This window comes from Leptosomus discolor, chromosome 6 (assembly GCF_034619465.1).
Source record: "Leptosomus discolor isolate bLepDis1 chromosome 6, bLepDis1.hap2, whole genome shotgun sequence".
Lineage (NCBI taxonomy): Eukaryota > Metazoa > Chordata > Aves > Leptosomiformes > Leptosomidae > Leptosomus > Leptosomus discolor.
The window spans coordinates 52501339-52620230 of record NC_141396.1 but is presented as its reverse complement, the minus strand read 5'-3'; the positions used below and the strand labels follow the sequence as shown (position 1 = coordinate 52620230).

The 118892-nt window shown below is 38.9% G+C and overlaps 2 protein-coding genes across 7 annotated transcripts; one reads left to right on the top strand and one right to left on the bottom strand.

The window, feature by feature from the left end:
• Nucleotides 1-14777: 14777 nt before the first annotated feature.
• CREM (cAMP responsive element modulator) lies at nt 14778-50640 on the bottom strand. 5 transcript variants are annotated; one of them, XM_086467114.1, is made up of 8 exons: nt 45694-45734; nt 44927-45050; nt 37093-37239; nt 33052-33143; nt 32766-32908; nt 26261-26449; nt 17620-17776; nt 14778-15906 (listed from the first exon to the last, which is right to left on the bottom strand). In XM_086467114.1, exons 1-8 carry the CDS (start codon nt 45732-45734, stop codon nt 15762-15764), a joined length of 1038 nt encoding a protein of 345 aa, XP_086323240.1. In that variant the 3' UTR covers nt 14778-15761. The 5 variants fall into 5 exon arrangements, with proteins under 5 accessions (XP_086323240.1, XP_086323242.1, XP_086323243.1 ...); XM_086467116.1 differs by lacking the exons at nt 37093-37239; nt 45694-45734 and adding an exon at nt 50570-50640; XM_086467117.1 differs by lacking the exons at nt 26261-26449; nt 37093-37239; nt 45694-45734 and adding an exon at nt 50570-50640.
• Nucleotides 50641-65475: 14835 nt separating this feature from the next.
• CUL2 (cullin 2) lies at nt 65476-118655 on the top strand. 2 transcript variants are annotated; one of them, XM_086467436.1, is made up of 22 exons: nt 65476-65510; nt 69532-69670; nt 75819-75921; nt 77779-77873; nt 84416-84521; nt 89139-89221; nt 91990-92076; nt 95471-95567; nt 95656-95766; nt 97029-97191; nt 98334-98458; nt 100068-100175; nt 102477-102536; nt 102919-103047; nt 103153-103239; nt 103745-103897; nt 104285-104362; nt 107977-108043; nt 109235-109437; nt 111922-112023; nt 112749-112865; nt 118250-118655. In XM_086467436.1, the coding sequence occupies exons 2-22, from the start codon at nt 69552-69554 to the stop codon at nt 118379-118381; spliced, it is 2325 nt and encodes a 774-aa protein (XP_086323562.1). In that variant the 5' UTR covers nt 65476-65510; nt 69532-69551; the 3' UTR covers nt 118382-118655. The 2 variants fall into 2 exon arrangements, with proteins under 2 accessions (XP_086323562.1, XP_086323563.1); XM_086467437.1 differs by lacking the exons at nt 111922-112023; nt 112749-112865; nt 118250-118655 and adding an exon at nt 109876-110143.
• Nucleotides 118656-118892: the final 237 nt, after the last annotated feature.

The following is a 118892-nucleotide window of genomic DNA, read 5'->3' as shown; positions in this document are numbered from 1 at the left end:
ACCCCTTTGGCCAGATGGGATCAGCTGTCCCGGCCGTGTCCCCTCCCAACTCCTTGTGCCCCCCAGCCCACTCACTGGCGGGGCGGTGTGAGAAGCAGAGGCAGCCTTGGCTCTGGGTGAGCACTGCTCAGCCGTAACGAACACATCCCTGTGTTATCAACACTGTTTTCAGCACACGAATCCAAACCAGAGCCCCACACAAGCCAATATGAAAAAAAATAATTCTATCCCATCAAATATCAGCACAAAGTCAAAGGAAACAAGATTGAATCACTCTCCTACAAAATAAAAATGCATTTTCTAGAAATAAGGGACACAATGCAAGCCCTCCAAGCTAACCTGACTGTAGAACAAGGGGATTGAAACACTTGGCCTGAATAGACACAAAACCCAGCTCTCTAATAAGGCCTGAGACAGAGAATTGTTGCACAACTTGGATTAGCATTTTTCACGATATCCGTATGTAAGATGTGGGACTAACAGTAGAACACTGTTTTCAGCTCATGCTTCTGCACATAAAGCTGTGCTGTCTTCATAGCCACCAAACTCAGCAGAACTCCAATGTGATTTACAGAATTTTCTTTGCAAGGCTATTGTCCCCAGGCATTGTACACGAAGCTTAGGCAACAAACTAAGGTATCAGGATTTCACTACTGGTGTACCATTTAGAGCTTGTTCGTGGATATAGTAAGAATAGGAAATAAGTTACAGGTTCATAGATTTGAGATTCTGAAATCACAGAAGTAAAGATCACAATGAGAGATGCATATATGCCATTAACTGAGCATCATGAAATACACACATTTACACTAAGCTTTCGCTTCAGTTCCCAGCATTTAAGGGATGTAGCCCAGAGCAGCACACACAAGATATTCTGTTCTGCTGTCTCTTATTCTGAAATGCATCTTAATTGGACAGCCCTATTCTTTCATCCTACCTCCACGGGGAACACAGGGATTGTCATGCCAGAGCAGGCACTGTAACCACCCACCTTCACTACCTGCATTACGGACATCCTGGATGCAAGTTAAATGGCATTCATGGTATCAAGCTGGTTTCCAATGAAAGGGTACCCTGTTCACCTCATTTTATACTTTCCAGAGTTCATGTTTATGAAAAGCCATAAACTAGATGGCATCTTCATCACACCCACTGGTCACTTCAGGTCAAAAGAAGCCAATGGAAGATACCACAGGGAAGTTTAATATTGTTATAGTCATTCTCGGGTTTCATACTCCTGGGCTGTCAAGTCAGAAGCCTTCACTGGCATTGTATGTTTGGTTCGGGGCTTCTTGGTTGTTTTTTGTTTGTTGTGACCCTTTTTTTTTTTTTTTTTAAGAGATGAAACATTATTCCATCACAAACCAAGTATTTTTAGCTAGCCATAGCAGGAGGCAGCTGCCTTTGTCACTAACCAATTTCCTTTATATAATAAAGGGAAAAACACTGCTGAAGAAAGTATTGAGGTGCTGATGGGTTGCCAGTAGAGACTAACTCCATGTCTGTGGGATTTCTGAGGGAGGAGTGTACGCACTGTCCTAGGTTACAGTGTAAAATGTGCCAAAAGAAAAAAAAAAGTATTCTATTACCATCTTCAGGAGCTGGTGAGACCAGGTGGGGCGGTGCTCCCTGCCTGCCCCCTCTGGACTATCTCCTGTTAACGGGCACAACAATGCCTTATCGCCTGACCCATCGATAACTCCCTCCTGGACTATCTCCTGTTAAGGGCCCATCAAGGAACTGCCTCACGACTCCCCATCCCATTGTGAGATGCTCCGCCCGGGGGGAAGGAGCCAAGCAGTCCATGCCAAATAAAAACTGAGATCTCCAACACCCTAGCAGCCTTCTGCCACTGGATTCCCGGAGGAGGTTTTCCCCCCACTGGAGTTCCAGAGGACAAGAGCTACCTGCCTACCACTGGACCTTCGGAGGAAGACCAGACCCTTTTACAAGATCGCTGCTTCAACAGAACTACACCCATCGCTTCAGGAGGACTGCAGCCAGCATCTTATCGGACTGCTACTGCCACCCTAACAGGGTGTCAGGTTGTATTCCTGACTCTGTCAGTGTAAACCAGTGGGTTGGTTTTTTTTCCCTGCCTTGTGTTTTATATATATATATATTAGTAAAGAACTGTTATTCCTATTCCCCATATCTTTGCCTGAAGGCCCGTTAATTTCAAAATTATAATAATTTGGAGGGAAGGGGGTTGCATTTTCCATTTCAAGGGAGGCTCCTGCCTTCCTCCGCAGACACCTGTCTTTCAAACCAAGACAGTACCCATCTCTCTTTGGCAGCTAAGGAGCTTGGTTCTGTAACTCTTTATACCACTGTTACTTCCCCCATTGATCTTACTGAGTATCCTAGAGTCCTATAGTTACTGCACATACATGTTTGAATCCTATTGTGTACATAATTTAACTGCATGGATCAAAGTAACACCCATTTTTGGGAAAATTTCCATAACAGTCTTATTTCAACAAGCTGATCTGTATTTCTGTATCCATATGTATTAGGCAGCACCAATTAAAAGACTTTGCTATCTTACCTACTACTGCAAATCAATTTAATTCCACTCTGCCAGATTGCGTAAGTAAACAGAATGGTGAGGTGCAGAGGATAACGCACAGGAACCACAAGAGTGTAAGACAACCACTGGATTCCAGATGGGATTGAACGGGTCATAGGAATACAGAACTGTAGAAGCAAGATTCGTAACTCAACTCTGTAAGTCAAGACTTTTTTGTGAGATACTGATAAGACTGAAAGCAGACGCTTAAGTACGGGATAACAAATAGGTTTCTGTGTGCACAGAGAAGTAATCACACCTGTCCTAAAGCTGCCAGCATCAGTGGCAAGTAGTACTGCAAATGAAGACAAAAATAACTTCAAATATTTTCAGAGCCACACTGATTATTAATTTATATTGTTATCTCCGTAACATAGCTTTTGAAGTCGACATCTGAAATCCAGAGTAACTATCTAGGTTAGACCAGAGATGTGGGTTGGGGAACTTACTGCAATGTACAATGTGTACATTGTACACGGTGCAATTTTAAACCTTCCTCCCTAACAAGAGCAGAAAAAATAATCTTGTGAAGAGTTGCGGGTTTTCATTGTGAAACTGTTTCACAGGTAACAGTGAATTCTCATTTACATATCATTGCTGACATTATTGACAAAAATCCCACACATTTTAACAAAATAGCTTGACAGCGCTTCGGAATCTTCTCCCAGGACTGTGTATTTTCAATTCCAAACGAACATTTGACTCATTCCCAAGAGTCACAGAGTCACACGTTAGTTTAAGCCCTGTTTGTATTCTTATGCAATTGTTCAGCCCTGTAAATATCTACAAAATATTTCCAGAATAACATTCAAAAGGTTAAGAACTACTCAGAAATAAGGTTTTACTAAACCATAGGTTATGCTAAGTAAGGTAAAAACATGCTAGACAATAAGGAAAAGTAAAGAAAAGAGAAATAAAATAATCGTTATCTAGTATTTAATGGTCACGGATATCTTTAGAATTTAGACTTATGAAAGTATTTATATCCACATTCACCAAGGTAGAAAAATTAATGGGGCCATGACGAGCTGCTTGACTAAACATACTGCGACGAGGTCAGATCTAAAGAAAGCTTTTGCTGTCTAAGATGGGACATGGATGAGCTTGGATATCTCAGTTCTTAAGAGCTCCTGACATGACCACAGTTTTGCTCCCGTTAACAGCTATGATTTTTTCAGTCCTCGTAGGGCCGCTTACACTCAGACTCCAGGGTGCAGGCCTGATACCATTAGGGGTTTCAATTAGCTTCAAACTTGTGAAACCTACCTCATGCTCTCAGATCGAACTTGACATGTGAAGCCAACAAAGCTGTTGCTACCCTTTAAAATGACACAATCCATGCCGGGGACGTTTATGGAGCATCTTCTGCGACACAGAATAGGGATCACTCTCCCAGATGCGTGGGACATGCATTCAGTTCCTCCTCTGCCCACAAACACTCAACCCTACCTCTCCTGGGAAGAGTCTTTAACCACCACACTATTTGAGGTCTGCTGTCTGTTGTTCACTGTTGTTCTGACAATACAGTCTCCACTTCCTTACTGTAGCTGTTCCTCTCAGAATTTTTTTTCAAGATAAAAGCTGATCTGTCTTCAGAAAGGTCAGGAATTTAAAAGTATGTTCAGTGGAAGGAAAGGGACTTCATCAAGGGCAAATAATTCCATCGTCAGGGAGTTATGGACTGCACTGTGGAAATGCTGCCTGCTATGCCACTGAAATATAGAATTAGACGACAGAAGAACAGCTAGATTTTGGATTACCATTGTTAGACAAGACAAATGTTACTTCAAGCGATTAACAAACTTGTCCAGGAGTCTGGAGAAAGAAGTCTTGGACTCTCCATGTCTGCTCCTATAAACACTTCTGAATTTTAATGTAAGTAGTCATGTCTGGCGTAGAGAGCTTGTGCACATTGAGAGAGAGATCCCGTTGCCGTACTCAGGACCAGATATCTGGAGTTTAGCCGTACAACTACTTACTGTATGATGGAATGTCTGGCCCTTAAGGTAATGCTATTTCCCACAGTAGCTTCACAAATGCCATCGTAGTTCTCTCGGTTACCATCCATGTGGGATGTTCTGTCAGGTTTCTCCCCCTCTAGAGCCTCTGCAGTGACGAGGCACAAGTAAATCTGCAGTTCAAGCTCCAGATGTGAAGCACTCTGGTCTTCAGGCAGTTATGCTTCTCTCATCATTGGACATACTCAGCTTCATGAGCGCTGAAGGAGAGCCAGGCGTAGCACTCCAGACTCATTGCGTGCCACTCCTGCTGAATACTTGGCTAAGACAGTAGGCACTACTATTTTTTCCATCCCATTTGTTCCAGTAAATACCTTGATTTTGCCTGAGATGCCCATGGGGTTTGGGGTTTTGGGTTTTTTTGTTGCTGTTGGGGAGGGGCTGGTTGGTGGTTTTGGGGTTGGGGGGGGTTGCTTAGATAAGTAGCTTAAAAAAAAAAAAACAAACCACTTCAGTATAGCGTCTGTCTGTTCAGGTGGAAAAGCTGCTGCCAGGTCAGCTGGGCTTTCTGCAAACAAAACCTGCTGATTTGGGCTATCACATACCGACTATCACCTGGTCACCTATCAACGGCATTCCCTGTATTTTTGAATGCCTTTTATCTTGCATTACATTGCTAAAGATTCAAAGCAGATGAATTCATCAGGTATATAATCTTTAATCACATTTAAAATGTATTTAGTCATTGTGCTTATGAAGAGATTTTATTCGATAGGTTTATTTCCTTATGGAGTATGTATTTTAAAAGCAAGATGCTGATTTTACACCACTTCTCCATATCACTGCAAAGTTAATGTTTTATTTTAGTAGGTTTATTTTTATATCAGCAATTCCATTAAGCGTGTTTCACTTTACTGGGCGTCTGTCCAAGATCCCAGATAACTAATCTCTAAAAAGTGACCTACATACTTAACCATTGTGCCCATTCAGAAGGGACACTAATTGACTCATATTTTGTTTTATCTATACACAATTTCTTTTGTGCAATTACATTAATCCTTATACATTAGTCAATTTTTTCTGTATATGGTGTTTTTTCCAAGAGTGATTCAAAAAGATAAAATTGCCCCATATGCTAACCAAAAGTTAAGTTTATGTTGACACCATTCATCATGTTTTCCTCTGTCCTAACTATAGTCTTTATGCATAATAAACCCATGTAAGCACTAGGTTTATTTTCTTAGAATTTCAGCAGAGGTAGGCATTGGAATCAGGTTGGGCTTTTTTACATAAACTGCTGTAAACTGATTCTTTCAGACTCTTTAGACTGGCCATAGAGCTGGTATTTTGTATTTTCAAAACCTTTGCAGGGGGCAGAGGAGTGGGTGAGGAAATGCTTTGGCCAGATGTAAAGTGTGTTATGAAACATTAAAGCACAGCTTTAGTAATTTTATTATGGGGGTGCCCTTCTTGCTGGGAGAAGCTTTTCCTACCTTCAAATTTGAGCATATGTCTTTATTTCATCTTAGTACACTTGAAAAAAGCTCTTCGATATCTCTGTGGCCATTCCCTTCGCGTGAGGTGTGCATGACGAGGAGTAACAAGTTCCATTGCCAAAGGTGGAAGCTGACAGCCTTTCTACAGAAAAGTTCAAACTGAAGGTGTTACCTAGAGGCAGCTAGGTCAAACTCTGCTACAAGAGCCACCACTCCGAGAGAAGACTTTGAAAGGCAAACAAAGAGTTGACAGAAAGTGATACTTGCAGAAATCAGAATAACTTGTTCAAGTTCCCTTACATCTGGGTTTGGGCAAATGTGCAGTAGAGCGCAGAGATTCTGTGGTCAGGCACTCGTTAGGGAGGCCTGGTACGAGTGTGCTGCTCGGAGCTGGCTCTGACCTCAGGCAGCCCCTGCTGCAGCACGTATTTGCCCAACTTGTTTCTCCTCTCCCCTCACAGGTTTTCGAGTCAGACAGCAAGACCTCTGCTGTTAGTGAAAGTAAAGAGCTCAGCTGTGTAACGTGGGAAGATCCATTTCTGATCCCAAGGCACTAACGGCAGATGCCGGAGACCAAGCAGAAGACTCCCGCGCTCCCAGGGCTGAAGCACTGGCCGAAGAAACGTAGTGATGATCTCTTCCGTTCTAGATCTGGAGATCTGGGCGCGCTGGGAGCAGATGGGCTTTGGCTGTGAAACCAACGGATCTGCCCAAACAGCAAGAGCTAATGGTAATCGTTGTTTGAGCAGAACGTGTCTAACCTCAGGAACGCTCCAGGCTGGGGAAGAGATACCCAACAGATCTAGCGCTGGCCTGAGCAGCTGTGTCGCACACAGCTGGGACAGCAAGTCGACTTCACAAGCTTCGCAGTCGCACACCAGTGACAGCGAGTACCGACCCTCTGCAGAACGTCTCAGTTGCAACACAAACTTTAAGAACAGCTTTAACTGTGACCAAGTTAACATCATATTTATAATTGGAAATTGTGTGGTATTAGTAATGGATTTAACTGTTAAGTAAATTATATAAATATTTAAATGAATACCTTAATAACCATTCTGAAACCATGTCTCTTCTCATTTTTCATAGAACAGGCCCATTAACTTACCTTATGGAAATTCATTGATTGTTCTAGATCTTGAGAGCACATCTCATGTATTTGGCTAACTCTTTTGAATGAGGAAAAAAAGAATAATTCTGTTTAGGTGCTCAGTTCAGGCTTCACAGTAGCTACGGAGAAAGAATCCTGTATAGCCTATGCATACAGACAGCCACCTGCAGACAGGACTGTGGGATGGAATCCTCTGTATTCATGGTTGTAATGCAGAAGTGAGCAACTTCTAAGAAAAGCAAAATCTATCCAGCCTGAAGAATGGATTTTCTTCCCCACTGTGCCTTTAGCTTTTCCTGTTTTCTGTATTCCCCCTTTTTATCCCTGTCCCCCTTCCTATTTCCATACGTCTGGATTAAAATTGCATTATTGCCTTTTCCTTTCACACCATTATGTTTCAAAAGATACCCAAGTGTTTTATTGTATTTCATTTTTGTGACCTAGAACCAGTAGTTACTGTGCTTCAATATCAGTATTTGTAATTTCATTTTTCAAATATTTAGATTAAAATTATGTTATTATTAGAATTTATATAAATCAAGATTAAATCACTCTCATTTTGTCTTTCATTAAATGGAAATTACTCTAAATTGAACATATTTCAATATGTTTTTTTTCCTTTTAGAAGATTATCAAATTATAAACCACTTCTTACTAACTACATTTTAACACAGGAACAGTAGGAAGAATGAACTTGTGCTCTCAATAGCCACAGAACACCCCACCTCCCATCTCCTCCCCACCCCGGACACCTCCGCAATATCGTTTGGCTGCTTGATCAGTTTGGACATAACGTGTAGACATTTACACTCCACAAGGTGTCACTCTAAAACAGCAGGAAAAAAATCATGTCTTTTTGTTTCTACCGCAACCCAAAAGGCCAGAAATGACTAACTCGCATTTCAAATTTAACCAAGTGACCTACCAGACTCTCTACTCAAAGCTACTGCAATGCAACAGGAAAGGCAGTGGGTATTTCTTCTTGTAAATGGCATATTTGAAAACCAGATTATTTTTAACTTACTGGCCTAGCTCATGTGTGCAAAACTGTCAGTAACTTTAAATCTGGGACAGCATCCAGCAAGTATTTTGTCAGGGCACATTCCACCACCCTTTACTCAACTCCTGTTGGCTTAGTGAAGAGTCAGAGAACAACTTCAAATCCAACAGCTTAGGTCTGCAAGGTATTTAAGCTTTTTAATAAAATACACTTTGACTCTAAACACATTGTCCTGTTAAATAAATACGGTGTATTCCATAGAAATCTGAACATCCCTCCCAAAATACAAATAGTCATCAGCAATAAAACTAATGAAACCTCATTTTCTATGGTTCACCTGCAATCAAGTGAATTAATTCTCTGGAATCTGACAGGAGAGAATTCCAAGGAAATTTCTTACATCTAACAAAGCTTACATTGCAGCTTTTCCTTTACTAAGTCCATGCCTTCTTTGGTAACCACCTATTTTCATGAACTTTTGAGAGATCTTTGACACATCTATCAACTTTAATTGAAATTGGCCACCAGGTTCAAAAGAAATCAGACATAGACATGAGCACCTAACTCTCACTTCACAGGAAAGGAGATTAATATTTCAAGAAAATTAAAATCATCTATGAGAAAGGACATGGAATGTATGGACAGATCTGTTAGCATGAGGGAAACAGCTATAGCTGACAATTTACAAGGTACAACAACAGAAACTGGAAGCAATTTTGAAATGTTAATGCTTTTCATCCTGTGCTCGATACAGCAGAGCTCTGATCCCTGCACAGACCAACAAGATTTTTACACAAAAAATACAGAAGAAAAAAAAAAAAAAGTCCAACATGCAAATTGACAATACCTGCCTGCTTGTGTTACTCTGTACAAAGCAACACTTCAAACACTTCGTTCACTCTATCCTGATTTTTTTTCCTGTTTCTCTCTGGCCGTATTTCATTCTGGCCCATTTCTAGCAGACACGCTTCAGAAAAGCCTATTAGGTCAGGCCTTAAATGGGAGAAACAGAAGATCTCATCAGATTTTGGTTGCCCACCACTTGTGCCAAGAAGGCTGCAGCTCCAGGCCCACATCTGGATCTTTTAAGTAACTGACAGCTTCACTGGTAAAGAGGCAGGTGTATGAGGATTTCAGCATTTTCTTGTTTGTATGGCAGCTGACAAAGCTCTGAAAACTTTTAGTTCATCCAACCAGGACCTCTGAGATTCTAGTTCTTTGAAACAGATTTGATCAAGCAAAACACCTCAGTATGCATTAAACTTAAAAACATGTTTGCAGTTCTCTCACTTCTGTAAGAACTCATGAAAGCTAGAAGTGTGATACATACCTTGCTGAAATGTAAAAACAAACAAACAAACAAATCTTTAAGAGAACTGCATTAGAAGAAGCAGACCCTATAGTCCGGACTCATCTTGTTAAACAGCTCTACTGCAGCTTTTAGCTGGTTGTGAGTACAGCCGCATTTGGGAAAGAAAAATAATAATGAAAATGAGACCATTAAAAGCCTCATTCAAGGCCATTTGTAAATTATATTTTTGAAACCACAAAACAATGACTTGGCAAGGTAACCAGATTTCTGAATTGTGACATTTTTATAGTTATAATTCCATTCACAAGATGCATTAATCACACCCAATTCCACTGATACGGCTGCTAAAGGAGAGGAAAAACCTCAGCAGTTACCGTAACAAAGACACTTCCTTCACTGCTTTTTCCATTCAAGTCATACATAATACAATGAAGCTGTTTTTTTTTCCTCAGTCTACACACAGCATTCAACTCACATTACCCTCCTTCTCTTTGAGCCTAACAAGCAAGTTGCAAGAAGGAAGCTCCATCTCAGAAGCACGAAAAACCAGAAACCTGAGAAAATTGTCTAGGAAAGATTCATTAGAGACAGAAGAATAAACTGCTACAATGCTACCTGCTAAACAATGCTACCTGCCATTGCCAATCTGCACGAGATGCTATCAAATTGCCCTGGAAAATGACTCATTTTCTTCAGTTTTTAAGTTAAGCAAATACCAGAACTAACAACACTTTTGCTGGAATGATGAAGGAATTGTTATCCCTCATCCAGAAAGGCATCATAGTGCCATTAAAAAAAAAAAAAAAAATCCCCAACCAAATTAAACCTCCTCCCCCTATTTTATACAGCAATGCTGACAACCAAAATGCAGCTGCTTCTATCAGCTGCTTAACAGCTCCGCATTCAATACATTCTTATCAGGTACACACCCACATACAAACACCAAGTGGATAAAACTGAAAACCTGTGGGCAAAAGGAGTCAGTCCAAACCAGAAGCTGAGCAGACCCCTTTGTTTTCTTCCAAGTGATACTTCATTCAGAAAAAGACCACACTGGATTTAGCTATTACGCTGATGTCTGCAGGATAACAGTACAGACCAGCAATGATGTTTGCTAAGAACGGAAGGAAAACCCTGGAGAACCAGGTGGGAGACAACAAAGCTTGTGCTCCTTCGGACTGTATCAGTGCAGGCAGGAAAAATCTACCACTATTCTTGCAAACACGAAAATCCGTGGGAACTAACAATCCAAAAAAAAAAAAAAAAAAACCCAAAGAAACCAAACCCACACAATATACTTATTTTAATCCCTTTTTTTCCCAGGTCACAACAGCTGAGGCTGTTTTAGACAGTCAAGAGACAGCTCTGCCTGCATAGCCTAGATCTCCCCACTCCACTTCGATGGGGAAGAAAACGGCTATGACTCAAAGCTGTACCTCAAGAGGAAGCTGACTATCGCATTCCTTATCACCCACAACTCCAGGAGGTTGAAGACATTTTTCAAGAGACCATTTCCCCTGAACTATATGAAATTCTATTTGAAAAAAAAAAATAATCCATGCAGCCTTGTGTACACCTTCATGTAAAGTAATGGCAGATCCTCTAGCTGTCTCAAAGAAATTTGCAAACTGTTGTGTGGTTTCAGCAAGAGAGGAGAGTTTCTTACCACAGGGAGATGGTTCTCTTACAGAAAGAAAACCACAATTATTTCAGCCTTTTTTTCTAGTAATGAAAAAACAAAACTCCTGCCTGCGATAAATCGAAGCTTGGGCAGTGCTCAAACTCTCCTGTAATAAACAAACTCAGATTCACTTGATGTTCCTGTACCAAGAATAATACCGTGTTCAAAAGGCCTTTCTCCTGTGCCACACCGAGCACTCTGCTTCAACAAATCTGAACTGGAATCAGAGTCCTGTGGAAATTACACTGGCATCCAAAGCTCAGAGGTTTGTTTTTATTAGAGAAGAAGGTGCTTCCCAGCCTTGTCAAATGAGACAGTGACATGTCCATTGAGTAAGGTAATGAAGACTGAACACCTCTTCAGTAGCTATTTGTACATTCTTAGCAACCTCTTCTTCCAAGAGCAGAAACAGCCTCAAATTGTGCGAAAAGACACTAATACCAACAATCTCCCCTCCCCCGAAGGTGTTTTTTGATCTTGTGGTCAAGAAGTTCTTTGGAAAGAGTGCTGACCCCAAAGCCCTGTTCAACCGAGAACTGAAGCAGTAAAAGCAGGAGAGAGGGCAAGTCCTGGTACTCACATGAGCTGCAACAGCCACTAACACTGCACTTCCTTAGGTATGGGATCGACAGCCACGTCACAGACCTTTCCCAAAGATCAGTTTGCATGCTTGCACTGGACAATTTTAGATGATGATGCTTTTAGGAAAAGGGGTGGATCTATCATTTACACAAAGAATGAGACGTGAAGAAACTCAAAGGGGCAGCTTTTCCAGCCAGTGTCACTGAAGGAAATACTTTGAGCTCAGGGTCTGAGCCACTGGGTAACTCTCTGCAAACAGACTGTTTGGCCTCTGGATAAACCAAAAGTGGTCACAAAGTGAAGAGCAGACAAACGCAGGAAGTAGTTTCCTCTCTCCCATCAATATGTATCCTCAGAAAAAATACCGGTAACTGATTTTGATAAAACCCCTACGATTTACCCTAAGGCATCAATGCAATCATTATAAACTGACCTGTTCTTGGCCTGGTATCCAGAATGTGCGTGCCATTACAGAAGCGTAGGCAGTTTCACCCAGCAGAGCTCCTAAAATGTGTTTGTGTTGCCTCCCAAGAACTTTGGCAGTTATGAATTCAGACCCCAATCAAATTTCAGTTCTATTCCATGAAGAGTAAGAAGTAACGATGAGTAGTTCCAGCCATTTTCATTTTTTCTGCCCTTGGAGAGGAGCACTAGCAAGCACAGGACTTTTACATGCACAAATGCAAGCCTGAAGGACAGCAAGTTGAAAGAAAAAATATCTTCTAATTCATAGCACATGTGCATCTACTCTGGATTCCAGGGCTGACATACATTCAGAAACACAACACTGTCATAGAATAAAATGAGTCCCACACCTGATCTAAAACTTGACAAGGCTAAATAGGCTTACGGTCTAAACTGATTTGTATACCCTAGCATATATCCTATCTATCTCTTTAATCCTCTGATGCACCGCTTGAACAAAGTCCCAGACTCCAGCAGTCCCACCTCATTTGTTTTGGTACCCATGTCACAGAAGTATTTTGGTATTATTTCCCTGACGAACCCCAGTGGTATACTGACTTTTCCTTCAAATCTTCATTTAATCTCAGAGAATTCTCTCACAAAGTTTTCAATGTGCATCTCAAACCAATTCAGAATTGGATTTAGTGTTTTAGGTAGTAATTTTTGCAGCAGTCATTTGACAACAGATTCTTGGTATTTATGCAGACCTGCTTTTGTTCATTTTCAAATAAGTTATTTCCTTCACCACAAGAAGCATCTTGGTTCTAATTTACTGACTGGACATCTTAAATGCTCTTATTCACCAACAAACTCACCCATTCTCACTTTAAAACACAGAAATGTGCATTGCTAATTCTGTCAAAATCAATGCAATACCAAACCGGATTACTGAGAATGAAAGAATACATCATAAACTTTTCTTTTTTCCTAGTCTCACTCGAAACAAGCCAGGTTTTGCGCAGCTGACTTTTCTGAAGCAGGATACTTTTCCCTGGTGCAGGTAAACAGATGAAATGGCTTTTTCCAGAACAATCAAACACATGCCAAGAGCATTTGGGTTTAGCTCCCATTATTAACAAAGCACATACACCCCCACCCCAGTAATTATTTAAATAAAAAATAAACATAAATCAAATGTTTTTAAAGTATTAGGAAAGAAATGACTGTGAACTACATAGATGTGGAACAGACAAGGATTCCTCCTATCATCAATCTTCTAACTACAGTTAGTACCAGATACTACCGGGAAGATAAAGGTAAGAGAAGGTTTTACTGGAGAGACACCCACTATGCGCCCAAGTTTCTTTCCACTTAAGTTTCCAAATCCCTTGAGAGTCTGGAGCAACACCTACCTGTAACAGAAAACAGATTCTAGCCACAGAGCCACAACAAACAATTTGCTGGACGCTTCTCTTGCAGTCTAGAGGCTGCAACACAGACCTGCAAACGGTACTCATCCTGTCCAGCTCTAGCAGAACCTTTGACTTCTGCTGACTTGAGCACTTAAGATGTATTTTTGCAGTGAAACAGATATTTCAAAGTTTATTTTACTTTTGTTCCAGACCTGCAGCAGAGCCTGGGGGCCCAAAAGGCAGCCCGTTTCCTTTTTAAATCAACTGATGCAGCTGCGGGAAGTGAGAGATAATACCTCTTCTTACAAATGGTCTCACTTAGGTACCCAGCAGGATTTTCAAAAGGTTTGACAAAGTTACCCTGTATATTTCAAGTAATTTGGGAAAGCTAAAAGAAAACCAGATTTAAACAAACAAACAAACGACAAAAACCCAACCAAAAAACCCAAAACACAAACCACCCCCACCCCAACTGTGTCACAGCAAAGACTGGGTTAAATGTGAGCTCAGTTTCCATTAGTGAAGAAGTCTCAGTGATTTTAGTAACGGCATGGTTCCATCCCTCCCTCGCTCCACACACAGTAAAGCCAATGAAGTAGGAACTAAGCCTGGCTTCCTACCACATCAGTAAGGCAATGGTGCTGCTAGTTCCAGCAAAGTACTCTGCTCCTAGACTGTACTGGCCAGCACACAATTAGATCATTTCTGAATTAAAGAAATACCCAGAAGCAATTTTGCATAAGCACTATTTTCTTTCAAAGCACAAGGGAAAGTTGGCATGTACTGCGTTTAGCAGAACTGTAATCTGGTTTAAGCATGGGTTTATTTAAAAAATCTCCAGCTCTCACCTGTAGGTTATTCCAGAGCCTGTGAATCAGCAGACAGTTACTGTTTATTGGAAAGCTTCCTTAAGTACTTAGTACTTTGCAGAGAGCACAAAAAGAACTCCACCATCAGTCTTTGCTAGAGTCACCTGTCTACAACTGTCCGGAATTGCGAACATGAAGTGTTCAGGACGCAAAATTAAATTTTGATAGATAGACCTCTAATAAATCAAGTATTCTGCAGACTACAGAAAATTTAAGTAAATGGCAGCCATATAACAGACAGCTTCCTTCAGGTATTTACAACATACTTAGCATCATGTCATGAATTTAGGTATGCTTTTTTCCTTTGTCCTCGTCCAGACACTCATAGCTTTGAAGCATCTCGAATAACCAGGTGCTTAAAAGAAATCAGACACTACACAGGTTAAACAACGTGGTTCTATTAAAAACTATCTTTAACCATGGCATTCAGTGAGCAATACAATACTTTCTTCCACAAAGCAACTAATACAAAAATATGCAATAAAATCATCTGTAGACTAGTATGCCAGTACATACATGTAATCATAACATTCTTTTATAAACTCTTTCCTGAGATACCTTGGGTTGTTTGATTTTCTTGTATTACTGGATGTATTATCTTTATGATTCATCTAAAACAACTGTAAAATAAAATATTTGGTATGTGCAGGACACTCAGTAACACATAAAAAGTAGTATGTAAATATATGGCAAAGAAACAGCTCTTAGGAATTACGCGCGTTTTTACTTTGTTACATTTTTTAAATGTTTGGCTCCTTGGGAGATGGAAAGGAGGAGCATGAAAAACCTGAAATTAGAGCTATGAATTGACAAAAAAGCAGGAAAGCAATTCAGGAATGTTAGGAGTTGGAATATAATATAAATGACAAAAAGACAAATGACAAAAAAGAGAAACCAATAACTCTTGTTGGCTATGTACTGCCTTATAAAGCAACTGGACATATTTTAGTCAGTTCACAGTATAATAAATATTTTTACTAATCTGTTTTGGAAGAGTAAATGGCTTTTAGGATTTCAAGCTCATCTCCAAGTTGCTTGTTCTGAGCTTCTAGTACTGCAAGATGAGTCTCCAGACATTTTATGTATTCTTTCTTCCGACATCGACATTGTTTAGCAGCTTCCCTGCAAAAAGCTGAAGTAAAAAGTGCAAACAAAAAAGCCATTTGCATGCCATTAGAAAGCTCAGCAGAGTATGGAGACTATGACAGAATTCCAGATTTTGGAATATTTCCCAAATCAGTTCCAAAACTGGGGTCCACAAGGGCCTCAAGTGTCTCTTTCTCAAGTTCATACGGCAATCTGCAGAATTGCTTCCTCTCATGCGTTGATTAAAGTTCATAATAAACGAGGTCCAAACGAAAGGCAGTTATTCTGCCTTGTGACAGTAAAGATCTTTGAGGGCCTTGAGTTCCTCAATCAGAGTCTTGTTTTGGTTTTCAAGCACAGCCACACGATTTTCAAGACATTTGACATATTCTTTCTTCTTTCTGCGACATTCTCTGGCAGCTTCCCTGGAACCAATACAAGGCAAATGACTACAGGAACAGCCACAATATGGCAAAGACTGGATAAATGAAATTACCTGCAAACCCTATGGTTCCACAATAACAACAACCACCACCACCAACTGTTGGATTGCACAAACACAGCAGCAGGTAACAGCCATAAGCAATAACGTGGTTAAAATACAATTCAAAACAACTAGAACTTGAAATAAACTCAGTATCAACAAATACAAAGATGGAATTGATACACAGAGGAACTAAGAAAAACTGCGAGTAAATGATAACGTTTTGACTTGAATTGTACTAAACATTAAGACTGAAAGCAGCATTTCTTCTTCCAGTTACATTCCATTTTGTGTGTTTATCAGGAATATTACCTTCTGCAATCAAAATCTTAAGACCAAACCCAAAGAATTACTTTCAGAAAATAAAAGCGTAACACTACTCTCTTCAGATGAGAAGCCAGATGCCAAGCTTACAACCTGCTGTAATTTTTTTACCTTAATGGAACAATCTACAGCAAAATTTAAGTCAAAACAAACACTATTTATCAGCATTTTAGAACTGTCCACCTGGGCACATTTGCACTACGTGCATCTGGGGTTTTTTGATTGCTGGCAAATGGCAGTCTGGAGTCATTCCCATAGCTCTGCTCAGAACTCTGTTATATTGAAGATGTTATACTGGGTAGTATTTTCAGAAGCTTGTGACTGAACAAGCATTCAATTCCAGAACAAATTGTAGAAGTACTGGGAGTCCACTCCTTTAACATCTTGGAACATGAGAAACTGTCCAACTGTGAGAGTGTAACTTTCCAGCGAGTCATATGAGAGATAGCATAGACGCTAGTTTTAAAACTGAAGAGAGGAAAAACAAAAAGAGGCACAATGATGCAGCAATCCTTGTGAGTAATTTAAAATAAAGGACAGGCATGAGAGCAAAGCAATACCAGTAATTCAATCGTAAGGCAAGGGGCAATTCAATGTATTAAGAGATCTGCATAGCAGACGATTTGTTCCATTAATCTAACTGCCATTAATAGCGGTGGCTACGCATTAAAAAAAAAAAAAAAAAAAAAGAGTCCCCTAAGAACAGCAAGAAAAATGCACAGAGAAAGACTGGCATTTACAGTGTACAGCCCAGTCCATGCCAACTAATTAAAAAATATACAGCCAACTCCCACAATACGCCTCACAAAATGACAGGGGCATTGCACAGTAACTTATCCCAGTAGCCAAGTATTTAGGAAAGTCTATAATTATGATTCCATCCTAGAGTAAGTCCTCTTCACAGCATCATTAAAGGACAACTGCTAATGAGATCCTCAGATATCTTCCTAACCAATTCTTTGCTGGGGTGTTTTAAAATGAACAAACCTATACTGGTCATTTTACTGTCAGGGGGGTGGCAGATGGAATTCAAACATAAGTATACCTCCAGGTCATCACAAAAATTATCAGAAAGGGACAACACTAATACTGATTTCTGAATTACCATAACATTTTAGATCTAAAAATCCATGGTGATAAGGTCAACTCTAACTTTCCAGAGTTAACACCCAATACTCAATGCTATAAGGACGTGGGATGACTGACAAAGAATTTCTTGCCTTCCCTTCATCAATCACACGCAGTGCTCACGACCTTAAGAAGAAAACTTCATCAGAATGTGTTGGGGGTTCTTTTGCAACACTGACTATCAATTGCTACATAGTCTTACCTATTTTTCATAAGTCTCAGCTCCCTCTTGCGTGTTGCCTCTTCTGCCAGTTGCTGAGGGCTATGCAATGTCCCTGGTGAGGCTGCCATTACCACTCCCTGAGGTAAGGTAGCAGCAGGAGTTCGAATCTGGTAAGCTGGTATGTCTCCAGTGGCAGCTGTATAAAAGAATTGTATTTTAAACTTTATGGCAAAAAAGAACTATGCAAAGCCTCTCTGGAAATAACAGGTTTCTGTTGATGAGTTATCCAGGATCTCTGCTACATAAAGTATTTCACAGGCCTGTAATGTCATAGCTACATCAGTTATCTTACCAGTGTTTATTTCCACACTGTAAAATAAGTTATCTAAATTGCTCTAGCATGTGGCCCCACCAGCGAGCCAGACTGAAGCCTGTGAAAGCTTCCACGTGGCTCTTCTCAGACAACATGGGGAAAGCTGTTCGAGAAACACTGTCAGAGCATCCACACTTATTTCCTGTTTGCACAACCCCACAAAAAGACGGTCCTGCTATTGCAGCCACTGAGGTTTATATGCTACCCCATCCTCTGACAGAGGCTTCAGGAGTCAACTTTCTCCTCCTTCCCTGTCACAGCAGCAGTACCAGCCTTACTGCCTCTCCTCCCTTTGCAGCAGCAGTGTGGCAACCCTTGGAAAACCTGTGAGAGCTGCTGTTGTCAAAATGAAAAGACAAGTGCTCATGGTGAAGGGGAGTTTGTTCCTTGAGGAAAAGGACCGTACATGGGATGCTGCAGCGTTAGCGGGCAGAGGAGCTAGTCACAGTTGCACAGGAAGGGGTGTAGCTACACGGTAAATCAGAGTGCAGAAGTTCAGATTCAGCTCCTGAGCTGACCAGTTTTGAGCTCTCCCCAGGCTAAATGCAGATCTGAAATCTGACATGTTATTTGGAACCAATACCTTTCTGACAGTCTTATTTCTGTATTTATGAGGTAGTTTGTTCCTACATGATGTACTCCAACTTTAAAACACTGTGAAAGTTGTAAGTACTTGTGTCTTGCCTGGCATTAGGAAAAAAAAAAAAATCAAAGTATCCTTCTTCAAATCATAAGCAAGTATTTACTACACCTTTTCATAAATATTTTATATTACCACAGAACAAAACTTCAAATTTTGTCATTAAAGCAACTGAATCTAAAAGATGAAATTCCAGGGGCTGTTATATTTAATTTATACTTTAATGCTTTAAAACAATATTCAATTAATGGAAAAACTTAACTTGTGCCATGGTTTAAACCCAGGCAGCAAGTAAGTCCCACACAGCCACTCGCTCACTCCCTCACTGGTGGGATGGGGGAGAGAATTGGAAGGGTAAAAGTAAGAAAACTCATGGGTTGAGATGAGAACAGTATAATAATTGAAATAAAATAAAAATTATAATATTAATAAATTGTAATGAAAAGGAAAATAACAAAAAGAGAAAGAAATAAAACCCAAGAAAAACAAGTGATGCAAATGAAAAACAATTGCTCACCACCAATCAACCAATGCCCAGCCAGTTCCCAAGCAGTGGCCCCCAGCCACCTTTCCCCCTAGTTTATATGCTGAGCATGACGTCATGTGGTCTGGGATACCCCTTTGGCCAGCTGGGATCAGCTGTCCCGGCTGCGTCCCCTCCCAACTCCTTGTGCCCCCTCCAGCCCACTCGCTGGTGGGGTGGGGTGAGAAGCAGAGAAGTCCCTGACTTACTGTAAGCACTGCTCAGCAACAAAAACATCAGTGTGTTATCAACATTATTCTCATCCTAAATCCAAACCACAGCACTATACCAGCTACCAGGAAGAAAATTAATTCTATCCCAGCCAAACCAGGCCACCTTGGAAAAATAAAAACACTTTGGGGAGGCTGACAGGTAGAGCAGTAAAGAGACATCAGTCAACTACAGAGGGAAGGAAAACCAAAATCTAAACTTAATAAAAAAAAATTACTATTATTCTTACAAAGTTAATGCAGGTGCTTCATTAATTAAATACAAAAAAAACAGGATCAAGCTGTGTTTAGACTACAATTCCACAGCCATGTCATGAAATCATTACCAGCTTAAACACTTTGCACCTCCCCCTCTCTCGCTCCTGCGGGTAAAAGTGTTTGTGGAATTACAAGATGAACTGGACCAGTGAACTGACCTGGGTTGGATAATCCCCTGGGAATGGGGGAGGGAGAGAGAAATCAGCCCAGGACAGCCCTATGAGCACTAACAGGCAGCCGCAGTGAACACAGAGCTCAGTGGTCTTGTACATTTACAAGAGAATCACTTAACCCTTTCTTTAAGTTTCCCACATCTCTTCGCAGTCCCAGTTATGTCAATGGGACGATACTTCAGCTATTCATAAAAATGGAATTTAGGAACTCTTCAGGCTCACCTTACGCTGGCCATACTACATGCATTTTATAGACTCTCACGGTAAGAACTACCTATTACTCTCTCTCATCACTAGGTAAAAAAGAGATGTTATCTTAGTTTGCATTAGCTACACTGAATCAGAAATCCAAGTGAACCCTTTTGTAGATCAAGTCATGGGGAAAGACCCATAACCCAGGTCACCTCAGCCTGACAAGACCAACTACTTTCTTGTCTGTGTGTGATTTACACTCCGGTGGTAGCTAACAGGACCTACTACTGCTGCTGCTGCTAAGTGCACTTGGAGTGCAATACGGCGTAACAGGAGTGACTCCCTATCTCAGCTGGCATCAGCAAACACCACTGTAAGTAACTACATGCTGCATGAATTGTCTGGCCAGTGTCTGTCCCTGCCTAACAGCTCGCTCACTTACAACCTACCAGCAGAGATAACTAACCATTTCAGTGGTATAGACCTTGTAAACCCAGACACTGCAGGCTTCTTTTTTTTTTTAAAAAAAAAAAGGCATAGCATTGACAAAGTATTTTTTAGTTGTGCAGTAATACGTGCTTTACAATATATTATTACAAACCAACTATTTCAAAGTCTGCAGATTTTTTTATATAATATCTCATAAAGTTACAATAAAATACTGTTTCCCCCCTAAAAGACATTGGGAAAGATGAAACAGGTTTTAAGCAGGGGGAATAAAATACCCTTGAAAAAAATCATAGTTTAAGTCCAGTAATGTATCTACATATTACAGAGAAGAGTACTATCCATTTCAGCATTTGAAACAAAAATCCCACACACCTTGATCCAGACTGAGAAAGCTCTGTGGCTGTTTCTAACAAAACTCCATGGAGGTTTAAAGTCATTCCTAACATATCAGAAGCAGGACTGAGACTGCTAACAAAGCAACACACCTGGAGATGGTGTACTTCCCTAACACATTGCCGCAGGTCATCTTTTTTTTTCCCCCCTCATTAAAATTGCAATGGAGTAAAAAGTCACTGAAAACCTGAAGCTTTGAGTTGAGACTTACAAAAAGGAAATTATTAACAGGAAGACAAACAAAAAACCAACCAAAAAACCAAACCACGTTTGGAAGAGTACAACTAACCCTGTAAATTAAGCTCTGAGAAATTAAAAAAACCCAACAACAAATCAACCCACAACCAAAAAAATCAATCACCTTTTATCAGCAGGTTCTTGGAAAAAGTAACTTGCTGAACGCTAGAGAGCATCGCTGCACTTGAATTCTTTCGGGGACTATCCAGGAGAAGAAAAGCCTGATGCATGCTATGTTATTTGTGCGTCTGTTCTCCCCTTCTGTGAGTCATAATGATGGGACTAGATTATCAAAGGGTTTTTAACTTCACCACTAAACTGGCTAAACAAGGCACGAGTCATTATCCCTTTGAGGATAAAAAAAAAAAAACAAACAACAAACAAACAACAAAACGTCGACTTGGAGAAGATACTTATCTTCGGATTAATGAAACAATACGTACCGGCAATGAGCAGCAGCACGTAGGTACCGGCTGCGAACCGGTTAACATCACAGACCTGCCGGAGGCAACTGACGAAGCAGAAAGGAACTGACTAAATCGCAGCATGACTTGGAGCTGACGTCAATGTGTATCTTGTTTGGAGTTTAACTTTTCCAGTTCCCTACTGCAACACGATTCCAGGAAATGTAATGACGTCAGCCTTTTGAACTCAATTAGCTGAGGAACAGACCATTTTAACAGCAGAGGAGACACGAGCAAGCGTTACAATACTTTAAATTACTGCTCTCTCCAATTTGTGTTCAGTATTTTCTTTAATAATGAAAGCACGGGGTTTATGTACACTACCGAAATAATGCACACCCTTCTCTTACAGCTATGCTCAGCCTATTTTAGCTATCAAATCCGAAGTGTTTATTGCTAAACAAAAAAGCAGTGCCATTTTTACAAAATAAAAACCAATTATAAACATAGTAACATATACTACTGTCTCCACAATAAAGAATTTAAAAGAAGATTTTTCAGCAAAATCCTGCATCAAATAGCAAAGACTAGTTATCCAAATCAATCTGTGCAAGAACTCAGGCACTAACAATGATCTTTCCCCCAAAATGAAACTGTTAAAATTGCCCTGAAATCCGACACTGACTAACTACATATAACCAGAAGCTCTTTGTACCAGTTTTAAAGATAAAAGACTTGCAGCAACAGGTCCAAAAGAAAATGTCACAAATACCAACCAAGCACTGCTTAGACATCCAAAAATACCATGTAAAAGACTAATAAAATTTTTACCTGTTTCATCCCCTGTTACAGCCATGATCAGCTTCTGCACACACGACTCTCCTGTTCCTCTACCAGAGCTCAGCATGAACTGTTCCAAACTAGCAAGCATGTGCAGGATTACAAGCAAGAGCACTGACATCACAGTGACCTCACTTGCTTACCACTGTCATTAATATGCTCTGTCACTGGAACAGCTCACTGAAACTGCAGCCCAAAGAACTCCTTTTCCAGTAAAGCTTTTTTGTTTCTTCCTCTTCCATATTTCTATAAGCCTAGCTTTGTTCTTTTGCCCTGAATTATTCATAAAGCTACAGAAAGCACTCACCACAAAGCTGGCTCCAAAGCAAGACCTGAAAATTCACAGCACTGGCTGACAGAAATTAAAATGTGGCTCTAGAATTCATGAATGAATCTGAATGATAAAGTTATGATTGCATAGAAAATAGGGAAATTTTAAAAAGACGTGGAATTGTTTTGATTGGAGCAGTTCCACTAAAAGGCAGAGAACTCTGTCAGACAGACATGCAAGACAGGAAAGCTTAATAAGCTATAACAAACAGGTAAATGAAAGGCTAAAGCTCCTTGCTCTGGGGGGCAAACCACAACCCACTCATTTAATTTCAGTTAAAAGCTTCAGAAAAGACTGAAGAAAGCTCTAACAAAGCAAGTCAACCTAAAGCTAGTGATTTCAGATGCTGTAACAGGTAGAACAGTAGGGCTACCTCTCCTGCGTTCCCTCCTCTTTCAAAACAAGACCAAGAGCTCTGGTTGACTTAGTTTTAAAATATAAAACCAAAAAAGTCTCATCTCTAACAGAGTTACTCCTTATTTATATCAATTTAAATGAAACTAGTTTCAGAACAACAGTCCAGGCACTGGTCTGTACAGAGGGCACAGCAAACTTCGAAGGCCTTTGTCTGTAACAAACAAATTCAGACTGGTAATTCATCAATGGTGAAACTATGCCAAGGACAGCAACACTGGAAGCATCAATGCAAAAACGCAGCACCCTGTGATTACAGGACCACTTCAGGATCATATGAACACAAGCTCAGAACAACTGAAGCACTCAAGAAATCCAAGCCACAGATCTCAAATAACACTGTGCATTTCACTGACCATATTATGAAAACAGACAGAGCCCAACAGAAGAATTTTTGATACAACTTTTCTATACTCATTTTCACTAATAATTAAACACTTTCTTTTGCTTCAGCTAGCAAAAGACCCCTTAACCTGTATTAGGAAACTGTGAGGACATCAGAACTGCCTCTTATTTTGCCTTTGAATGTAAACTTGTAGCAAATGAAATATCACTCAGTTGGATCAACACCTTTGGTGTGTTTACACTAACCCCTTTTCCCATCATAGGTCACCAGAATGTATCCAGCACAGGGTTTATGTGATGCCATCCATTATTACGTGAGATTCATCAACAAATACTTCAGAAAAAATATAAATATATAAGCTATCCTTAAGATTCTGAAACAGATCTTTCTTGCCCTAGGACTGATACTTGTTTTTCATTCCGTTGGTTTCTTTTTCTTTTTTTACTTCTAGGACTATTCCAAATAAAATGTATACGCTGTCTACCCAAAATCATCGTAAGAATATACGTAAGTGGGAAGATTACTAAGCAGACTGTTGCTTTCCTATTATACTTTGTGCTATTACAATATTAGGTGAACAGTCAACTGCAAAGTGTACATAAATGACAAATGTTCATAAACAATATTGCTACAGACTTTCTAGCACAGGCAAGGTGACCTGTAGGAAGGACATATTAGAGACCTGTATATCCAACTAATTCCATTGTCTCGCACCATCCTGAATAACTCAGGTTTGTTGATGATATGCAATTACCATCACAGAGAGAGCTGTATTACTGTAAACATCCTCAGGTGCTTTCATACTCTTTTTTTATATTCTCTTTTTTATTAAAGATTTTTTAGAAAGATTTTTCCAGTATCAACAGCATGTATAGTATGTTGAAACCTTTTATCTTATCATCTCTGAGCTCATGCTCACTTACTATTCTCTTTGTATTTTTCCCTGTATATGTTATGTAGCATTTTTCTTCTGTGTCAACAGCTACGAGCATCACTGAAGCACTGGACTTTGGGCCAAAGGAACAGAAAATTCCAGGAAGTCAACTTTCTGAGCATGGACAGAGAACAAACCAATGTAGCTGAACGTATATAGAAGCTTCCAGAAACAGGGTACAGCAGGTATCCAGTAACTGTCCCTGAATCCCTTTCAAAAGTTTTCATCACAGGCAAGACACGTAACGGGCTATACAATCAAGCAGTCGAGCCCATCACTGAGGCTGAACAGGCGGGTTAGAGGACAGCCCCATCAGAGGATAACCCTGGAAACAAACAGTCTGTAAAGGAAGGACAGCCAAACGAAATTCCCAAGGACTGAAGTGCTACCAGATACAATCCCTAGGTTCTTGCTTCTTCACAGGCTGAGGAGGTTTTAGGAAACAACCAAGGAGCTACTCTCTTCTCTGCCCCTGCCACCGAAGCTCTGAAGCATCAAAGCAATACATGCAAAATACTACGGTCAACCTGGAGAGACAGAGAAGTCCTCTAATGTAAGGGATGTGTACACACCTGTAGAGAAAACATATTAGCCTCATACTCAGAAAACATGCACTACCAGAGTGGTAGTGGGAAATCTGTTTGGGGGACAGCCAAATTTGGGTCTTAAGGCTTTGCTAAGAATGTATTCATAATAATATTTAGGGAAGTTATAACAGTACTCTTCTGCATGATGAAAACTGACATTTTGGCTAAGGGATCTTCATATTATAGTTTTAGAGCTTCCTTGAAATGCTTCTGAAAAGTCTCGGGAAGACTTTTCAGCAAATTCAGCAAAGAATTAACAAGAGGCAATGGAAGAATTCAAATTTGGTATCATTACTTAGCATTGTCTCAACAAGTTCAGATATCTACAAGCTATCAGCTTTACATCCTGGGCTTCCTTTACAACAAAGGGAGAGAAACAGTCACTTAAAGACTGAACTTATTGCAAATATCCGTATTAGGGCAGAAAAAGCACCTCAACCTGGGCTTCACCAACTATCTCAGGAATCTGTGCCTACATGTAGACCATGACTCTCATCCGCTACATTAATACATATTTGCAGTCTTCCTAGCTCTTCTCATGGTTTATTTCAGTTAGCTGTTTTGGCTCAAGAACGCACTCATATCGCCCTCCCTCCCTACTTCTCTGTACCAATTAAAAAAAGGTGGAAAATAAATTCCCTATATCCTCTGTGGTAGCCATTAATTCAGTGTCTCCATACAGAAATCTCTTCCCCATTTTCAAAGGTTTTCCTCAGCATAACCCAAATCCCAACCCTACTTTCCCAGGTATTGATAAGAATCCAAGATACCTTTGGTTCTCAATCTCCCTCAGCATTTCCAAAAGGCTGGGAACAGCGGAAGGAAAAAAAACAATCCTGCATAAACTACAGTTAGGTTCAATAATTCACTAATCACAGTTCGATTCAGGTGTGTGAGTTTTATAGAACCTACAAAGTGTTCTTCTGTGAGAAAACTAGCTTCAGTAACGAATGTCCTTTCCAATAACTACAGAAGTCATAAACTGCAAGGAAATTCTAGCCTAAACATATCCAAAGAACTAGAATTAGTTTCATACATTAAATGAGATGCACCATCAGCATCTTATTTCAATCTGTAACAGCAACTTTACTGCAACTAAACATATCTCTCAAAGTCTGGACAAGAGAATTCAAAGCAGAAGAAGATTTTATTTCCTCCTCATAACTTTTTAAATCAAAAGTAGCAGCTGCTTCACTGAGCAAAGAACCTGAGTCTCCTCCTAAGACTGTCTTTCATCTTGTCATGCACAAATACGTTCTTTAATAGTGCAATTATGTCAACACAAGATAAAAAGCCTTGTAAGAAAAATTGTTTTATATGAAAAAACTAAAATGCAATAGATTAATAAAGTCTACCTTGAACAACAACTTGGCTTCCAGGAACAAAAAACTGTTGTGTGCCATCGAGTGATTGTCCTGCATATTGCACAATGGTAGCACCTGGCTGAGGAGCTCCTGAATTTGTCATTGTTAACGTCTGTAGTCCATGAACACCATCGGAGCACGGATTAGAAATCTGGATTGTACCACCTTGAGATATAGTAACTAAACACAAAAAAGAAAAAAAAAAGTTAGGCAATAGAAAGAGATACAACATGTTAAAAATCACATCTCCCTTTCTAAAATAACGTTGTCTGATAGGACTCCTGGTTCTCTCCTTGCTTAAAGATCTATTGTACAGTAAAACATTCATAATGTTAATTCTGATTTCCACAAATATAAAGTTTGTTGTGTAGCACCTGCCATGTGTTCCACATTTCATCTCTATGCTTCCATAAATATTAACTCTTCTAAAATAGTTTTAATACAAGAAAAAAGAAAAAACAGTAGCTCCTAGCCATACAGAATCATTGTTGTTTTCAACACTAATGTAAAAAAGCTATTTAAAAAAAAAAAGCTATGTTTATCGACTCCCACAAAACAAGAACTAGAACATCTAGCCAAATGAAGAGCAAGTCTTCTGACTCCTTTCCTTAGTGTGAGAGAACGTTTAGCCTAACGTTTTTTTACAAGTTGTACAAAGCTGTAAAGAGTCCAATACTTATGGGAAAAGAGAAACAGAACAACAGAACAAAGGTTTTTTTCCCGTGTAACCAGCAACATGAAAACCACAAACATACTTTCATTAAAAAAATCATATTGCGTTGTTCACCATAATTAAGTATTTAGACAAAAAAAAATCCCTAGAGAGGTTATTAATTGTATATTCCTTTTGAAATTAGCATTGGCTTTGTAAAGAGCAGAAGTATCATAGAATCACCGAATGGTTTGGGTTGGAAGGGACCTTAAAGATCATCTACTTTCAACCCCCCTGCCATGGGCAGGGACACCTTCCACTAGAGCAGGTGAAGTATTTCTTCCTAATATCTGATGTAAATCTCCCCTCTCATTTTAAAGCCATTACCCCTCATCCTATCTCTACCCTCCCTGATCAAGAGTCCCTCCCCACCTTTCCTGTAGGCCCCCTTTAAGTACTGGAAGGCCGCTAGAAGATCTCCCCGGAGCCTTCTCTTCTCCAGGCTGAACAACCCCAACTCTCTCAGCCTGTCCTCACAGGAGAGGTGCTCCAGCCCCCTGAGCATCTTCATGACCCTCCTCTAGACACGCTAGAGCAGGTCCATGTCTTTCTTACTCTGGATGCCCCAGAGCTGAACACAGCACTGCAGGTGGGGTCTCACCAGAGCAGAGCAGAGGGGCAGAATCCCCTCCCTCAACCTGCTGCCCACACTGCTCTTGATGCAGCCCAGGATGCGATTGGCTTTCTGGGCTGAGAGCGCACATTGCTGGCTCATCCACCAGCACCCCCAAGTCCTTCTCCGCTGGGCTCCTCTCTAACCACTCATGGCCCAGCCTGTATCTGTGCTTGGGATTGCCCCGACCCAGGTGCAGGACCTTGCACTCGGCCTTGTGGAACTTCATGAGGTTTGTATGGGCCCACCTCTCCAGCCTGCCAAGGTCCCTCTGGATGGCCTCCCTTCTCTCTAAACTATCAAGCACACCACACAGCTTGGTGTCACCAGCAAACTTGCTGAGGGTGCCTCAATCCCACTGTCCACGTCCCCAACAAAGATGTTAAATAATACTGGTCCCAGTACAGACCCCTGAGGGACACCACTCGTCACTGGTCTCCACCCAGACATTGAGCTGTTGGCCATAGCTCTTTGAGTGTGACCATCCCTCTTTTAGTGCAACCATCCAGCCAATTCCTTATCCACCAAGTGGTCCACCCATCAAATCCATGTCTCTTGTGTTAATTAAAATACTCTTGGAACTTTTAGATGAGAACCCAATTTCCAAGAAGTAACAAGCTTCTTTCTTCCCCAAAGGATTTTTAAACCACAATCATTGTCATCGTATTTAAAGTGGTCTGAGATGGTACAAAAGTCACATATAAGTAGTACAGATTCGAGATTGCCAACTCCTCTGATTTCACTGTCAAATTCACAATATTTGACGACATTCTTGAAGGTTCAGCTCTGGTTATCTGAACACAAAACTCCTTGTGAGTTTTGGAGATAGCTCATTTCAAATGTACTGTCTTGACAATAGTAGGTTATCTTGAAAGTGCAACATCAGACAATAACACTTCAAAGAGCACTGAGATACTAACAGCTTGATTAGTAAACTGTTATTAGTAAATTAGACAATAGTAACTAGCTACTAGAAGATCAGCTAATTTTTTGAGAGTGTAGTAATCTATCAAAATCGCTAAATCCCATCACCTAAATTAGCTTCCTTTTGGGGAAAATGGGGAATTCCTCTCATGCTGAATGAAGCAGAGCGCCCTATTTACAATACCGGAACAGGGTTCGGCACGGACCTCCAGTCCTACCCTCAGAATACAGAACATGCAATGTCGGAACTAGCTGGGTTCCGCACATAAGCTCCATAAGGCATTGAGGGAGAAGGGGAAAAAAAAAAAAAAAAAACAACAAAAAACTGAGAGCAAGATGTTGTTCCGGACTGGTCTCCAAAACAGAAAGTGCCCCATTTTAGTGCCCCATTTTGGGGCAGGGTGGAAGACAGAGAAGCAAGAAAAATAAATCATTGTCTCCTCTATTCTTCACGAGATCCAGGACAAGAGCAGGTTCCCAAGAGCACACAAACTTCCCAGCAGGTCTTGTCACCTCTGCCTCCTAGAGAAGATATACACAGCCTAATTCTGCCTCTCGCAGAGTTAGCACCAAAACCAGTATGTCTACACCATCACAGTACCATACCACCTAAAAACTAGTCCATTTGGATTCCTGAGTAGTAAAACATCGGCACAGAATCATATAAAGTTCTTGGCTTCACAGTGAGCCCGAGCAAACAATTAAGTCAGAGCTGTCCTGCAATTATTCATTCAGATCACAATCCAGTACTTTCTAGACAAGAGTGAATTAACTCCAGTAACTGTCTCCCTTACAGGACTGAATCTTGCCATATTGCCAGAACAACACACTGCCCCCATCCCATTCACTGTCCTGATCTCAACCACTGCACAGTTTTGTTGTGCTGGAGCTCTAGTGGAAATTGGGCCTTCTATGAAGAGTACAGGACTTTCCTGGACAGTCCTGGGACTTGTCCATCATGCAGGCGGATGGACATTAAGTGGCATCTTCTCTTCTATCTAGGACTGAAGACGATGCCAATACCATTCTCTGAGTATGACCAACAGCTTTAGTCCAGAAAAATCAGATCTTTCCCTCCCTTCCAAAACTGGGAAAAGTAAAAATCGGTCTTTCCCAAAAGATTTCTTAATTCTCCAGCTGTTAAAAACCTGTCCTCAGGCAGCAAGCAACCCAAACAGATGGCAGAAGAACTAGTAATTTTAATTTCCCCTGCATTGTTTCAGACAGAACATCACGATATGCAGAGGTAGGTAAGGGGTGGGTTGATTTACACACTCCAGTTGAATAAACAACTCTTGCATGCTTAGACCACCAGCACAGGTGAGGCGAATCAATATTTTTTCAGTACTCAATAACCAGTATGACAGAACTACAGCCAACAGAGTAGGTTTGTAGCAGATCAGGCTACAAGGCTCATACACAAGACACTGCCTTACCCAAAACTATCCATTCTCCTTACAGAAAGATAACACATATGTTGATGGAGGTAACTGGTAAAGACATTTTATCTAGCTGGTCATGCCCATCAGTCTGTCTGCTTCCACAAGCCAAAGCCAAGAAGCTCTGAGGAAAAAGACATTTGGAAACCATGGCAACATACCATTTTGGCTGGTAAAAAGCAAGCAAAGAACAGCCATCACTGCTGCTAACAGAAAAAATATTGAATTTTTCAGAAAAATTTACGTATTCCAAAAATAGTCAACCCAGACCTCCAGATACCAACATACAGTCCAAATTACCTTTCAACTAAACTGCCTTTCCTATGTAGAAGTAGAGAGAACAGCAGAGAAAATAAGGAATCAGCAAATGTAGTAACATGATGTCTGTTTTAAACCAGGGCCCAGTACAGACGGCTGTAGTGACACTGCAAGACCAGTTCTTCATTGCCATGGACACTGTACAAGCTTAATGCATAAACTGCTGGATGCCTGCACAAGAGAACCCATGCAACCAATGCTGGCCAAGAAGAGAGGAGTACTCAGATACAATAACAATAAGCAGAAATAAAGAGCTACTGACAGGAGATGTAAAGATAAAATAGATACATGTAGTGACTTTCTGCATCATATCCAGACTGAAATCAACACAGGAAAGGCTGCATTCCCACACAGACGGACTTCCTGGTTTTAGCTAACAGCAGTTCCTGAGGATCACAGGCAGCCAACAGGACAGCTGCTTAGAAACGCTGCAGATCTGTGCCTTATACATGTGAGGACTAGAAGCCAACAGTCAAACTCTCTTTGGTAAAATGCAAATTAAGACCCCCTCTACTACAAGATGATCACCCTTTCTACCACTTGGTACCAATTTCTCCTAACCATAATAAGTGAGAACACAGAGACTTCACTGAAGCAAAAGATGTGTGACATTTTAACTTCCAAAGTTGAACTTAAAATATCAAATTTATGAACTAATAAATTGGGTAAGAAAAACCATTTCTAGGAAGACAAAGCTCTCAAAATAAAGTTTCTGAGCCAGAATCAGGAGAGTCCATGAAGGCTGACATTGCATCCTGAAGCAATGCCTCATTATGGCTGAGAACCTACCTAACAAATTAAATTATCTTAAATATACACCACATGTTTTAGGCTACAACTACAACTTTTTCAAAGAAAAAGCGGCATAAAACAGAAATCTTCTATGCTTGGCTCACACAAAACCCAAGTTTAAATTAAGATAAATGAGATTTATTTTAATTTTTGTGGACTCTCTTAATTCAAGCATATTGTCAGTGACGCTCTTTGTTGCTTGATTTTTCAGAAGTAAATGTTTGGTTGAACAAGAATGCAAAAACTGTGAATTTCATTCTTCTTTCATACACTTCCCTGTCACTATAATTTATAGCTATGTTCAAATTAAAACATCCTCAATTAAGAATCACCTCCTGCAAGACATTACTAACGAAAGTACATCTCCGGTTTCCTAGAGGAAGCTAAGATCAAGAAATCCAAATGCCTAATTTCTTAGAAATCCTGAAGGTTACCACAGCACTTCTTTTTAAGCCTTGAAACTGCAAATAATTTTTTTTTTTTTAACTAAACCTAAGCCAAACCGAAAATATAATTAACAATTTAAGAAAATAATTTAATTTGGTCAAGAATACCTGCCAGACTCTGTACCGGGTAACTGTAATTTAGCATGACCACAACTACACAGAAAAGAGCACTTTAGATGCTCGACTCAAGCAGCAGACATTTATTAATGCCTATACCTTACAAAAGGGTAAGAAAAGCAGCTTAGGAGCCCAAGCAAAATTACTTTCTATGCTGCTTTTCTGAGAATTACTTTAGTTGCATAAATTAAAAATAACTGAAGAATTGTAAGAGTGACTAGAATACAACTAGAGCCATTCTATCCTCTTCTATATGGCAGTGCAAGGTTTTCATAGGCTTTCTCTGTTCTCGTTTCAAGGAAAAAACCCACAACATTCTTGTGCAATTTTTCTGTCGTCATCTCAAAGGAAAAATACCTGCATTTCAGTGTGTCTACACATGAAAAGATGTTAAAAAAACCCCAATTAACTGTAGGAGTGAAGCTTTATCCAATAAAGTTATTAGAAAGTTATTCCTTAGATTATGATTAAGCCCAAAGAAGCTATGGGGAGCGAGTTATGCAACATTTTTAACATAAATGCAGGAATAAAGAAAAACAACCCACAAATCTATAGAACAGAACTGTGAATCTAACTTTTAACTTAAATTTGGATAAAGTATCAAAAGTTGGGAGATCACGATTTGTGTTAATTCTGCAGTTAAGGTGTTCATACTTGACAACTGGAGAGGAAGAGATATATGTCTTTTAAGAAAAAAAATTCAAAGTTAAGAAATAATTTCATACTTCAACCTCACACTCTAAAAAGTCTAACTCACTAATTCTCATTTCATTAATGAATAGCACTAACCCAGAGCAAATCACAGTAATTTGAAACGGCAAGGATTTAAAACACTGACCATTCACATAAAAGCGTCAACATTTTTCATTTCACCTGAGCTCCACCTCCACATTTTTCATGCATAGGAGTTCTAGAAGGACTAATCTAGCAACCAACAAATATTACAAGAAACAGACTAAAAGTCTATAATGCTCATGTTATGAAAAATTAAATATAAAAATTGAAATTATTTAGAAATACAGCTTTCATTCTTCTTCACCAAAATCCAACATCTCTACTTCGTTATGGAACTCTTAGAAATAAAGTTGTTCCTATAGGTGTTCTGCAACATTACATGGTATCTTTGCAAACATACTGTATTGCCCTGTGTTAGCATGATACAGGCTGGTTGGCACAGCCATTGAAGAAATTCCAGAAGGTGCTCCTTCATCTTCTGACTTTTCTTCTTCAATCTTGGGTATTGCAGTAGCATCTGATGAGAGTTCACTCAGAATTTTTCTAAAAAAGAACATAAATAATTTTATAAAGTTGAAATTCCATGTCCATGAGAAAGCTAAATCTCTGGCTTTTATCATGACAGTTTTGCTGTAATATATAAGCTGCCTTTAAAAATCAGGAAAACCAAAATAAGAAGTCCTTACCGATATGAAGGTCTTCTTGAAAGTATTTCCCTACGTTTTTGAGAATCAGTTATCCCTTCTGATTCAGCAGGTTCATCTGCAATCGATGTTACCTGTAATAGCAAAGTTTCTGACATTCGTAACTTCATAAACAAAGAAGATCTCAGAGTAAAAGGTTATTTTAAAAAATTCCTTCCATGTTTGCATACAGGAAGTTTGTGCACTTATTTATCACTTATCATGTGATCTTGGACTTCTTTTTCCAAAGCAAATCACAAATTATGAGGTTAGCAACCTATGGCCACTTAGATGACATCTTCCATTTGAAAAAGAAAAAAAAAATAATCAAAATAATCCAGGTTACTTTTTGAGAATGACACCTAGAAAGTGTACTGAAGGTAGAAGAGTTCTTTAAACACAAAAATATTATACAATTTCATTAGCTTCTAAAGTGAAATTAAACATTTAAAATACAGAATACTGCACTAACCCACCTTAAATAACAGTATACTATACAAAAGCCTCTTCACAACCACACCAAAGCTATTTACAAACTAAGTTTATTTAAATATACACATTTATTACATTTATCAACACGTATTCATAAATACAAATACATTGCCCAGCAATACTGTGAGAGTTTTGGAAACCTCTGACAAGTTCACAACATCTTATTTTCTCAGACCTTTATTAGCAGTATTTTCACAGGTTCTTTTTGTTTTAAAATTAGCCAAGATGGCACTAAGACCTGGAGCTGAATCACAGTCTTTACCAGCAACTATCTTATTACACAGAACTGAAAGTGATTATTGAACATGGAAAACACACTGTTTTCTTGATTCATTTAACAACTCAGAACTACTGGTGTAAGTAAGATTTCCAAACTGAAACAGTGCGGTAGTGTGGAAAATGACCTTTTCACATAAAGACAGACCAGACTGCGGTTTCAAACTGAGCACTGTGTTAAGCTAACACTGAACAAACAAAAGTCTTAAGTGACTAGAAGACTCAGGTGTTCGACCTGGGTGCAGTGGTGGCTTCCCTGCAGCTCGTGGAAGCAAAGGAAGAGCTGTAGAACTAATGCAGCTGCAGGCCTGAGTGCTAGGTGCTAGAAACACAACCTGCATGACCCCAACAGAAAATGCCTGCTGGAAGGTTCTGGAAATTTATGGGCCTGGGTCACCCCAACTCAAACCTGTAAAACTACACCTTGAAAGAACTACAGGTTATTGCAGAATGAAATTGTCCCTTCACTTGTTTATTTTATTACATTCCAGTTCTGTGTAAAACTATTTACTGTAGCTTCATTTTGCTGGGTAATACATAGGAAACGTCATCAAAACTATGTGTCTGCATAACTAAAAAAGAAGACCACATAGAAATAATGAGAGGTACTTCGGTACTTCTACATCTGTAGAAGACGTATAGCTCCAAACTAGACTTCAGAGCTGACTGGCAGAGAAACAAGAGCTTCAAGAAGTTTGTATTCATCCTTTTGCAGAGGGACCAATGCTGACCAGCAAAGAGCTCTTCCGAAAAGCATTTCTCTCCAGTGCCCTACAGCAATCTGCCTGTGGATCAACCATCAAGCCTCTGGCATAAACCTTCAAAACTAAGACAGTATTACACAACCGAGGGCCTGGGCATCCTATCTCAAAACAGAACCTGCATTCTGCAGAGTGAAAAAAAATACAGAAATCTATTTGTCCCAGGACAAACTACAGGAAAACAAGACCTTAGGGCCTTTAAACCTTCTCATTCCACTAAGCGTTTCCAATAGCCACCCCTGATTTGTCAAGACAGCTGAAAAAGTCAGAACAGTCATACTCTGGGAAGAAGGTAAAGAAATCACAACATGACTTAAGCATTTATGTGGAAGCTTTCTGCAAGAAATTTCAAAAGTTCTAATTTTCATCAAGACAAGGACATAAATGTAATGTTTCAGGTTGTTCTAATAGCAAGCAACCACATTAACAATGCTAACCAATGGAAAATATTGTCACACTTTTTCCTGGACATCATTCAGACTTCAACTTTACCACACCACTCCACGTTTGAATAAATTTAACTTCGAGCTCATGTTAAGTCTGCCAATACCTCATACATTACGGGGGGGGGGGGGGGGGGGGGGGCGGGGGGGGGGGGGCGGTGAAGTAGAAAAGTCAAATACCAACCTGAACTTCAAACCTTCCTACAAGTAAAACAACACAAACAAAACAGTAAGGCACATCCTATAGATAAGCATTTTTTTTCATCTGAAAAGCAACAGCACTACAAGAAAAAACTTTGAACACCTTCTGGTTTAAAGCTGCAGGTGTTTGAGGGAAAGGTCATACAAGCTTTAACATCAACATTCAGCATACTTTTTTAAAAATTAAGGTAAACTGATGTAATTTCCCAAGTTCACCACTGTCTGGCAGAGACAGGATATCAAGTTAAAGCCAAATGATCTGGAGGAAATGCCTGGTGACAGGTAAAGTACTTAAGAGGATCACAGAAGGGATGAACAACCTCTGTAATGGAGTCTTTTACAGCATCTTCAAGCCCTTCTCATAGTCACCTTCTTTGCCATTAGCATGCTCAAATGAAACCAAAGTAAACCCCTGAAACTATTAATCAGGACACAGCTTTCCTGTCTCTACGTCTTTGGGAAAGACAGCCAGAGTTCATTCGATACAACAAGTAATTGCCTTCCTCTCCTGTAAGGCAACACAGCAGCTGCTGGCAAGAGATTCCAGAGACATTCCTCCTTCTGAGCTTTGGAGCAAGTCCTCTGGTTTTGCATGTATGTTGTGAGTGTACTGACTTGAAGAAAAGCAGTTACAGAAACTGGGAATGACTGTAATACGCTTATCTGATAAAGTTCACTCTGGTAAACTACAGTTAGAAAGAATTTAATTTTAAAAAGCATTTATTTGGAATACTCTGATTTGACTTCAAGTTTGACCAAACCCAGATGTCCTGGTTTGAAATCTACTGCACCTGTTTCAATTAGTGATCTAGAATTTCAAAACCTTAGCAGGTCCCATCATCTACACCTACTGCTTACAAGTAAAATATACAGTATATGGCCTAGGTTTTATTCTTTTTCTCTAATCTCTAAGATAAATCATGCTTACATATGTTCTTTTATTTATCACACCTGAAAGCTACTCGAAGTCTCAAACATTAAAGGTGGCTTCTCAAGAAGACTGACAACACGTGTCTTTTTCTTAATACATTGCAAGGACTGCAGGTAAAACAGTTCACACATAACAGGTACACAGCCTCTCTTTTCCAGAGATACCAATTCTATTTGCAAAAAGCAATTCAGTTGACATTTCAGACTAAGAAAACTAGAGCAAAGACATTCCTAGCTACAAGAAAAACACCAATGGGAGGCCAAGTAAATTTAAAAACACTGCAAGTTCATTCCCTCTACTCTTTTTCACTATTTAAAAGCTCTGAAAACTCTTAAGCATTTTGCACCAGTCCCTGTTTTCTAACATCATTAAACATGTGAAGATTTGCAAAACGAATCTTTATTTTGAGGCTGACCTTATTTTTGGTCTTTACATATACACACCCATAAAAAGCAATACCAGATGCTCTAACAGGGCCTGCTAAAATCAACAAGGAATCATTTGACTATAATGTTTTTACTTCCACTACATCCAGATGCTCTCCAAAAATACAGTATGATATTATGATAAAATACTTGGAAATTCCCAAGTTCATAGTCTCATTAGAAAAATTATGTTCATAAAATTTAACAAAACAGAAAAACTGCAAGATACACTAAAGTAAGGCCATGTTACTATATAAATTTGCTGTTGTGTTAAGTTCAGGGTTCCAAGACACAATTTCTTAAAAGATAAACAGGAAGCATTAAGGAATTGCTACACAATGCTTGCAGAGCCACTACTGATTGGCAATTTGCCACCTTCCCCTCTCCTCGTTTCCCGCACCATATGAGTAAATCTTGAAGCACCGGTAGGAATGAAAACAAACTGAAGATGTGGTTGGGGGAAAGAGTTATGAGGCACTAAATATTCATGAAAATGTAACAATAAAAGAGCTAACCTGAACAGCTTGCATGTGTGGTGACTGAATGACTGAGGGCTGTGTGGCTTGAATGACACCTTGGGCATGAACAGTTTGACCAGAAGGCAACTGCACAAGAGTTACAGCTGGAGATCTTCTTCCAGCACTTGATGCAGCTACAGAAACCTGCAAAAATTACAATCATCATGTTTAAGAAACATGCCTTAAGATGTCAGCAAGTGCTTTTAGAAGTGATACTAGAAGAAACTGGTTTTGTTTCCATTATCTAAAATAGCTTAGATATGTGTAATTATCACACACAGAAATAAATTAGTTTTTCTAGTAAAAGCCTGGTGTGTATCTTTCCAAATGGTATGGAAAGCTTAAAACTGTCCCCCATCAAACTGCAAATCTATCTTTTCTTTCTCTCCAGAGACTTCATGTTTTCTTTTCAATGAAAACCAACCCCAAGATATTACACACTCAATCTGCTGTCACTAGCATGAAGGTTAAGAACCACCTCAGAAAATGTAACAAAAAATATCAATATTCACTGAAGTGGTATGTTCCTGCAACAACATACAGGGCAGAATGCTCTTAGCCAGGGGAAAAAAAAAAATCCAGAACTGCTTTGAGTTTGCTTTGTTTCTTAGGCAAGAAGCTTATTTTGAACTTAAGCTTTTCAGATCGATGTCTCAATGGATGCAAGAACTTTTCAGACAGCAAATGAAATTGTTAAATAATTTGTAAATTGGTTTAGTTTAATAAATCCTCTTTTTATACATATATTTATATGTCAAGAAAAGCAGAGTTGGAGTGTATCAGTGCTTTGATAGAACAACAAAAATAAAGAACAGCTGTGTCTTCTTTAAGCCTAGCACAGCTGAAGGAAGTGTTCTGTTTAGGAATAATCTGATCCGTTTTTCTGATGACATTTCAGAGCACACACAGCTTTCCCCAGCCCTCGGCTCTCAACCATCATACTGAGGATGAATGGGTTAAGAAACAGTTAAACACCTACAGGCTAAGAAACAGTTCAATATTTATGCCATAACTGTTAAGTCTATTAACAAATACTGAAGCAAAGCAAAAACGCTATGATTGATCTCAAGCTCTGTGTGATGAAACATCTCTAAACACAGAAAAGGAAAATAATGGCAAACATAAATCATACAAGAGATACTCTGTTTTTCAAAGCAAAGTGCATTGCAAAACCTTATTTCTATTTCTGCATGTACAAGAATAAACCCAGACTCATATCTAAAATTCTGGTATTATTCCCTTCCTAACTTGGTTCTCAGCCCCAAAAGGTATCTGGTATGAGCAGTAAAGGTAAAAACAGATGACAGTGAGAAGACAAACATGATGAATGCTGAACACACACACACACACAAAAAAAAAAGTTAAAGAAGGTTTTGTGGTTTTCTGTATTCACTCTGAAGGTATTTTTGAATTCCAAATATTAAAGAAGCTTTCATTCCTGATCCATAACCCATTGCTTGTCTGGGAAACATTCTTTTCTTGAGGCAAGAGAAAAATTTTAACTACTATTAAGATGCACCGCTATCAAAAAGACCAGATGCTGGCTCAAATTATCTTGAAGAAACAATGTTTTTAGGAAACAGAGGCAGGATCTTGTCAACAATCACAGTGTAACTGTTCAATTGTTATAGGAAACTGAACCGCTTTTCGGGAAATAGAACAATTGAGGGCATTTCTAGCCCCCAAATAGAAACAATCATTCCTTAAATGGCATTAAACAGCAATACGTAAATAGGACATACAAACCTTCATCCCAATCTATAAAACAAACATTAATATTATTATCAGAAATTTATCAGGAACAGATATTTGATATTGAGATCTAGAAAGTCTCAAAGATCTGAGGAGTATGAACTATTCTGTGTCAAAGCTGACATCATCCTAAACCCAAGCTTCAAGGAAGGAGCATTCTAACGTCTAAACGTTTACAAAGCATGCTAACTTTTCAAAACATTACGGAGACAATTTCACCAAATCTTTCCATTCACTGCTATCTTTGTGAGAGCTGCGATCTGATACAATACTCTGTGTATCAGAAAGAACTTTCCGAGTTCAACACACACAAAGCAGTACAAGGTGAACAGTTTATGAGTTTGTTTTCAAAACACAATGGGTCAGGCACATACAATCACGAAGTAATCCAGTACTCAAGATTAAGAAACACTACATTCATTTAAAAGCTCCTTATTCAGTATAACCACACACACACAAAACAAAATAAAACCACACTCAGCTAACACTCTTTTTAGACTAAAGTTTACAGTATGACAAGAGAAACTGTTTTATTCCATTAATTCACATAAGAGATTAAATGGGGGGTAGGGTTGAGAGAAGAGGGTCGGCAGTATTTTAAAACTAGATCAAACCAAAAGTGATTTGTTTGTTCATTTGTATCTATTTTAAAAACTCAATTTGATTTGATCACTGTTTGCAGTTTCCACAGAAATCCAAAGGTTACACAATGTGTAACCTACAAACTTTAAAATGTCTATGATTCTTTTGTATTACGTTTGTTTCCTATAACTACGACCGAAAAAAAAAAAAAATTCCAACTTCATATTTTGCATCTCTTTTATAAATATTAGAAATTACTAAAACAATTTCAACTCACATTACCCTTAGGAATATTCAATCTGAAAACAATATATTTGGTGTTAAACGAAACACTAGAACCTTTTGACGTCATCATGTATAAATGCTGACTGAAAGAGACTTGGCAAAAAAATTACTGACATCAGTGATGAGCAATTCTACCTTTAACATCATTACTTCAAGGGCTGTCTGGCACAATGTCTGAAAACAATCCACAGAAGCAACTCGGGAACATAGAGGGTGAAGGGAAGGTTAACACACTAAGCACCAGGTTAAACAGTGGACGGGTTATGTCCCTGGCAATGGCAAAGAGACTTCAGATGTTGTAATGTCCTTTCAGGTTCTATCCACTTAGGTATGCAACAGCCAAGTCTAATAGCTTCAACAAGTATGAACCATGCACACTGTCACAGCAGTATGGTCCCATACTTCACGTATTTGGAAATGTAAGTGCTCCCTCTTCCAAGGGGGGAGAGAAAAGTAGCCAGCAAAAAAGATTATGAACTATCTTCATACTGAGGCATGCATTCTTTCAGAAAAATTACTCATCAGTTATCTGACTTCAAGATGCATTGTCCATCTGAACAGTTACACTGTGGATATACTCACTCCCATCACCCAAGGTCAGGTAACTTTGCCCTACAGAGTACTACAGAGGTTACATTCACATTCAACTCCTCATATCACAAACACTGAAGATACGAAGTACACAGTGCACAGCTCCATCTGATTTCTGTCCCTGCTGTAGAATCTAAACACTACAGGGACTCAGAAGTAAAATGAAAAGTACTTCTGGAAAAGGAAAAACCAAGGCAAACCCATCCTGGACTCAACTAATAAAAGAGCAAAGGACTCCCCACACTCGGGCACCAAGCAGCCCCTAGGAGGAAAAGCTGCAGACAGGGAAGTTTGGTCAATTCCAAAGCTAATCCCAAAAAGCAGCACATAGTTTTAAGGAAGACAAGGTTAGGCTCATTTCAGCCATTTGGTGACAGATATGCTTGAGGAAGCACAAAATGGTGACAAGGTTGCAGGTTTATAAGCTCGAACATCAACTTTGCTACATGTCCTGGACTTGCATTCGTCAGACTGGTTTTAGAGCCTATTCACAACAGCCTGGCAAACCTCTACAGGGCTCAATCTGTTGTGAGCAAGATTTAACACAAAGTTTTATGCCAACAGCCCACAAGGAGAATACCCCTTAAGTGCTAAACCTGAGCAGTCCCAGCTTGCAATGGCTACGCACTCCAGGCTCCAGAAAACTCCCTTTGCTCTCTCATATTGTAAATCGTGACCCATGTCTAGTTCAGGGCCAGCACCAAGAGGTCAACAGACAGACCAGACAGCAGACAGCTCTACTGATAGAACATGACAAAATGTACAAGAAGTGATTCAAAGAAGGACCCATTAAGGATGTAAGATTAAAGTGAAAAAAAGCACAACTGAAAGTATTTTGTCAAATCTGAAAAAGTTGTAAAGTACATTCCTCTTACATTTTTACATTCAGTGTAGCTGGGCGCAGGGCAACATAGAATGCAATGTGGCTTCTAGAAATGCTGCAAAAGGAACACCTAATTTCTCTTTGAATATCAATGCAGATGTAACTTTCCACGATACAAGTTTGACTATCAACATTATCAGAATATTTCAATCCAAATAGACTTCCTTTTAAGAACAGCCCTATATGTATTAATCTAAGAACTGTGCATGTGAGACAGAACCCATGGAGCCCATCTCAAAACAGCTTGAGAAATTATCTAACTTGTACCTTTATTCTTCCCTGAAGAAAAGGCGTCAAGCTTCTTCACAGTTCAGTACACTTCCAGCAGCTTCTAATGACATCCACCCAAATTTTTACAAATTGGTATTTTCTTCCCTAATTCTTCTGGTGGCTGGATCACCAAAACAATACTGTGTCAATTCATTAACTGGCGGAAAGTGAGGGATGCAAGAAATTCAACCATAAAATTGATGTAGAATGAGATCATATTATTTTTAAAATAACCCTTTAAAAACAGAAATTGTCAATTTTGCTTCAATGGATGAAAGATGCATCTCACTTTTGCTAGTTTCCGATTTACTAATTTTTGCTCTTGCATTATCACAAAAATTGCAGTGGTTTATAGCAATATTACACAAGCTAGGAAAAAAAAATTGCTATCTTTTCTCTACTAATAATGTATAATAGGTCCTCCTTAGTATTGGAGGTTATCCCATCACACCATAGTGCTCTAGCTCAGACATTCTTCATGTCTCCCTCTCCCTCCCAACAGAGGAGGCATTAAGAACACTTCAGCACAAAACAGTGTGTGCCCTCTAAAGATCACCAGCTTGTTGAATACCTTATCTGCCTTTTTAAAACTAAATGGCGGGTATTTCTTTAAAAAGCCTGAACTCCAGAGGAGGGAAAAACAAACCCACAACCCCCCCCCCACAAAATCCCCACCTTCTACGCAGTTGTATCCCTCAGCATTTTGCTAGTCATTTGCTGGTCAAAGCCATAATTAAACAAAAAAACAAGCAAATTAAAACCCATGAAATTCTATCTGAACATAAAAAACCCCACCTTTTTACTGTTAGGGAGTCAAATACCAGCACAGGTGCTGAGAAAGGTTGTAGAGACTCTACCCTTGGAAACATTCACCAATTGGACACAGTCCTGGGCAACCTGCTCTGGCTCATCCTGCTTGTGCAGGGAGGGTGGACTAGATGATCTCAAGAGGTCCCTGTCAAACTCAACCACTCTGACAGTCTTTGATAATACACAGAAAACTACAAATTGGGTATTAAAAGATATTGTATTAAAATGCTTTACACCTGATGGAAAAAACCAAGACTGAACAAGTATTTGGCTGAAAAACAAACAAACAAACAAAAACCCCACAGAGACATCTGAAAACGAGCCCTCAGTTTCAGTGACCAGGCATTTTACCTCCTGGTAAGAACTAAGTCATTCTTTTCTCATATTTCTGCACATTTGCAAGAAAATTAGTAGGAGAGACGACTGGAAGTTGGCACAAGGTACATTTCAGGCACTTTACATGGTTGTCTTCTCTCAACTGGACTCCTCCAGAGGCCAAAGTGGGAGGAGGAGCTATCTGTGCCCTTCCACAACAGTCAAAACACTCAGATGCTGCACGAGCAGCACAGCCACGAATTCCTCAGAAACACCCCAAGCTTCTCATCCCCTGCCACCAACAGCAGACGGGAGGTGTCCCACACCGCGCGCAGGGTTTAACCTCTCAACATCTGCCTCTAACCCTCGCCATGAGAAAGCGTCTCACCTGAGCCTGCCAGGTAGGGACATAAGCTAAGAAACGCCTCCTCATCTTAAGCCGAAGAAATGCCACAACAAGGCCTTTCAGCGAGCAGCTCTCCGCCAGGGCTCGTTCCACCAGAACAAACGCTGTGGCGATTCAGCCGCAAGGCGCCACGGGGGTGCCCGGGGGCTCGCGGCTGCCCCGGGCTGGGCGGGCGGCGGGGCCGGCAGGGCCTGCGGGCCCGGCCGCGGCAGGGAGGGGAGCAGCCGGGCGGCGGCTGCACGGCCAGGCTGAGGGGGGGGACCTCCCTGCTCCCGGCCTGCCTGCTCCCGGCCTCCCTGCTCCCGGCCTCCCGGCTTCGCTGTTACCCACAGAGCCGCACAATTGCATCAACCCCACTTTTCGGGACGGCCAGAGAGGGGCACTGAGGGCCCAGCAGCTCTGACAGGTCGAGGCCGCTCTCTAGGCCGTCTGACCAAAAAGTGGGACTCCACCTGTCATCTCCAGGCTGTTACCTCAGCCTGCAAACTGAAATGCATGTGCTTCGTTACAGTGCTACTTGACCGAGATCCACCAGTACTTCAGAGTTACTAGTTTTAACTTGAAAGACCAGAGGCCCATGCCCAGTGTGGCTGAACCTTCACACACAGTACTCAAGCGTTAAATGCTGATAAACGTAAAAAGAGCTTTCTCTGGGACCCGCAGAAGCCCTCATACAGCACTAGCGACAGCTTTGTCTCTAGATCAACACTAAAAATCCCAAATGACAGAATTCACAGGTATGTTCTTTAGACACCATTGCACAAGCCGATCGATTTTACACATAAATCATCCTATAAAGTTAAAACACAAAATTTGAACTGAACTATCAAAAAGATGAAGGGATGACATCAACAGAGGAACCCAAATATATTTCTTGGTTTCATGCTCCATTCTTATAAAAGGAAAAAACCAACCAACAAAAAACAACAACAAACAGTATTCCCAATGCTGCAGGTATCAAAACCACAACAAATGTCATAGGTAACAAAACCAATAACTAAGCATTCATAAATATTTGCTAGTCTACTTTGTGTCTGAAGACTCAAGAAAAAGCAGCTGCATTCAACCTCAGAAATATACCTATAATGCAAATCAAGTATCTAACATACCAAATACATGGCATCAAATCTTACTGAGTAACTTCTAACTTACAATTATGAAGAAATTCTGTAAGGTATTTTTAAAAATCAGTTCCTTTGTTTCACAAAGGGTTTTTGAAGATCCTTCTAAGGGGTCTCTACAGCTTCCTGAAGCTACGAATCTTGGTACTGGCAAGAACATTGTTGCTGTCAAGCACTGAATGTTTCAGTGCTTATTTTTAATATTTGACAATTACTACTATGATATCTTTTATCCATTAACTACCAAAGAAGAATCCAGGTACGACTACCATACAGAATATATAAAGTATATTTTTAGAACTCCAGACACTATCATTGGGTGCACATGAATGAAACAAAACAAGCACACATCAAAAATGTACTTGCAAGAAGACAAAACACGTGCTGTACAAAAACTGGAACTAGGAAAGAACCATGCTTATTTTTATTTGTTTTTTGTTTTCATTATACAACATACCTTCAAGATACACATATTTTAGCTATGTTTGATCCTGCAGCCACCACAACTCTAAGACCCTATTCCCATCTCCATATCAAAATCATCTTGGAAAATGAGAAAAAAAAAAAAAAGTGCCTACTGATCACTCGGAAAAGTGCAGTCTCCGAAAAGCGTCACCTTTTAACAGACCTGATGTTATACCACCCTTTTGTTAAACACTGCAGGCAAAGTTTTTAGTATACCTTTGCTGTTTTTTTCCTATTTAATAACAAGACTTGTAGAACATGAGAGCTCCATACAAATTGATAATTTAAAAATCATAGCAGTTCTGAATATCGCTTTACTGATTCTTCTCATCTTTCCCCATTTCAGCTTACCTCAGATCCTGGGGAAATATGACTTTGGCCTGGCCGATTCTGAAGGTGACCAGGATCTCTCTCTGGCACAGGCTCCACAGCGTTGTCATCCTGTGGTGATTCAACCATTTCCATGGTCATCTGTCTAAAAGGAAGTACATACACATCTAAATAAGCCACCTAGGGAGAAAAGAGCAATTCCAGGCTATTTTATATTTGGAGCAGACAACTAACAAACAACAGAAAATAAACAGATTTCTTAAAGCTATCAGATTAACTGAAATCCTTTGTTCCTGTTCCCCTGTACTAAAAATATTCATTCATACAGCCAAGAGCTCTAAAACAAGTACTTTGGAAAGCTGCAAGAAGAGGCAGTTCTGGAAATGGTCCTCAGGGAAGGGACAAGCAGAGAGTCCCGGGGTCCCGTGCAGTGTTGACAGCAGGGCTGGGAGGGCAGCGCTCCAGAGCAGCTCAGCAGCACTGCCCACAGCAGGTCCCTCATGCCTCGTGTCTCCCACCAGATAAGGTTCAAGTTGACCATCAGCCACGTGCTGCTACAGCCCTCTGGAACCTTCTGAGATACTAACCCCTGGTCAAGATCTACACTTGAATTGTCTTTAAACTACTCGTGGCTCAAGACCCACAACTATTTTCCTCATTTTAAAGTTTTAAAAGTAGGGCAAGTTTCATAGAATAATAAACAACTACCTGACCCTCAATTTAAGCTATGAGTTTAAACGCCATAGCGAAAGCTTCCAAATATATCTGCTATATAAAAATGCAATTACCTCACAGTTGCCTCTCCATATTTCTTGGCATGCCTAGTCATAGTGGAAGGTGTGTTTTAAAACAGAAGACTGGTTCTCCTCAGATCACTTCCTCTCCTACCAAACCCTGCACTGAAGGTGTAGCATCAGGCAGGAGATGGCACTACCGCTGCCATGGCAACAGGTTTGTTTACAAACAGAACGAAGACACTGAAGGTGTAGCGCATTGGACAGGTGGTGACACTAACACTGCCATGGCAACAGGTCGGGCAGGGGCAGGCAGGAGCCCTGCGGGCACACTCCCACCTACACCTTCCCTGCACAAGGAACTGAGGCCGGAAAAGGGAGACAGGATATAGTCAAAAGGGAGACAGGATATAGTTGAGGGATTTAAGAGGCAGTAAATCTCGCTTCCTCGGGTTCAGTTGCCGTAACTAGGGGGCGGCAAGCCTGTCTGAACGCAAAGTTCAATGACTTCAACTGGCTGATAGTTCCTGCAGTTTCTTCTCAGGTCTTAACACCGAGAGATGGAAGAGACGGGGAAAAAGTCTGCTACACACCTGATTCCCAGGCTCCTGCATGTAGTCCCACATGTTAAAAGTTAACTACATTAAATCAAATTAAATGTAAACCCAGCTCCTTTTGTGGCACTATTTTACAGAATGCTCCACAATGTTTGAGGAGAATAAATAAATATTTTATTATTTTTTTTAAATCACCCTTTTTTCCTAGAATAAAGGCATGAAAATATGGAAAGGAATCCAGTCAAATGATGCAAAGAAGCGTATTTCTAGCTTATATCCCTCCAATGATATTCTACTGACCTGACTAGTCCTACAGCTAGTGGTAGCCAAGCAGCACACAATTCAAGATTTTATGGGTTAATGTTAGTATTTCTGCCAACAGAAGTTACATACTCTATGCCAGTATCAATTCAGATTACATTCATAAGGAGACATTTTACAGCTAAAATCTTTCTACATGCCAGACTTGTTAGTTACCATTAATTACCTTTTTCCCTAGAAACAATCTAATTAAAGATCTACTGAAATACACTGAAGTTGAGCAACTCTGGGGAAAATGTTTTCACCAAGCTTTCCACCATTGTTTTCCATAACAAGTTGTTCATCTTATTAAATCAGTCTGGGTTTATATATGCATTCAATATAAAAATAACAAAAACCTGTCTGGTTCATGTAAGAATGTCTCCATAAGCTTCAGAACAGCTCACACACCAAGGGAGATTAAATAATGCATAGGTACTGGCAACATATTAATACCAGTCTCTTCCTAAAGATGGGAATCTAGTCAGAATTAATTCACTTTATACAGGCCCTGAAGTATTTTCTTACCCAAAGCCATCTGTCACAGATAACCTACTGCTGGAAAAAACCCAAGTACTTTTATTCCCACTGAACACACTCCACGGAAATTTTACAGAGAACCATTCTTCATGTTGTACAAAACAGCGTTTAGTTTTTAAATTTTAGCTGAATTCCTCCTGACTGCAGAACATTATAAAAAAATATTTATTTTTACTACTTTGATTATCAGGATTTTTCTCCCAAAGTCTTTTCATCTGCTGTGCTCCAGTAACCGAGTTAGCAAATAGCTATGAAAAGTGCATCAGCACAACAGAAAAGCCAACAAAAAGTTACTCCTAGTATTTTACAAAATATGGTACAGAGAAAGGACTGTATTTTTTAGATTGTCTATGTTAAATCAGAAAAACAACAGCAAATATTATACATGACAATGAAGTGACAAGTATAATTAATAACTTATGACATACATTAAAAACTCAAGAATTTAAATAGATATTCCATCTGTGATTGTGTATATTCTGACTCAACACAAATGATTGCTTATTTTAAATATTTAGCAAACTGGACTAAAATCTGAAGATTTGTATACTGCTTTTAATTAGCGCTTTTTTTTTTTTTTTTGACTAGAACACAGTGAATATTCTTTCTAGAAACACTAAAATCCACTTTTTGACAACCTGGTAATTCTAGTATGTTTGTAAACAGACTAAAAATGCCATCCAAATATAAAGACCTAACTATAGCCTACAAAACCAAAATAAAAATTACAAAGAGCCCAAGTAATCGTAAAATCGTAGTTATCTTGCCATAAAACTTCAATGAGAAAGATGACTAAAGATGCAGCACATAAGTGTCATAATTCAGACATGTTACAAGCTTATGAATCTTCGGCAGACATAACCACAGGGGGTTACTAAACGAGCAGGTGAAGGTCAGTCGCAGTCATTTCAGCCCACAGGGTTAGAAGTGGTAGAGCCACACAGGGCCATGTCACTTCACGTGGGCTTGTCATGGCTCAAGACCACGCATGCCAAGAACTTCTGGATTTCACAGTCCAGTCCAGCTTATCACTGTCTTTAGTGCACTCTCATAAACTCTCGGATTCCTATAACCTGAGTTGTACAGGTTTTGTATAATTTTATCATTAACATATCAAACTCTCTTTAATAAATATACAGAAGAATACAGAGCAAGATCATAACTATAGTTTTTTTTTCTAAAACATCACTAATACAGACTGTGGTAAGAAATAGTTATTAATCCAATCCAGAAACTACTAACAGAAACAGTTTACACATGTATCACACTCAATCAGTCTACACAGCAAGCAAATTCCAATGTATTTATTGCTTTTAATTTTCAAAATAAGAAAAAAGAAAAATCTTTTGCCAAGCACTTAAAATGCTTTACAAAAGCGTATCAGTAGTAGTACACATCATACTTTAAAGTTTTCATTACCTTCCTCCGATTTGAAAGGAAAACCAAGCAAATAGTTATAAAGTATTGGAGTCTTAGGTCCTGTTTAAAATTCCATGTTTCTCTTCATTGCATGATTAATTATAGACAAGCTTTAGTCTCTCATTCAGTATTAATATATTCATTTCTTATATTTTCCACCATGGTTGCTTACCATCACAGAACAATAATTTTAAGTATTAGTCTGGATTTTTAAATTAATAAACAAGTTATACCTCTCCCCTCCCATAAAAAGGGGGCAAAAAATGGCTTTCCATAATGTAGGCAGATACCTGCTTCTTCCTACGAAATAGCAAAGAAATCTTCAGGATCTAGCAGGAGGTTAACTAGCTACTAACATTTCAATACATATTAGCACGTGGTTACGATGAGACTAACCTACAGCAGGTCAGCAGCAGGTAAACACTGATTAAGAAGATGTATATAGTGCACATCAAAAGCTTCGTCAGCTGATAGCAGCAGCATCCCTGACAGAACAATACTGACAGACAGCACCAGCTAAAGCAAAGCACTGCCCAGATGACCTAGAAAATGGGAAGCCATTTACAGCTAAAGGTGTGAACCTTTTATATTTTGGTCCATAGGTAAAAAGTGAAGGCTAGCACCCCATCGGGATGTGCTTTTGTGTAATAAAGAGCAGGAAAAAATCCTTTCACTCCCCCCATTAGTGCTGTTTGTTTGACAATTACATCACTGAATACTAATACAAATATTTAATGTCTCTTGGTGAAATTAAAAGTGCATAAGCAAATTGACACAGTATTTTGCATAACTGGAAATGTGTGATTATAATGAAGTAGCCAGAGACATTTTAAAGACAACTTCTTTATTTCAACAATACTTTATAGTTCAGAGACTGTTTACAAGGGTGGCTTATTACAAAAAAAATTGTAAGGGGCTAAGTATCAGCCCTTGCTCCAAATTTCCTTGAAGGTTTTTATTCACAGGGAAGTTACTAGAAGGCAAGGATGTGGATTTACAAACACCTGTTTTGCGTTTATTGATGACCCCACGGTGATTGCGGAAACTCTCAGAATGCACTAGTTTCAGAAGAGCATTGTGTTTTCAGTTCTGAAGCCTATAATCTGTTTGACTACACTGCTTTGTGAAGCACACGAGGAGCTGACAAGGCGGCCACAGCGTTCAGCCAAGTAAAACGCGCAACAGTGCAAGAGACCAGATTCTGAGTGTAATCTTTCTGTTTTCAGTATCAGCAGAACACTAAGTTTCCTGTACTTCCTGAACTCTAACGTGTTTCCTCGTTTTCTTCCTCATCATTTTCTTCCTAGAATACCTTAACAAGAGCCTCAAAAAAAAAAAAATTAAACCGCCGATCTGCCATTACTGGAAGCAGAAGCCCGCTACCGTCACTCTGCATCTGCCTCAATAATCCGGAGAGGACAGCGCCGAGGCTGCGGTGAAGCGGACACACGGTTCCCGTTCATAAGAGCCCAAGCAGCCCCTGGCTCGGTAAGGGGACCGCTGAACCACGGGTATCTGCGGAGTCATTGAACGTGCGGCTCCGCTCAGCACGCGGTGGGATGGCTGACACGGCACACCAAACCCTCGCACTCTAAACAAGACCTCGGCTCGGGGCCTGCCGTCCCGGGGCGCGCTGACTGCAGCGGGAAGGCACGCTGCCCCGTCCCCTCCCTCGCCGGACCGCCGACAAGCGAGTCGAGCCGGTCTCCCTCCCCAGCCCCGCTCCGGAGGAAGGGCCGAGCCGCAGCCTGCCAGGCCCGGCGAGCACCCCGGCTCCCGGGCTGTAACGGAGCGTGGCGCTCCGCACGCCCCCTGTCTCGGCCTGTCCGGGCGCACCGGAGCTGCCCGACAGAGCCGCGCCGGGGGAGCCGGGCCCCGCGCGGCTCTCCCAGCGCGCGGCGCGCTCCCAGCCGCCGGCGGGGCCGCGCCTCCGCCCCCTCCTGCGCGCTCCCGGCGGCAGGGAACGAGCCGGCCGGCACAGCGCCCCCCTTCCTCTTCCCCTCCCCGTCCCTCCGCGCTGCCGGGGCTGGCCGCTGCCCTCTGCGCTCCCCCGCTCCTGGCCCGCAGGGGGTCGGGCTGCGCGCACACGTGTCCCCGCCCCCTCCCGCACTCACCCGCCGCCCTGTACGTGCTGCCCCCGTCACAGGGGGTGGGGGGGATTGGGCCGGGCGGAGCCGCACGTCGGCCTCACGTCAGCGCTGATGCAGCCGCGCCGCCGCGGGGGCGCTGAGGAAATGGCGTCTGCGGCGACTCCCAGCCCCAGCGGCCGCGGAAGGAGGAGGAGCCGGTGCTCTGGCGGGGCCGCCGATTGGTTACGGGGCGCCAAACGGTTGGCGGGTTGGCCAACCGCTGCCGCGAGACTGCGGGCAGCGCCTCTCATTGGCTGGGGGGGGCGGGATCAGCCTTCTGCCGGGAGTGGGGGGGAGGGGGGGGTCCACCTCTGACGGGGGGAGCGTGGCGGCCCGGCGGGGTCTTCCCGCGGAGGCGGGCGGCGGCACCGGGCTGGCTTGGGTCGGCTCGGGCCGGGCGGACGGCCCCGCTCCCTGGATAGGGCTTGCACTCGGGGTGCACGATAGCAGGGGTGCGGTGCCGGCCGCTCGCCGCGCCGGCTGGGCTCCGCCGATAAGGGCGGCTGGTGGGCCGAGACGCGCCGGCCCTCGGCGGAGCGGCTTCCCCGCGGAGCCCCGCCAAGGCGCGGCCGGCGCGTTCCCCGAGCCGCCCCCAGGGCTGGTGGTCCTCGTCGCGGTGCCGGAGTAGGGAGGTAGAGGGAGACTTGCCGAGGGACCGGCAGCGTCGGCCGCCGGGACGGGCAGCTCGCAGGGCTGGTGCTCGCAGCTGGTTCTTAGGTTCTGCCGGTGCCTGGAAGCACATCCCTTACGGCCGTCATTGCCGATGCTGCGCGTTTGTGCTTTTGAAGTGTGACATCTTGTTTTGTACTTCCTCGGCTAAATAAACGAGAACTTGCCAAGAGATAATGTCCGGGAGCTACGTGTGTGTTTGCCCGCTCGGTGCCGCAGGACACGCTCGAATGTCATGAGTCATGTTCGGTCCGTGCTGCGCGTTTGAGCATTTCTTGTTCCAGGAAGTGTAAGGCCAATAGTCTCCGTTTCAGTAATACTAAAATGCTGTAAATGCTTGGGGCCTAAACGCCGTTACTAGTGGTGTTTTAACGTTGTATGTCTTACTGCTGCTCAGTATTTTACAAAGTAGTGCCAGAAGGGATCATACTACAGTTAAACTACGCATACTTAGCTTCTGAAGGCACAGGCTGTATTTACCCATTTCTGTGTGGTTGGGTTTTTTTCTGTGAGAAACTATTCAATAGTGTGCTAAATAAGAATGAAAAACCGAAGTTAATTTCACATGACACTTTGTGATTGGAAAATTGGAGGATGTGTGTGTCAGGGTTGGTAATAAGTCCATACAGGTAAAATATTCAGTTTTATTCATGGAATGAAGAGAACTTGGATACCGCTTTCCTGTGTTTAAAAAAAGCCAAATAACTCTTACCTTTGACTTTGTGAAAGATGAATTAGATTTATTTGCAAAGGTTTTTGCCTCTAAGCATATAAATTTGTTAATTTGCATCACAGAAGTTATTTAACACAGCTATCAAAATCACAATTTAGTGCAAAGTAAACAGAATTTTTAATGTCCCTATTGCTTATGCAAGTTTTTCGTTTTCATCCTACATTTCCTTTGTTGAAATACTGAACAACACCCCCTTCCTGTTTTGAGTTCTGTTTCCCTCCTTTTGTGTGTTTCATATATTTTACGTGTCTTTTCAGGGTTTTAAATAGGAGTTTCTCTTCCCACGATTAATAAACTTCTGGTTTGACAGCGAACCCATTAGGTACAATATTGTTATGCCTATTCATCAAAATGTGTGCTTTACTAGAAAACCTCTGGTCAGTTAGAGAATGTTTGATAGAATAATAAGATAATCAAATGAGCAGGCAAGTGTCAACCTACTGAGAATAACTGCTGAAGCCTTTGGAAGAAATTCTGTCTTGTCTTAGTTACTCAAAAAGCCAAAAGTAGCTGTTGTGATACTAGTAGCATTTCAAAAATATTTTTGAAGGTAGAAGTCTGATTACAAACAGGAAGAAATTCCATATGAGTGCGTTGAATAACGGAAACCACTGGAGCGAGTTATTTATAAACAAGCTGAGAATTTCCATGGAACTCTTACAGCGTGGATTTGGAAAAGCAGTTATTTTCTATTAGTTTCCAAGTAAGCCATAAGCAGCTTTGAAAGGTTTAACTAAGAAGTTATTACTATTTATACCTCTTCTCTCTGATAATTTAATGAGGTGTATCAGAGGAGTGAGCGAACTGCCGAAGGGATTTAGTCCATGGTGATATAAAGACGACTAACCAGCTTCAGCTCGTGATACGGCTCACAGGACTTGGTGGGCTGGAAGAGGAGGGAAACGAAGAGGAAGCATTGTGTTCTTACTGTGGCGGGCTTGGGGTACAGTATCTGTTAGCTAAGACCAAAATGACCTTTGCTACAGAAGTGCATCACTTTAAAATGGTTCTAATTAAGTTGGCATCCATCCCTGATACAAACCAATTGAATTGCAAATGCCAAGACCAAAAGCAATCCATAAGAAGGCTGCTGCAGGCCAAGATTCTTTATGATTGTCGTAATTTACACAAGATGGTTCTGAACATAAATTTGAAATCCAGGCACTTTGCTGCCATCAAAATGACTGCTCAGGTCATCTTTTCTCTCTAACCTGAAATGTCCAACCTGATGCATATTACATCTATGTAATATTCAGACAACTGTTTTTACATATTGGGTCTTTACAGCTACCTTTTAAATATTTTTTTTTAAGGAATAGGGTTAAAATAACTTGGTGCATTTCAGTTACACTTGTGAAACACCTATGTAGTTTTCTTGTCAAAATGTTCATAGATTGTCATAAGTAAAGACAGAAAAAGGGCTATGCTGCTTATATTGCCTGTAAATTTCTTTTTAATTAGGATTCAGACATTCAGGAAAATAAGACTGGCATTCTATTTGAAATAATACTGCTCTTTAATAATTTTGTGTTGATTATGCATTATAGAAATGATCCCAGTATTGCCATCTTGTTTAAATGTTTGTTCTGTGATTTTTTTTTTTCCATCTTGGAGCCATTTGGTGTGTCACATTTATCTCTTTTCAGCCCATTCCACACCTATGCAGCCTAAACGTTTTGGAATGATGAAATACAACTTCTAGGTTAAAGAAAAACCTTTATTTAAATTATGTCTGAAATGCCCTAAATGTTATTTATATAAAGAAAATTATAACTTACAGGTAGTTTATTACGTCAGAAATAATTCCCACTGAATGCTTAGCTAACAGATGTCCAGTAAATGTACTCTCACGTAGCACTAACGAAGCTCACTGTTAGCCGTTCTAACAGCGTTCTGTTTTTCTTCACTTACGCAATCTGCTATTTGATGTCTCCTCAAAGATTGCACATTTATAATTATTCTCATAGGAGATCACAAATTACTTCATTATTGGGTATATGAACCTGAAAGAGACTGAATCATCGTAAAATACTTGCATCATAGATCTCTTCGTGGACCACTCAAGTTTTAGCTGGTCATGAAATAACCCTACCTCTACTCTTTCACTGCCTCTGAAGGAAGTGAAGGACAAGTGCAGAACTTGTAGAGTGGCCACAGCAACATGCAGTCAACACACAGCCACTGTTTTCACAACTTATTTTGTAAGTGTGATGAAAGTCAGAAGTAACGAATACCCTCATGCTGCAACAGAATCATGATCCTTCCAAAACAGTGTACTTCTTGCCTAATCTGTTCTCTGTAATGAGTATAAAATACAAAATACTATAATGAATATAAAATATAAGACTAATCATTTATTTTACCATTTTTTTTATAATCTGCTAGCAATGCAAGAAAAATACGCATTTTCATTGGCTTAGAAATAGGAACAGAAATGGCACACACTTAAAAAGGCAAATATTGAACAATATTGTAAAAAATAAGAGCTTTGTAAATTGTTGGGCTTTTTCCTGGATGTATATTGGTTTTAAAAAATGTGACATGTCTGTTAGATTATAAGTATTTAGTTATGTTTCCTTTCCTCAACTACGTTAAGATGGAAGTAAGACTGAGTGACCATAAGAGTAGTGTAAGAGCAAATTACTGAGCCTTTTATTCTTATTTTTCACTGTTGCCCATCACTGGAACCTCTGAAAATCAATGCTGCCTGAATTAGTGCGGAGCTAAGGCACTGCCTTGACTTTTGTGGGTGGCAGAAGGCAGAAGCACAGCAATGGATAGTCTTGAGGAGGCCCAGGTATGGCTTAGTGAGAAGTCTGGCCTAACAGCTGTGAGTACCTCAGCTAGCTCAACACTGCTTGTGTCGTATAAATAACAGGATTTCTTTATTTGGAAGGCTTGGAGGTTATTATTGTTGAAGGCAGTATCAAGTACATATATCATGACTTTGATTTTCTTTGTAATGATTTGATTTTGGAGAATGACCTGCAGTAATGCTTGATATTTTACACTCCAAAGCACAGATGTACAGTCTGAAATACAACATTTCAGTGTGGATGGTTTGTGGGGTTGGTTTGGTTTTTTTTTGATAGGTTGGGTTGTTTTTTTTTTTACTTTTTTAGGATTTATAATCAGAAATCTTACTTTATAAAGACTAAACAGGAGTCACAAGTAATGTGCTACTATCTGGTATGTCCTGTCATTTGAAAGGAGGGGTACTTACTGATGCACCAAAACATGCCAAAGCAAAGCAGAGTACACTAGCAGCTGAACCGTGGTCACATTATTAATCACTGCTTGAATACCACTGAAAACAACTAAAATGATTTGTGAATGTGTAGTTAGATATGTCGCCTGGTGTTGGTAAGAAAAGCTTTATGAGACACGATTCACAGTGTCTGTTTTCTCATCTACCATTCCTATGTCAGGTCTCCAGCACTGCTGTCCCCTTGCATAGTGGAGCCAGAATGAAGGAAAAAAGGGGAAACCCATAGTTTGGCATTCTCACCATAACTTGACATTCTATGAATCACCGTGTACTTGTTTGACACGTACTCATTTCATGAGAGAAATTATTATAGTGGAAAAATAATATTCTGACTAGGCAACAGTGTAAGGCGGCTGAAATGTTTAAAGGATTGACTGATGAGTTCAAGATATATGCATGATGGTATTTCTGCTGCAGCAGAAAAAAAGGATGGTGACTGAGATCTATTACATGAAATTTTCTCATTTCCTCTGCTGAATAACGAACCTTCCCTATGTAATAGTTTCCTCATAACATGAACATAGTATGTCCTTCACGGTATTCTTAACCATTTACAATATATTACTGTTTGTAGAGATCTTTGAACTTCTTTGGTGAAAAGTATAAGGTTTGTATAAAACATGACTTTGTACTTACAACATGACTATTAACTGATGTCACTTTCCAAAGAGCTGCTTGAGTTCTATTTAAAATTTAAATATGTAACACTTTACTACTACTTTAGTTAAAAGAAGTACACATAAAAAAGAGTTGCCAGTGTGAAAAGCTTCCTGAAAGGTTTAAAAAGGCTCATGTAGCTTAATGTGAATATAGTGGACCACAGGAATGTGCATGCCACAAACTGCATATGATCACGCTCTGCAAAAGGTTTATCCTGTAAAGTAACATAACCCAATGCAATAATGTGGCAGGCACTAATAAAACATTGAGAAACTACTTCACACAAAGGTGCATGACATAACCATTCGGATAATGCAGTAAAAAAGAAACACACATAAAGATGTCATATTCATTCAAAAATACACAATGAAAATATGAAAAAAATTACTAAGAATAATTTGCATTGGTTAACAGTCTGGCTGTAGACTAGGTTTTCTAGCACCTGTAGGTTGTTTTCGATGGGGGAGCAGGTTTTTTTTGGTGGTGGTAGATGGTTGTAAATGACAGTGAGGAATGAAGAACAAGAATGAAGAATAAAAATTGAAAAGCAAAAGCAACTGAATAAATGGAGCTCACTAGATGCAAAATAAAGGTGTCTGGGAGCTACAAAGAGAAGGAAGAGATACAAGTGAACAATAATTAAATGGTATTCAGTGTAACGGGAGATTGTCAGACTATTCACAATGTAGTTTATGTGAGAGCGCTTTTCTATTTCTTTTGTGTCAAGGGCTGTTAGTTCTTAATCTACCAGTAATAGACATAAATGGCTAAAGCAACATATTTTTTCTGAAGAGGAAATCTCTTTTACAAAGTGCTAGCCCAACTAATCTATCTCCTTGATGATGCTGTTTTGTCAGCTGCCTTATTTATGAACTGCTTTTTCTCATTCTATTTACCTACCACTTTTGCCCATTACAGGAGGTTTCAGTCTCCATTAGGTATGAAAAATGTGGGTTACTGAACTATTTGCGAGATAAATATATAAAATCATTTCTCAAAAAAAACTGTCAGTGGAATGATGTCTAGTTTAATTTGGAAAATGATGCTTTAGAAATGGGCACTATATGTTTCCTATTTATCATATTTTAGTGAAGACAGATATTACTTGCTCTTTTTTCCTTTTTTTTTTTTTTTTCTGGAAATAACAGCTCTGCAAGCCCAACCTTGTCTCAAAGCTAGGTTGTATTGTCGAAGAGTCATCAACACTAAGGGTTGTGCAATGACTGAGTTCAAATGTTTTTCTTCCATCTACGTGTATTTATACATACACCCCCCCCCCCCCTCCCGAAGTCAAAGAGCAGCTGGGGTTTACATTTTTAGTACAGTGGTAGAACCACTCAAGATTTACATGACTCTTTTCTCCAAACCATTGTGCCCAGCAAACAAAAAGCAGCAGACTTCCTCTTCTCACAGTGTCTGTTGAGCAATACTTTTTCATTGTGTTAAAGGCATCTCCTTGTGATGATTATTTTAATACAATTTTTCATATGATTTTGCTATGGTGCACGTGATCTATGCATCTTTTATAAAAGTGGTCATACAGTTAAAAAGAGGGGTTGAATCACTTTCTAAAGGTGATTACGTAATTTCTGAATTAAAGGGGAAGGAGAGGAGTTCAGAGTAATATTGGCCTGGTTGTAGTGCTGTGTCTTGGTTTGAAAGACAGGTGTCTGCGGAGGAAGGCAGGAGCCTCCCTTGAAATGGAAAATGCAACCCCCTTCCCTCCAAATTATTATAATTTTGAAATTAACGGGCCTTCAGGCAAAGATATGGGGAATATGAATAACAGTTCTTTACTAATATATATATATATATATATATATATAAAACACAAGGCAGGGAAAAAAAACCAACCCACTGGTTTACACTGACAGAGTCAGGAATACAACCTGACACCCTGTTAGGGTGGCAGTAGCAGTCCGATAAGATGCTGGCTGCAGTCCTCCTGAAGCGATGGATGTAGTTCTGTTGAAGCAGCGATCTTGTAAAAGGGTCTGGTCTTCCTCCGAAGGTCCAGTGGTAGGCAGGTAGCTCTTGTCCTCTGGAACTCCAGTGGGGGGAAAAACTCCTCCGGGAATCCAGTGGAAGAAGGCTGCTAGGGTGTTGGAGATCTCAGTTTTTATTTGGCATGGACTGCTTGGCTCCTTCCCCCCGGGCGGAGCATCTCACAATGGGATGGGGAGTCGTGAGGCAGTTCCTTGATGGGCCCTTAACAGGAGATAGTCCAGGAGGGAGTTATCGATGGGTCAGGCGATAAGGCATTGTTGTGCCCGTTAACAGGAGATAGTCCAGAGGGGGCAGGCAGGGAGCACCGCCCCACCTGGTCTCACCAGCTCCTGAAGATGGTAATAGAATACTTTTTTCTTTTTTGGCACATTTTACACTGTAACCTAGGACATGCTGATAGTGTCAACAAATGTGTTTCTTAATCATGAATGAGCAGAGGCGAAGTAACTTCCTTTGGAACTTGCTGACTTTCCTTCCATTGCGTACAGTGCCCTCACGTGGCTCTTTGATTTTCCTAATGCAGCGGACAAAGATGATTTATAATGTTTTAGCAGTTCTGTGTACTCAACTCTGTTACTGCACTTTTGTAACAGATCGTATCTTTGGGATTTTACACAAAAAAAAGGTAAAGCATGAAAAGTACAAACAATAGCTTATTTACTATAGTAAGCTTCAGGGATAGTTTCATATTCAAATTAAAACCCTGAAAGCAAAATCCCAATAGCTAACTCAAACCCAGCCAGGTAATGACCCAGCCAGGACTCCGCCATTTTCAGCAATTCAGAAAAAAGTCACAGAAGAGCTCCATTAGAAGGTCTTTTATTCTTTTTTTCCAAGTTTGCTTAGATTAGCGATGTAATAGATAGGAACACTGAAACCTCTTAAATGCGAGATTACTCGTTTGTTAGTAAATTATTATATCTAACTCCACCCAGCCCGTAACAAGTAAGTACCTGAGCTGTCTGCATTTGATACACTCACTAAACTGGAAAGATCTACAACCTTGTGGTGCCACAAACGAAAGCTCCAAAAACTTTTACTCTTTTGATAACTCACATCTAAATCTATTTTATATCTGAAAAGTCCTCTGAGTAGAATAATTTAGATTCAGAGTTCCTGCATTATAGAAGTGTCACATCGATCTTTAAATACAAGTTCTAAATACACAATTTTACTTGTCAATGATGTTACAGAACAATATTTTCGTAGCAATAATATTTTTTGAAAAAAATATAGGAAAGGAAAATTCATCTAGGGTTGCTCCTGCATACAGATAATGTAACTGCTTAGCTACAATGACATGAATATAAGTTGATGCCCCTTTTTGATAAAGAAGGAATAAATGGCATTTGTGAATTTTTTTTAAGGAATCTCCGGTCGGGGAAGGACACAACAAATGTGGGAGTTGAACTAAGCAGGTGCGAGATGTAGATTTTTTTAGTCTTAGTGTAGGTTGTGCAAGTTTAAACTTTTAAGCTATTTTTTCTATATTCAGCACTGCCATCCAGTGGACATGATTGCAGTGAGCTTCCATTTCCTTTGAAGAATTAAAGGAGTTTAAGCAGATAAAATAACCACACATTTAAAATTCTTCATAAATTTAAAAAAATGAAAGCTACAAGAATAATACCTTATTACTGTGCATTTTTATAATCACAAAACATAGAGTCAATTTATACTCATATTTTGTACGTCATCACATGAGAGCCAAACAGCCACAATAGAAGTCTAGATTAAAGATAGCTGTAATGAAATAAAGGTACATTCCTGCTTTCATTTACCTTGTTTTTATAAAAAAAATAAAATACTTTAATATATAATTATTATAATATAAAAGCACATAAAAATAATCACACATTTTAAATTATTCATAAATTAATATTATTTTAATATATAATGCAGACTAACTCATTTAGTGAAAATTGAATATAACATGAATAATCCAGCATAAACCTTGTACACAAACTAAAAAGTGTGGTTGCAAGGGAAGGAGAGACAGGTAACTTGCTCAAAATTCAGCAAATACTCTCTTTTTCTACATCAAAAAGGCTAAAGGATCTGTTACTGTAAAGATGGTTTTGAAAAAGAGCGGATAGTAACATGGAAGCCATCCGCAAGTGAAATGATGGTGGTGGGGAATGTGGACTATTTACTGCCAGTTCAGATCGCAGTCTGTAAAACAGCCTTTAAATAAAGCAGTAGGTCATATCGTGGCATATTTCATAATAGTGTCTGTATTGTCATAGGCTGTGGAATTCCTAATTCTGGACCAGAATAATACAGTGTTAGATGTAGCATAAACATAAACAAAATGGACAGCTCCTGCCAAAAGAATTCATTATATAAGAGGAAAGAAAACAAGTTAATACAAACAGAGAAACAGAACTATCAGAGACAACAAAAGCATATAAACATGCAGAGAAAAGAAATGCATATAAGGGGGGCATTCAGGAAACACTGCAGTGCTGGTTAGAATGATGAACAGACTGGACAGCAGATGTAATCATAGAAACGTTACATTTGTACACGTGGTGGCAAAGTTTTAGGGTGGCATATGCAAGTACTAGGAACTAACCTGTGTAGCTGTTGTGGTGTAACCCCAGCCAGCAGCTCAGCCCCACACAGCCAGTCACTCACTCCCCCCGATGGCATGGGGGAGAGAATCGGAAGGGTAAAAGTGAGAAAACTCGTGGGCTGAGATAAAGACAGTTCAATGGGTAAAGCAAAAACCACACGCACAAGCAAAGCAGAACAAGGAATTTGTTCCCCACTTCCCATCGCAGGCGGGTGCTCAGCCATGGTCAGGAGAGCAACACCTGGGTTTCAGCAAGCAGGAGCAGCCCCACTGCAGGGTTAACCCTGAACTGAACTCACTGATGCACAAATGATGTATCCACTCACATTAAGTTTTAGTCTTGTTCTGAGCAGATACATTGGAATTCTTTCTTAATGGACCTTGGGAGAACCTCTCTGTTCCCTTGGATGTGCAGGCAGCAGCACGGTGGGAGAGGCAGGATGGCTTTAGCAGCACATGCACTAGGGCTCGCCGCTTGCTCATCTCAAACTCCTGCCATACCCCACTGTGGTTTTTTGGGTGGTAATTCTCTGGCCAGCCTTGACAAAGAAACTTGATTAAACAGGTATCCAGATTTTACAGTTTCTGGACTTAGAAATTGTCATTTCTTAGATACATTTAAATCCAAGAACAACTTTTAAATACCTTACCAAAAAAGCAATATTGAATACTCATGTTCTTCCTCCTAATTGTGGTTCCTCAGCTGCAGTCTGCCAGAACAGAGCTTGCAGAAGAGGTGAGGCTTTGGTACGTAACGTAAAGTCTGTGGAAATGGTGAGTATTCATAATCTCAGAAAATCAGCACATGATTCTCCCATGCTGAACACCCAAAATTATTAGATTTTTAAATACCTTCCTTTCTGTATCTATGTTTCCAGTTCTCAGTGGTTAAGTCAGGACAATACTTCCTCATATAACAGAAGTTTAGAAATTATGTGCTGCGTAAAGTTTGGGTCGTGTACAGATAAGGATGCTCTTCAGTAACTGCTGTCTGACTTGTGATATCTACTGTGCTCTTGTACAATTAATACATTCACACAGCATGACGGAATAGCATAATTTAATTGTGCCACCATATAACTTAACTTCTAAGAATTTAATTTTACAAGCTTGTTGCTAATGCTACCACTGAGAAAAGCCTTCAGTACTGCAAAAAGGTGAAAGTGCCCCAGATACAATCCAACACTTGCAGAGAATAATAAGCAATCAAAAGCTGAAACTTACAACTCCCCCTGCAGCAAACAGAAGAGAGTTAAACCAGCAAAATGGAAAAAGAAAGGTTTTTAGATTGGAAATAGAGAAAGTTGACATGCTGTTTAAAATGTCTAGAAGGAGTTAATAGAACTAATTTTAAACCAGAGAAGATTATTAAGGCTGAATGAAGAAGTTGTAAGCACTGGAAATGAAATGGGCAAGGGCTTGATTTGAAAACAGGAAAAGCAATTCTCTTGATACGAGTTTTGAATAATTTGAACTATTTTGAAATAAACATCTGTTTTCCAGAAAACTATGTCACTGTAGAAACTTATACTGTATACTCTAAATGGATCCTTTTTTTAGCTTTAATAAAATGTAAATATTGATGCAGAGACATTTCTGGAGAACCTCCTTAACACGCACAGGTTTTATGTAACACCTTTCACATTAACATGCTTTTAATTTTTCAGTGAAATACTGTAGAAGCGTGTGTACCCGTCATCCCATTCGCCCTGGTTAATTTTTCCATGTCACTTAGGCACTTCCAGAAAACCTGCCCCCAATACTTGTTAAATTTGAAATTCAAATTTTCAAAGATGAAACGTAATATTCCACTTTGACAGGAACAAAGCTGGATCAGCTACATTTAGCAGCAGGTACTAGGGTGTCCTAAAGTCTGGCCAGTATTAAGAAACACATTCACAGTAGCAATCTGTAGCCATATTTAAGGCTGATACTATACATGTTTTAAAACAAGACACTTGAGGTGCAGTTTATCTGAACCAGTCTCACTAGGTTTCCTTTATAATGGAGCCTTGGCCTCTATTTATCCCATCCTAAGGTAGAAATCTAAAATGAAGTAAATGACTTGCCTGCTACTCCCAATATAAAAGGGGATCTAAAAGGACTAGCTCAGCTCTAGAGATCTACTTCGTAGATGCAGAAGTAGCCTATTTTAGAATCTCCCTACTGCATCTTAAAAAAAAATGTCACCATAATATTGCTCACTACTGGAAGGCAAGTATGCTGAGTAGTCTCTGCAATGGATGGATAGAAGATTTCCAGAAAACATTCTGGGTGTTTATCACATTATGAACATTTTTGTATTTTGATGCTCTTTGGCTGCACCGACACTCAATGTGATACAACTGTTGGTGCTGAGGACTTGACATCTGCACTGTGTGATTTCCAGATGTTCTCCTTCAGACTTTTTATCCCATGAACATTAACAGTTGATGAGCTGGACTACTTGCTGGTGTAATGGCCTGATTATTACATGTGAAGACCACTGCCAAACTGAGAGCCTAAAATATTAATATTTTTTAAAAATTAAGGTCGATTAGATGTGATTATACTTTTTGAATATACATAGGATTAAGGTATTTTGGAGTACTGTAGTTATGTAAACCTGATACTTACATACAGTTTACAAAAATATAAGCACTATGACAATCTCTTATTCAATGAAGACTACAGAGTTAGCACTCTTATCATATGTCTTTAGAACTCGATTTCCCATTTTCTAATAAAGTGCTTTTTTTTTTTCAAGAGGTATTTAAGCTTTCTTCTGCAGAACTGAGGAACTGGACTTGACTTTTAATAAAAAATCAACCTAAGCAATATTTTTGCACAACCATGGAAGAAAAGATATTTAAGAATTTGAAGTCAGTGGTTTCATACATGCACATGTAGAAATAGATCTCTGGCTATCATCCAGGCCCAAAGAAGTTTGTTCTGGAGGTTACAAGGAGAACTGTAAAAGAGTTTTGAGTCACTTTTCAGAACACAACCTCACTGTTCCAGCTGTGTATTTCCAGTGTTGCTATTTTCAGTTGGAAAGGAAAAAAAGGAGTACTTGAATAGCATATAAAGGAGGGTAGAGGTATGAAAACTTTCTTGCATAATAAGAGCAGCTGTGTGGCACTTCCATAATTAAACAAACAAACAAACACGTGGGCTGAAATCACAGGTTTCCTTCTGGCAGGAAAATACTCCAAATAATAGACAAAAGAAAATAGAATAATAAATGTTATCTTTTGAGTGATACAGCAATTATACTAGTAATTACTATAATGAATTTGGTATTTTTTCTGAGTGACAGTTAATTTTCATATTGCCTTCCTATCCCTCACATACCTGAACTTCCTCAGAGAAAAACCCAACAAAGTAACTAAATTTATAGTAAGCTATTTTTAAGATTTTCTGAACATGGATACCTTTTACAAAGGAAATAAAAAGCATGTATTTAAAAGTATTTTGTATGAAATAATGGTACACATGCACATGAGGGGAATACAGTAAGGAGATTATATAATAGCCTAAGGAGATACTCCGTATTTCTTTATAATCTAGTAATTGCCTGTTAAAGGATCTCTTAAAAGCAATCTTTACACACAGAAAGGATACAATTACTAAAAAGAAAATATTTTTAAGTTGCTTGAGCATGTAAGAATGATGAGTTCAGGAGCATTAGAAAATGAAAAACATATTTCCAGGGGAAGATGCAAGAACTGCCACAAGAAAATGTTAAGTGTGACTTTCTGTAGTGTTGCGTGTTAAACTAACCCACAGTTTGTTTGGAGAGGGGGAGGAGAAACAGGCTTCAGGAATCAGACGTCTTTCTCCTGCTCTTAGCAATTACAGTAGGTATCCCTCAGCTAAACAGCTTGTAGAGTCGTGGTAAATTGATAAAAAAGTTACTTTTGCACCTAACTTTTTTATGGTTTTACACGTTTTCTGATGTACTTCAGAACCATTCTCTCATCTGTCAGTCCCACAGCCTTTCTTCCATCAAAACAGCTTTAAAACATAACACTGTTTTTCCCTGGGACAAGGCTCAGGAAACAGGCCCACATTTTCCTCCAAAATGGAAGGATGCAGACTGTCGTTACTGCGAGTAAGAAGTGAGAAAAGAGGGAGCTGCGAGCATTCTCTGCGCAGCAGCTTGCTGTTTACTCCTAACTCAGCGCAAGTCCCAAAGGCGTCTGCGTAATCAGACGTAGGCCACCTCTGACACAGAGAGCACGTGCACTCAGAGTACGTAAAGACATTACGCTCCTTTGTCTCCACAGTGATATTACTTCGTTATTTCGAGTTAAAAACTTTTTGTGGCCGTTTTCCGCCGAGGAGCCCAAGCAAGTGGCCAAGCCAGCAGCGGGCAGCCAGGGCCGGCGGGCCCTGCACAGCACCGCCGCTGCACGGGGCCTCCTTCACTCGAGCAGTGCTGGAAGTGGTTTATTCGCTGTCCAAGTCCTTGCTGGGAGCCAGGGGCAGATGGTCGCCTGCTCCCTCCACAACCCTCGGCGGCGGGATAGGGGCGCCTCCACCTTCCGGGGGAACGAAAACCTCCTCAAAGGAGACCCTAGGCACCCAAACACCCCGCGCCCGAGGGAGTGACCCCGCTCAGGGCTCGGCCTCCCTGGCGCCTGCGGAGCCGCCCAGGGAGGGGGGCGGGGGGGAGGCCTATAAGCGGCCGCGTCCCGCCGCGACTCCATTTCGGGCCGCGCTGTGGCCCACCCCCGCCTCTCCAAGCGGGAGGGCAGCGCGCATGCGCGGAAGGGGAACCGTCGCCAATGGAGGAGCAACGCGTGCGCGGGGGCCCAACGGGACATGCGCCACGCGGCCCCGGACCGCCCCGCTGCGGGGAATTGCGGCCGCCCGTGCTTGCCGTAGAGTGGGCTGTACCAAGCCCCTCTCCTCCGGCGGGGGGGGGTGGGGTCCGAAAGTGACGGGGCGCCGGGACCAGTTGGGCCTCCGCCCGTCCTGTCGCCGGCGGGGAGAACCCGGAAACGGCGGCGCGCGGCGCGCAGCGCGGCGGGTGAGGGAGGGGCGCGGCGGCAGCGCGGAGGGTGCGGGGCCGCCCCGCACCCCGTCCCCGGCAGTGGCGGCGCCGGCGGAGGGGCGGGGCGCGAGGGGCGAGCGGCTTGGGTAATGGCAGCGCTGTGAGGACGGAGCGGGGCAGGGACCGCGGCCGCAGGGCAGGGAGCGAGGGAGGCCGGCGGGTGGGCGTCGCTGACTCGGGCCCCTTGCCGCCAGGTAACCCCCCCTCGCCCGGCCCGGCCGGGAGCGCTGCTGGGCCGAGGGGAGGGAGCCCCGCGCTCGAGGCGGGGCGGCGGTCCCCGTCCCCGCGCGCGGTGGGCGGCCGGGCCGGGCCGGGGGAACCGAGGCCCTGCCTCCCGGCCCCCTGCCCGCCGCCCCGCGGGGTCGTCCCCGCCGGGGTCAGCCGCTCCGCCGCGCTCGCCCCGAGCACCCGTTCCTCGGCGGTGTGTGTGTGGCAGCGCCCTCCCCCCGCGGGGCGCCGCCGGGGGGGCGCGGGCCGGGTCCTGCCCTTGCCCGGTGGGGAGGGTGTGGTGCCGCCGCCTCTCCGGCGGGGCTGGCCGGCTTTCCGCGCTGCGTCCTCAGCCAGTTTCGCTTTTGTTTTGGTGGGGAGCGCACGTCCCCTGCCCGCGGCCAGCCGGAGGGGCCGTGGGGAGCGGGGTGCTCCCGTTGCTGCCCGGCGGGGGGGCCGGGGGCAGGCGGGGGGGGGGGGCGGCAGGCAGCGCTGTTTACATGTTGGACGCGGGTACTCCTGCCCTTGGCTGCTCGCCCACGACTAGCTCGTAGTATTACTTCTTGAGATGGTTAAATAGGTCGGAAGTTTGGGGACTGTTTTGACGCTGGCCAAACCCCTACGTTTATTTGTGTGAACAAATATATTCACTATGACAGCGGTGTGTTTTAAAGAATGAGGCGATGGAAGCAACTTCCTTTCATTATCCTCATGTGTAAATATATTTCAGTGATAGCAGCTTACGTTAGGGCTTGTCAAACAGGTATGGTTTCCCGCCCCCTGAACGGGATAAACCCTAGGGTAGCTATTCTGCACTGCTGCAGTTTTTACCATGAAGGTTACTTGCATCAGTTCAAAGCATTTAATATTTTAAGCTGGTGAGTTTGTGCACTACTCTGAAGCAGAGCAAACCCTCAAAACTACAGCATCTTGCAGAAAAAGTTGTATTGCATTTGTTAAATGTGTCTATAAAACAAGTTTAAATTCACAGGGATGTGAAAGCTGTAAGAGAAGGCCGAATAACAGCCAGCTCTGTCTTATAGTATTTAACTCCAGAATAACTTTAGGAGTATGTGGGTACATAGTGCTTTACATATTACTAGGTTTTGGTGCTACTAAGCACAGTGTTACTGATTCTGTGTGATGTGTTGTGGGAAGGACTTTTTCTTCACCCTTCCTTCCTCCCATTAGTTTTGCTTATCTATTGAGGGAAGGGTTCTTTCACCTTGGAGGTACTAGAGAGCACAATGTGTAACGTTAACACTCTAAGTATAACTTCATTACAACAAGAATTTCTTAGGATTCTTAAAATTTGTGTGCACCATTATTATTTTTTTCTGGTCACCTGAAAATACTCTTGTGTTTTCCAGAAGAAGAATTATATTAGAACTTCTAGAAGACTACCACTTTTTTTTTTATTTTTCCCTCCTGGAAGCAAGCTCTGCTCTTGTTTACTTCTACTGAGGTTCATGTTTCTTTGAAACATACATCAGTTTGTGTTTTCAAACTTACTTTCTTTGATCGATATCTATCTTTTTTTTGTCAGTTCTGATTTGCTGTCTAGTAAGCTGCTACTGACATACATGGATTGGAATTTTTTTTTTATTTACAAAAGTGGTAATAACCATGTTGCACATATAACAAATGTTTCTACTGAACTGAAAATATTTATGCATCGCTTATTGAGCTTTAGTTCTTAAAGTTTCCTGTTCATAAAACCTAGGATAATGTCCTTTCCTTGATATTACTTAGTTGCTACTCAGTTTCTTTATGAAATCAAAACAAATGTGGAGTGGGTAATACATTGATTACATTTTAAATGGAAACTGTTACGTTGCAGGTAGAGGAAAACAACCCTCTGTGGTTCCTGAATTCCCAGCAGTTTAAGGAGCTTGGTTAGTTAGGGTGACATTTTGCATGCGTACAGTGTAGAAGTCGCATCTGATTTTTTTTTTTTTTTCCCCTTGAACTGAGAAGGTATATATCCTGCAGTTTGAGAAGGTATATATCCTGCAGTTTGAGAAGGTATATATCCTGCAGTTTGAGAAGGTATATATCCTGCAGTTTGAGAAGGTATATATCCTGCAGTTTGAGAAGGTATATATCCTGCAGTTTGAGAAGGTATATATCCTGCAGTTTGAGAAGGTATATATCCTGCAGTTTGAGAAGGTATATATCCTGCAGTTTGAGAAGGTATATATCCTGCAGTTTGAGAAGGTATATATCCTGCAGTTTGAGAAGGTATATATCCTGCAGTTTGAGAAGGTATATATCCTGCAGTTTGAGAAGGTATATATCCTGCAGTTTGAGAAGGTATATATCCTGCAGTTTGAGAAGGTATATATCCTGCAGTTTGAGAAGGTATATATCCTGCAGTTTGAGAAGGTATATATCCTGCAGTTTGAGAAGGTATATATCCTGCAGTTTGAGAAGGTATATATCCTGCAGTTTGAGAAGGTATATATCCTGCAGTTTGAGAAGGTATATATCCTGCAGTTTGAGAAGGTATATATCCTGCAGTTTGAGAAGGTATATATCCTGCAGTTTGAGAAGGTATATATCCTGCAGTTTGAGAAGGTATATATCCTGCAGTTTGAGAAGGTATATATCCTGCAGTTTGAGAAGGTATATATCCTGCAGTTTGAGAAGGTATATATCCTGCAGTTTGAGAAGGTATATATCCTGCAGTTTGAGAAGGTATATATCCTGCAGTTTGAGAACTAATCTGCCTGAGAAAAATCAAGAGCCAGTAGCAGTTAAGGTAGTGAAGTGGTTGCGAAATAGATTTTAGCATGACATTTGGTTATTTCCCTTATAGAGGGGTGCCTTTGTGTTAAAAGTCTGTGTGTCACTAGCTTTATTTTTTCCATCCTGACCTTGAAAATTTGGGAAGACAAGTTGAGAGTCACTTGTCTATCTAATTAAAATAGAAATAGAAGTATTCTTTCCACTTTCTGTTTTAGTCTTGCAATGTTGTGTTTCTGAGCAGGAATTAGACTTGCTTTGTGCATGGCATGTCACATCGGGCCCTTTCTAGATAGGACAGAGACAAATAGAAACAAAGAAGAGGCCTTCACAGTTGTGTCTCTCGGGACCTCTTTTTTAAAATTACCTTTTCCCCTAGTTTTATTTCAGTAATTTAATGTTTTTCTTTCAATGAGTCTCTGTCACTATTTTTGATATGAAATTACTAACACAGCTTCTGTGTTTTCAAGCCATGCCTTGTTTGAAAGAACTCACTATTTGTCCTGCTGCACAAGCTCTGCATAATGCTCTGTGTTTAGATGTGTTTTCTTTTTGTCATCCTGATCAAAGCTTTTGGGTTTTGTGGCTTTTTAAATATAACACCAAAAATGTCTCATGAAAGCTTGAGGTGAACATAGGCTACAAACTGACAGTAGTAACTTCAAACACCCTGGTAATATGTTCAGAATGTTCCTGCCCAAAATTCTGTCAGATACAGCTGAAACAGTCTTTACATAAAAGCAAACAAACAAAAATTTACAGGAAAGTTTGTGGTTTTTTTTTTCTTCATATGACACTGCTAAACGGAAAGCTTGGTAAGGTGATGAACTTCATGAGGCACAATACTGTTAGATTAATTGGTGTTATGCTATAGGCTATTCATGCAACATTCATTTGGAGGGTGGGGAAGCAGGGATGAGTGTTCTTCGTGTTGCTATATTGTGGTGGTGCAGCAGTGTACAAAGTTTAAATTGAAAAATTCAAAGGAAATGTACTTTTTAAAATGATTGTGCAATGTTGTCTGACATGTTTAATTCTTCTACAGATTAACAGTAAAGCCCCACAATGTCCTTGAAACCACGAGTAGTTGACTTTGATGAAACATGGAACAAACTTTTAACAACAATTAAAGCTGTTGTTATGTTGGATTATGTTGAAAGAGCGACGTGGAATGATCGCTTCTCGTATCCTTTAAGTGAAAATCTGACTTAATGTGCTTGATGTGTTTAGCATGGAGTAGGCCTGCGTGATAGAGCAATTTCAGTGATCTTGATCAGAAGCCCATTGTAAGGTGGTTATTAAGCCTGTGGGTCAGTGGATATGTTGAAAGGGATGGGAAATTCTGTGTATTTGGGAAGTATTCCATGTAAAAATCACCATGGTAATAAAAAGTGAACTGGACTGAGTTTTACTCACTTCTGGTAGCTCTAATATTTAGCTTATGCTATAGCTGTTGGCCAAAGTACGTGCATTGAATTTCTCCTATTCTGATACAGAGTTTTTCTTGTATGCTTAAGTGTGTGTGTAGCAGGGGAAACACCTAAGATGGAGGATGCACATCTGTAAATTTGGGTGTGTGGTGAGGTGGTTCTGTTTAAAGATGTCTCCCTCTTTTTTGCACTTCTAAGTGTACTGATGACTGCCATATGAGACATTTCTATATCAAGAGTTTATAAAAAAGCCACCTTCCTTTCCCTCCGCTGTTACTGTCTCTCTATTTCTGACAGTTAAGCTATGTTTAAAAATAATTACTGTTTCTGGTTGTGATCATATGGTCTTGCTGTTCAAGTCACAGCTGTACATATATTGTGTAGTGAAAGGTTTGCATTTTACATAAAAAAGACTTGTAATTTCTTACAAGATTTAAGTCTCAGTGAACTTCTTTCAAAAGTGTGACTGTTCTAACCAGTTACAGTGCCCTGTGTCTGTGCATTCATTAGCTGTTGCAGTGTGGTGAATAGTTAGAGAATTTTAGGAGGCTTTGCAGCTGTTTCACAGCAGTTTGATTTGGTTTGGTTTAATTATAGAGGGGGAAGAATGGTTTAGAATTACTAATTTGTTAATTCTTCTGGGTGAAAAAAGAAGCTCCTGAGAAGGTTCTTACACGTAGGCTTTTACAGTATAAGATTATTCTGTGTGCAGGAGCTAGACTCTAAAAGTGACTTTCTGAACGTGTTGCCATTTCTCAGAATTGCTTTCCCATGTGCCTGTGTTTTGAGTGTGTGCATGTATATAAAGGCATGAAAAGTCCTTCTGGAGCCTTGTTCTATGGTGCAATGATCTTTAAGGAGCTCTTTCATTTTAAAACTTTGTAATTAATTTCTGAGGGCATGACTCTTCACCTTGTGTTGGAGTCAAGTTCAAATGACTCCAAAATTTACAGACTTTTTGAATTAATTAGGTTCAAATGACTCCAAAATTTACAGACTTTTTGAATTAATTAGGTGTGCACTTCTGTGCTGACGAATTGTTCTGTAGTCGTTCTTTCTAAGCAGTTTTTGGGAATTGCATCTTTCAGTCTTCAGCAAGTGGTTAATTTCTGTAGCTTGAAGCTCTAAACACTTAAACAAGGGCACCTAAAATGGATTTAAATCTAAAATAATAATTGAATGAGATGTGGGATTGATTCCTCTTGTCACACTATTTCAGTTAGAAATTCTTATGTGGAGGCCTTGTACACAAGTCTGCTGTTGATCCTCTTTTGGGATTTACTCCAGTTGATTGAACATCAGAAAGGGAATGCTTTTGAATAGCAGACTCAGGAAGCAGTCTTGGAAGAATCATTTGGCATGTAATTCTTAAGACCTTACTTACTATCGCCTTTTAATTATGTTCCTTGGAAAGTGGCACTATTACTGTGTAACTTGGCACAGGCAAGAGCTTTTTGACTTACTCTCTGTGACTGAATGACCTGAGGCGCTTGTGTGACTTATAACTTCCAGCTTAAATGTTGGTTGTTCAGTACTTCTGCTACGTTTAGCCAAACTCTGTGTTTTAACCCAAACTGCTGACTGAGTATTGCACAACTCGGTGAAACTGGTAGTTCTATACAGCTGGTGTGAAAGCTTTTTCCAGGTTTTAAATATATAAAGAAAACTTAAGGATATAATTTTTAAATGCCACATCTTCCTAAATATGTTTTTTGTTATGTTTTAGCTTTTTATTCTGTTACATTCAATTTAATTGGAGTAATCTGTTTCTAAACATCTACAGGGATTTTAAAGGAAATATAGTAACTATTTTTCTTATTGCTTAATAAGCACAATAAAAAGGTGACAAAGTATTTGAACTGTGTGTTAATGAAATTCATACAGGTTATTTCATTGATTATAGTACCACTTGATCTTTGCAGTCTTTCTATAGCCAAAACAATGATGTGGAAACAAAGGGTAGGGTGCAGCAAAGAATCACAACTTCAGTCTGCAGCGGTGTATTCTGTTTTGCTGCTTGAGACAGCTGAGATCAAATGGCATATGCAGACTAAGAGTATTTTAAGGGTGAGAGGCTTGTACTGTGCATATTCTATTCCTAGAACTAATTTTTGCCTCACTACTTCCCCAGAACTTCTTGAATATAGTATTTTCTTTGTAACTCTGGTGGCATTTTTATTGTTAAACGTAGCTTATCTTTAAATATAGCTTATATCTCAAACTATGCTAGAGTGGCAGTGAGCTGGGAACCACAACTCTGTAAGAGTTAAAATCTTCTGGAAAAGATCACTTGAAAGACCATATGTCACTTTATTTAAACTGTGAGTCATCTCGAGCCATCTTTGACCTTCAGATTTCCTTTAAGGTTCTCTGCAGAAAGAAATGTTTCTGGAGTTGTGTATCATGATCTGGTAAATGAGTGACAGTTGTGTCTCTGAGATCTATTTACAGTAATTTGGTTATTATGAATGCTTTGTGTAACTTTCAAGACTTGGCTTCTAACTGTTCAGTCGTCTAGGGAGTGCTCTCTAAGAGGCTGATTAATCTCTTGATTAGAGAGTGGTAGTTTGTCTGAACTTTGGTAACTACCTTTCAGCAGTAGAACTTTTTTGAACAGGTAGAACATCAGGGTCTTCCTGTTGTTGTATCTCGTTTTCCACCAGCCAGATAAGTAGGATGGTCGGTACCCAGGGAGGGAGGTAGCCCTACTGCAAACAAAATTATTTTAAAAGTATGCAACATGGCCACCTGCTTTTTTTCGATTTTGCTGCGTGTTTGTTCTTCCTTCTCTAATCCTGCATTTTACAAGGAGCCTATCATGAACCAGAAACTTATAAACATGTATCTTTGACATAAGAACCGGCCCAAAGAGAAGGAAGGGTAAATAAAGTTCGTACGATCGTGATTCTTTCTGACTGCAAGTCTTCGAGTGCTGTATGCGTTTTGATTCTGGTACAGAGGAAGACCAACAATCGCAGAAATTTTCCGAGAGATCTGCTTTGGTCTTTTAGAGAAGATCTGTTCAAAACCTTCTGTTAATAGATGATCTTAACTAGATGCTTTTTTTGACACTGAGGACAATATTTGTGAGCTTTTATGGCCTTGGATATAGTATTTTCTTGTTGATGGTAACTTTTTTTCTCCTTCGTTTGGAGTTGCTTCGGTTTCCCATTGCTGGATAATGCCCCTCAAATAGAGCCACTGGAGCACTTGAATCGCACATGTTCTTGTTCTCAACCCAGAGGAAGGCCCCTAAGCAGCAGTTTGGCTTCAGCTTCCTTTGACCTTTAATGCCCTGCAAAACTACATGCTGGACTGGAAGGACAGATGGCTTTCACCATTGAAGATAAATTATTGAACAGTAAAGGCTTCTTCATCTTCTAAGGGACAGCAGCACAGAAAAAAAAATGCTTTAAGTTTATGGAGTAAAATACCAGTGATGATTAATGATTCATGATAGAGGTGTTCGGTTTGTTGTTTGCTTTTTTTTTTAAGAGTTTCACAACATTTTTGAACGCTACCCTTAAACTTGGATTCTGGTCTGAAGGATGTAGTTGGATGAATAAATTGAGCAAGAATGTGAACTTTATGTAGCAAAGCCACTCTGTAATGTGTTTCTGAGACTTATGGTAGCTCTTTTTTGTAGAAATCCGGAGAAACTTAGTATCCAGCAAGTAGAATTTGATGTTGATTTTTATCATTTGGTTGAAACAGGAAAATGTGAGGTGCCTGTGAAAGTGCTTCTGTGATTAAGCTGTTAGTTTAATCTCAGCAGGTGTGTGAACAGTGTCATGTGTCAAGGAAGAATACTGGATTCAGCTTTCTTAATTTTCAAGAAAATTTGACTGTTCTAGAATAAGGAAAGGCATGTTTGGAAGATGTACATTTTCATGAAGAAGTACAGATACTATTTTCATACTTAAATAGGTTTATTGCCACGAAGAAACTTGTTTAGAACAGTCAAGATGTCGTGACTCCTAACTGAAGCCTAGGGCAGAGAGGCTAGATCAATTCAGAGATAATTGTTCACTGCTTTCCTCAGATAAGCTGCCATTATTATTTTCTTGTGCTGGTGTGGTAAACACTGCCTGTTTTCTCTAACTTCAAAGTAAGCTGCTCTTGTAGCAGAGACCCATAATAGTTTCGGTGATTCAGATAGTGTAGCTGTGGATCTAAAGAGAAAAAATATCCTGTCCCCTTTACTTGTGGTTAGCACACAAAGATTTCTAATTCTGGAATTTACTTTATCAGAAATACCGTATTTGCATAGTGAGGAGGCTTGGGATCTGAAAGGTACTGAGGATGCGTTTGACTACAGACCATCCTTCAACTGACAAAATCTGTGGGGGAGGGGGCCGGGAATGTGTAGAAAAACATTTGTTCTTTACAATCTGTTTAAGAAAACCTTTCATTCTTCACTACCAATGTAATAGTTTGTTTTGGTGTTTTATTGGTCATAGCTTTGTAAGTTAGTGTAATGTAATGCTAGCTACTCTTACAAAGCAGTGAAAATTGGCTGTTTTCTTTGTTGGGGTTTCCATTTAATGCTTCATGCCATTCCAAGGAGAATTCTGATAAAGATGATCTATATGGTGAAATAACTGTACTCAAGATGAGACTCTGATCAGGCTTTCCGAAATTCCAGTTGCCAAATAAAGGCTCTTTTCCATTTAGGTGTCCTACATCAGTATCTTCTCTGTTTTGGGTAGTACTTCTGTATAAAAAATGAAACATACTTTTGGGAAAAACTGTGTGATGAAAGCCTGACACTGTTCTGGAGACTAAGCAGGAGACTTGTCAACCGTCCTTAAGTTTTCTACCTCCTTTTACACAGGCATGTGTTTTTTTTAAGGTAGACTAGAGGAGAGCAGATCTTGTGTCTTCCCTTAATTAAAGAGCTTACCTTAAAAAAGTAATCTATACTAAATAATTATTTCTGGCATGTCTGGTTTTATAAAGTGCTTAGACTTAGTGGGTGAACATGATGTTTTTAAATAATTTTTGCAGAACTAGTTTATTTCCCACAGTTGTTCACCTGAAGCCTGACTTAATCTTCCTTAACTTTTCTGAAAGCAAAATTCATAATCATAAATTCTTTTCTTCATGAAGTATCAAGTGACTTTTTAAAAACTTGATATCAACTTTACAAACCAAAGGTGTAGCTCTGCAAGGTACGTCAAGGACAAAACCACCTTCAGGGGATTAACTGCTGTTGCCCATTTAAGTGAGCAAGTGTAGCTGTTCTGTGCGGCTGTGATCTAAACAGGATTGCTGAAATGGTAATAACAGCTGAAAATAAAACACCACCATTGTGGTGACTTAATTTCCAGTGTCCTACACAATTATTTTACCTGTAGAGTTGGGGGAAATATGTAGGGACAGTAAATTGTTTTGGACTTAAGGGAGGAAAACCTGAAGTCGGCTTCACTTCGTGTTTGCTGGGCTCCATACTTGGCTAATCGCATTCTTAACCCAATTCGTGCTTCGTTTCATTGTCCGAAAAGAGACTGTTTCACATTGGCTGCAGATACAGAAGAAGAATTTTGGATTAAAGCTGCTTTTTCATTTTGAGATAATCATATATTATTTATGGATAAGAAATAAGTGGTAGAAGCTGTGTCAACATGTGGCTACGAGAAGGTTCAGGATCTTAGCTCTAACATTCCCTCACCTTTTGCTACTTAAATTTTATTATTGATGCTGAAAACTTAGATTCTTCACAAATCAGGACTTACACTAATTTCAGAAAATGATCCATTTAATCTTCTGTGCTCAACTGTAGAAAAAAAAAAATTAAACTTCTAAAATGCACCTGTAGGAGGAAAAAAAGTTATGTAAATCTTAAATTTTGTTGATCACTTTTCATGCTTTGAGCAGATGCAAACCTTGACTCTGAGCCCAGAGACATTTACGCTTTGTGTGTGGCCTATCCTGAACCTCTTGGAGAGAGACTTTATACTGAGACTAAAATTTTTTTGGAAAATCATGTACGCCATTTGCACAAGGTAACCTATACAGTTACTGATGTACATGTAGGTATTGTTTATCCTTTTTTGATTTCTAGAGAGGGTTTTGTTTGGTTTGTATGTATGAAGGTATGCAGGTTTTATGAGACTAAATCACAGATGACAGAGTTCCAGAGAGAATATATGAGTATATCGGATATATGCAACAAATATCACACAACACAGTGTATTTATACACATATTTATGTACGTGTCTATATGCAACACAAAAGAAAGAACGGTAAGCCGACAATTATGGTTTATAAGATATTTATTGGCTTGAGAAGTAAGTTCTTTCTGCTATTGAATGCTTATCAAATAAGTTAGAGAAATGTCCTCATTTTCCATGTGTGCTGTAGTTTGTTGTTAGCCTTCTGTTACAATGTAAAAGAATCTGCTGTAGTGTCTTGGAAACTGCGTATACTCTACTAAATAAAACTTCTGAAATATGTGGGAAATAAAATAACAAAAATGCTTGAGAGAGGAGGAATTGATGACAAATTATTTATTATGACAAATAACAGTACTTGTATACCTATATAGCTGTGAATTACCTTCTGTCTATCAGCTAAGAAAGCTAATTTCAACAGGATCGTGATTTGTCATGTTGAATGTATGGGATGGATGAACAGTCTCTCCTTGTCTTTCTGTAAAAGGAGAAGTAGATTTAAATAAGATGTCCACCTGCCCTTGTGTAAGGAATGAAGAATTGCAAATTGTGGTTAGTACTGCTGAATGGCTGGATGCCATTTTTTGAGCTTAGGTACCTGTGTATTTGACAAGGTAGGCTGGGTATCTTAATGGGTGCTTCCACTGGTTGCAGAGAGGATACCTCTGACACTTGGGTAGACTAAATCAGTTCACTAAACTGGCAAACAACTCTTCCTCGTTTATTTAGTGAGCTGAATGAGCTCACTTCGGATAATCAGGCAGGTGCCAGCACAGCAGAAGCTGTGGGAAGTAGTGGAAAGCATACATCTGTTTTTTTGAATTGGCTGTCCACCATTTGTCTTTGAGATAAGTTTGGAAAACTTTCTCAAAATTCATACTGCAGAGGAAAGCACTCTCAATTCTGTTTCTATCTACTAGTCTTCCTCTTTTATGTTATTGCACATGCTTCTTTGCTGCTTGAGCTGGAGTTTAAAATTACATGCTTTAGAGAGAATTATATTTGAATCCCTAGGATCTCGTCCTCTTTCACATCATACTAGTTAAAATTGTTGAGCTTACTCCTTTGAATTATGAATATATTTTGAGAAGTTCAGTACATCAGCAACTTCTTAGAGATAATTCGCTTAAATTGCAAAAGATTTGGGCCTAGATTTACAGAACTTAAATGTTTAAGTTTGCACATATCTGTACTTGTTAAACTTGTTTTATTCCAGGTTTCTTGGTATAAGGACTTGTCTAACCAGTAAGGCATACTGATTTTAAGGGGTTATAGTTAGGCAACTCCTCCAGCACGCATGTGGCTGCCTGAATTTAAAATGGATCTATGTCGGTGAGGGAATAGTTATGTGTACTATCCCACCAGTATGATGTGAGAATATGAACCATGCTTATTCAAGCAAGCCCTTCCATAAAGACAAAAATAAAACATTGAAAAGATTGTTCTTTTTAAATGCAAAATAAAGCAACTTCAGGTGTCGTAGCTGGCTTACCAAAACTTTGTAGTTTGAAGATTTGTTAGTTATCTGATCGTTGCAACAGTGTTACTGTTAGACTGGTTGAAACTTAGGTGTGGTCTTAATTTCGAATATGTGATTGTTATTCCAAAATTATAATCCTGTTATAATTTTGTATGTATGCTATTTTCATACTAATTTTAGCGGGGGGTGTATGTGTCTTCCTTCACAGAGAGTTCTGGAAGCTGAAGAACAAGTACTGGTTATGTATCACAGATACTGGGAAGAGTACAGCAAAGGGGCAGACTATATGGACTGTTTATACAGGTAAGCTTTGCAAATGAGTCGTTAAACTTTTCAAATTATTATAGTGATTTGCCACTTAAGTCTCAGAATGGTGCTTAAAGAGAGCAGTAGCTGAATATGCCCCTGAATATGTTTTGGACAGAATATAGTTATGGTAGCAGAACATGAGAAAAAAGAAATAATGCCCCAGCAGTTTTTTCTGTGCACTTCTCCTTACCACTGATGTAGTTATCTAAGATGATTCCTACTGTTCTTTCATTACTAATAGGTCCTACCTCTGTTGTTTCTTATGTTGCAGTGCCAAATATGTTGGTGCTAATCAACCCTGCAGTGAAATAGCTCATAATCCTAGGTGTTCTTCTGCGAGGATGGCATTGTATTGAAGTGTCCAGTTGAATCAGTGTGGTTTGTTTCAAAGCTTAGCCAGGTACCTTGGCAAAAACACAGCTCTCCCTTCTAGAAGAGCCTCTCAGACATGACTATGTGCTCTTCAGGTCCTTTCTTTTCAGGTGAAACTTTGAACTGCAAGGATTGGAGAGGGAGTGAAAAAATCTCCTTGTTTCTTTTCTGAGAACTTCAGAAACTAATAGACTGTATACAGGCAATCAATTTTACAGGTTTGGTTTTTTTTTTCAGTAGATTGCAGCCAAGTCTATAAATAAAACCACAATTATCTATGTTATTTTTACACTACTACTGTTTCCTGAATTGCAAGTGTGTTTCGTTGCTGCTAGTGATAACTTAAGCATATAAAGCTCACCCGTTCATGAGTTGCTAGAATTATAACTATATTGAGGTGGCCTTGGATTTACTAGGATTTGGATTTTAATTCCACTCTGACTGTAGGTTGAACATTCTAGTGTCCGTCATGCATATGATACCGGGCAGGTAAATGTAACTTTGAGGCATCGTTAATGCTGTACGTATTTGATGGTGTTATGTGAGGATTTACAAAGGATTTCAGTACCTTTACTGTTATGTTAGGAGATGTATTAAATTATTGCTAGCAGACTGGGAACAAATGTGATGGAGTCCATCTTGGGCTTGCAAACTTCAGTTCTGTAATGTGTTAATGACTTAACTGGAGAGCTGATAGAGGGGGAAAAAAATCCTATTTAATGTGTATGAATCTTACTGATTCTGCTTTGTATAATGATTTTTCTGAGTGCTTGAGTTCTTCTGGTCATAAACCAACAAATTAAAATACTTCTCCAGTAGTGTGAACCCAATGTTTTATTTTCAGACGAGCTGGGGCATTTTTTTCCAGACATGAGTATGCACGTAACCCAACCTGTACATACGTATAAGCTCAGTAGAGTGATATTCATGTATCAGTGAAGCCAAGTTCTTAAACTTTGAAGTTATTTATTTCATGTCAACTCCACCCATTCTAACTCTTCTTTTTGCTTTGCATATGGTGTTTTGGTCCAGACAATGTACGTGATAGGTGTTCTGTTGGAAATAATTTTACCTCAAAGTTACATCTTCTTTCTTTGTGTTGGAATTCTGAGTTTTGTGATATACTGTGTTGTAAAAGTCTCTAAAGGGTATGAGTTAAATAACAAAACATACGTTGTAGTGCGAACTAAAAGACCCTCTCACATGAAGGCAAGAAATAATTCAGTGCTTGATTAGTAGAGTCATAATGACTTTGATGCATTGGAAACACTTTGTTACATGTTATGTCACTTTTTTGTTTTTTTTTTTTTGGGAGAATGTTTTGGGTGAAGTACTTCTGAAGATCATAAAAAGATACTGTGGTTTTCATGAAGCGGAGTTCTCTTCTTACTTGCATGTCTGTTCTCAAAAAAAGTACCATAAATTAGTTGCCTCTGTTGTATCCTGGGATCTAATTTGTATAGTTCTTCCAGCAATGAAAACTGATTAATCTTTACAGCTAGTAATCTTAATATTATCTTTAAATAGATTCCTTTAAAGTTTAAATAGGCTTGCATCTCTGTTCATCTTAATCCTTCTGCCCTGATAGGTAATCTTTGAAATACTGCTGAAATCTGAGACTTTTGAGCAAAATTTATAAAATGCGAGGCTGTGTGACAGGCAACGCAATCAAATGTTTATTGTTTGTTTGTTTTCATCCAGCCACCTGGGTGCCTTTTGCTAGGAAAGTAAATGTGGATTCAATTTGAAAATTGAAATCCCGTAAACGCTTGAAGAAACTAAGGTGATAAAACTGATGGAGTAAGGAACACCTGATGTTAAATAGACTTCTTTGCTTGTTTTTGTTAGTTGTGGTGATAATAGATAAGGACAATGCTGGATGTTGGGGCTTATCAGTGTCTTGGTACTCTTGTAACTGTTTTATATTTTCCTATAAACGTACCCATTTATAACTTTGGCATGTGGTTGTGTACATATTTTGCAGCTTGCCACGCAATTTAATTGTGCAAGTGGTTGTCATGGTCCACTCGGTGGATTCTCGTGATGGTTTGTTTGCTGTGATCTCAAAGTACAAAATTAAGGCAACCACGACAAAGGGGTTTGCTTGAATTAAACAGTGAAACTTTATTGTTTGCCCGTAAAGTGGCGTGTGACAGGTAAAGAGGGTGAAAGGAAAGGGGAAAGTAAAGTGAAAAGAGGAAAGAGATTGATAGCTGCCACCACGGGTCCAAGGCATCCCTATGGTCCCAGGTCCAGGCAGCATCCTGCTGGTCCTAACGATCGTTATGATTCTTGGTGGGGAAAGCTTCCAAAGTTTGGTTGCTGAGGAGCCCTTTTTCATGCCAAGTAGCACACCTTGCTCTTCCTCTGTATCTCCGCCTCTTCTTGGCTCCATTGATGCTGATCGATCCTTCTTGATAACAGTTCTCAGGCTTGACCCTGATACCGGAGAACGTCATGACACTCTTTAGCCAAAACAGAGCTGTCTTGCCTCTACAAGGTTCCCTCTTTCGGCTGTTATCTCCCCTCACAAGGTTTCTAGAAGGAAGAAGCAGATACCAGCACTCTTATCCTGTTGCTGTTTTCTGCCAGATGAACCAGTTTTTCAGCTCTCGTCCTTGCTCTGTCCAGGGCACAATGGCCTTACAGCCTGGCATTGCATTCTCAGGATCACCAACTGTATCTCAGGCAGGCTGCTGCAGACTCATGTCAAGATGTTAGCCTAACTTTTGTGGTTACCTTACTGTCGATATCCCTGATGACAAGGTTGAGATAATGCTGTTTTCAGACTGACTCTTACAGTGGTACACTGAAGAAAATGTTGGAAAACAAACTGAATGCTTCTGAAAACTAACTGTAATAATTAGTCCTAGCTAATTAGGTATGAGTTGTTTTTTAATTGCCTCCTATACATCAGAAGAGTGAATGATATTGCCACATAGGGTCTTTATCAATTTCTCTGTCCATGAGCACTTACAGGGCCTATGAAAATCGTTAGCAGGGTACTCTTGGTGCAAATTTCTGAAAGCAATTTCCTCATTACTTGGTCAGGTTTATTCCTGTGTGCCGTTCTGCTAGACTTGCATGCATTTTGGGGATCAGTATAGCAGTCTGACTGTCTGCAGAAGGAGGGCAGGATGGAGGAGATGGGAAGAGTGATTACTCAAAAGTTTCTTCCCTGTCTTTGGAGAGCTTTCATAGGAGGAAGAAATCTGGATAGAGGGTGTCTACCTGTTTTGCTTAAAAAAGTTCAGTGCTTCTAGAAATATATATAATCACATCTTGTTTTGTGGTGTCGTATCATGGATGGACTAAGAATTAAAGGAGGTAAATTCTTTTGGGTTTATCATGGAGAACATAAGAAAATAACCGGGAGTTGACTTGAGACAGGTGCGCTCTTAGGTTTATTACATTGAAGCCGAATTTCACAAAGTCTGTTTTGCCAGCACTAATACTTGTTTCTTATCCAGGAGTAGGTAATTCAAACAACTAAAACCAAATAAAACATTGAAAGAAAGAAATATACATCTAATCCTTCTGACAAGGCTTTGCAAAGTCTGTCCCCCTAAGGACACTGTGGGCTATTGAGATGTGGTAACATTGCTCTGGGAATATGGTCACTGTGTCTAGAATAGTAATCTGTGGTTAGAGTCTTGTCCTTGATTCACCTGAAAGTACCAAATACATGAAGGTTAGCGGGTAACCTGTCCCAATAATTAGCTACCCTTCTAATTGTTACATTAGCTTTTTGCAGTTTATTTTTTTGTTAAATTTCTTGTAAAATAAATTGTCCTTTTATTTTGCTGAATTACCATGTCCTTTATATCTGAAAAAAATTGTCCACAGAAATATTCATGTACCGGACATTTTCCTGATACTGTTAATTTAGACAGTACACTGTCTTTCAGTATTCCCCTGTAAAGTAGGTACTTGTTTTCAATGAGTCTTGTAACACTCTTCTAAGCTCCAAACTTTTTAACCTCTTTCTGGAGTGGAAGCTTCGTGGGTGTGTTTTGAGATTTGGGTACCAAAAAGTGTATTGTTTTGCTAATACCGTGAAAAGAAACAAACCTCAATTTTCTCATCTTTTTTGCCATTTTCCTCATCAGGCAGTAAACAATAAGCCTGCACAGGTGCACTTTCCAGTAATTGGGCCTGAGCTGTGTGATCAGGTATTTAAATTTTTCACCTGAAAGTTTTATCTCAATAGTAGCAAGAGCCTGTGGGTATTTTCTGGTATTATCGATTCATGCCCAATCCTTGCTCCACAGTAAGTTACAGATGAACCTTATGGATTGTCTTCTAAAACTAAGAGATACAGATGAAGTATTTGAAGTAGTTATTCAAGGTGAAAAATGGTTTGTGACTTCAGTGGAGAAGTTGATTTGAGATTATACTGTTTGCACATCCTTTGCAGTTATTTGCTTGTGCTTGCACTTGGTTCTGGAAGTTGATGTTGAAAGTAGGGGAAGGGAAGAGGAAGCGTGGGCAAATTTGGTTTTGGTTTTGAGGCAGAGTGTGGTGAAGCTCTTGCCACAAGTGGTTCTACCTAACTTTTTTGCCACTCCTTTTTGCTAGAATCAAGTAGGCCTTTGCAGGGGTACCTGATCTAGGATAAACTTGTTTATTTGTGGCCACATTAGTTTTAAGGTGGATCAGTTGCCCCATTTGGATTTGTTGAGAAGGCATGTACTGATGGAAGAGAGAGGGTGTGAATGAGGAGAGTATAGGGCTCTCCTTTTTAGCAAGCTTAACAGGAAGAAGCAGAATGGCAGCTGCTGCCTTTGTTCACATGGGGCGAGGGTGGGAAATACTGTCAGGGAGCATGCCTGCTTAAGGCTTGTGTTCCAGCTGTCCTGGGTGTCCATGTAAGTTTTGTACAAAATGATGGGCCTGTAGCCTCCCACACAGACCTGCATTTACAATTTATGCTGGTTATTGATGGTAGCAGAGCAGTTTACAGTACTCTGTAAGACACTCAAGTCTGAAAGTAGGTTAGGCCACTGTACTCCAGTCTGTCACCGCTGCACTGTCACAAATCTTCCTTCTGTGGACTCTGGTGTCCTAAATTTGTTCAAGTTCACAGGTTTCTACAGTGTGTTTGTCCTTTTCTTCTTTGTTTGTTGTTTGCTTTCCTGCCCAAAGTGTTCAGACATCACTGGTCTGATGCAGCCTCTGAAGCTTGAGTCTCAAAAAGTGCTTCAGTAATCTGGCTCTCTTCAGGGGCTGAAACTGGGTGTCTCAAAAATGCTACTTGGATTGGAATTAAAAAAACAAAAAACAACAACAACAAAAAACACCCCAAAAAAACAACCTTAGTTACCTCATTTAAGCACTAGCATAACAAATATAAGTGTAGTTATGAAAGACACTAGATTTTTTCCCAGTTAACTGGGAAGAATAGTTCAGTTTTAAAAAGTTATTGTATTTCTTTTAAAAGAATATTGAGAAGAGGGACCTTTTATCAAGGCTTGCATAGAAACTATTTTCTGTTCCTAATAAAAACTATGCATACAATAGTAAATACTAAATACTAGAATTAAAAAAGCATTTATAACATTTCTTTTTCATAATTGTTAATTAAAATTTCTGCAAATTTTTCTTACCTTTAAAATCTGAAATACAGCTGTTTGCTAGTTATCATGACCTGAGTAAGGAATCATAACTGTCAAAAATTTGCCATGTAAAAACTGACAGTATTTTTGTGTTTTAGTCTTGAGAGAAATGGAAAATAATAAGCAGCACAAGTAGAAGAAAATATGTTTCACTTAAAAATATCTGATACTCAGATATCATTAAAAGAACCCCCCTAATATCACTCTAATACTAGTCAGCTGCTCAGAATTTAGCAGTTGTTTTGCATATACATGTATGACTAATATGGCAGTATATTATATACCCAAGCATATTACACACCAAGCAAATTCTGACAGTGATATCAGGCAACTGTTTGATACCTCAGTTACTAACACTGTACTGTTTTAATGTGATGTAAGGTCTTTTAAGATGAAGTCATTCATATTTTAAGAATTTCATACAGACCGTAGTGGCATTGGTTAAAAGAGGTTATCTTTTGTGATATGGAAGACCTTCCAGAATTCCAAATTTATTTTAAAGAATAGCTTAACTTTGCTTGTTTTGATTAGAATATTTTATTTCTATAGGTACCTCAACACACAGTTTATTAAGAAGAACAAATTGACTGAAGCTGATCTTCAGTATGGTTACGGAGGGGTGGATATGAATGAGCCATTGATGGAAATAGGAGAGGTAGGTATCTCTGAAAGTGGGAGTGGATATAAACTGTGTTCAGAAGCGCTATAAGTTCAGCTTTGTCCTTCTTTTAAATTTTGACTTTTTTGTGTCACAGAATCTGAGTAGTTAAATATGGTAGATGATGTAAGCACTCAACCCTTTGTAAAATGAGATTACATTTTTCATGTAGAAAAATATATGACCTAGGGGAAAAAAAAGAAGAAATATGAAAACTATTGGAGAACTTCAGTTTAAAATGTGATAATAGATACCGCTTTGCAAAACAGCTTTGGTTTATTAAGTGATACTACTATCTAGAAAATGTTTTTAAGAAGCAGCACTTTTGTTTTTGGAAGCCCTTGAAATACTTCTAGGCTTCTGGTTTTTTGGTGTCACAAAGTGTACTGTTTTTGAGGTTAGTCTTCTGTATATCTTATTTTCTAATGCAAGCTGTTTTGTACTTCTATTGTAGTAACTTGGATAGAGATTTTGAAAGAAAAAGTAGACATTCTATGCACAAAAGTATCATGTAGGGAGGGCTTAACTTTTATTAAAAAAAAAAATTTTGGGCAGGGTGTTGACACACTAAGCTGGAGAGGCTGAAAATAATTTTTAAATACCTGTAAAATGTAAAAAATTGTCATCAGGACAACTGTGTTCCGAGATACCACTCTGTGCACTTCAGCTATGCAGAAGTGGTGCACATCATTCTGTCACTTCGTGGTTACTGTTACCATGAAATATAAGAAAGACAATTTTACAGTAAAAAAATTCTTTCAAATTTTTCAAAACAAAGTGTTTAAGAAGATTTTGAAAACACCTTTTCAGTCTGAATTGGAATAAAACCACAATCCTGAATACAGTTGAGTAGAAACTTTTCTTCTGAATGCTTGTCTGTGTATCTGTTTGCTTTGTGTCTGTATGTATACACACTGCTAGCTGGAGAATTCATTTTATTCTGTCATTATCTGTAGGGTTGTATTGGGTTTTTTCCCTTTCATTTCTACACTTGCCATCTTATCTAAAAGGGAAGTGAACACTTCTCTTTTGGTTTGGAAAGCTAGAGAAAAGGCTTTTTATTTCCTTAATGTCAGAACTTGACCTATCAGCAGTTACTGTTCTAGCTCTTGGATTTCATTGTTTTACACAGGAGATCTCTGCTGCCTTTAATTAAGATGTGATGTGCAAAGAAGCATCTTCTGTGCTTCTGACCCAGAAATATGATATACTTTAAGTCAAGGCAATTCAGGAAAGGAAATTCTTTTCTTGTCTACCTGTGCTGTCTCCAGGGCTTGCTAATGAGTAGCATCTGTAAAGGCTTATCAGAGCTTGGGAGTGCATACTGCTGCACTGTTTGTGGTTCCTCAAGATGGCATAAGTGTATTCCTTATTTCCTCAGGCTGAGATTTAGGCGAGTCTGTTCCCATGATTGCTGGAGGTAGTCCTTAACTCTGTGTGAATGACTGTTCAGCTGCTTTGGGGGCTGGGAATAGGTCTGTTCTTGTTCTTGGGGCTGGGGGATGCTGATGTATTAATGAATTCTCCCGCCATTTCAATGTGCTACTTAATTCTGAGGTATCACCTGAAGGGTGGTAGTGGCAACTTTTGTCCATAGCTTTCTGCCCTGCCTTTTTTTTTTTTTTTAGTATTCTGTTTTCCTCCTGTTTGTGGAATCATAAGTGGGATGGAAGCACACTTTTTTTCCAAGCTTCCCAGCAGTTGTGCCTAGGATGATGCATCTCTAGCTCATCATTCGGGCACGTTATGGGGAGGTCAAGCTTCTTAAACTGTAGCTGGTAACCTTTGTTTTTTGATGAAGATGTTTGGGTGATGATGTCTGGAATTCTACTAGTGAGTTTTTCATTATCTCACTCCCCAAGACTCCTTCCATTTCTCTTTACCAAATACTGTTTTTGTAATCTGTAGTAATAGGAGGTAAATTTTGGATCTTGAGGCAGTAAAGTTAATCTCTGTTCATTGCAGGTGTAGGATTAGGTTTGTGACAGTTACTCCTTTGCTCTGTAAAGGAATAGAGACTCGAGTCCTGCCCTCACGTAGTTTAATGCATTAAATTGCAACACTATTTTTGGTTAATTTGTTGCCCTAGAAATAAAGTAGTTCATGTTTCTGGATTTAAAAGGCACTCTCCAAGTTTGTCACATCTTTGTTTTGAAAGCATTTTCTTTTTCATTATGAATCCTGTTTAGGATTCTATCTTATTCTTTGGATTGCACTAGGGGCTTTAACAAAAGTCTTTATTTCAGTTGCTCATTGCTTTAAAATGGAAGGAATTATCATTTATCCATTTTTAGATGACTAAGATGATCTGTCCTTTATCTATCCAAGAGCAAACATACTTATTTTATATATAGTTCTTTCATCTCAGCATGAAATTACAGAAATAATGCCCAGTATTTGTAGAAGCAGAACTGTATTCTTACGTACTGAAGTTTCTGTCTCAGTGTGACTCCTGTGCGCTAATAAAACTTTGGGAGCTTTTCAGTAATCTTAAACGAGTATGTGCTTGCTTGATTCTTCTGGGATGTGTAACAGTAGGTACGTACAAGAGACCAGAGGTGCGTATGTGATGTGTATGGGCATGGCTTCAAACTGTTTGTCATCCAGATAAGCGTTACAGACATTCAGTAATGATTGTAAGAGGAAAAACACAGGATGAGATCAGTTTATGAGTAGTCTGCCAGTGCTTGCAAGAGATTATTTTTTTCTGTCCATGTGGTATGAATGCATGGTGAAGGATACCACTCTTCTGAGTTGAGCTCCAATCACCGATTTCAGACTTCTGAGTTTTCAGTGACTCTGTGTGAGTCCTGAGCTAGACTATAGTTAGGATGTGCCTTGTGGTTCCCCCCGCCCCCAGTCATGGGTCAACAGATTCTGGAAAATAGAGGAAACTGCCATGTTCTATATAGTCTAGGTGAAGAAGTAAGATCAGTCCCTCTTTTCAAGGAGAAAAAAATCTCTTGAACTAATACATCAAGTGGCTGGATTAACCTGTCTGTAGTTTACTTGACAAGAAAATTCCAACAGGCGACTTGAAGCTGCTTCAGTTTGGTAGATCGTATGTGAGAGTGACCATGCTAGAGACTGCATTTCAGAGACCATGTTGTAGAATAGTTACCTGAGGTCATCCCCTTCATATCAGAGTCACAAAATATGTCAGTCCTGTCCTTTTTCTCCAGAACTAGCTTTTTTCATCATTCTCTTCTGGATAAGTTCCTGATGTCTTAGGGAAACTGTTTTCTTCTAACTGTTCTACTACCACTGCCCACAAGACAAGATAGTGGAAAGCACTCCTAAGGCAACTTTGGTTTCAAAATGTTATGTCTTTCGATCTATAAGCAAGCCTCTTCTTTGAACCTCTTATGATGCAGTTGGGTCAGCTTTACCTCCCAGACCCTGCACTACAGCATGGACAGTGGATAGCTGTCGCAGTGGCAGACAGAGCAAGCTTTACTTGTCTGCTCTTCAAAAGGGAAGGTTTATTTTACAAGGCAGATCAGATCGGATACCTAGTCAATAACTAGATGCCTGCTTTCAGTTAAGACATATCTGATCAATATTTTGATTTTTACAGCTAAGGACCGATTAGTTGTGTCAAAGCTTTCTTAGCAGTAATATTCTCTCTGTCCTTACTGATTTTGGCAATTTTATTTTTTCCCAGCCTACTACTCATGGGTAGGTGTTTTTAGAGATCTCAAATGTGTGGGTATTCCCCACACAGGAGGGCATCACATTATTCCCTTTGGGCTTTAAATCTGATTTTGACTTACATGTAAAAACTCCTTTGAACAATTACAGTTGTGTTTTTATGGGGAGCAATTACTTCACCCACAAGATTTTGAGATATTTGAGTCCATTTGACCGATCCATCTAATGATATATTATGAATAGGGTGACCTATCTCTAATATGAAGGTGATTTGAATTCCATTTAAGTAAAATATTAACTTGTTGGTGACTTTGCTTAAGCTGTATACATCTGAGTTTGGAGATGTTCTCTGTATGTTGGATATAAGGTTCTATATCTTTGACTCTGGTCTCTGACAAAGGCCAAGAGACATTCCTTTTGTCAGCTGAGGCTTATTTCGCTATTGTTTTTAGAAATGCTGGTGTACACATTCAAACACTTCAGGTAGAAAGGCATGTTACTTACCTATTACTGTGCAGATTTTTTTTTTTGTAACACTCAAAACCTGTCCTTGTAACCAGCGTACTTAGAGTCCGTATGTGCATTTGAGAATCCTTGATAGAGTAGAGCCAAGGAATAAATCAGTCTTCTTAGATGTGTAGGAAGAATGCAAGCTGGGAAGCATGCATTCCGACAGTACCTAACTAGAAGTTCTGTGTCTGACACTGCTAATGTGCAGATCTGTGTGGTATTCATCCAAATGCAGTCAGATGCTCTAGATGAAAAATGCTAACATAATATATTAATATATTGACCAAGGGGGGAGGGGGTGGCAAACAAAATAATTTAAAAAGGAGAAAGAAGATGGTATCTAACAATTTCATTTTTAAAATCCTGAATGGGGAATTGTGTCATCTTTAGTATTGTTTGGGGGAGGGGTTTGGTATTTTTTTATTGATGTAAACTTGTGTTGTATCCTGACAGCTAGCTCTTGATATGTGGAGAAAATTAATGATTGAGCCACTGCAGGCCATCCTTATTCGGATGCTCCTCCGAGAAATAAAAAAGTGAGTCCTTGATTATTTTTTGCTCTTACATGGTGTGGGGGTGTTGCACATTTTTACTTTGAAAAGTCTGGGGACTTTGACCAAATTCTTTTATGTGGTTTTTTTTGAAGGTAGCTTCTTACCTGATGATGATGTTCTACCAGCTTTTCTCATTGTAGCTACATATTTGTGCTTTGCATGCGTAGAAAAAGATTCTGAAAACAGTTAATTCACTGTAAACCAAGGGTAGTTATCTTTTCTGCAGCCCTTCTTATCAATAGGATTGGGGAGTAGTTAGGATAATTCTCCAGGTCCAATAGGATGCCTTTGGCTTTTTTCTCCACCTGATGCTGACTGCACATGGCTTCTCTGCGGTCAGTAAACACAGGGACCAGGAGTTACGCAAGGATTTGCCAAAGCCAGAAAAGCTGTGTTGGTTTGCATGGGACCCAAAACAATTCTTGCTTGTCTTCTGGGAAGACTTAAGTTTCTGGGTTTCTGTTGTTCAGATGAGTGACTTTACGTAATATTCTTGGTGCTTTATTTGAATGAAATGGAAATAATTGGGGGGTTGTACATCGAGGGAATTATTTTATTTCTGAATGTCTTTGCTACTTTTAAATGAAGACCCTGGTTGTTACAGTACTTGGGGCTTAAGTTTTGATTTAAAATGTTTTATACTATGTAGCTCCTAGTTTATTTATGAATAAACAGAAATTTTGAAATGTACTGCAGACCTTGTGTGTAGTTGTGAGTTCCATCAGTTTCTACACTTTTACTGCTGTATAGGGTAGCTCTGGAGTTGCCTAATGATTGGGTTTTGGTTAGTTGGGGTTTTTTTAAGTGATTCGGTGCCTGACTCAAGTGACCAAGCCTAGTGTAGGTAAAATGAAAGTGTGAGGTAATTTGGCTGATTGAGGTGCCTTGGAAATGCACTTGGTCAGTCAAAAAGCTATATTTATAAGGCATTAAAAATCTAATTTTAGTATTACAGTTTTATTTTTCTTTCCTGAATTTTTTTGATGACTGACATGATGTCCCTTTCAGATGGTATTTCTGAAGCCAGCAAGTATTTATTTGCTTTCAGTTGTTGAACCATGTTTCCTTGGTAACCTATTCTAATACTGCTTTATCTATGTTTGCTACCATAATTTATTTTTACTAAATGAAGATGCCTGTAATTCATGGTGAAGAAAATTCTACTTCATTACATTAAGCCCAGTAACATTGAAAACTCATTTTAGTCCAGTCTGTATATTTCACTGGCGGGTGGGAGCGGAAATTTGTGTTAAAACCTTTTTCAAGAGACATCTGATGCCTCTTAAAAGTAGTGGTATGTATTGGCCTTGAGGCTGACTGCAGACCTCATAAGGGTGTTTAGACCAAGACTGTCACTGGCTCTGTGGGGCATTAGATCTTGAGATTGTGACAAGTTGATGTTATTTGTTATTAAACCATTTGGAAAGTTTTAAATAAAACTTGAGTCAGTGTCTCTAATGGTTGGGTCTGTATTTTTTTTTTTCCACTCTGTTATTAAGGATTCTTCTGTGTGATCTCAAAGAAGTTATTTCAACTCTGTTGCTCAAAACCCACGTCTAACAATTTCTATTAAGTTTGTTCTAGCTACTTTGTGATCTGCCTATCGTAATGAACTATATAAGAGAGAACTTATTATAGCTGTTCTTCCTGGTATTGTGAAGTGTAGGGCTTGCTATGGGTATTCAGAGGATGGCCTTTGCAGGTAACTATAGGCTGAGTGCTGTTCTTTGCTATGATTCTGGTGGTCAATACAGTTTGTAACAGGCAGTTTTAAAGACTTTGCTGCAAATGGCTGTTAAATGTCTTTTGGCACTGAGTTCAGCAATTCGGGGATTAAGCAATGTCTTTGAAGAAATGGATATCAGTAAGTTACATCTATCAGAGGTGCAAGAATATGCATGGGAAGTTTATTACCTAAAAAATTTAATAAAATTACTAATACGTGTGTATAGTTAGAAACCTGTTGATTAGATGCCTTCTTAACTGTAGTACTTAAGTGTGTGCATGGTTCAATCTATTAATGTTCTACAAAAAAATTAAAATCTAAGTAGACGGGACAGTTGAACTTCTTATAACCAGAAGGTTTTGCACAGTGTACAACAATACGAGGATACAATGATAACAAACATTTTAGTCAACCGGTTGTGTATAAAAGTATGTTTATTGCTCTACTGGAAAAGGTAGGGGGAGCAGACAAATTTTGCTTTCAGGTTTCATTTTATCAATGTATTTCACTGGAATTTTAAAAAGGCTTCTGACTAAAATCTTGAGCACACCTACTTTTTAGAAGCTATGAACTTGTGCAATACACTGTACATTAAAATTAACAAATATTTTTGGCACATGAAAAATAAATACAAGTAGTGACTTGTGGTTCAGCTGAACAAGATGGCTAAACTGATCTAAGAGTTTGCTGGTGCTGAAAAGGAGCAGGGTGTGCTCTGCTATCTTTCTTGTGCTGAATTTGGTGCTCATCTAGTCCCTTAGTGAACCAAAACAGCTAATATGACAGAAAACCATCTTGGCTGATATTTCTGCAGATTGGCATGATGAGCCAGTTCAGCAAAGAATTAGATGAGTGCCAAAGCAGTGCAAGAGGGATACAGAGGCCTATGACTGAGCAAAAGGGAGCAGGATTAGCCCCCTTCAAGAGCAGAGAATTCTTAAATCACTTAAGCCTGTCTTGTCTGACTGCGCTTCTCTTAAAACGGAGTTCTGAATATAACACACTTTCTTCCCCCTCCCTCTAGCCCAAGCACTCCTCCTACAAGGCAAGCTGAATATCAACTTACGCATTTTTGTTTCAACACAACAGGAAGCCGGCAAGATCTTGAATTGTGAGAAAATTCATCTATGAAATTCTTAAACAGAAATAATTTGGAAATCATTCAGGTGCTATCTCAAATGACAGTGTGATGAGTACAGACTAACCAGGAGAGGCTTCTCTACTAAAGATAACTAACACTTTCTAACTAACTGAACCTATTCCTATCTAAGCTGATACATTATTTATACCATTTGTTTGAAAGGAAACCTCTTGGAAGTTAATAACTCTTTTAAAAATCTTCAAGACAGGCTCTTTAGGTCACAGTGAATTCTGTAGGTAATTGGTCTCAATAGGCCATTGGTTTGACACAGCAGAGCACTTCTTTTGAATGATGGAATTTTCTTTTAATGAATACAGTATTTATTGTTGTACCTTAAACTTTAAATATGTTCTATGGGGTATAGTTGTACACTGTATGGTACGTATGATACGTGTTAAACTTCTGTTGTTAGCTTTAGCCTTAAGATAGGAAGAAGGTGGAGTTAATATAAAACAGCACAATGTTCTTGAGCTTGTGTTTTGTAAGTTTCCCCATTTCTTTTGAAAAAAGAAACTTAGCAGAATTAGTCAAACTTGTGTTTCTAGTGCTTTATCTTTTTTGTCCAGATTCCCCGCCAAACAACATCATTCCTTTCTACCCTCCCAGGATGTCCTGTGACATCCCTGACTCAAACTGTGCAGCAGCTGCTCAGTAGCTGTATGCATCCATATTGCTTGCTGACTACTGCCATGAAGGGGAAAATGTATACTGAGTAGACTTCCACCTTGGTGGGGTCACTGATTTTTCTCATTTCAGTTTGGCAGACACTCTTATTACTGTTGTTACAACTTTCATGAAAATAATTCTTGAAACTTCTGTCAAATTTTGTTGAAACTAGCCATTTGCATTACAAATTCTTGTGAGCAGAGTGCCATTGGTGTAAACAAAAACCTGAAGATGCTGCCAAAGTGGGAAGAGTGATAGTTTTGTGACATATGCTATTTATCTTGGAAGTAGTGTAGCTTTTCAGATAGGTTCATGATGAAGTTCGTAACAGTTCTGTCAATAAAATTTGTGACAACTTTGCTGTAAATGTATAATACCCACTGAAGAAACCTATGTTAAACTACTAAAAATTCTGCAAGTGTGGGGGGAAAAAATTGGGGAGCGTGGGCACCTGTTAAAAAAAATAAGAAATACTTACATGATCCTGGCAGTTGTTCCGAACTTGTCATTTGATTGGCAACCTCATCCTCACTGTCTCTGTATTCAGAAGTGGATTTAAATTCTTTCTATGTACTGCCAGCTACCCAAAAGGCAGACAAGGCTGGTGCCATGTTGTGTTCCTTTTCGTCTATAGTCTTCATGCTGTCTGACCTCTGCTTTGAAAGCCTGTCTCCTCCCTCGCAGCTCTTCTGTAGAGCATCTACCTCCTGTAGTTTTACAGCTTTTTCCCAATGATACATTGACCTTTGAATCCCTTGGGCCCGACCTTTGCTGCCCCCTCTCCTCCTGCATCTGTGTGGGCTAAGGTCTGTGAAGTGGCCTGTGAACTGAGCAGAGGGGAGCTGGGTCTTCATCTCTTATTACAGTAGTGCTTCTTGTGTTTGTGTCACCAGTATCTTTCCAGGTCCAGAACCCTGCGTGCTAGAGGTGGACTGGACTGTCTCTTGGCAGAGCCCTGCTTTGTAATAGGCTTTTAGTTATGTAGCTTCCTGCACTCCATGACAAGGTGCTATGTTCGTAGGCTGCATGCATCCTGCAGTTCACCGTGGTTCTGGGCCACTCCAGGTGAAGCTGGGTCCAGGCCCTGGTCTGGTGTTACACTTCCCTTTTGTGATGTGCTGCTGCCTCTGCCGTCATATAACCAGACCCAGCAGAGGGACATTGGCAAGAACACAAGGTGTGATTACATGTACCCGAACTCAGATGTATTCTTTGGTTCAGTTACCAGAACCAAGGGAAACCTTCCTGTCTCCCAGGGAAAAACAAAACAAACCGACCCAGACCATCCCTGCTGGAGCAGATACCCATTAGGTCAGCGCATTTGTAATGGGTGACCAAGCTGCATAAACCATACAGTGGTTGCTTGTAATCTGTTAGAGAGCTAGTTCTTTCCACCCATCATGACCTTAAGTTTTCAGGTCTTAGGACACAGTAGTATTTAAAAGCAATATATATAATTGACAGTGTTGTGAACATATGAATATGGTCTGGTGTATGTAATATGATGACTGCCAGTGTGGCTGGCCTGGTAAACCTCCCTAGCTCATGAGCATCCTCTGGAGTTTTTATCAATTCTAAACCAAAATGAATGAAATTAGAAAAATTAATTCTTCCCCATTCTACCCCAGCCTAGATGGCTATATGGTAATGTTTGGGTTTGAAGTATTCTTGCTGGCTTTACTTTTTAAATTTTTTTTTAAATCACTGATGTAAATTACTCTCCTACACCAATGTAAGTTTCTAACAAAGAACTTGTCTTTTCAGTGTAGTCTGGGTAAAGAAAAAGTTCTTATTCTATATACGTGCATGTGTACATGTGTTTAAAAAAGAAAAACCTTTGAAATTACTACTGCTGATGCTTAAGTGTAAATATACTTTTATAAATCATATTTTAGTCCTATTTAACACCTTAGGAGTTAAGCAGTATTTATTGCTTCTTTGTGAAGTGTATGTGAAAGGTGTCTTTTTTAGAACAGTTGACATTTTAAGAAAGTCTCTGCTGCTGTGAGTGTGGGTCTGTTATTTCCAATCTTTGCAAAGGTCTGAACAGTTTTGAAGTTTTTGGCATGTCAAAGACTTGTTTTAGTTACCTTTGTTTTCAACTGAATGGGACTCAAGACAATATTTTCTTTACTTGATCTCACCCATTTGAAGCTAAGAACTTGACTGGAAAACAAAGTTTTCCTTTTCCGATGTATGATTAAAAATTGTGACAATGCGCCAAGTGTGTTGGTTGTTCTACTTGACATCTACATGTTGAATAGTAGATACTCAGAAAAGAATATAGCATGCCTCTTGGTGTGATATTGACAAAAATGATGGGTTTTGGCAGGGGCAGGAGTGTGAAGGTAGTCTGTTTGATAAAGGCTACAGGTACAAGCTGGAGCTTGTTGTAACTTTTAAAGTAGTTGCTTAGAGTATGTGATTTGGAATACTTACATCCTGAGCAAACACTTGGAAATTTCATGCCCTGCAAATGCTTTTGAATAACTTATGAATTGTTATCTGAACAATTTAAATATGTAGAAGAGAAAGAAGAGTGCATTTTTATTTTAAGATTAATCATCTTCAATTTTACCAATCTAAGCAGAGGCACTTACTGGAAAATGTTTGCATCCAGTAATGTTTCATTCAGCTATCAGATATGAGTTACACTAGATACCTACATTCTCATGAATGTTTGCTTTGTCTGTTTCAGTGATCGCTGTGGAGAAGACCCAAACCAGAAAGTAATCCATGGGGTTATTAACTCCTTTGTTCATGTTGAACAGTATAAGAAAAAATTCCCCCTAAAGGTAGATGGTTCTGATCTATGTTTGTAATTTTGAATGTTAATCTAGTATGTATATTATTTGTCCTGTAAAATAAAATTCTCCCTTTTAGTTTTATCAGGAAATTTTTGAGTGTCCTTTTCTGAATGAAACAGGGGAGTATTACAAACAAGAAGCTTCAAATTTATTGCAAGAATCAAATTGCTCACAATACATGGAGAAGGTAAGAGATTCTTCTGTACACATGCAATAACTAAAATCTAATATTGTCAATTTACTGTAATACACGTTTTCGTGTACAGTTCCCATAGTTGTTCTTTGTTGCATAGTTTCATGCAGTTTAGACTATGCTTTTTGGTGGCATGGTTATTATAAACTACAAACCTTGCCTATGGATGGACTGTCAGCTTTGTCATGATAAATGATAAAATCAATCACATGAAAAGTAGGAAAAAAAAAAAAAAACAAAACCAAACCACAATCCAGAACACATCAGCTTGGTCAGTATTGCTTCTTCACTTCCTTATTTTCCTTCTTTTGTAGTAGCATAAAATGAGCATTTTAGCAATATAATGGTTAGAGAAGGCTATATGGTAGAGTTGTTACAGAGCATCGTTAAAGAGTACATACTCTGAGGTGGATTTTCTTTTGCTTTGTGAATGCTCTGTATGAAGTCAGGTTGTGGTTAAATTACTTACAATTTTTATACCTTGCTTGAGAAAGCAAAGATTAATACAAGACTAGGAGTCAGAGCTGTACTGTCCACGCTAACAAGACAGAAGAGTTGAAGAGAAGGCTGTGAGATTGCTTTTAACCATAAGGTAATGGTTGCACACCTGAAATGAAATTCAGGGATAGGCTAAGACTTCAATTAAACCAAAAGAAATGCAGATTAGTTTTGTCTATCATTAGCAGTCTGCAGCTGCACAACTTTCACTAAGTTCCCCTCATATTCACTGGATATAAGTACTTTTATGTCAGTATGCATATGACTTGTTTTATGATAATGACTATTTCCTTCATTGAAATGGTAGAGTTTTTGTTAATAGCTCAGATATACTCTTATACCTTTTGAGCAGATGTTTACATACAGGCAGATGAGTTTGGAACAGTAGAGTGATTTGTATGGTCATATAATTAGGTATTGAGGTAAAACTTTCTCAAAAGGAATAAGTAGTATAGTAGGAGAAATTGGGAAAGACTGGTCACAAAGTTGAAGGGAAGAAGAAATTTTGAGAAGAGAACTACTGAGTGCCATCAGACATCTAGTAGTGACTGAGCCTAGTCACTACTCGGAGTAGATGATTGTATTAATTCAACAACAGCCTGATTCAAAGAGGAAATTTAATTTTTCAGCATCCCAGACAAGTTCTTTTTTGTTACTTACTCATGTGTCTCATTCTGCATACATGCACTGTTGTATATTCATGGTTCTTATTGGTTGTTTGTATTTCATCAGATCTCAGTTTAAAAACTTGTCTGTAGGTTTTAGGTAGATTAAAAGATGAAGAAATGCGGTGTCGGAAATACTTGCATCCCAGCTCATATGGCAAAGTGATTCATGAATGCCAACAGAGAATGGTAGCTGATCACTTGCAGTTTCTACATGCGGAGTGTCACAATATTATCAGACAAGAGAAAAGAAGTGGTAAGTCTCAATAGTCACAAAAAGCGGGGAAGTGGTTTTTGTTTTATTCATTTAGCTTTGCAATTTGCTGTCTTTATTCAGTGACCTTCTATGCACTGAAGCATTTCAGCTGATTTATGTTACTTATCTAGAAAGCCCAGTTAAACTCTGAATGACATTTTTCTTTTACCTTGTAATTAATTTTCATTCTTCCAAATACATAGTCAAAACCTTCTTCTTACTGTTAACAACCCTTCTTTTGGCCAGCTCTTCTCTTTGCTTGTCTTAGTCGGCTTAAAACCACACTGAAGTCCTGTGTCCTGTAGAACTGATTGTATTTTATGCTTGTGTTTTCATTTGTAAACCAATGGCCCTGTCTTTACAGTTCCCTTCACCATCCTGTGACAGGTCAGGATTATAAAATATTTTGGCTTCTTTTCATAGTCACTTCTATTGTCCTGAATCTTTTGTGACCTCTCTTCCCAAATGCTTTTTACAGAAGCAGGTGCTCTTATAGTTATATTCCTTGCCTGACTAAAAAAATTATGCTTCCTGATGACCTCATGCCTCTTACCCTTGAAAGAAAGCTCATTCTTGCATGGAAGATGGTATCTATTAAGTGAAACAAATTACTTTTCACAGTCAAACTTAAATTGTATCAAATAATAGAGTTCAGTTTCCAGAGTGTTTTGCAAATTTGATTAGAGCTTGGATCCTTTTTTTGCAAAAAAAAAAATAAAATCATAAAATAGCAGTTACTTACAGCTTTTCTAACCTGAGAAAAAATTTAAGCCACCACTGGGGGAAAACAAAAAGTCAGGAAGATATCTAAACAGATTTTAGTCAGCTGCTGCTAAGGGAGATTTAGGGAGGGCAAGGATTGAAATAAACTGACACAATAGTTTTCCATACAAGCCCACCTCTCCTCTTGGAGTTTCTTCTAAATAAGCAGTATTGGAAGAGTGAGGTAGTTACAATGGCAGTACTCAGTAAATACTGATATTAGCCCTACTCTTTCCTTTTTTTGTTTTGTCAGTGATCCAGTGTATGTTAAAATTTTTTTTCAAAACAGCTGGTCTTGTTTCAGTCTTTGAAAAGTTCTGTGTGAAATTATGATACTATATTAAGTGTTGATTTTCTATAAAAATGTATCTCTGTTACAGACATGGCAAATATGTATACTCTACTTCGTGCTGTGTCAAGTGGTTTACCTCATATGATTCAGGAACTACAAAACCATATCCATGATGAGGGCCTTAGAGCAACCAGCAATCTTTCTCAGGAAAATGTGAGTTTCCTTAGCAGCTGAAATTACTTATTTGATTAACAGTCCTCATGCAATGTTTACCCTTTTCTTTTTAGTCTAGTCTGGTTTTTTAAATTTTGTCTCTCTGAAATTAGTTTGGAACATTACGGAAAAATTGTGATTTCTATGCAGCAGCACTTCTAGCTGTGCAACACATATCTGTCCTGAGAGTTGATTGTTGTGATCTAACCAGGAACAACTGCAGCTAGATATTTCTCATTGTTGTTTGTTTAATGCTGTCACGGCAAGTAGGTCCTTTTGTTCCATGTATGTATTTTTTTTCCTGAATTTCTCTAAGTCATAGTGGCATTTGCCATTCTGGTATGTTAGGAACCAAGTATTCCATTTAGTTTCGTTACATGTTATTTGTAAAAACTTGACATTCTGTCCTGATTTCGGTGTGGTGTTTTTCACTGGTAGCTTTCTAGTCTCACATTTTCATGTAATTTCTGAAAATAGTGTAGCTTAATTATTTTACTAAAGTGTGTTAAACTTTTTTCAATTCATGTGTATTTAAATTACTCAATTCCATTTTTGTTCCTCTAGCATTGCTGTTCAGAAATAAGCAAACCAACAAGCTTTCATTTGGCATTATATTTGTACATGTATAGATCTTGCTATCTAGGTCTGTACTCCCATTAGAATGGTGACTTTAGCCCTTCAGTGTTTCTGTCTCTAATAATACATAGATATGAACTGTTGTAAATTCACTCTTTTATTGACTGCACAGGAGTGCTTACTCTTCCACAATTCCTGTGTGCATATTGAAAGGAGAATGAAGTCTTTATTAGTATACTTTGCTTTCAAATTATTTAAGTTTATTGAGCATGTTCTTTCAACCTAATAGTGTCTACACAGGGAAATGAATGCAGAGTCATGAGGATGATGAAAATTCACAGCCTTCTGTAGATAAATTCGAAATGTGAAATACTTGTTCCACTCTGAGGATTAAGTGCTTTGCCATCAACACATTTTTAGTGTGTGACCTGAGAATGCACTTGGGGAGTCATGTGATGCGGCCAGTGCATGGCACGCTGTTGCATTGCTGCCTGCCAGCTTGTGTGTTAGGGACTCCTCTAATTCATATCAGTCATTTCTATACAAAATGCTGTGCTGAAACGTGGCACACGAAATTTGGTTGTTAACTGTCCTACGTAGGAAAATTCAAAGGATTCATCCGGAATCTCTGTCTCTGAAGTCAGTGTGTAGGAAAGGCAGCAGTTTATTTCAGTGGGTTTTTGGCTTGATTGCTGTATTTACATGTTAGCGTTAATCATTTTTGAAAGGAATACTAAAGGATTTTAGGGTATGATGGAAAAGATTAGACAGCATGAGCAGTATAGACTCAAATCTGTTTGATAGCAGGGCTGTAAATGTAGCCATAGACTTTTTATTTCCAAAACATGCTCAAGCCCCGTGGTGTAACATACAACAATGCAGAATCAATCCTTTCAGACTTAATTGCTATAATTGTAACTTATAATAAAAAGAATAATCAGGGAAAAAATGTACAACTAACACAGATATGTTTGTGTGTAGGTAATACTACGTTTCTCACTAACTTGCTTTCTGTTTTATCCACCTTTTTTAGATGCCAACTCAGTTTGTGGAATCAGTTTTGGAAGTACATAGTAAATTTGTTCAACTCATCAACACTGTTTTGAATGGTGATCAACACTTTATGAGTGCCCTTGACAAGGTAACTTTTACTTAAGTAGAAAAAGCATTGGAAAACAAAATGCAGGACCCTGTCTCAAGCTCACCAGAATTCTTCAGGACATCAATACATGTTCAAAGATAGAATTCTTAGGCAGTTTTTCTAGTTTAGAAATGCAGTGGAACAAAAGACAATCCTGTGTTAAGGGAGAAGATACTTACAAAGCAAACCACTTTAATACTTCAATGTTTTCTGAAAGAAAGAGCTTTCTTTTCATAATTTAAAACATAAAAATGTAGGTGAGCCACTTAATGTAAATTTAAGTGCAGATAATAAATAGACAAATTATGGGTTTGGGGAAGTTTGGTGACTCTTAACATGCATTTGCACTTGAATTTGCTTGCTGCCATAATGTTTAAAATCTAAATGCTGATAGCATTACTTACATAGAAGCTTTATTTAGATTTTTGAAGTTGACTACAAAGAATATCTGGAAACTTACATTACTTCAGTCACTGTCACGATAGCTAACTTTTGCCCGGAGAGAACTGCACTTGCAGTTAAGTAAGCCTGCTTAGCAAAAGAGGCTTGCCGCTTTTTTCTTTGAAATGCATAGCCATGGAGGTATTTCAGATAACAGTTCTAATCGTTGCTGTGGTTATATAATTTATAATTATAGGTTATATTAATATATTAACAACAACTAACATTCACTATTATTATGAATGTTATTAAATCCTGTAAAATATGCCTGGGCTCTTGAGGGATTGAATGGCTCCTTAAAAAAGTACATTTTATCTAACCCATTTTTTGATTTCCCACTTGTATCCTTCTGTCTTTCCTAGACAGTGCACTTTGTACTTTCCTGTCTATAACTTCCTGTCATAGGATGCATGTGTACATTTCATTGCTCTTTTGTGGTGTTTACAGTAATTGCAGTTTGTAGTTAGGGTTGTTGTCTAAGCTGTGATAGTTCTTAGCCAAGGTTAATCTGGGAAGATTTAGTGATGAAGATACCAGCAATAATATAAATAGTAGTTACCCATCTGTATTTGTGATATTCATAAAATAATTATTTAGTATTTTAAAACAAATACTTATTTCAGTACCGATACATTTCTGTCTCAATTGCAATTAATGTTGTGTACCAGAAGGTGGAGTAATACGAGATTGAGAACTACATTTGCTGCCACATAAGCGATGTACTTTTTCCTTAGATACATCAATTCTTCACTTCTGTGGTCTTTGTTACAATCAGTATTTAGAATCTTAATCTACTGTCAGTTTTTCATGGTGGATATCAAAACTGCCGTTGTTGCTTCCAGTATTATTGCACAAGAGTGCTCTAAGCTTCAAAGAGTTTCATATTTCTTGTCAAGTCATGCATTCCTTTTCTTACAGGGATTCTAGGGACCTGTTATCAAATATTGGAATGTCAAGGCATTGCACAGAATAGTTGCTTTTCAGTTCTTCTGTATAATAATAATAATGTTTTCCTTCCATAGAAGAAACTATAATTCCTAGGAGGTATGGTCAGGCAATGTTTTTGGTTCAGAGTTAGTTTAAAACGTAAATTTGAATGTGATCTGTAGTTTAGAAACTAATCATGATGATTCTGATATCTTTGTTTACAATTTCCAGTTCTAAAGTGCCATTGTCTGTGTGACCTACTCTAGGTGGCCCTGCTCTGGCAGGGGGGTTGGGCTAGATGATCTTTCGAGGTCCCTTCTAACCTCTGATATTCTGTGATTATCTCCTTGCTTTCCTTTTTTGTCAAATTCAGGTTTTCTTCAGCTACCATGTTTTCTGTGTTGCACTGCTTTGGATTTCCACTTTCAACAATATTTTTTCTCCTTTTTAGTCTATCAGAAAATCCGACAACTAAAAGATCTTTCCTTTCTTACTGTTATGAGCACACCATGTATGTTTTTCAGGTCAAGATACACATTGTTGATGTAAGCTGCTGTTGATGTGCTGCTGCTCAAATCTGCTTTATCTGCAATTATTCCTCAGTTTCTTTCCATCCATACTTTTGGACCATACATATTGCTGTATACCAAAGACTTCATACTTTTACACTTTAAGTTTCTAATCAGAACTTAATTTGTTCTCCTGCTTTCTGCAATTAGCTTTTAGTTAAATCTCAGCTTTAAAATGTTCAACACAAATTCTCACAGAGCAGTAGTTAAAACCCTTTTATTCATTGATTCTTCATGATCCTCTTTTGTGTAGTTCAGTTTCAGTCTTAGGTGGTCTTTGCCCTGAATATTTTTTTGATTTCTTCAAATTTCATAAAAGAAAAGTTTTAAGTCATTTACATCTTTGCTCTATGTTCCTATGTAGGCTTTGACATCAGTAGTTAACTATAGGGAGCCCAAGTCGATCTGCAAAGCACCTGAGTTGGTAAGTGATATATATTATTCTAGAAAGTAGTAATACTTTTTTATAACTGTCAAATGAATGGGCATAGGGTCCATCACATGAATATCCATTCCTCACACTGCCTCAGGTGTGTATTTCAGCAGTAATAAATAACTTAACCTGCACACATGTTTTCTGGGTGTGCAAAATTGGTGCAGCTGTAATTTTTTACATAAAATTTGTATTTTCTGTGGATGTAGTATGTATTGTTTACCTATGAATACAGCCCTTGTAATAGAACATCAGACTGTGACATATTTCATGCTTAAACTTTTGTGTAGATGTTTGGAATACCTTGACATACATTCGTTCTCAAGCTTGACAAGTAGGTTTGGGTTTGTTTTTTTTCTTTTTCTAACTTGAGCTGGCCAAGTACTGTGACAACTTGTTGAAGAAATCAGCAAAAGGCATGACAGAGAATGAAGTAGAAGACAAACTTACAAGTTTCATTACTGTTTTCAAATACATTGATGACAAAGATGTATTCCAAAAGGTAACTTCTGATATTCAGTAACTGTTAAAATGTTACATTTAAAGTGTACTTGAGCAATGTGGTTATGCTTTTAAAAATCCTCGTATCTGATTTTTTTTTATGCAGTTCTATGCCAGAATGTTGGCAAAAAGATTAATTCATGGTTTGTCTATGTCTATGGATTCTGAAGAAGCCATGATTAATAAACTAAAGGTAATATAATATTCTTGTAATGCAGAATAAACAAACAGGGGAGTATGTAATGTTGAGAGGGAGCAGCAGAGGGTGTCAGAGGTAACTTAGCAATCAGTAGATCCTGTTTCCAATGGCTGAAAGGAAAAACTAGTTTCTTGGTAGTCTATGGTCAACTATCACCTAGGCATTTGGGATTTTTATGAGGTTTTGGGTAGTTTTATTAAGTGTGTTCAAATAACTCATATTTACATTACAAAAGTACTGAGGACTTTCATAAAATTGAAAGATAGAGCTAGTTTATGAAATAACATTTTTCATATGAATCAATACATGGAAAGTGAAATTAAGATAAATCTGATAATTTTCTTTTATAATGTTTGTTTTCTAGTGTAACTAGTGTTCTCTGTAAATAGTATAACAACATTTCTGCTGACTAGATTTTCATATTTCAGTAGTGAATATGCATGATTTATATAGTAAGTGCTGTTTTCACTGTGAAAACTGTTACAATATTTCTTCACAGCAAGCCTGTGGTTATGAATTTACCAGCAAGCTCCATCGAATGTATACAGACATGAGTGTTAGTGCTGATCTCAACAATAAATTCAACAACTTTATCAAAAACCAGGACACGATTATAGATTTGGGAATTAGTTTTCAGATATATGTTCTACAGGTACTAATGTATGTTTATTACTATTGAATTATTTGCACTTAATTTTTATGTTTTGGTAACAAGTGAATGATTTTTCTACCTATGAATACTTCTCAAATGCAGACTGGTGCCATGTGATCATTGTGGAATAATTTCTTTTCCTAGTGTTTCTTTTTAAAATTAATCCACTAAACAATAGTGATGTAAAATGCCTTATGTTCTTGTCTTGAATTAATACCTCAGTGGGGTATGCATAATGAGCAGTAAAAAATAAGCAGTAAAAATTCTGGTGTTACTTGAATGTCTTATGGTATAATATGCACTATAGATCTGTTTAATAGTGTTATTTTATGTTAAAGTATATGTTGTATGAAAATGTTAATGCTTTTCTTTTTCTTGATACTTTAGGCTGGTGCATGGCCTCTGACTCAGGCTCCTTCTTCTACATTTGCAATTCCTCAGGAACTGGAAAAAAGTGTACAGATGGTAGGTTAGTAGGAGGCTTTGTGTAAACATGTGGAAAATGTGAAATAACTCCCAATAAAAGATCATGACTGTAACAGAGAAAAACCTGAGCTGCTTCATTTTGTTTGTTAATCATGGCTATCCTGTTTGAATTCCATATGAAATTTGGGAGGGTCACCCAAACGACCTACTGAATTTATGTATGTATTTGCATAACTTGTCTTTATTTTTCACATCTCTCTTCTACAGTTTGTGGTTGATGAGGGAGTTACTAATAAATACAGTCAAATTAACTGGGTTGATTCTTAGCTTTAAAACAAATTCCTGATATTTAAAGAAAAGAAGATTTTGTTTCTAATATTAAATCTGAACAGATTTAATAGCAGATTGAAATGCAGATACAGGTTTTCCTTGTCCCATGTTTCGTAGGAGCCATTCAAAGTCAAGCTTCATGCAAACTTCTGTAAAGCTAATTTTGCAAATTCTCAAAGCAGTAAAGGCTTTACTTTGGCCAAATAATCTTTTTATGTGCTTATTTCTGCTTTGTGGAGGTGGAATATTTTATTACTTTTGAATACATTACTGTGTCCTAAATGTTACCTGTACAATGTTTGTGTTAAAATATAAAATATATGTGTCAGTCTTTACTAAAGTGTATTTAATGGTGAAGCACATTTTAAGCAATAAAAATTCCATATTATTGGACATTGCATATTTTTTTAAAGCCATTTTATACCTTAAATTGCTATCTGACGTAAATTATAATGGCAAATGTCTGTTTCTGTGGTGAAGGAGCTTTTTAATTTATTACAAAATATTAGAACTATTTATTCTGCTTTTATTTCCACTATATTAAGTGGCACTTGGTTTTAGCAATATAGTAGTTTGCAAGACATACTATGGGATCCACAGAAGGTGATTGATGGCGTTTTTGTGTTCTTTGTGGGCTTAAAATAGGAGTATTGTCAGTTGGGTCTCATTTGGAAGATTGTTACGGACTTGCATATCAGAATCTCAGAGTCTGGGTTGCCTAACTATCACTGTTTTGCCAGTTTAAAGAAGCAAACATTCATGTGTCACCTAGCTGGAGCTAATGCTAAATTTTACTCATAATTCCCTGAGGAAAGAGGAACAGAATATGACCTTGGGGAGTCTTGGAAAATTGACAAAGTTTGTCTTTACTGTTGAATTCGATCATTTGACCCATGAAGAGAGAGTTGTTTCAGGATTCTGGCCAGGATTTGGAAAGAAAATAACATTTTGCAGTTGCACTCCGAAGTATGGGAGCACCTCTGTAAATGGGCAAACTGTTTAGCAGCTTTTTCAGGCTCGAAGACTGATGGAGCTTCCTATAATATAAATATATATTTACGGGAATGGTGTACAAATACTGGTTTTCATACTACATAAGCTTGTGAGTGGAGGAACACCTGGTTGTTAAAGAGGTCGAAAGTCCCCCTTTACACATGTTCCTTTGATGTTGATCAGAGTTGCCAGACCAAATCAGAGTAAGCCAAACTGATGTGTACAGTGTAGGCTAGTGGGGTTTAGGGAGGTTTGATCCCTTTTTAGGGAAAAGTTCTTTCAATCTGTGTAAGTTTTTCTCATTACCAGAAAGTAGTTAAGACCTTAAATTAGGATTAGTCTGCAAGCCACAGTTTCTTTCAGATAGGAAGTATGAGACCAAAATTTCTGAATTTTTCTCTTAAAAAAAGAAGGTTAAATATTAAAACTAAGGTTTTAATCTTGCTGATGTGTGGAGTTTGATTTGTTCCTCTTGGCTATAGGGCTAATACATAAGATTAAGGTCAGATTTTTATTTTCATTTTTCTGTTGGATTTTCAGCCAAATTTCAGTTATTTTCAGAGGACAATGAAGAGAATTCTGTAGCTACTAAAATGCTACTAAAAATCCCCATTATATATTTCTCCTTACAAGCAAAATGATCAGACTCTTATATTACATACGTTAAAATAAAATCTTGATTTTTACAAGCCTTGCCATGAACTTCCACTTCCGTCTGTGGAGAAATTCTTCTTTTCCTTTCTGTTAGAGTAACTTTTCTGTATCAGTTTAGCTCACAGAATAAGTAATGTAGAAGCAATGTCCTCAAAGGGTTTTTTAAACATTCTGGAATATCGTCAATTGTTCTTCAAAATCCAGTGCTTCCTTTTGTTTCATACGACTTTTTCTTATTCTCTCTCCATTGCTTGCTAGTTTCCAGGAACGTACTTGCTAGTTTCCAGGAATGGCAGGATTGATGGATTATATATAATAGGGGAATAAGATTTTGCTGCTTCTCTGTAAATGTGATTTTTTTTTTTTTTTTCCTTGTCACACAGGTCATTTATGCCTTTCCTTTTCTTATTCTCTGTTGGTGAAAATGACATTTAAATGTACATAAATAACTTCTGAAAGAATCTTCTAGGAATTGCATTCCTAGAGTCTTCTGGAAAGTGTTCTCATTTAGATTAGCCAGACTTGTGCACCTTAGTGCCAGTTTTCAAACTGCGTAGCTAATTTTCACGTGCACAAAACCAAAACCTTTGTTTCTTAAAGAAGAATTTTCAAGTCGTTTTTAAGTCCTTTTCTTATTTAGAGGGGTTTTTTCCCATATTCCTGTTCTGATGTATATTTGTTTGTCTTTGTATAATTTAAATGTCTGGAAAAAATGCTTTCCAGAATGATTGATGCAGTGCTTCTCATAATCACAAGAAATTAATTTCAAAATCAAAAAAAGAAGGAAGGACTTAGCATTACTGCTAATGCTAGTTTTACATGTAAGATTCTTAACATACTGGTTTTGAGGGGATGCTTCAATTTTTGGGTGTCAGCACAACTTTGAAATACTACTTCCTAAATCATAAATGTGTGCTTCTTGGTGAAAATAGGTTTTGGAAAGTTTCAACAGAAATTTGAGGATCTGTAGTCACTTCTTGAATCTGAGAAGTTTGCAAACTGTGTAGTTCTGCTAGCCTGGAATCCAAATTGGAAGGTGGCAAAACCTGCCCACTTTCAAGCTTGCTCTTTTGGAGTTCCTCCTAAAAATATGTTCAGGAATGTAAGATGAGATTTTTCATGAAAGTCAATGTGTAGCTGACTGTGAGAAATACCTGTTAACTAAAGTTATGTTTTTTTCAAGGATGTTATTAAAAAAATTCAGTAAAGTGGATTTTCTGAAAAGCTATGGAATATAGAATGATTTCGCCAAGGTGAAAAAGTAAAAATACACTTGTTTTCCTGTGGAATTGGAAGGAAGAAAATAATAAAACCCAACAAGATTAATTGCTAAAACCTCCTAGAAATTATTTTAAATTCAGTGGAGTTCATACTACTTTGGAACAATGTTTAACTACAGTATTTTATGCTTTGAGAGTATGAATGTGTCAACAGTCTTTTTGATTTAGTCATCAAGTGGTATGTTAATGTTAATATGTTTAAGTAGTTCAGTAAATGACTGATGTTCAGTCATCACCGGTCTTCTAAAGGAGAATGCTGTCATGAATTGATCTGCAATATTTGCCTCCAATATGGTGGACATAAAACCTGTTTTTCGTCACTGGGGTGGTAGTGTGATAATAAGCTATTGTAAGTAGTTATATGTGTGACTAATTAAAGGCCATTTTGTTTTGCAGTTTGAATTATTTTACAGTCAGCATTTTAGTGGAAGGAAGCTTACTTGGTTACATTATCTTTGTACAGGTAAAAATAAGTGCTTTGCTAAACTTACGCTCTCTACAACTGACAGTTATTTGTTAAAAGCCTTTTTCGAATGGCAACAGGCTTTGAAGTTGGAAGCTCAGGTTGCATGTAAAGTCAGCCAACTTATTTTGCATTATACATTAATATTTGCTGCTCAGTATTTCCAAAGTTATGTTTTGTAAACTTGCATATGTTATCAGTGATTTATTAAATCCAAGGAAAGCTAGAGTTGTACGTTCTTGACTACAGAATGGCACTGCAGAACTGCTGAGTTAATAACAATTGCCTGGAATTGTTTCTGTAGTATCAGATGTCCCTTAGCTGAATATTAAATAATTTTAAGAATGCATATTTTACTATTTTACTCAGATACGTAAGTATCTAAGTAAATACATGTATATATTTAATAATGTTTATATTTATCAATTGGAAATAGATGGTAAAAAGATCTTAGAAGAGATATATAAGATTGTAGTTTAATCTAGTGAGTATCAGTCAATAATATTTTATTTCAAGTGCTCTCAGTGTTAGGCTTTAACAACTGAGCACCACAAGGTATTACATGGAGGTGAAAACCAGGCTAGCGTACAACAATATAATGTAATGAAAATGTAGTTCTGATAGTAGGAGGTAGCCTTTAACTCACACTCGCCTTCACACAGAAAATCTAAATCTGTTTGCAGGCAGATCTCATCAGTGCCTTTTTTTAAAAATTTCAGGGGAATTTAAAGGTTATAAGAATATTCTGAAAAGCTTTTAATGGACAAGTCTTCTGTCTTGTTTTTAACACTTTTCCTTGGAACAACTTTCATGTAATTACTGTTGTGTGTGAGCTATTACTAATTGAAGTTTATTTATTCTATTGCAATGTATTCAGGCTATTTGGATTTTCCTTTTTTAATTATTATAAATTATATTGCGTTATTCAAATTCAACACTGTATATTTCCTTTTTTATTGAAAACACTATTGTTCCAGGTTTTGTAGTTAATCAGAGGGTTTTTTGTTGCAGACCATGTTCTATGTGTGTAAATTCACAGCATCAGTTTTCATCTTCCCGTTCCAAGTGCTAAATGCATACTTAGGCATGAACTGAATATCTGGAAATGTACAAGGAGCTCTAGTAGTTAGGCTTCAGATGACTTTTTGGCACATTCCATCAGATTATAAAATACTACTTGTGTCATTACAGGTGAAGTAAAAATGAATTATTTGTGCAAACCTTATGTAGCCATGGTCACAACGTACCAAATGGCAGTGTTGCTTGCCTTCAACAACAGCGAAACTGTTGGTTACAAGGAGCTTCAGGATAGTACACAAATGAATGAGAAGGAACTGACAAAAACCATCAAGTCCTTACTTGATGTCAAAATGATCAACCATGACTCAGACAAGGTATGCAGTAATGATATGGAAAAGTTTCATGTTTTCAGTCTTGTGATTCTAGTATTTGTTGAGGGCTTTTTTTAATGTAAAAGAATCCACAGTTTGCTGTTTTTCCTAAACTGTATTATTGACCCTTGTGATCTATTATAAATCTCTGTTTATAAGGAGAGAGACAGGAGTGTTGTATAGGATCTCTGTGCCTTAAACAGCGTGGTATGCCGAAAAGGTAATAATGCTAGGACTCCTTATTGTTTCTGTTGCGTTTTATCCATATGGCTTCAGACTCACTGCTGTTGGACGGGAATACTCTTTAAATGCATCACTTTCAAAGCTGCACTGAATCTTGGGAAGGGGCCCAAGTAATAAACCAGAGTCGTACAGAGATCCTAGAAAAAAATTGTGGGATTAAGACACTGTAAGTAACAGCCACCATGTTCTTCCTTGCAGACTGATTACAGGAGGAGGAAAGAGCAAGGAGGGCTTGTGTGAGAGGACTTTTGCTGGAATTTGCCAAACTGTCATTCCATGAGTTTCATGGAATTCCAGGAATATCTGAGCTGTGTTTGTGTCTAAGGCAACGGTTGATGTTTCTGACTGCCTCATACTTTTGTACGACCTACATGAAACCAGTTAACCCTTTTTCCCCTACGGCAAAGGGCACAGATGTCCATTATTTAAGAAACACCATGGAAATACCTGTGCGTACCATGCAGACTTTAGCATGTGCTTCCAGCTGGCCCAGAAGGGCTGTTACTCAGACAGTGTCAGACAGAGAAAACTGAGATAAGCTGTTCACTTCCCTTATGAGAAAAAACCCAAAGCTGCTCTGATAGCTGCTTTTTTTTTTAACCAGGAAAATAGTAGAAAATGGAAAGTGAGATCACGAGGAAGATCTGATGCTTGGCTGAAGCGTAGGACATGCTTCCAATATCTAGAAATGAGCTCAGGTTGGAACAGTGGCTGGGAAGATGTGTGTTAAACCATGGGTGAAATAGAACACTGGGAGCTATTACAGAAAACAGTGAGATTTTTCATACTCTTAGGAAGTTGCCCATTATTTAAGACACTTATGTATGTCTGTTGTATAAGGTTTGCATGATTTCTTTAAGCACGTGCCACTGAAGAGTGAATGGCATAGCCTTCCAGCCCTTTTACCTTTTAGTGTTAACCACTGCATTTTCTGGTTCTTTAACTTCCAGGCTATTGTATTCAAACATCTCTGCTAATTCTGTTTTCTTTGCAGTCCATCCAGCAATGTGAAAGCAGATCTGTACACAGTCATGTCAGCTTACTTGTTGAATAAGCCAGTGAACTTTAGTGGCTTAAGCAGTGAAATTAAATACACTAACTTCTCTTTACCTGTATCGAGCCACGCAGAAAAGTACAGTGTGTTAAATGTTGTAGTCTGTGCTCTTGTTCTTTTTTTGAAAGAGAAAAAAAAAAAAAAAGAAAAGAAACTTTGGGCAAAATCCTTATTGGTTCCTTTGAATCATGCTTTTTGAGTTCATGCACAACACAACTTATTTTGATTTATACTCAACCATGTAAGCAGAATAATGCTAAAATTTGTTAGCTTGTATTTTTTTAAAGCTGTTGATCTTTGCCTTTTCATGTTAAATTTTCTATACTCTGACTAGATATTATAAAATGTTATAATAAAGAATATTTTTTGCTGAATAGAAAATTAGAATTAATGTTTTGAGTATATATTTAGATAAATACTGACTGTTTACTAAAGTATTTGTGCTTGAGGCAGCCATGGTTTGGCAAGATTCCAAAGTCTAAGCAGCCCAGTAATGTTATTCTGCTGGAAATTGGTAATGCGTGTCCAGACTCTTGCCTGGAAACTGCAAAGCTCAGTCAGGTCATACTGTTAGTTGAACATAAGGGTGTTTGGACTGCAGGGAATCATTACCATTTATTGAAAGAAATGGACTTTTACGTGTGGAAAAGTAGTGAGATTCTGACAGGAAAAAATTAGAAGCATACAGATAGATATGGAACTGTAGAAGTTGCAGTTTGTCAACTGTTTCTGCTATAACATAACAAAATACTTAGATGTTTTTTCCTTAAGTTCTGGAAGGCAACATTAGTTATAGTTGTGAAAGTAACAGCTCACTTCCTTGAGGTCCTACCATAAATAAATGCAAATTCTACTTTCTTTGCAGGGAGAAAATGAGTTTAAATGGAGAGTGTTTGCAACTAAGATAAGCTGTTGAAGTATTAAAACAGAAATTGCTTTAATCATATTGGCTTGTTAACAAAATCAATGTATGTCAGAGTTCTTTACAGTGTTTTCTAAAGTAAACTTGATTTCTGGATTAGTTAAACTTTAGCTTAAAAAATTGCCTTGATTCAAGTGGCATTTTAGAATTTTCAACTACAAATCTGAAATTGTTTGTGTGTAAGCCCCTAGCTGTGATTTTTTTCAAAGTAAATTGTTACCATTTTCTGGTTCTGTTTCTGATTTTTTAAAAAGATTCTTTATTGCAGGAAGAGATAGAGGCAGAGTCTACGTTTTCATTAAATATGAACTTCAGCAGTAAACGAACAAAATTTAAAATTACTACATCAATGCAGAAAGATACGCCACAGGCAAGTATTCTTTGGTGTTTCTAGCTTGAACAGCTTAGCTTATTTTTCTAAAATCAAATTTGTTGTATTAGTTTGGTGTAAGCAGATGTAAGAGTCCCTGTGTATAAGATTTACATCACAGTAAAGAAATTGTTTAAAGTTTAAGCAGTGCAAATTTTTTTGTACTTAAAATATAGGCAGGAGACGATGGAACAGGGAATAAGAAAGTAGAAGAAAGAGATAAACGAGCTATTCCTCTTGTCCCAAATGGGATTGACATTTAGCTGGCCTTATCTAATGAGACTTTTTTGGTGGTACGAAACAAGCAGCTTGTTCCAGGAACAGCGGAACCAATGAACTCTGTTTTCCTATGGTTTTGTGTCCTTTGGCAACTAAAATTACCTCCAGTATTGATAATCTGTGTCCCTGTGTATCTCCGAAGACACAGAATTTTGTACAAGAGATGCATATGCTGCCAAACTCAATACATTGTAGTAAATTCTGCCTGCCTTTCTCCCAAGCAAAAACACTGGCTTACATGTCTCTCCTCCTACCTTCCTGCTGACTTTCCTGAAGCCTGGTATTCTTGATTTATGGAAGTACTTTGACTGGTTTTGAACTTCGCCTAGATTTTTGCAATAATCGACAACTTTCAATAAAGTAAAAAGTATAGATTCAGGGTACTTTTATGACGTGTTTATTGATCTGATTATATTTTAAGCATTAACGTTCTTCATGTATCACAGGAGATGGAGCAGACCAGAAGTGCTGTAGATGAAGACAGGAAAATGTATCTTCAAGCTGCTATAGTCCGTATCATGAAAGCGCGTAAAGTGTTGCGACATAATGCTCTTATTCAGGAGGTAAGATAAAATCCTCTTAAGCATGACTTGATGAAAATCTTAAGGATAGTTGAGTAAAAAAATCTGACACAGAACTCTCCCATGTCAAAACAAATACCTCAGTGAAATTAGTGAGAATTTCATTGAAGTCTACTTTGAACTGCAGTATTGGAGCACTAGCTGTGATCCCTCAATCTTGTAACTGTGTCTCAGCACTAAAGCGTTAGGTGCCTCTGTGCTTGCTCTTTCCTGTTGCCTGGTTCTATGCTGACAGATGTTGTATCCTGTAAGAATCATTGCCAGAGCTGCAAGTTCAGTTGAAAACCTGAGTATAGATATGCTAAGAATGGAATTTCGACAGAAGCACCTAGCCAATTTTGAGCTCTAACTGTGATTTTATTCTAATTTATGTCTTAAATTTTAAAAGTTAACTGAGTATGTAGATGTGCACTTCTTAATCTGCCTTTTGTATTCAGCAGTACAGTAGTCTAGAATTTTTAGATTCTAAATTAATGATCTGTGAACTATCACAGACTGGCTGGGAAGGAAGTGCTATTTCTTTTGATTTTTCTCCCACTTTCCCATCTATGCTAGCTGTCTGCCTAACTGTATTTTTTTATTCCAACTTAACCTTTGCTCCTACCAGCCACTTCCCAGTTTTACTTTTCTCAGCCTTCCAAGGCATTCATTCTTCAGTCTAATTCATTCTTGTGTCTCCTGAGCTGTGCTGGATAGCCTCAGAGCGGTCTGGTGGGAGAGGCAGTAAAGATTCCTGCTTTATTTGGCCATTTTGAGCATGGAGGTGGAGAGGCGTTCAGTCATTTTGAGATCCGCTGTATGCTCTCCATCTTGTGGTGATGGAAGAAACAGTTTACCACACCCACCACTTTTTATTTCCTAAAAAAAATAAACAGTTACAGGGAGCTTATAAGCACAGAACTTGGAATGTGAGACATCTTAAAGGTTTTGAAAAAGTGCATGGACACAAATACTCTGAAAGCAAGCTTAATTTAAGAAATCTGATTTTGAATACCTAAAAGATGAGGCAACGTAGGTCCTGATTATTTTCGAAATCTGTGGTTATTTGGTTTCCTGTTACTTAAATCATGCCTGCAATTATGATGAAATCCTGTAAGAATTTACAGGTAAAATGAGGAAATGGTAGGTTTCATCTTTGAAAATACCTTTTTCACCCTGATCTCAAATTCTTAGAAAAAGTTTTTAAAGTAAACTTTGCTTGGGACCATTTTATAGTGGTGGAATAGATCACAAATTTTTGTATTTTGGAAACAAAAAATCCTTTCTAGTTGCTTCTTCCTTTGTTTAACTCAGGGAGTACTATCTGACACACCTCTGCAGTATTTAGCTGTCACAGAATAATGTGATTAATAGCCTTTTTCACGCTTTGCAAGAAAGGTGGATATTTTGATTGTTACTCAGTTAAAAAACTAAGTAGAGAGTAAAGTTGGTACTCCATTTATCTATCATCAGCAGTGTCCACTAGTATTGGTTTTTTACCTTAGCTTTTAACTAAATTTATGACACTTTTGAAAGTCATATCCTTTATAATTTAGTCTTTAGTTCTCTATTTTGAATACGACTTACATCCTAGATGGATTAGAGCATTTAAAACATGGCTAAGCTTCTAAATAATTGGTACCTATTCTGCAGTGTAGTGCGGGGACCCAATGTAGCCTTAAATGAGCAATTGTGAAACTTCAAGCAATAAGGTGAAGCAGTACAAAAATCCCCTAGGGTTAATTTTTCCTTCTTTTTTGCACTCTGAATTAATTTATGCCAATCTCCATGCTGCCTCAGCTAAACTGTTACTGGGTCCTGAGCTTGATTCTTTAAAATGTCTTCTTTACAGTCTGTGATACAGATGTACTCTTAGGCACTTGAGAACTTATTGCCAGGTTTTAAAGCAAATTGTGGAGAGACACATTTTTGTATAGCTAATCCTTAAACACAAAGATGAAAATCTCATGTGAAGTGGAAATTTTACAGTAACTTGTTTTGCTTCATGTTGTGTGAATAAGGCCAAACTGCCATGTGGTTTTGAGTTAAACATGCTCAGCGTTCTCACTAGACTGACCTTTATTAAAAAATGAATAACCATCACTTCTGTGAAAATTTTAGACTACGCCTAACCAAATTCTTAGCTGTCCAACTTCCTTCTTTTTTTCCCGTTAGCCTTGTAGTAAGATTTGATTTACTGTTAAGAGCCTTTTTATTTATTAGAACATTCATTTGTGATATTGCTACACTAATTATGGTGACATTGTTCCTTTTGTAATGATGTTTATATACGTATATATAATGTATTCACTTAAAATTTCTAGTCTGACTTCTTGAGGAGTAAGAATAAACCTTTTGGAAGGAAGTCTGTTTACTATGAATGGTTGATATTTTCTCACCTGTCTTGGTTTGAAAGACAGGTGTCTGCGGAGGAAGGCAGGAGCCTCCCTTGAAATGGAAAATGCAACCCCCTTCCCTCCAAATTATTATAATTTTGAAATTAACGGGCCTTCAGGCAAAGATATGGGGAATAGGAATAACAGTTCTTTACTAATATATATATATAAAAAACACAAGGCAGGGAAAAAAAAAAACAACCCACTGATTTACACTGACAGAGTCAGGAATACAACCTGACACCCTGTTAGGGTGGCAGTAGCAGTCCGATAAGATGCTGGCTGCAGTCCTCCTGAAGCGATGGATGTAGTTCTGTTGAAGCAGCGATCTTGTAAAAGGGGCTGGTCTTCCTCCGAAGGTCCAGTGGTAGGCAGGTAGCTCTTGTCCTCTGGAACTCCAGTGGGGGGAAAAAACCTCCTCCGGGAATCCAGTGGCAGAAGGCTGCTAGGGTGTTGGAGATCTCAGTTTTTATTTGGCATGGACTGCTTGGCTCCTTCCCCCCGGGCGGAGCAGCTCACAATGGGATGGGGAGTCGTGAGGCAGTTCCTTGATGGGCCCTTAACAGGAGATAGTCCAGGAGGGAGTTATCGATGGGTCAGGCGATAAGGCATTGTTGTGCCCGTTAACAGGAGATAGTCCAGAGGGGGGAGGCAGGGAGCACCGCCCCACCTGGTCTCACCAGCTCCTGAAGATGGTAATAGAATACTTTTTTGGGCACATTTTACACTGTAACCTAGGACATCACCTCATTAATATTTTTTTTCTGAGATATAAAGGCAGCATTATACTGTTGGTAGAGATACAATTAAAAGATTCCTAGCCTTAACGTAGTTAGCTCTGGTTCTAGCAGACTACAGCACCACATTTCATTTAGTGTGAGATGTCCAAGAAAATACTGAAGGCCATTGGTAGACCTGCATATGTCAGCATGTGGTCTTTGCTGGATTGTGAACTGTGTTAGATATGCCCTGATAGATTCAGTTTTGGCTCCATGCTGCAGTTGCTTGCAGGACAAGGTCGCCTTTCCCTTAAATGAGTAAGGTTAGAGGGAGTAGCTGGGGGGGAAAGGTCAATGCAGTTTTTTTTATTCCAAACTTCAGGTATTTCTGTCTGTCCTTCTTATTTTTGTTATCTTTTATAAGGCCAAAATAAACTTACCAATGCATAATTTTATCTTTTGTTCTCTCTGTCCTAAGTAAATACATAAAGTATAATGATGACAATCAGTTTGAGTGCAGGGCTGAAGTTAGGTTAAATCTATTACCTTGTTAGCACCAAGTTTCTTCTCTTGTACTGCTGTGGAATGTGCCAGACCCTTGGCTGCTGGCCCAACAAAACTCACTCTTTTGAGCTTTTTGTTTGCTTTGCTGGGTGAGTTCTACCTGGTGAGTTCTGTTGGCTCACAGAGGACTCCAGCAAGCTCTAGAGCTGGGACAAAGCCAGCCAAGAAAAGTTGTAAAGAAAACAGGAAATCCAGCTGAAACAAAAATGACTTTCTTTACAGAGAAACTGCAGGCAAAAAATATTGTGATACTTGAGTAGTAAGATCTTTTTGAAAAATTTTCCAAGGTAATAGGTATGCATATTCTGTTACTGCACAGCATTTCCTTCTCTTTCTTCCTCTTTTCTACAAGAGAATGGGCAAAACTGAGAACTATTAAGAGACATCTAAAGTTTTGCCTGCAGTGTCAGTTTCTTCCGCAATGCACATATAGATTTGTTTTTACAATTAATAGTTTTTTACTGTATGTATTACAAAATTCCAGCATAGCCAGATGGAACTCACCGAATCATAGGTCTATCTTCAGTGGCTGAAGAAAGAGAGGTTCATCCTGATGTTCTCAAACTGTAGGAAAGGAGGTCAGTGGCAGGGGGATTCCATTTACACCTTCCAGGCAGCTGAGCAGTTCGAGTGCCTTCCAGGACCAGGTATATAGCCCTCCATGGGCTGGAACTTAAGACAAAAACCAACAAATCCAACTCACAGCTCATTGTAGCAGCTGCAATAGCAATGAAGTAGTGTAACTTTACAAAATTATCACCACTTGGGCTGTGTCTTTTGTGATTGAAAGTGCCATCTAAGGCTTTTCAGCAAATTTCCTGAAAAAGAAGTGTTATTTTTTCTTATGAATTTGATTGTCTTGTGCAGTAGAATCTCTTAGCATAGGTTGCATTTTTAATATATTTGAACTGTACTATTCAAAAATGAACAAGGTCTTGCTGTGACATTATAGTCAGACTTTTTGGTAATTTGCTGTGTACCTCCTTACATGCCTTCTAAACATGTCTTTTTAGTGCTATGAAGAAAACACAGGTTTCTCAAATCTTTATTAAATGAAAATGTATTCTCTATCTTTTTATCGTAATGAAAGTGGTGATGGATGAGAAGAAAATTGTGTTGAACTTGAGGTAGTTTTGAAAAACACAAACAAGTGAAATTTAACCATTCAGAATTGTATAAATTATTATGAAAACTGCGATTAACACATTATTCAGGCATTTGAGAGTCCATAAATTATTTGTGAGTCCATAAATTAAGTATTCTAGAACAATGAAAGTACATAATCAGAAGTAAAAGGGGCCTACCTAGTCTAGGAAGAGAAGTCAGTTAGCAAAGCCAGCATGGAAAGGCATATATGGTTTTACTTTTTTGCTTTGCTTAAACTGAGATAATAGTGATGAACTGTGTTAATATTAGATTAATTTTTAACCTGAATATTAATCGTACTGTGATAAATGAAGCAAGCAAGAGGAAAAAGATCTGGCTAACATACAGCCAAATGAAACCGACGAGCTGAGCAGTTTGTGTCCTGACACTAATGTATAGAGATGCTTTCTTGATTGTTATAAATGAATTATTTGAGGTTCATTTAATCCTGTCTTTAAAAGAAAAATATTCTGAATTTGCCTTAAAGGCCTTAGCAAATATTTCTACAGCACTTATAACTGTCATAAATAAAATAACATAAAAATGTGTCTGTCTTTTGCAGGTAATTAGCCAATCAAGAGCTAGATTTAACCCAAGTATCAGCATGATTAAGAAGTGTATTGAAGTTCTGATAGACAAACAGTACATAGAGCGAAGCCAGGCCTCTGCAGACGAGTACAGCTATGTAGCATGATGTTGCTATCCTGCAGGTATGATTGTAAGGAGATCATTGCTGTCACTGTTTGGTGTGTTCCTGTGGGAAGAGGCAGGCCTGTGCCTCCATAATTGGTCACTTGGCAGCCCCTGTTTTTCTGCTGTTTACAACATCACCAGTGCCATGTCATGAGCGTCAAAGAAAATGCCTATAGATATTTCAAGCTCATGTCATTATGACATTTCTTAAAACTTTACTAAAAGAATGAGTGAAGTATTGCTGAAATGTGGAAAATTGGTTGGGTACCATGCTTTTTTTTCCCCCCCCCCCTTCCCTTTCACGTTTGCAGTTGATGTTTTTTAATGTATCTTAAGACAAAGTAAAAAAAAAAAAAACCACACAAAAACAGAAAACCTAAATATTGTAATATGACAGATAACCTAATAATTGTATCTACATTAAAATGTAAAAAAAAAAAAAAAACCCGAACATGATACTGCTGCTTGTCAAATAAAAAAATAAAGTTATATAATGTGTCTGGAATGATTGT

Excerpts from the sequence above, each read along its gene's own strand:
- CREM (XM_086467114.1), bottom strand. The coding sequence starts at position 45,734 with ATGACTAGGCATGCCAAGAAATATGGAGAGGCAACTGTGAG. Across the intron at positions 37,240-44,926 it reads ATATTTCCCCAGGATCTGAG|GTTTCTGTAGCTGCATCAAG; the intron begins GTAAGCTGAAAT and ends TAATTTTTGCAG. Across the intron at positions 33,144-37,092 it reads CACACATGCAAGCTGTTCAG|GTAACATCGATTGCAGATGA; the intron begins GTTAGCTCTTTT and ends TTGCTATTACAG.
- CUL2 (XM_086467436.1), top strand. The coding sequence starts at position 69,552 with ATGTCCTTGAAACCACGAGTAGTTGACTTTGATGAAACATGGAACAAA. Across the intron at positions 102,537-102,918 it reads TCTGCAAAGCACCTGAGTTG|CTGGCCAAGTACTGTGACAA; the intron begins GTAAGTGATATA and ends TTCTAACTTGAG. Across the intron at positions 103,048-103,152 it reads ACAAAGATGTATTCCAAAAG|TTCTATGCCAGAATGTTGGC; the intron begins GTAACTTCTGAT and ends TTTTTTATGCAG.